This window comes from Ictalurus punctatus, chromosome 12 (genome assembly GCF_001660625.3).
Source record: "Ictalurus punctatus breed USDA103 chromosome 12, Coco_2.0, whole genome shotgun sequence".
In the NCBI taxonomy this organism is placed as follows: domain Eukaryota; kingdom Metazoa; phylum Chordata; class Actinopteri; order Siluriformes; family Ictaluridae; genus Ictalurus; species Ictalurus punctatus.
Window position 1 is genome coordinate 2,982,201 of NC_030427.2, and position 144,179 is coordinate 3,126,379.

At 41.5% G+C, this 144,179-nt stretch overlaps 3 protein-coding genes, 9 long non-coding RNA genes and 3 other non-coding genes across 27 annotated transcripts in view; 9 read left to right on the forward strand and 6 right to left on the reverse strand.

Moving 5' to 3' along the window:
* The window catches only part of LOC128634246 (uncharacterized), a 5,687-nt gene extending 1,276 nt beyond the window's left edge, over positions 1 to 4,411 (forward strand). For both annotated transcript variants that reach the window (XR_008397574.1, XR_008397576.1), the window contains exons 2-3: positions 2,963 to 3,025; positions 3,671 to 4,411. This is a non-coding gene — a long non-coding RNA (uncharacterized LOC128634246). The remainder of the gene's footprint in view (positions 1 to 2,962; positions 3,026 to 3,670) is intronic.
* A 40,170-nt stretch (positions 4,412 to 44,581) lies between these two features.
* On the forward strand, positions 44,582 to 44,653 carry trnaw-cca (transfer RNA tryptophan (anticodon CCA)). Its single transcript has one exon. It is a non-coding gene; the product is annotated as a tRNA-Trp (tRNA).
* A 710-nt stretch (positions 44,654 to 45,363) lies between these two features.
* On the forward strand, positions 45,364 to 48,757 carry LOC128634234 (uncharacterized). The gene is made up of 2 exons (XR_008397541.1): positions 45,364 to 46,894; positions 47,018 to 48,757. It is a non-coding gene; the product is annotated as an uncharacterized LOC128634234 (long non-coding RNA).
* An 833-nt stretch (positions 48,758 to 49,590) lies between these two features.
* LOC128634236 (uncharacterized) lies at positions 49,591 to 60,377 on the forward strand. 4 transcript variants are annotated; one of them, XR_008397546.1, is made up of 9 exons: positions 49,591 to 49,653; positions 49,749 to 49,883; positions 50,856 to 50,909; positions 50,997 to 51,112; positions 54,099 to 54,405; positions 54,509 to 54,682; positions 54,890 to 55,214; positions 55,482 to 55,641; positions 59,287 to 60,377. It is a non-coding gene; the product is annotated as an uncharacterized LOC128634236 (long non-coding RNA). The 4 variants fall into 4 exon arrangements; XR_008397545.1 differs by lacking the exon at positions 59,287 to 60,377 and adding an exon at positions 56,105 to 56,262; XR_008397543.1 differs by lacking the exon at positions 59,287 to 60,377 and having other exon boundaries at positions 55,482 to 56,262.
* LOC128634237 (uncharacterized) lies at positions 56,304 to 69,094 on the reverse strand. 7 transcript variants are annotated; one of them, XR_008397549.1, is made up of 11 exons: positions 68,832 to 69,089; positions 68,267 to 68,381; positions 67,927 to 67,999; positions 65,420 to 65,569; positions 62,441 to 62,577; positions 61,203 to 61,299; positions 58,129 to 58,327; positions 57,982 to 58,063; positions 57,675 to 57,756; positions 57,387 to 57,493; positions 56,304 to 57,092 (listed from the first exon to the last, which is right to left on the reverse strand). It is a non-coding gene; the product is annotated as an uncharacterized LOC128634237 (long non-coding RNA). The 7 variants fall into 7 exon arrangements; XR_008397553.1 differs by having other exon boundaries at positions 57,982 to 58,327; positions 61,203 to 61,358; positions 68,832 to 69,094; XR_008397552.1 differs by having other exon boundaries at positions 57,982 to 58,327; positions 61,203 to 61,307; positions 68,832 to 69,093.
* A 1,561-nt stretch (positions 69,095 to 70,655) lies between these two features.
* Positions 70,656 to 85,822, forward strand: LOC128634238 (uncharacterized). Of its 3 annotated transcripts, XR_008397555.1 has the most exons (8): positions 70,904 to 71,229; positions 71,715 to 71,770; positions 79,779 to 79,872; positions 82,392 to 82,885; positions 83,024 to 83,705; positions 84,192 to 85,158; positions 85,257 to 85,502; positions 85,587 to 85,822. It is a non-coding gene; the product is annotated as an uncharacterized LOC128634238 (long non-coding RNA). The 3 variants fall into 3 exon arrangements; XR_008397554.1 differs by having other exon boundaries at positions 70,656 to 71,229; positions 83,024 to 85,158; XR_008397556.1 differs by having other exon boundaries at positions 70,656 to 71,229; positions 82,392 to 82,765; positions 83,024 to 85,158.
* Positions 84,205 to 88,269, reverse strand: LOC128634256 (uncharacterized). Its single transcript, XR_008397588.1, has 3 exons — positions 88,237 to 88,269; positions 86,019 to 86,127; positions 84,205 to 84,309 (listed from the first exon to the last, which is right to left on the reverse strand). It is a non-coding gene; the product is annotated as an uncharacterized LOC128634256 (long non-coding RNA).
* Positions 88,270 to 88,281: 12 nt separating this feature from the next.
* On the reverse strand, positions 88,282 to 94,161 carry LOC128634255 (uncharacterized). Its single transcript, XR_008397587.1, has 3 exons — positions 94,089 to 94,161; positions 88,913 to 88,954; positions 88,282 to 88,448 (listed from the first exon to the last, which is right to left on the reverse strand). It is a non-coding gene; the product is annotated as an uncharacterized LOC128634255 (long non-coding RNA).
* LOC128634239 (uncharacterized) lies at positions 91,133 to 94,280 on the forward strand. The gene is made up of 4 exons (XR_008397558.1): positions 91,133 to 92,640; positions 93,698 to 93,834; positions 93,933 to 94,024; positions 94,102 to 94,280. It is a non-coding gene; the product is annotated as an uncharacterized LOC128634239 (long non-coding RNA).
* A 13,098-nt stretch (positions 94,281 to 107,378) lies between these two features.
* LOC128634229 (histone H2B-like) lies at positions 107,379 to 108,037 on the forward strand. The gene has a single exon (XM_053684528.1). The coding sequence runs from the start codon at positions 107,642 to 107,644 to the stop codon at positions 108,014 to 108,016; it is 375 nt and encodes a 124-aa protein (XP_053540503.1). The 5' UTR covers positions 107,379 to 107,641; the 3' UTR covers positions 108,017 to 108,037.
* Positions 108,038 to 110,367: 2,330 nt separating this feature from the next.
* LOC128634223 (histone H1-like) lies at positions 110,368 to 111,818 on the forward strand. The gene has a single exon (XM_053684520.1). The coding sequence runs from the start codon at positions 110,798 to 110,800 to the stop codon at positions 111,398 to 111,400; it is 603 nt and encodes a 200-aa protein (XP_053540495.1). The 5' UTR covers positions 110,368 to 110,797; the 3' UTR covers positions 111,401 to 111,818.
* Positions 111,819 to 114,895: 3,077 nt separating this feature from the next.
* LOC128634230 (histone H2B-like) lies at positions 114,896 to 115,556 on the reverse strand. The gene has a single exon (XM_053684529.1). The coding sequence runs from the start codon at positions 115,289 to 115,291 to the stop codon at positions 114,917 to 114,919; it is 375 nt and encodes a 124-aa protein (XP_053540504.1). The 5' UTR covers positions 115,292 to 115,556; the 3' UTR covers positions 114,896 to 114,916.
* Positions 115,557 to 126,059: 10,503 nt separating this feature from the next.
* LOC128634252 (uncharacterized) lies at positions 126,060 to 133,836 on the reverse strand. Its single transcript, XR_008397584.1, has 3 exons — positions 133,492 to 133,836; positions 127,927 to 128,209; positions 126,060 to 127,818 (listed from the first exon to the last, which is right to left on the reverse strand). It is a non-coding gene; the product is annotated as an uncharacterized LOC128634252 (long non-coding RNA).
* Positions 133,837 to 138,223: 4,387 nt separating this feature from the next.
* trnag-gcc (transfer RNA glycine (anticodon GCC)) lies at positions 138,224 to 138,294 on the forward strand. Its single transcript has one exon. It is a non-coding gene; the product is annotated as a tRNA-Gly (tRNA).
* A 2,532-nt stretch (positions 138,295 to 140,826) lies between these two features.
* trnal-uag (transfer RNA leucine (anticodon UAG)) lies at positions 140,827 to 140,908 on the reverse strand. The gene has a single exon. It is a non-coding gene; the product is annotated as a tRNA-Leu (tRNA).
* Between the last annotated feature and the right edge of the window lie 3,271 nt (positions 140,909 to 144,179).

The window sequence follows — 144,179 nt, forward strand, 5'->3', positions numbered from 1 at the left end:
GTACTTTTCCGTATGGCTACCTATCTGTGTGCTTCAAAACCACCTCTGGTGTTTATTACCAAAAAGCTCTATTCTGGTTTCATCTGACCATAGAACCCGATCCCATTTGAAGTTCCAGTAGTGTCTGGCCAACTGAAGACACCTGAGTGTGTTTTTGGATGAGAGTAGAGGCTTTTTTCTTGAAACCCTTCCAACAACTTGTGGTGATGTAGGTGACTTCATATTGTAGTTTTGGAGACTTTCTGACCCCAAGACACAACTAACTCCTGCAATTCTCCAGCTGTGATCCTTGGAGATGTTTTGTCCACTCGAACCGTCCTCTTCAGTGTGTTGAGACGATATAGACACGCGTCCAATTCCAGGTTAATTCATAACATTTCCAGTTGACTGGAACTTCTTAATTATTGTCCTGATGGTGGAAATGGGCATTTTCGATGCTTGTGCTATTTTCTTATAGACACTTCCCATTTTGTGAAGCTCAACAACCTTTTGCTGCACATCACAGCTACAGTGGTGCTTGAAAGTTTGTGAACCCTTTAACGTTTTCTATATTTCTACATAAATAACAGAATTTTCAGACAAGTCCTAAAACTACTCAAAGAGAACCCATTTAAACAAACGTGACACATGTTATACTTGGTCATTTATTTATTGCAGAAAATAATCCAATATTACATATCTGGGAGTGGCAAAAATATGTGAACCTTTTGCCTTCAGTATCTGATCTGACCCCCTTGTGCAGCAATAACTGCAACTAATCATTTCCAGTAACTGTTTATTAGTCCTGCACATGGGCTTGGACATCAGTTTTGGCCATTCAAACCAATAACTTTATTGTTCTTTAACCATTATTTCTTTTGGGCCATTGTCTTATTGCATGCCCCACTTTCTCTTGAGATTCAGTTCAGTTCCTGGGTTCATTCTTGCCCTGCGTTTGGGGAACTCACCACTACACTAATTATAATCTTTCAGATAGCTTGGAGATTTAGTACGTGTAGACCTTCTCAACTCGGGGTTTTCCATCCCAAGGAAAGTTTCTGATGCAGCCACTTCAGAAGTTCCTCCCAGTTTTTGTTTGTGACTTTCCTCAGAGAATGAAGAACCTGAGTCTTTTGTAGAATGCGCTGGAATGGCAACATCTGGCCGTGAAGTGTCTTACAACACTGGTGCTACGGATGTTGCATTGTGCCCATCTCTCACCTGATCAATATGTCAGTGCACTACCTGCCCACTTCCCAATGCTACTGTGCACCATACAGGACCAGTCTTTTTCTGAACTGTTCCTGGAATAAAAGTAGGTCCAGAGCTGAAGTTCCTAGTATACACTGGGTCACCCACCACGAGATATCTTTCCTTTGCATGTTGGTCATGGTACCATTTTTCTCAATTATTTGCATCTCAATGAGACCCTTTGTAGACCAGTTTCCTTCCACACAGCCGATTAGCGGCTGATTTGCCAGTGGTCGACTGTGGCGTCGTTCGGTGACTGAACAGCACTCTGCCTAGCTTTTTCAATGGACTCTCCAGCACTCTTTTCATCAGGGTTTTGAATGTTTGAACGGCCCTTTCAGCCAGACCACTGGAAGATGCATGGTAGGGTGCTGTGCTTGTGTTTAATTCCGTTTCTTTCCATAAACTCTTGGAATTCAGCACTGGTAAAAAATAAAAAAACTGCTATGGTCTGACATCACTACTTCTGGTATCCTGTGTTGGCTAAAGGTTTGTCTTAAGCACTGAATGGTAACTGTGGATGTAGACTTGATTAACAGATAAGCCTCTATCCATTTTGAGAATGCTTCTACCACGATCAAGAACATTCTACCCATCCACGGTGCACCGTAATCAATGTGAATCCTTCTCCATGGCTGCTCTGGTATCTCTCACGCATGCAGTGGCGCGTTTGCCGGAGCGTTTCTGTTTTCCTGACAGACTGCACACGATTTGACCAATGCTTCCACCTCTGCATCCAAGTGTGGCAACCACATATAGCTACGCACCAGGCCTTTCATCCTGGTAATTCCCGGATGGGTTTCGTGTAGATGTCTTAGAAGAGCCGCGGAGGTGGAACCACTACGCGAGTCCCCCATAAAACTAAGCTTCCCTGTATGCAGAGTTCATCCTATTTCCTTACATATTAGGGATGTCATGATACCAAAAATCTAGTCGTTGGTAACGATACCACCAAAAGTACACATGCTCAGTACCATGGTGTGATTTTTTTTTTTTTAAATAACTCAGAGAATTAAAAAAAAAAAAAAAACTAAAATTAAAAACTCCTATAGGGCATCCTCCTCTGGCTGATACTGGGAGAGAGAGAGAGGGAGAGAGAGAGGGGGGGGGGGAGAGAGAGAGGGGGGGGGAAGAGAGAGAGAGAGAGAGAGAGAGAGAGAGAGATTTTGATTTTAGTTCAAACACTGTCTGACCATGACTAATAAGTGCTAAGGTGCACTCCTGAATGCACACACACCCCTTATACTCTGAATGCAGGCATTAGTTTAAATTCACTGATACGGTGTCAGGATAAAAAGATTTATTAAAAGCATGAACATGTGAATAATTATTAGTGACATTAGGCTACATTTAGCTGACAGGACACGGGCTGAATGGAGATGCATGGTGGTCCATTAGGAGGTAGTTTATAACACTGCAATGCGTTAGCGTTTAACAAATAACTGGATATCTCAAACATTACATGGAGCATAATGTTAGCTGATTTCACGGCTATAATGCCAGCTGTCTCAAACATAATATAGGACCTGTCTTTCGACTGTAATCCTATGGCATTAATTTTGTGACATAAAAATATCTCTACTTCTCCCAAGGACTCGCACTTGCTCCTTCTTTGCCTCAGTCCACTCTTTTCTATCCTACTTAGTACCTCATCCAAGTTCTGCAGATGTTCATTAGCCCCTGAGACTAGAATGCAATCCAGATAAACTGTGACGCGTGTGATGTCTTGCAGAATCCCTTCTATTGTGTGCTGGAAGATCGCTGGACTTGAAGCAACTCCAAATGGTGGCCTGTTGTAAGTACATAATCCCTTGTGCATGTTGATTGTAACGTACTTATTGGAATTTTTGTACAGTATTATCTTCTGATGCGCATGGGTCATGTCCTGTTTGGAAATTCTTTCCTCCTGCCGACTGAGCAAATAAATCTTCTACCTTGGGAATTGGATACTGCTCCACACTAGAGCTGGATTTACTGCGAATTTATAATCCCTACAAGTTGGGGTAGAACCAATAGTTTTCTGACTGGAACAATGGGAGCTGCCCACTCTGCAAACTGCATTGGTTCAATGATCTTGTCTTCCACCAGCCTCTGGAGTTCTCTCTCCAGTAGTGGACCCAACTCTTCTTTGAACACTTTGGATTGTCTCTCCAATACGTTAGCCAATTTATGACCTGGTACATTTGCTACTGTATTTACAAGCTGAGGCAACAAATGATTTCTAAACCCCCCCCCCCCCCCCCCCCCCAAATATTTGAATGTTGAATGTTTGAATTTTACCAAAATGAAGCTCGTTTAACCGCATGTTTATTCCTTACATAATACATATTAAACGCAAAGCATGTAGGGGTTCTACATGCATATAGTATTTGCACAATCAATAACCTATTCGAGTAATACATTGTCGTATATAAACTTGATTTTGTGTTTGTGTCTGCAGTGTCCAAAGCCCAGGCTGACCCCCCACCCCTTCAACCTTTGCAGCAATGCTGGCAGCACTATTTCCCAAAGACAACCTCTGGATATGACGCTGAGCACGTGCAATCAACTTCTTCTTTGGTCGACCATGGCGAGGCCTGTTCTGAGTGGAACCTGTCCTGTTAAACCGCTGTATGGTCTTGGCCACCGTGCTGCAGCTCAGTGTCAGGGTCTTGGTAATCTTCTTAAAGCCTAGGCCATTTTTATGTAGAGCAAGAATTCTTTTTTTTCACATACTCAGAGAGTTCTTTGCCTTGAGGTGCCATGTCGAACTTCCAGTGACCAGTATGAGGGAGTGTGAGAGTGATGACACCAAATTTTACACACCTGCTCCCCATTCACACCTGAGAACTTGTAACACTAACAAGTCACATGACACCGGGGAGGGAAAATGGCTAATTGGGCCCGATTTGGACATTTTTACTTGGGGGTGTACTCACTTTTGTTGCCAGCGGTTTAGACATTGTGTGTTGAGTTATTTTGAGGGGACAGCAAATTTACACTGCTACACAAGCTGTACACTCACTACTTTACACTGTAGCAAAGTGTCATTTCTTCAGTGTTGTCACATGAAAAGATATCATCAAATATTTACAAAAATGTGAGGGGAGTTCTCACTTTATTGTGAAATACTGTACATCTTTTTATTTACTTTAATATTTATTCATAGTGTGTGTGTGTTTGTTTTTATATATATAAAATACATAGAGCGAGCAAGCAACGGTAGCGTGTCTGACTCCAGATCAGAAGGTTGCGTGTACAAATCACGTCGGGGTCATTCAATGCACTGGAGTGAGATCTACCATTTGATCTTGAAAATCTCCCTTAATGTCCAGGGAAGGGAAACCAGGCAGGTTATCCCTTTAAAGGGCTCGTGCCTTGTTCTCTGAAAGAGCTCTTGCCCAGATGTCAGACACTAGTCGCAACAGTCACAGCCCACCACCTGTCTCCAAGTTCCAATGCGTCTTGATCGCCACGCCGATGAACAAGTATGCCTTGCACCATGATGCGCTGTAGGCTTCGAGCTGGGACCTCGTGGCGCAACGGAAGTGCGTCTGACTCCAGATCAGGAGGTTCAAATCACGTCGGGGTCATTCAATGTGCTCTTTTTCACACAGACCCATGATTTTCTGCGCAGTCTAATAAGGATGCTGTTATATGGACTCCAATCTCTATGATGACCACCCATGTCTTTGTCAACTTCATGCTAAAAGGTAACAAAGCTTAGGTAGCAACACTCTCGCCTAGTAACCATTAGTAACTTGACAACCTGCTGAATGTTTACCCTTAGTTTGCCCATTTTGCTTGCTGAACAAAACATGCTGGAAAGAGGCACCTTAGATGGTTTCACTGGACCTCTCAGAGGATCTGGAGGGTACTACAACACCCAAACAGGGACTTGAACCCTGGACCCTCAGATTAAAAGTCTGATGCTCTACCGACTGCGCTACCTGGGCTCGAGGAGAGAGAGAGAGAGCGCACTTTACCCTCGAGCTTGTAGGTCAGGCCTGTGGACGCTCTAGTTCAACGGTTCTCACAGACATAAATGGTGCTCAGCCCTTGGCTTGGAAAGGGCCCATCCCATCTGGTTCTCATGGCTTTCTACAAACTATTAACACAGCTCAGCACCACTATTCAAGGATACAAACCAACAGGGTTCAACCACGGCTCTGTCCTTCATACTTGTTTACCCACTGACTGCCTGCAGTCTGAGACATACAAAGAGACAAGGTTCTTGTGAAACCTGTAAAATGGTGACGTTAACCAAGAGAATGTTGAACTTTGGTCCTATCTATTATGTTGGCCAGTTTCTAAGTTGAGATCAACTTAACCCCAGTGCTTTCTGTTTAACGACCTTGTTCGTATTTTTGTTTACAACTAGCACACTTTTGACCAGCATGTCGCTTGGAAATCGTTACCAGCATAACTCTTGTTCGTAAGGCTCACTCTGGAGGCTTGTCTTGGTTCAAGGAATGCCTTCGTGTCATGGTATGAGAACAAGTAGAATAGCATCAGCATTTTTAATTAAACTTGGCTTTTCTGCACAAGGAGACCAAAATTTCTAACAAACACGTTAATTCCACACCACAGACTGACGTGTAATCTTGGCTCTGTATGCCTCGCAAAAAGCAGGTTCACGCCACCTTTGCCACTGATTGCCCATCGTCTGACACGTATAATGACACAAAGGCCTCGTACAAATGGTAAATGTGTGAAGTTACCCAGAAGAAGGCTGAACCATGGTTCTATCGCATAGGCAGTTGAGTCCCTGAGTTGCGCTTCAGGTATAAGTTGTCCACGCTTCACTCTCACGCACTGGGGTGAGATCTACCATTTGATCTTGAAAATCTCCCTTAATGTCCAGGGAAGGGAAACCAGGCAGGTTATCCCTTTAAAGGGCTCGTGCCTTGTCCTCTGAAAGAGCTCTTGCCCAGATGTCAGACACTAGTCGCAACAGTCACAGCCCACCACCTGTCTCCGAGTTCCAATGCGTCTTGATCGCCACGCCGATGAACAAGTATGCCTTGCACCATGATGCGCTGTAGGCTTCGAGCTGGGACCTCGTGGCGCAACGGAAGTGCGTCTGACTCCAGATCAGGAGGTTCAAATCACGTCGGGGTCATTCAATGTGCTCTTTTTCACACAGACCCATGATTTTCTGCGCAGTCTAATAAGGATGCTGTTATATGGACTCCAATCTCTATGATGACCACCCATGTCTTTGTCAACTTCATGCCAAAAGGTAACAAAGCTTAGGTAGCAACACTCTCGCCTAGTAACCATTAGTAACTTGACAACCTGCTGAATGTTTACCCTTAGTTTGCCCATTTTGCTTGCTGAACAAAACATGCTGGAAAGAGGCACCTTAGATGGTTTCACTGGACCTCTCAGAGGATCTGGAGGGTACTACAACACCCAAACAGGGACTGTTTGACTGTGTGAACCCTGGACCCTCAGATTAAAAGTCTGATGCTCTACCGACTGAGCTACCTGGGCTCGAGGAGAGAGAGAGAGCGCACTTTACCCTCGAGCTTGTAGGTCAGGCCTGTGGACGCTCTAGTTCAACGGTTCTCACAGACATAAATGGTGCTCAGCCCTTGGCTTGGAAAGGGCCCATCCCATCTGGTTCTCATGGCTTTCTACAAACTATTAACACAGCTCAGCACCACTATTCAAGGATACAAACCAACAGGGTTCAACCACGGCTCTGTCCTTCATACTTGTTTACCCACTGACTGCCTGCAGTCTGAGACATACAAAGAGACAAGGTTCTTGTGAAACCTGTAAAATGGTGACGTTAACCAAGAGAATGTTGAACTTTGGTCCTATCTATTATGTTGGCCAGTTTCTAAGTTGAGATCAACTTAACCCCAGTGCTTTCTGTTTAACGACCTTGTTCGTATTTTTGTTTACAACTAGCACACTTTTGACCAGCATGTCGCTTGGAAATCGTTACCAGCATAACTCTTGTTCGTAAGGCTCACTCTGGAGGCTTGTCTTGGTTCAAGGAATGCCTTCGTGTCATGGTATGAGAACAAGTAGAATAGCATCAGCATTTTTAATTAAACTTGGCTTTTCTGCACAAGGAGACCAAAATTTCTAACAAACACGTTAATTCCACACCACAGACTGACGTGTAATCTTGGCTCTGTATGCCTCGCAAAAAGCAGGTTCACGCCACCTTTGCCACTGATTGCCCATCGTCTGACACGTATAATGACACAAAGGCCTCGTACAAATGGTAAATGTGTGAAGTTACCCAGAAGAAGGCTGAACCATGGTTCTATCGCATAGGCAGTTGAGTCCCTGAGTTGCGCTTCAGGTATAAGTTGTCCACGCTTCACTCTCACGCACTGGGGTGAGATCTACCATTTGATCTTGAAAATCTCCCTTAATGTCCAGGGAAGGGAAACCAGGCAGGTTATCCCTTTAAAGGGCTCGTGCCTTGTCCTCTGAAAGAGCTCTTGCCCAGATGTCAGACACTAGTCGCAACAGTCACAGCCCACCACCTGTCTCCGAGTTCCAATGCGTCTTGATCGCCACGCCGATGAACAAGTATGCCTTGCACCATGATGCGCTGTAGGCTTCGAGCTGGGACCTCGTGGCGCAACGGAAGTGCGTCTGACTCCAGATCAGGAGGTTCAAATCACGTCGGGGTCATTCAATGTGCTCTTTTTCACACAGACCCATGATTTTCTGCGCAGTCTAATAAGGATGCTGTTATATGGACTCCAATCTCTATGATGACCACCCATGTCTTTGTCAACTTCATGCCAAAAGGTAACAAAGCTTAGGTAGCAACACTCTCGCCTAGTAACCATTAGTAACTTGACAACCTGCTGAATGTTTACCCTTAGTTTGCCCATTTTGCTTGCTGAACAAAACATGCTGGAAAGAGGCACCTTAGATGGTTTCACTGGACCTCTCAGAGGATCTGGAGGGTACTACAACACCCAAACAGGGACTGTTTGACTGTGTGAACCCTGGACCCTCAGATTAAAAGTCTGATGCTCTACCGACTGAGCTACCTGGGCTCGAGGAGAGAGAGAGAGCGCACTTTACCCTCGAGCTTGTAGGTCAGGCCTGTGGACGCTCTAGTTCAACGGTTCTCACAGACATAAATGGTGCTCAGCCCTTGGCTTGGAAAGGGCCCATCCCATCTGGTTCTCATGGCTTTCTACAAACTATTAACACAGCTCAGCACCACTATTCAAGGATACAAACCAACAGGGTTCAACCACGGCTCTGTCCTTCATACTTGTTTACCCACTGACTGCCTGCAGTCTGAGACATACAAAGAGACAAGGTTCTTGTGAAACCTGTAAAATGGTGACGTTAACCAAGAGAATGTTGAACTTTGGTCCTATCTATTATGTTGGCCAGTTTCTAAGTTGAGATCAACTTAACCCCAGTGCTTTCTGTTTAACGACCTTGTTCGTATTTTTGTTTACAACTAGCACACTTTTGACCAGCATGTCGCTTGGAAATCGTTACCAGCATAACTCTTGTTCGTAAGGCTCACTCTGGAGGCTTGTCTTGGTTCAAGGAATGCCTTCGTGTCATGGTATGAGAACAAGTAGAATAGCATCAGCATTTTTAATTAAACTTGGCTTTTCTGCACAAGGAGACCAAAATTTCTAACAAACACGTTAATTCCACACCACAGACTGACGTGTAATCTTGGCTCTGTATGCCTCGCAAAAAGCAGGTTCACGCCACCTTTGCCACTGATTGCCCATCGTCTGACACGTATAATGACACAAAGGCCTCGTACAAATGGTAAATGTGTGAAGTTACCCAGAAGAAGGCTGAACCATGGTTCTATCGCATAGGCAGTTGAGTCCCTGAGTTGCGCTTCAGGTATAAGTTGTCCACGCTTCACTCTCACGCACTGGGGTGAGATCTACCATTTGATCTTGAAAATCTCCCTTAATGTCCAGAGAAGGGAAACCAGGCAGGTTATCCCTTTAAAGGGCTCGTGCCTTGTCCTCTGAAAGAGCTCTTGCCCAGATGTCAGACACTAGTCGCAACAGTCACAGCCCACCACCTGTCTCCGAGTTCCAATGCGTCTTGATCGCCACGCCGATGAACAAGTATGCCTTGCACCATGATGCGCTGTAGGCTTCGAGCTGGGACCTCGTGGCGCAACGGAAGTGCGTCTGACTCCAGATCAGGAGGTTCAAATCACGTCGGGGTCATTCAATGTGCTCTTTTTCACACAGACCCATGATTTTCTGCGCAGTCTAATAAGGATGCTGTTATATGGACTCCAATCTCTATGATGACCACCCATGTCTTTGTCAACTTCATGCTAAAAGGTAACAAAGCTTAGGTAGCAACACTCTCGCCTAGTAACCATTAGTAACTTGACAACCTGCTGAATGTTTACCCTTAGTTTGCCCATTTTGCTTGCTGAACAAAACATGCTGGAAAGAGGCACCTTAGATGGTTTCACTGGACCTCTCAGAGGATCTGGAGGGTACTACAACACCCAAACAGGGACTTGAACCCTGGACCCTCAGATTAAAAGTCTGATGCTCTACCGACTGCGCTACCTGGGCTCGAGGAGAGAGAGAGAGAGCACACTTTACCCTCGAGCTTGTAGGTCAGGCCTGTGGACGCTCTAGTTCAACGGTTCTCACAGACATAAATGGTGCTCAGCCCTTGGCTTGGAAAGGGCCCATCCCATCTGGTTCTCATGGCTTTCTACAAACTATTAACACAGCTCAGCACCACTATTCAAGGATACAAACCAACAGGGTTCAACCACAACTCTGTCCTTCATACTTCTTTACCCACTGACTGCCTGCAGTCTGAGACATACAAAGAGACAAGGTTCTTGTGAAACCTGTAAAATGGTGACGTTAACCAAGAGAATGTTGAACTTTGGTCCTATCTATTATGTTGGCCAGTTTCTAAGTTGAGATCAACTTAACCCCAGTGCTTTCTGTTTAACGACCTTGTTCGTATTTTTGTTTACAACTAGCACACTTTTGACCAGCATGTCGCTTGGAAATCGTTACCAGCATAACTCTTGTTCGTAAGGCTCACTCTGGAGGCTTGTCTTGGTTCAAGGAATGCCTTCGTGTCATGGTATGAGAACAAGTAGAATAGCATCAGCATTTTTAATTAAACTTGGCTTTTCTGCACAAGGAGACCAAAATTTCTAACAAACACGTTAATTCCACACCACAGACTGACGTGTAATCTTGGCTCTGTATGCCTCGCAAAAAGCAGGTTCACGCCACCTTTGCCACTGATTGCCCATCGTCTGACACGTATAATGACACAAAGGCCTCGTACAAATGGTAAATGTGTGAAGTTACCCAGAAGAAGGCTGAACCATGGTTCTATCGCATAGGCAGTTGAGTCCCTGAGTTGCGCTTCAGGTATAAGTTGTCCACGCTTCACTCTCACGCACTGGGATGAGATGTACCATTTGATCTTGAAAATCTCCCTTAATGTCCAGGGAAGGGAAACCAGGCAGGTTATCCCTTTAAAGGGCTCGTGCCTTGTCCTCTGAAAGAGCTCTTGCCCAGATGTCAGACACTAGTCGCAACAGTCACAGCCCACCACCTGTCTCCGAGTTCCAATGCGTCTTGATCGCCACGCCGATGAACAAGTATGCCTTGCACCATGATGCGCTGTAGGCTTCGAGCTGGGACCTCGTGGCGCAACGGAAGTGCGTCTGACTCCAGATCAGGAGGTTCAAATCACGTCGCGGTCATTCAATGTGCTCTTTTTCACACAGACCCATGATTTTCTGCGCAGTCTAATAAGGATGCTGTTATATGGACTCCAATCTCTATGATGACCACCCATGTCTTTGTCAACTTCATGCTAAAAGGTAACAAAGCTTAGGTAGCAACACTCTCACCTAGTAACCATTAGTAACTTGACAACCTGCTGAATGTTTACCCTTAGTTTGCCCATTTTGCTTGCTGAACAAAACATGCTGGAAAGAGGCACCTTAGATGGTTTCACTGGACCTCTCAGAGGATCTGGAGGGTACTACAACACCCAAACAGGGACTGTTTGACTGTGTGAACCGTGGACCCTCAGATTAAAAGTCTGATGCTCTACCGACTGAGCTACCTGGGCTCGAGGAGAGAGAGAGAGCGCACTTTACCCTCGAGCTTGTAGGTCAGGCCTGTGGACGCTCTAGTTCAACGGTTCTCACAGACATAAATGGTGCTCAGCCCTTGGCTTGGAAAGGGCCCATCCCATCTGGTTCTCATGGCTTTCTACAAACTATTAACACAGCTCAGCACCACTATTCAAGGATACAAACCAACAGGGTTCAACCACAACTCTGTCCTTCATACTTCTTTACCCACTGACTGCCTGCAGTCTGAGACATACAAAGAGACAAGGTTCTTGTGAAACCTGTAAAATGGTGACGTTAACCAAGAGAATGTTGAACTTTGGTCCTATCTATTATGTTGGCCAGTTTCTAAGTTGAGATCAACTTAACCCCAGTGCTTTCTGTTTAACGACCTTGTTCGTATTTTTGTTTACAACTAGCACACTTTTGACCAGCATGTCGCTTGGAAATCGTTACCAGCATAACTCTTGTTCGTAAGGCTCACTCTGGAGGCTTGTCTTGGTTCAAGGAATGCCTTCGTGTCATGGTATGAGAACAAGTAGAATAGCATCAGCATTTTTAATTAAACTTGGCTTTTCTGCACAAGGAGACCAAAATTTCTAACAAACACGTTAATTCCACACCACAGACTGACGTGTAATCTTGGCTCTGTATGCCTCGCAAAAAGCAGGTTCACGCCACCTTTGCCACTGATTGCCCATCGTCTGACACGTATAATGACACAAAGGCCTCGTACAAATGGTAAATGTGTGAAGTTACCCAGAAGAAGGCTGAACCATGGTTCTATCGCATAGGCAGTTGAGTCCCTGAGTTGCGCTTCAGGTATAAGTTGTCCACGCTTCACTCTCACGCACTGGGGTGAGATCTACCATTTGATCTTGAAAATCTCCCTTAATGTCCAGGGAAGGGAAACCAGGCAGGTTATCCCTTTAAAGGGCTCGTGCCTTGTCCTCTGAAAGAGCTCTTGCCCAGATGTCAGACACTAGTCGCAACAGTCACAGCCCACCACCTGTCTCCGAGTTCCAATGCGTCTTGATCGCCACGCCGATGAACAAGTATGCCTTGCACCATGATGCGCTGTAGGCTTCGAGCTGGGACCTCGTGGCGCAACGGAAGTGCGTCTGACTCCAGATCAGGAGGTTCAAATCACGTCGGGGTCATTCAATGTGCTCTTTTTCACACAGACCCATGATTTTCTGCGCAGTCTAATAAGGATGCTGTTATATGGACTCCAATCTCTATGATGACCACCCATGTCTTTGTCAACTTCATGCTAAAAGGTAACAAAGCTTAGGTAGCAACACTCTCGCCTAGTAACCATTAGTAACTTGACAACCTGCTGAATGTTTACCCTTAGTTTGCCCATTTTGCTTGCTGAACAAAACATGCTGGAAAGAGGCACCTTAGATGGTTTCACTGGACCTCTCAGAGGATCTGGAGGGTACTACAACACCCAAACAGGGACTTGAACCCTGGACCCTCAGATTAAAAGTCTGATGCTCTACCGACTGAGCTACCTGGGCTCGAGGAGAGAGAGAGAGCGCACTTTACCCTCGAGCTTGTAGGTCAGGCCTGTGGACGCTCTAGTTCAACGGTTCTCACAGACATAAATGGTGCTCAGCCCTTGGCTTGGAAAGGGCCCATCCCATCTGGTTCTCATGGCTTTCTACAAACTATTAACACAGCTCAGCACCACTATTCAAGGATACAAACCAACAGGGTTCAACCACAACTCTGTCCTTCATACTTCTTTACCCACTGACTGCCTGCAGTCTGAGACATACAAAGAGACAAGGTTCTTGTGAAACCTGTAAAATGGTGACGTTAACCAAGAGAATGTTGAACTTTGGTCCTATCTATTATGTTGGCCAGTTTCTAAGTTGAGATCAACTTAACCCCAGTGCTTTCTGTTTAACGACCTTGTTCGTATTTTTGTTTACAACTAGCACACTTTTGACCAGCATGTCGCTTGGAAATCGTTACCAGCATAACTCTTGTTCGTAAGGCTCACTCTGGAGGCTTGTCTTGGTTCAAGGAATGCCTTCGTGTCATGGTATGAGAACAAGTAGAATAGCATCAGCATTTTTAATTAAACTTGGCTTTTCTGCACAAGGAGACCAAAATTTCTAACAAACACGTTAATTCCACACCACAGACTGACGTGTAATCTTGGCTCTGTATGCCTCGCAAAAAGCAGGTTCACGCCACCTTTGCCACTGATTGCCCATCGTCTGACACGTATAATGACACAAAGGCCTCGTACAAATGGTAAATGTGTGAAGTTACCCAGAAGAAGGCTGAACCATGGTTCTATCGCATAGGCAGTTGAGTCCCTGAGTTGCGCTTCAGGTATAAGTTGTCCACGCTTCACTCTCACGCACTGGGGTGAGATCTACCATTTGATCTTGAAAATCTCCCTTAATGTCCAGAGAAGGGAAACCAGGCAGGTTATCCCTTTAAAGGGCTCGTGCCTTGTCCTCTGAAAGAGCTCTTGCCCAGATGTCAGACACTAGTCGCAACAGTCACAGCCCACCACCTGTCTCCGAGTTCCAATGCGTCTTGATCGCCACGCCGATGAACAAGTATGCCTTGCACCATGATGCGCTGTAGGCTTCGAGCTGGGACCTCGTGGCACAACGGAAGTGCGTCTGACTCCAGATCAGGAGGTTCAAATCACGTCGGGGTCATTCAATGTGCTCTTTTTCACACAGACCCATGATTTTCTGCGCAGTCTAATAAGGATGCTGTTATATGGACTCCAATCTCTATGATGACCACCCATGTCTTTGTCAACTTCATGCTAAAAGGTAACAAAGCTTAGGTAGCAACACTCTCGCCTAGTAACCATTAGTAACTTGACAACCTGCTGAATGTTTACCCTTAGTTTGCCCATTTTGCTTGCTGAACAAAACATGCTGGAAAGAGGCACCTTAGATGGTTTCACTGGACCTCTCAGAGGATCTGGAGGGTACTACAACACCCAAACAGGGACTTGAACCCTGGACCCTCAGATTAAAAGTCTGATGCTCTACCGACTGCGCTACCCGGGCTCGAGGAGAGAGAGAGAGAGCGCACTTTACCCTCGAGCTTGTAGGTCAGGCCTGTGGACGCTCTAGTTCAACGGTTCTCACAGACATAAATGGTGCTCAGCCCTTGGCTTGGAAAGGGCCCATCCCATCTGGTTCTCATGGCTTTCTACAAACTATTAACACAGCTCAGCACCACTATTCAAGGATACAAACCAACAGGGTTCAACCACGGCTCTGTCCTTCATACTTCTTTACCCACTGACTGCCTGCAGTCTGAGACATACAAAGAGACAAGGTTCTTGTGAAACCTGTAAAATGGTGACGTTAACCAAGAGAATGTTGAACTTTGGTCCTATCTATTATGTTGGCCAGTTTCTAAGTTGAGATCAACTTAACCCCAGTGCTTTCTGTTTAACGACCTTGTTCGTATTTTTGTTTACAACTAGCACACTTTTGACCAGCATGTCGCTTGGAAATCGTTACCAGCATAACTCTTGTTCGTAAGGCTCACTCTGGAGGCTTGTCTTGGTTCAAGGAATGCCTTCGTGTCATGGTATGAGAACAAGTAGAATAGCATCAGCATTTTTAATTAAACTTGGCTTTTCTGCACAAGGAGACCAAAATTTCTAACAAACACGTTAATTCCACACCACAGACTGACGTGTAATCTTGGCTCTGTATGCCTCGCAAAAAGCAGGTTCACGCCACCTTTGCCACTGATTGCCCATCGTCTGACACGTATAATGACACAAAGGCCTCGTACAAATGGTAAATGTGTGAAGTTACCCAGAAGAAGGCTGAACCATGGTTCTATCGCATAGGCAGTTGAGTCCCTGAGTTGCGCTTCAGGTATAAGTTGTCCACGCTTCACTCTCACGCACTGGGATGAGATGTACCATTTGATCTTGAAAATCTCCCTTAATGTCCAGGGAAGGGAAACCAGGCAGGTTATCCCTTTAAAGGGCTCGTGCCTTGTCCTCTGAAAGAGCTCTTGCCCAGATGTCAGACACTAGTCGCAACAGTCACAGCCCACCACCTGTCTCCGAGTTCCAATGCGTCTTGATCGCCACGCCGATGAACAAGTATGCCTTGCACCATGATGCGCTGTAGGCTTCGAGCTGGGACCTCGTGGCGCAACGGAAGTGCGTCTGACTCCAGATCAGGAGGTTCAAATCACGTCGCGGTCATTCAATGTGCTCTTTTTCACACAGACCCATGATTTTCTGCGCAGTCTAATAAGGATGCTGTTATATGGACTCCAATCTCTATGATGACCACCCATGTCTTTGTCAACTTCATGCTAAAAGGTAACAAAGCTTAGGTAGCAACACTCTCACCTAGTAACCATTAGTAACTTGACAACCTGCTGAATGTTTACCCTTAGTTTGCCCATTTTGCTTGCTGAACAAAACATGCTGGAAAGAGGCACCTTAGATGGTTTCACTGGACCTCTCAGAGGATCTGGAGGGTACTACAACACCCAAACAGGGACTGTTTGACTGTGTGAACCGTGGACCCTCAGATTAAAAGTCTGATGCTCTACCGACTGAGCTACCTGGGCTCGAGGAGAGAGAGAGAGCGCACTTTACCCTCGAGCTTGTAGGTCAGGCCTGTGGACGCTCTAGTTCAACGGTTCTCACAGACATAAATGGTGCTCAGCCCTTGGCTTGGAAAGGGCCCATCCCATCTGGTTCTCATGGCTTTCTACAAACTATTAACACAGCTCAGCACCACTATTCAAGGATACAAACCAACAGGGTTCAACCACAACTCTGTCCTTCATACTTGTTTACCCACTGACTGCCTGCAGTCTGAGACATACAAAGAGACAAGGTTCTTGTGAAACCTGTAAAATGGTGACGTTAACCAAGAGAATGTTGAACTTTGGTCCTATCTATTATGTTGGCCAGTTTCTAAGTTGAGATCAACTTAACCCCAGTGCTTTCTGTTTAACGACCTTGTTCGTATTTTTGTTTACAACTAGCACACTTTTGACCAGCATGTCGCTTGGAAATCGTTACCAGCATAACTCTTGTTCGTAAGGCTCACTCTGGAGGCTTGTCTTGGTTCAAGGAATGCCTTCGTGTCATGGTATGAGAACAAGTAGAATAGCATCAGCATTTTTAATTAAACTTGGCTTTTCTGCACAAGGAGACCAAAATTTCTAACAAACACGTTAATTCCACACCACAGACTGACGTGTAATCTTGGCTCTGTATGCCTCGCAAAAAGCAGGTTCACGCCACCTTTGCCACTGATTGCCCATCGTCTGACACGTATAATGACACAAAGGCCTCGTACAAATGGTAAATGTGTGAAGTTACCCAGAAGAAGGCTGAACCATGGTTCTATCGCATAGGCAGTTGAGTCCCTGAGTTGCGCTTCAGGTATAAGTTGTCCACGCTTCACTCTCACGCACTGGGGTGAGATCTACCATTTGATCTTGAAAATCTCCCTTAATGTCCAGGGAAGGGAAACCAGGCAGGTTATCCCTTTAAAGGGCTCGTGCCTTGTCCTCTGAAAGAGCTCTTGCCCAGATGTCAGACACTAGTCGCAACAGTCACAGCCCACCACCTGTCTCCGAGTTCCAATGCGTCTTGATCGCCACGCCGATGAACAAGTATGCCTTGCACCATGATGCGCTGTAGGCTTCGAGCTGGGACCTCGTGGCGCAACGGAAGTGCGTCTGACTCCAGATCAGGAGGTTCAAATCACGTCGGGGTCATTCAATGTGCTCTTTTTCACACAGACCCATGATTTTCTGCGCAGTCTAATAAGGATGCTGTTATATGGACTCCAATCTCTATGATGACCACCCATGTCTTTGTCAACTTCATGCTAAAAGGTAACAAAGCTTAGGTAGCAACACTCTCGCCTAGTAACCATTAGTAACTTGACAACCTGCTGAATGTTTACCCTTAGTTTGCCCATTTTGCTTGCTGAACAAAACATGCTGGAAAGAGGCACCTTAGATGGTTTCACTGGACCTCTCAGAGGATCTGGAGGGTACTACAACACCCAAACAGGGACTTGAACCCTGGACCCTCAGACTAAAAGTCTGATGCTCTACCGACTGCGCTACCTGGGCTCGAGGAGAGAGAGAGAGAGCGCACTTTACCCTCGAGCTTGTAGGTCAGGCCTGTGGACGCTCTAGTTCAACGGTTCTCACAGACATAAATGGTGCTCAGCCCTTGGCTTGGAAAGGGCCCATCCCATCTGGTTCTCATGGCTTTCTACAAACTATTAACACAGCTCAGCACCACTATTCAAGGATACAAACCAACAGGGTTCAACCACGGCTCTGTCCTTCATACTTCTTTACCCACTGACTGCCTGCAGTCTGAGACATACAAAGAGACAAGGTTCTTGTGAAACCTGTAAAATGGTGACGTTAACCAAGAGAATGTTGAACTTTGGTCCTATCTATTATGTTGGCCAGTTTCTAAGTTGAGATCAACTTAACCCCAGTGCTTTCTGTTTAACGACCTTGTTCGTATTTTTGTTTACAACTAGCACACTTTTGACCAGCATGTCGCTTGGAAATCGTTACCAGCATAACTCTTGTTCGTAAGGCTCACTCTGGAGGCTTGTCTTGGTTCAAGGAATGCCTTCGTGTCATGGTATGAGAACAAGTAGAATAGCATCAGCATTTTTAATTAAACTTGGCTTTTCTGCACAAGGAGACCAAAATTTCTAACAAACACGTTAATTCCACACCACAGACTGACGTGTAATCTTGGCTCTGTATGCCTCGCAAAAAGCAGGTTCACGCCACCTTTGCCACTGATTGCCCATCGTCTGACACGTATAATGACACAAAGGCCTCGTACAAATGGTAAATGTGTGAAGTTACCCAGAAGAAGGCTGAACCATGGTTCTATCGCATAGGCAGTTGAGTCCCTGAGTTGCGCTTCAGGTATAAGTTGTCCACGCTTCACTCTCACGCACTGGGATGAGATGTACCATTTGATCTTGAAAATCTCCCTTAATGTCCAGGGAAGGGAAACCAGGCAGGTTATCCCTTTAAAGGGCTCGTGCCTTGTCCTCTGAAAGAGCTCTTGCCCAGATGTCAGACACTAGTCGCAACAGTCACAGCCCACCACCTGTCTCCGAGTTCCAATGCGTCTTGATCGCCACGCCGATGAACAAGTATGCCTTGCACCATGATGCGCTGTAGGCTTCGAGCTGGGACCTCGTGGCGCAACGGAAGTGCGTCTGACTCCAGATCAGGAGGTTCAAATCACGTCGCGGTCATTCAATGTGCTCTTTTTCACACAGACCCATGATTTTCTGCGCAGTCTAATAAGGATGCTGTTATATGGACTCCAATCTCTATGATGACCACCCATGTCTTTGTCAACTTCATGCTAAAAGGTAACAAAGCTTAGGTAGCAACACTCTCACCTAGTAACCATTAGTAACTTGACAACCTGCTGAATGTTTACCCTTAGTTTGCCCATTTTGCTTGCTGAACAAAACATGCTGGAAAGAGGCACCTTAGATGGTTTCACTGGACCTCTCAGAGGATCTGGAGGGTACTACAACACCCAAACAGGGACTGTTTGACTGTGTGAACCGTGGACCCTCAGATTAAAAGTCTGATGCTCTACCGACTGAGCTACCTGGGCTCGAGGAGAGAGAGAGAGAGCGCACTTTACCCTCGAGCTTGTAGGTCAGGCCTGTGGACGCTCTAGTTCAACGGTTCTCACAGACATAAATGGTGCTCAGCCCTTGGCTTGGAAAGGGCCCATCCCATCTGGTTCTCATGGCTTTCTACAAACTATTAACACAGCTCAGCACCACTATTCAAGGATACAAACCAACAGGGTTCAACCATGGCTCTGTCCTTCATACTTGTTTACCCACTGACTGCCTGCAGTCTGAGACATACAAAGAGACAAGGTTCTTGTGAAACCTGTAAAATGGTGACGTTAACCAAGAGAATGTTGAACTTTGGTCCTATCTATTATGTTGGCCAGTTTCTAAGTTGAGATCAACTTAACCCCAGTGCTTTCTGTTTAACGACCTTGTTCGTATTTTTGTTTACAACTAGCACACTTTTGACCAGCATGTCGCTTGGAAATCGTTACCAGCATAACTCTTGTTCGTAAGGCTCACTCTGGAGGCTTGTCTTGGTTCAAGGAATGCCTTCGTGTCATGGTATGAGAACAAGTAGAATAGCATCAGCATTTTTAATTAAACTTGGCTTTTCTGCACAAGGAGACCAAAATTTCTAACAAACACGTTAATTCCACACCACAGACTGACGTGTAATCTTGGCTCTGTATGCCTCGCAAAAAGCAGGTTCACGCCACCTTTGCCACTGATTGCCCATCGTCTGACACGTATAATGACACAAAGGCCTCGTACAAATGGTAAATGTGTGAAGTTACCCAGAAGAAGGCTGAACCATGGTTCTATCGCATAGGCAGTTGAGTCCCTGAGTTGCGCTTCAGGTATAAGTTGTCCACGCTTCACTCTCACGCACTGGGGTGAGATCTACCATTTGATCTTGAAAATCTCCCTTAATGTCCAGGGAAGGGAAACCAGGCAGGTTATCCCTTTAAAGGGCTCGTGCCTTGTCCTCTGAAAGAGCTCTTGCCCAGATGTCAGACACTAGTCGCAACAGTCACAGCCCACCACCTGTCTCCGAGTTCCAATGCGTCTTGATCGCCACGCCGATGAACAAGTATGCCTTGCACCATGATGCGCTGTAGGCTTCGAGCTGGGACCTCGTGGCGCAACGGAAGTGCGTCTGACTCCAGATCAGGAGGTTCAAATCACGTCGGGGTCATTCAATGTGCTCTTTTTCACACAGACCCATGATTTTCTGCGCAGTCTAATAAGGATGCTGTTATATGGACTCCAATCTCTATGATGACCACCCATGTCTTTGTCAACTTCATGCCAAAAGGTAACAAAGCTTAGGTAGCAACACTCTCGCCTAGTAACCATTAGTAACTTGACAACCTGCTGAATGTTTACCCTTAGTTTGCCCATTTTGCTTGCTGAACAAAACATGCTGGAAAGAGGCACCTTAGATGGTTTCACTGGACCTCTCAGAGGATCTGGAGGGTACTACAACACCCAAACAGGGACTTGAACCCTGGACCCTCAGATTAAAAGTCTGATGCTCTACCGACTGCGCTACCTGGGCTCGAGGAGAGAGAGAGAGCGCACTTTACCCTCGAGCTTGTAGGTCAGGCCTGTGGACGCTCTAGTTCAACGGTTCTCACAGACATAAATGGTGCTCAGCCCTTGGCTTGGAAAGGGCCCATCCCATCTGGTTCTCATGGCTTTCTACAAACTATTAACACAGCTCAGCACCACTATTCAAGGATACAAACCAACAGGGTTCAACCATGGCTCTGTCCTTCATACTTGTTTACCCACTGACTGCCTGCAGTCTGAGACATACAAAGAGACAAGGTTCTTGTGAAACCTGTAAAATGGTGACGTTAACCAAGAGAATGTTGAACTTTGGTCCTATCTATTATGTTGGCCAGTTTCTAAGTTGAGATCAACTTAACCCCAGTGCTTTCTGTTTAACGACCTTGTTCGTATTTTTGTTTACAACTAGCACACTTTTGACCAGCATGTCGCTTGGAAATCGTTACCAGCATAACTCTTGTTCGTAAGGCTCACTCTGGAGGCTTGTCTTGGTTCAAGGAATGCCTTCGTGTCATGGTATGAGAACAAGTAGAATAGCATCAGCATTTTTAATTAAACTTGGCTTTTCTGCACAAGGAGACCAAAATTTCTAACAAACACGTTAATTCCACACCACAGACTGACGTGTAATCTTGGCTCTGTATGCCTCGCAAAAAGCAGGTTCACGCCACCTTTGCCACTGATTGCCCATCGTCTGACACGTATAATGACACAAAGGCCTCGTACAAATGGTAAATGTGTGAAGTTACCCAGAAGAAGGCTGAACCATGGTTCTATCGCATAGGCAGTTGAGTCCCTGAGTTGCGCTTCAGGTATAAGTTGTCCACGCTTCACTCTCACGCACTGGGATGAGATGTACCATTTGATCTTGAAAATCTCCCTTAATGTCCAGGGAAGGGAAACCAGGCAGGTTATCCCTTTAAAGGGCTCGTGCCTTGTCCTCTGAAAGAGCTCTTGCCCAGATGTCAGACACTAGTCGCAACAGTCACAGCCCACCACCTGTCTCCGAGTTCCAATGCGTCTTGATCGCCACGCCGATGAACAAGTATGCCTTGCACCATGATGCGCTGTAGGCTTCGAGCTGGGACCTCGTGGCGCAACGGAAGTGCGTCTGACTCCAGATCAGGAGGTTCAAATCACGTCGCGGTCATTCAATGTGCTCTTTTTCACACAGACCCATGATTTTCTGCGCAGTCTAATAAGGATGCTGTTATATGGACTCCAATCTCTATGATGACCACCCATGTCTTTGTCAACTTCATGCTAAAAGGTAACAAAGCTTAGGTAGCAACACTCTCACCTAGTAACCATTAGTAACTTGACAACCTGCTGAATGTTTACCCTTAGTTTGCCCATTTTGCTTGCTGAACAAAACATGCTGGAAAGAGGCACCTTAGATGGTTTCACTGGACCTCTCAGAGGATCTGGAGGGTACTACAACACCCAAACAGGGACTGTTTGACCTGTGTGAACCCTCAGATTAAAAGTCTGATGCTCTACCGACTGCGCTACCTGGGCTCGAGGAGAGAGAGAGAGAGCGCACTTTACCCTCGAGCTTGTAGGTCAGGCCTGTGGACGCTCTAGTTCAACGGTTCTCACAGACATAAATGGTGCTCAGCCCTTGGCTTGGAAAGGGCCCATCCCATCTGGTTCTCATGGCTTTCTACAAACTATTAACACAGCTCAGCACCACTATTCAAGGATACAAACCAACAGGGTTCAACCACAACTCTGTCCTTCATACTTGTTTACCCACTGACTGCCTGCAGTCTGAGACATACAAAGAGACAAGGTTCTTGTGAAACCTGTAAAATGGTGACGTTAACCAAGAGAATGTTGAACTTTGGTCCTATCTATTATGTTGGCCAGTTTCTAAGTTGAGATCAACTTAACCCCAGTGCTTTCTGTTTAACGACCTTGTTCGTATTTTTGTTTACAACTAGCACACTTTTGACCAGCATGTCGCTTGGAAATCGTTACCAGCATAACTCTTGTTCGTAAGGCTCACTCTGGAGGCTTGTCTTGGTTCAAGGAATGCCTTCGTGTCATGGTATGAGAACAAGTAGAATAGCATCAGCATTTTTAATTAAACTTGGCTTTTCTGCACAAGGAGACCAAAATTTCTAACAAACACGTTAATTCCACACCACAGACTGACGTGTAATCTTGGCTCTGTATGCCTCGCAAAAAGCAGGTTCACGCCACCTTTGCCACTGATTGCCCATCGTCTGACACGTATAATGACACAAAGGCCTCGTACAAATGGTAAATGTGTGAAGTTACCCAGAAGAAGGCTGAACCATGGTTCTATCGCATAGGCAGTTGAGTCCCTGAGTTGCGCTTCAGGTATAAGTTGTCCACGCTTCACTCTCACGCACTGGGGTGAGATCTACCATTTGATCTTGAAAATCTCCCTTAATGTCCAGGGAAGGGAAACCAGGCAGGTTATCCCTTTAAAGGGCTCGTGCCTTGTCCTCTGAAAGAGCTCTTGCCCAGATGTCAGACACTAGTCGCAACAGTCACAGCCCACCACCTGTCTCCGAGTTCCAATGCGTCTTGATCGCCACGCCGATGAACAAGTATGCCTTGCACCATGATGCGCTGTAGGCTTCGAGCTGGGACCTCGTGGCGCAACGGAAGTGCGTCTGACTCCAGATCAGGAGGTTCAAATCACGTCGGGGTCATTCAATGTGCTCTTTTTCACACAGACCCATGATTTTCTGCGCAGTCTAATAAGGATGCTGTTATATGGACTCCAATCTCTATGATGACCACCCATGTCTTTGTCAACTTCATGCTAAAAGGTAACAAAGCTTAGGTAGCAACACTCTCGCCTAGTAACCATTAGTAACTTGACAACCTGCTGAATGTTTACCCTTAGTTTGCCCATTTTGCTTGCTGAACAAAACATGCTGGAAAGAGGCACCTTAGATGGTTTCACTGGACCTCTCAGAGGATCTGGAGGGTACTACAACACCCAAACAGGGACTTGAACCCTGGACCCTCAGATTAAAAGTCTGATGCTCTACCGACTGCGCTACCTGGGCTCGAGGAGAGAGAGAGAGAGCGCACTTTACCCTCGAGCTTGTAGGTCAGGCCTGTGGACGCTCTAGTTCAACGGTTCTCACAGACATAAATGGTGCTCAGCCCTTGGCTTGGAAAGGGCCCATCCCATCTGGTTCTCATGGCTTTCTACAAACTATTAACACAGCTCAGCACCACTATTCAAGGATACAAACCAACAGGGTTCAACCACAGGCTCTGTCCTTCATACTTCTTTACCCACTGACTGCCTGCAGTCTGAGACATACAAAGAGACAAGGTTCTTGTGAAACCTGTAAAATGGTGACGTTAACCAAGAGAATGTTGAACTTTGGTCCTATCTATTATGTTGGCCAGTTTCTAAGTTGAGATCAACTTAACCCCAGTGCTTTCTGTTTAACGACCTTGTTCGTATTTTTGTTTACAACTAGCACACTTTTGACCAGCATGTCGCTTGGAAATCGTTACCAGCATAACTCTTGTTCGTAAGGCTCACTCTGGAGGCTTGTCTTGGTTCAAGGAATGCCTTCGTGTCATGGTATGAGAACAAGTAGAATAGCATCAGCATTTTTAATTAAACTTGGCTTTTCTGCACAAGGAGACCAAAATTTCTAACAAACACGTTAATTCCACACCACAGACTGACGTGTAATCTTGGCTCTGTATGCCTCGCAAAAAGCAGGTTCACGCCACCTTTGCCACTGATTGCCCATCGTCTGACACGTATAATGACACAAAGGCCTCGTACAAATGGTAAATGTGTGAAGTTACCCAGAAGAAGGCTGAACCATGGTTCTATCGCATAGGCAGTTGAGTCCCTGAGTTGCGCTTCAGGTATAAGTTGTCCACGCTTCACTCTCACGCACTGGGATGAGATGTACCATTTGATCTTGAAAATCTCCCTTAATGTCCAGGGAAGGGAAACCAGGCAGGTTATCCCTTTAAAGGGCTCGTGCCTTGTCCTCTGAAAGAGCTCTTGCCCAGATGTCAGACACTAGTCGCAACAGTCACAGCCCACCACCTGTCTCCGAGTTCCAATGCGTCTTGATCGCCACGCCGATGAACAAGTATGCCTTGCACCATGATGCGCTGTAGGCTTCGAGCTGGGACCTCGTGGCGCAACGGAAGTGCGTCTGACTCCAGATCAGGAGGTTCAAATCACGTCGCGGTCATTCAATGTGCTCTTTTTCACACAGACCCATGATTTTCTGCGCAGTCTAATAAGGATGCTGTTATATGGACTCCAATCTCTATGATGACCACCCATGTCTTTGTCAACTTCATGCTAAAAGGTAACAAAGCTTAGGTAGCAACACTCTCACCTAGTAACCATTAGTAACTTGACAACCTGCTGAATGTTTACCCTTAGTTTGCCCATTTTGCTTGCTGAACAAAACATGCTGGAAAGAGGCACCTTAGATGGTTTCACTGGACCTCTCAGAGGATCTGGAGGGTACTACAACACCCAAACAGGGACTGTTTGACTGTGAACCCGTGGACCCTCAGATTAAAAGTCTGATGCTCTACCGACTGAGCTACCTGGGCTCGAGGAGAGAGAGAGAAGCGCACTTTACCCTCGAGCTTGTAGGTCAGGCCTGTGGACGCTCTAGTTCAACGGTTCTCACAGACATAAATGGTGCTCAGCCCTTGGCTTGGAAAGGGCCCATCCCATCTGGTTCTCATGGCTTTCTACAAACTATTAACACAGCTCAGCACCACTATTCAAGGATACAAACCAACAGGGTTCAACCACAACTCTGTCCTTCATACTTCTTTACCCACTGACTGCCTGCAGTCTGAGACATACAAAGAGACAAGGTTCTTGTGAAACCTGTAAAATGGTGACGTTAACCAAGAGAATGTTGAACTTTGGTCCTATCTATTATGTTGGCCAGTTTCTAAGTTGAGATCAACTTAACCCCAGTGCTTTCTGTTTAACGACCTTGTTCGTATTTTTGTTTACAACTAGCACACTTTTGACCAGCATGTCGCTTGGAAATCGTTACCAGCATAACTCTTGTTCGTAAGGCTCACTCTGGAGGCTTGTCTTGGTTCAAGGAATGCCTTCGTGTCATGGTATGAGAACAAGTAGAATAGCATCAGCATTTTTAATTAAACTTGGCTTTTCTGCACAAGGAGACCAAAATTTCTAACAAACACGTTAATTCCACACCACAGACTGACGTGTAATCTTGGCTCTGTATGCCTCGCAAAAAGCAGGTTCACGCCACCTTTGCCACTGATTGCCCATCGTCTGACACGTATAATGACACAAAGGCCTCGTACAAATGGTAAATGTGTGAAGTTACCCAGAAGAAGGCTGAACCATGGTTCTATCGCATAGGCAGTTGAGTCCCTGAGTTGCGCTTCAGGTATAAGTTGTCCACGCTTCACTCTCACGCACTGGGGTGAGATCTACCATTTGATCTTGAAAATCTCCCTTAATGTCCAGAGAAGGGAAACCAGGCAGGTTATCCCTTTAAAGGGCTCGTGCCTTGTCCTCTGAAAGAGCTCTTGCCCAGATGTCAGACACTAGTCGCAACAGTCACAGCCCACCACCTGTCTCCGAGTTCCAATGCGTCTTGATCGCCACGCCGATGAACAAGTATGCCTTGCACCATGATGCGCTGTAGGCTTCGAGCTGGGACCTCGTGGCGCAACGGAAGTGCGTCTGACTCCAGATCAGGAGGTTCAAATCACGTCGGGGTCATTCAATGTGCTCTTTTTCACACAGACCCATGATTTTCTGCGCAGTCTAATAAGGATGCTGTTATATGGACTCCAATCTCTATGATGACCACCCATGTCTTTGTCAACTTCATGCTAAAAGGTAACAAAGCTTAGGTAGCAACACTCTCGCCTAGTAACCATTAGTAACTTGACAACCTGCTGAATGTTTACCCTTAGTTTGCCCATTTTGCTTGCTGAACAAAACATGCTGGAAAGAGGCACCTTAGATGGTTTCACTGGACCTCTCAGAGGATCTGGAGGGTACTACAACACCCAAACAGGGACTTGAACCCTGGACCCTCAGATTAAAAGTCTGATGCTCTACCGACTGCGCTACCTGGGCTCGAGGAGAGAGAGAGAGAGCACACTTTACCCTCGAGCTTGTAGGTCAGGCCTGTGGACGCTCTAGTTCAACGGTTCTCACAGACATAAATGGTGCTCAGCCCTTGGCTTGGAAAGGGCCCATCCCATCTGGTTCTCATGGCTTTCTACAAACTATTAACACAGCTCAGCACCACTATTCAAGGATACAAACCAACAGGGTTCAACCACAACTCTGTCCTTCATACTTCTTTACCCACTGACTGCCTGCAGTCTGAGACATACAAAGAGACAAGGTTCTTGTGAAACCTGTAAAATGGTGACGTTAACCAAGAGAATGTTGAACTTTGGTCCTATCTATTATGTTGGCCAGTTTCTAAGTTGAGATCAACTTAACCCCAGTGCTTTCTGTTTAACGACCTTGTTCGTATTTTTGTTTACAACTAGCACACTTTTGACCAGCATGTCGCTTGGAAATCGTTACCAGCATAACTCTTGTTCGTAAGGCTCACTCTGGAGGCTTGTCTTGGTTCAAGGAATGCCTTCGTGTCATGGTATGAGAACAAGTAGAATAGCATCAGCATTTTTAATTAAACTTGGCTTTTCTGCACAAGGAGACCAAAATTTCTAACAAACACGTTAATTCCACACCACAGACTGACGTGTAATCTTGGCTCTGTATGCCTCGCAAAAAGCAGGTTCACGCCACCTTTGCCACTGATTGCCCATCGTCTGACACGTATAATGACACAAAGGCCTCGTACAAATGGTAAATGTGTGAAGTTACCCAGAAGAAGGCTGAACCATGGTTCTATCGCATAGGCAGTTGAGTCCCTGAGTTGCGCTTCAGGTATAAGTTGTCCACGCTTCACTCTCACGCACTGGGGTGAGATCTACCATTTGATCTTGAAAATCTCCCTTAATGTCCAGGGAAGGGAAACCAGGCAGGTTATCCCTTTAAAGGGCTCGTGCCTTGTCCTCTGAAAGAGCTCTTGCCCAGATGTCAGACACTAGTCGCAACAGTCACAGCCCACCACCTGTCTCCGAGTTCCAATGCGTCTTGATCGCCACGCCGATGAACAAGTATGCCTTGCACCATGATGCGCTGTAGGCTTCGAGCTGGGACCTCGTGGCGCAACGGAAGTGCGTCTGACTCCAGATCAGGAGGTTCAAATCACGTCGGGGTCATTCAATGTGCTCTTTTTCACACAGACCCATGATTTTCTGCGCAGTCTAATAAGGATGCTGTTATATGGACTCCAATCTCTATGATGACCACCCATGTCTTTGTCAACTTCATGCTAAAAGGTAACAAAGCTTAGGTAGCAACACTCTCACCTAGTAACCATTAGTAACTTGACAACCTGCTGAATGTTTACCCTTAGTTTGCCCATTTTGCTTGCTGAACAAAACATGCTGGAAAGAGGCACCTTAGATGGTTTCACTGGACCTCTCAGAGGATCTGGAGGGTACTACAACACCCAAACAGGGACTGTTTGACTGTGTGAACCGTGGACCCTCAGATTAAAAGTCTGATGCTCTACCGACTGAGCTACCTGGGCTCGAGGAGAGAGAGAGAGCGCACTTTACCCTCGAGCTTGTAGGTCAGGCCTGTGGACGCTCTAGTTCAACGGTTCTCACAGACATAAATGGTGCTCAGCCCTTGGCTTGGAAAGGGCCCATCCCATCTGGTTCTCATGGCTTTCTACAAACTATTAACACAGCTCAGCACCACTATTCAAGGATACAAACCAACAGGGTTCAACCACAACTCTGTCCTTCATACTTCTTTACCCACTGACTGCCTGCAGTCTGAGACATACAAAGAGACAAGGTTCTTGTGAAACCTGTAAAATGGTGACGTTAACCAAGAGAATGTTGAACTTTGGTCCTATCTATTATGTTGGCCAGTTTCTAAGTTGAGATCAACTTAACCCCAGTGCTTTCTGTTTAACGACCTTGTTCGTATTTTTGTTTACAACTAGCACACTTTTGACCAGCATGTCGCTTGGAAATCGTTACCAGCATAACTCTTGTTCGTAAGGCTCACTCTGGAGGCTTGTCTTGGTTCAAGGAATGCCTTCGTGTCATGGTATGAGAACAAGTAGAATAGCATCAGCATTTTTAATTAAACTTGGCTTTTCTGCACAAGGAGACCAAAATTTCTAACAAACACGTTAATTCCACACCACAGACTGACGTGTAATCTTGGCTCTGTATGCCTCGCAAAAAGCAGGTTCACGCCACCTTTGCCACTGATTGCCCATCGTCTGACACGTATAATGACACAAAGGCCTCGTACAAATGGTAAATGTGTGAAGTTACCCAGAAGAAGGCTGAACCATGGTTCTATCGCATAGGCAGTTGAGTCCCTGAGTTGCGCTTCAGGTATAAGTTGTCCACGCTTCACTCTCACGCACTGGGGTGAGATCTACCATTTGATCTTGAAAATCTCCCTTAATGTCCAGGGAAGGGAAACCAGGCAGGTTATCCCTTTAAAGGGCTCGTGCCTTGTCCTCTGAAAGAGCTCTTGCCCAGATGTCAGACACTAGTCGCAACAGTCACAGCCCACCACCTGTCTCCGAGTTCCAATGCGTCTTGATCGCCACGCCGATGAACAAGTATGCCTTGCACCATGATGCGCTGTAGGCTTCGAGCTGGGACCTCGTGGCGCAACGGAAGTGCGTCTGACTCCAGATCAGGAGGTTCAAATCACGTCGGGGTCATTCAATGTGCTCTTTTTCACACAGACCCATGATTTTCTGCGCAGTCTAATAAGGATGCTGTTATATGGACTCCAATCTCTATGATGACCACCCATGTCTTTGTCAACTTCATGCTAAAAGGTAACAAAGCTTAGGTAGCAACACTCTCGCCTAGTAACCATTAGTAACTTGACAACCTGCTGAATGTTTACCCTTAGTTTGCCCATTTTGCTTGCTGAACAAAACATGCTGGAAAGAGGCACCTTAGATGGTTTCACTGGACCTCTCAGAGGATCTGGAGGGTACTACAACACCCAAACAGGGACTTGAACCCTGGACCCTCAGATTAAAAGTCTGATGCTCTACCGACTGCGCTACCTGGGCTCGAGGAGAGAGAGAGAGAGCGCACTTTACCCTCGAGCTTGTAGGTCAGGCCTGTGGACGCTCTAGTTCAACGGTTCTCACAGACATAAATGGTGCTCAGCCCTTGGCTTGGAAAGGGCCCATCCCATCTGGTTCTCATGGCTTTCTACAAACTATTAACACAGCTCAGCACCACTATTCAAGGATACAAACCAACAGGGTTCAACCACAACTCTGTCCTTCATACTTCTTTACCCACTGACTGCCTGCAGTCTGAGACATACAAAGAGACAAGGTTCTTGTGAAACCTGTAAAATGGTGACGTTAACCAAGAGAATGTTGAACTTTGGTCCTATCTATTATGTTGGCCAGTTTCTAAGTTGAGATCAACTTAACCCCAGTGCTTTCTGTTTAACGACCTTGTTCGTATTTTTGTTTACAACTAGCACACTTTTGACCAGCATGTCGCTTGGAAATCGTTACCAGCATAACTCTTGTTCGTAAGGCTCACTCTGGAGGCTTGTCTTGGTTCAAGGAATGCCTTCGTGTCATGGTATGAGAACAAGTAGAATAGCATCAGCATTTTTAATTAAACTTGGCTTTTCTGCACAAGGAGACCAAAATTTCTAACAAACACGTTAATTCCACACCACAGACTGACGTGTAATCTTGGCTCTGTATGCCTCGCAAAAAGCAGGTTCACGCCACCTTTGCCACTGATTGCCCATCGTCTGACACGTATAATGACACAAAGGCCTCGTACAAATGGTAAATGTGTGAAGTTACCCAGAAGAAGGCTGAACCATGGTTCTATCGCATAGGCAGTTGAGTCCCTGAGTTGCGCTTCAGGTATAAGTTGTCCACGCTTCACTCTCACGCACTGGGGTGAGATCTACCATTTGATCTTGAAAATCTCCCTTAATGTCCAGGGAAGGGAAACCAGGCAGGTTATCCCTTTAAAGGGCTCGTGCCTTGTCCTCTGAAAGAGCTCTTGCCCAGATGTCAGACACTAGTCGCAACAGTCACAGCCCACCACCTGTCTCCGAGTTCCAATGCGTCTTGATCGCCACGCCGATGAACAAGTATGCCTTGCACCATGATGCGCTGTAGGCTTCGAGCTGGGACCTCGTGGCGCAACGGAAGTGCGTCTGACTCCAGATCAGGAGGTTCAAATCACGTCGGGGTCATTCAATGTGCTCTTTTTCACACAGACCCATGATTTTCTGCGCAGTCTAATAAGGATGCTGTTATATGGACTCCAATCTCTATGATGACCACCCATGTCTTTGTCAACTTCATGCTAAAAGGTAACAAAGCTTAGGTAGCAACACTCTCGCCTAGTAACCATTAGTAACTTGACAACCTGCTGAATGTTTACCCTTAGTTTGCCCATTTTGCTTGCTGAACAAAACATGCTGGAAAGAGGCACCTTAGATGGTTTCACTGGACCTCTCAGAGGATCTGGAGGGTACTACAACACCCAAACAGGGACTTGAACCCTGGACCCTCAGATTAAAAGTCTGATGCTCTACCGACTGCGCTACCTGGGCTCGAGGAGAGAGAGAGAGCGCACTTTACCCTCGAGCTTGTAGGTCAGGCCTGTGGACGCTCTAGTTCAACGGTTCTCACAGACATAAATGGTGCTCAGCCCTTGGCTTGGAAAGGGCCCATCCCATCTGGTTCTCATGGCTTTCTACAAACTATTAACACAGCTCAGCACCACTATTCAAGGATACAAACCAACAGGGTTCAACCATGGCTCTGTCCTTCATACTTGTTTACCCACTGACTGCCTGCAGTCTGAGACATACAAAGAGACAAGGTTCTTGTGAAACCTGTAAAATGGTGACGTTAACCAAGAGAATGTTGAACTTTGGTCCTATCTATTATGTTGGCCAGTTTCTAAGTTGAGATCAACTTAACCCCAGTGCTTTCTGTTTAACGACCTTGTTCGTATTTTTGTTTACAACTAGCACACTTTTGACCAGCATGTCGCTTGGAAATCGTTACCAGCATAACTCTTGTTCGTAAGGCTCACTCTGGAGGCTTGTCTTGGTTCAAGGAATGCCTTCGTGTCATGGTATGAGAACAAGTAGAATAGCATCAGCATTTTTAATTAAACTTGGCTTTTCTGCACAAGGAGACCAAAATTTCTAACAAACACGTTAATTCCACACCACAGACTGACGTGTAATCTTGGCTCTGTATGCCTCGCAAAAAGCAGGTTCACGCCACCTTTGCCACTGATTGCCCATCGTCTGACACATATAATGACACAAAGGCCTCGTACAAATGGTAAATGTGTGAAGTTACCCAGAAGAAGGCTGAACCATGGTTCTATCGCATAGGCAGTTGAGTCCCTGAGTTGCGCTTCAGGTATAAGTTGTCCACGCTTCACTCTCACGCACTGGGGTGAGATCTACCATTTGATCTTGAAAATCTCCCTTAATGTCCAGGGAAGGGAAACCAGGCAGGTTATCCCTTTAAAGGGCTCGTGCCTTGTCCTCTGAAAGAGCTCTTGCCCAGATGTCAGACACTAGTCGCAACAGTCACAGCCCACCACCTGTCTCCGAGTTCCAATGCGTCTTGATCGCCACGCCGATGAACAAGTATGCCTTGCACCATGATGCGCTGTAGGCTTCGAGCTGGGACCTCGTGGCGCAACGGAAGTGCGTCTGACTCCAGATCAGGAGGTTCAAATCACGTCGCGGTCATTCAATGTGCTCTTTTTCACACAGACCCATGATTTTCTGCGCAGTCTAATAAGGATGCTGTTATATGGACTCCAATCTCTATGATGACCACCCATGTCTTTGTCAACTTCATGCCAAAAGGTAACAAAGCTTAGGTAGCAACACTCTCGCCTAGTAACCATTAGTAACTTGACAACCTGCTGAATGTTTACCCTTAGTTTGCCCATTTTGCTTGCTGAACAAAACATGCTGGAAAGAGGCACCTTAGATGGTTTCACTGGACCTCTCAGAGGATCTGGAGGGTACTACAACACCCAAACAGGGACTTGAACCCTGGACCCTCAGATTAAAAGTCTGATGCTCTACCGACTGCGCTACCTGGGCTCGAGGAGAGAGAGAGAGCGCACTTTACCCTCGAGCTTGTAGGTCAGGCCTGTGGACGCTCTAGTTCAACGGTTCTCACAGACATAAATGGTGCTCAGCCCTTGGCTTGGAAAGGGCCCATCCCATCTGGTTCTCATGGCTTTCTACAAACTATTAACACAGCTCAGCACCACTATTCAAGGATACAAACCAACAGGGTTCAACCACAACTCTGTCCTTCATACTTCTTTACCCACTGACTGCCTGCAGTCTGAGACATACAAAGAGACAAGGTTCTTGTGAAACCTGTAAAATGGTGACGTTAACCAAGAGAATGTTGAACTTTGGTCCTATCTATTATGTTGGCCAGTTTCTAAGTTGAGATCAACTTAACCCCAGTGCTTTCTGTTTAACGACCTTGTTCGTATTTTTGTTTACAACTAGCACACTTTTGACCAGCATGTCGCTTGGAAATCGTTACCAGCATAACTCTTGTTCGTAAGGCTCACTCTGGAGGCTTGTCTTGGTTCAAGGAATGCCTTCGTGTCATGGTATGAGAACAAGTAGAATAGCATCAGCATTTTTAATTAAACTTGGCTTTTCTGCACAAGGAGACCAAAATTTCTAACAAACACGTTAATTCCACACCACAGACTGACGTGTAATCTTGGCTCTGTATGCCTCGCAAAAAGCAGGTTCACGCCACCTTTGCCACTGATTGCCCATCGTCTGACACGTATAATGACACAAAGGCCTCGTACAAATGGTAAATGTGTGAAGTTACCCAGAAGAAGGCTGAACCATGGTTCTATCGCATAGGCAGTTGAGTCCCTGAGTTGCGCTTCAGGTATAAGTTGTCCACGCTTCACTCTCACGCACTGGGGTGAGATCTACCATTTGATCTTGAAAATCTCCCTTAATGTCCAGGGAAGGGAAACCAGGCAGGTTATCCCTTTAAAGGGCTCGTGCCTTGTCCTCTGAAAGAGCTCTTGCCCAGATGTCAGACACTAGTCGCAACAGTCACAGCCCACCACCTGTCTCCGAGTTCCAATGCGTCTTGATCGCCACGCCGATGAACAAGTATGCCTTGCACCATGATGCGCTGTAGGCTTCGAGCTGGGACCTCGTGGCGCAACGGAAGTGCGTCTGACTCCAGATCAGGAGGTTCAAATCACGTCGCGGTCATTCAATGTGCTCTTTTTCACACAGACCCATGATTTTCTGCGCAGTCTAATAAGGATGCTGTTATATGGACTCCAATCTCTATGATGACCACCCATGTCTTTGTCAACTTCATGCCAAAAGGTAACAAAGCTTAGGTAGCAACACTCTCGCCTAGTAACCATTAGTAACTTGACAACCTGCTGAATGTTTACCCTTAGTTTGCCCATTTTGCTTGCTGAACAAAACATGCTGGAAAGAGGCACCTTAGATGGTTTCACTGGACCTCTCAGAGGATCTGGAGGGTACTACAACACCCAAACAGGGACTTGAACCCTGGACCCTCAGATTAAAAGTCTGATGCTCTACCGACTGCGCTACCTGGGCTCGAGGAGAGAGAGAGAGCGCACTTTACCCTCGAGCTTGTAGGTCAGGCCTGTGGACGCTCTAGTTCAACGGTTCTCACAGACATAAATGGTGCTCAGCCCTTGGCTTGGAAAGGGCCCATCCCATCTGGTTCTCATGGCTTTCTACAAACTATTAACACAGCTCAGCACCACTATTCAAGGATACAAACCAACAGGGTTCAACCATGGCTCTGTCCTTCATACTTGTTTACCCACTGACTGCCTGCAGTCTGAGACATACAAAGAGACAAGGTTCTTGTGAAACCTGTAAAATGGTGACGTTAACCAAGAGAATGTTGAACTTTGGTCCTATCTATTATGTTGGCCAGTTTCTAAGTTGAGATCAACTTAACCCCAGTGCTTTCTGTTTAACGACCTTGTTCGTATTTTTGTTTACAACTAGCACACTTTTGACCAGCATGTCGCTTGGAAATCGTTACCAGCATAACTCTTGTTCGTAAGGCTCACTCTGGAGGCTTGTCTTGGTTCAAGGAATGCCTTCGTGTCATGGTATGAGAACAAGTAGAATAGCATCAGCATTTTTAATTAAACTTGGCTTTTCTGCACAAGGAGACCAAAATTTCTAACAAACACGTTAATTCCACACCACAGACTGACGTGTAATCTTGGCTCTGTATGCCTCGCAAAAAGCAGGTTCACGCCACCTTTGCCACTGATTGCCCATCGTCTGACACGTATAATGACACAAAGGCCTCGTACAAATGGTAAATGTGTGAAGTTACCCAGAAGAAGGCTGAACCATGGTTCTATCGCATAGGCAGTTGAGTCCCTGAGTTGCGCTTCAGGTATAAGTTGTCCACGCTTCACTCTCACGCACTGGGGTGAGATCTACCATTTGATCTTGAAAATCTCCCTTAATGTCCAGGGAAGGGAAACCAGGCAGGTTATCCCTTTAAAGGGCTCGTGCCTTGTCCTCTGAAAGAGCTCTTGCCCAGATGTCAGACACTAGTCGCAACAGTCACAGCCCACCACCTGTCTCCGAGTTCCAATGCGTCTTGATCGCCACGCCGATGAACAAGTATGCCTTGCACCATGATGCGCTGTAGGCTTCGAGCTGGGACCTCGTGGCGCAACGGAAGTGCGTCTGACTCCAGATCAGGAGGTTCAAATCACGTCGGGGTCATTCAATGTGCTCTTTTTCACACAGACCCATGATTTTCTGCGCAGTCTAATAAGGATGCTGTTATATGGACTCCAATCTCTATGATGACCACCCATGTCTTTGTCAACTTCATGCTAAAAGGTAACAAAGCTTAGGTAGCAACACTCTCGCCTAGTAACCATTAGTAACTTGACAACCTGCTGAATGTTTACCCTTAGTTTGCCCATTTTGCTTGCTGAACAAAACATGCTGGAAAGAGGCACCTTAGATGGTTTCACTGGACCTCTCAGAGGATCTGGAGGGTACTACAACACCCAAACAGGGACTTGAACCCTGGACCCTCAGATTAAAAGTCTGATGCTCTACCGACTGCGCTACCTGGGCTCGAGGAGAGAGAGAGAGAGCGCACTTTACCCTCGAGCTTGTAGGTCAGGCCTGTGGACGCTCTAGTTCAACGGTTCTCACAGACATAAATGGTGCTCAGCCCTTGGCTTGGAAAGGGCCCATCCCATCTGGTTCTCATGGCTTTCTACAAACTATTAACACAGCTCAGCACCACTATTCAAGGATACAAACCAACAGGGTTCAACCACGGCTCTGTCCTTCATACTTCTTTACCCACTGACTGCCTGCAGTCTGAGACATACAAAGAGACAAGGTTCTTGTGAAACCTGTAAAATGGTGACGTTAACCAAGAGAATGTTGAACTTTGGTCCTATCTATTATGTTGGCCAGTTTCTAAGTTGAGATCAACTTAACCCCAGTGCTTTCTGTTTAACGACCTTGTTCGTATTTTTGTTTACAACTAGCACACTTTTGACCAGCATGTCGCTTGGAAATCGTTACCAGCATAACTCTTGTTCGTAAGGCTCACTCTGGAGGCTTGTCTTGGTTCAAGGAATGCCTTCGTGTCATGGTATGAGAACAAGTAGAATAGCATCAGCATTTTTAATTAAACTTGGCTTTTCTGCACAAGGAGACCAAAATTTCTAACAAACACGTTAATTCCACACCACAGACTGACGTGTAATCTTGGCTCTGTATGCCTCGCAAAAAGCAGGTTCACGCCACCTTTGCCACTGATTGCCCATCGTCTGACACGTATAATGACACAAAGGCCTCGTACAAATGGTAAATGTGTGAAGTTACCCAGAAGAAGGCTGAACCATGGTTCTATCGCATAGGCAGTTGAGTCCCTGAGTTGCGCTTCAGGTATAAGTTGTCCACGCTTCACTCTCACGCACTGGGATGAGATGTACCATTTGATCTTGAAAATCTCCCTTAATGTCCAGGGAAGGGAAACCAGGCAGGTTATCCCTTTAAAGGGCTCGTGCCTTGTCCTCTGAAAGAGCTCTTGCCCAGATGTCAGACACTAGTCGCAACAGTCACAGCCCACCACCTGTCTCCGAGTTCCAATGCGTCTTGATCGCCACGCCGATGAACAAGTATGCCTTGCACCATGATGCGCTGTAGGCTTCGAGCTGGGACCTCGTGGCGCAACGGAAGTGCGTCTGACTCCAGATCAGGAGGTTCAAATCACGTCGCGGTCATTCAATGTGCTCTTTTTCACACAGACCCATGATTTTCTGCGCAGTCTAATAAGGATGCTGTTATATGGACTCCAATCTCTATGATGACCACCCATGTCTTTGTCAACTTCATGCTAAAAGGTAACAAAGCTTAGGTAGCAACACTCTCACCTAGTAACCATTAGTAACTTGACAACCTGCTGAATGTTTACCCTTAGTTTGCCCATTTTGCTTGCTGAACAAAACATGCTGGAAAGAGGCACCTTAGATGGTTTCACTGGACCTCTCAGAGGATCTGGAGGGTACTACAACACCCAAACAGGGACTGTTTGACTGTGTGAACCCTCAGATTAAAAGTCTGATGCTCTACCGACTGCGCTACCTGGGCTCGAGGAGAGAGAGAGAGAGCGCACTTTACCCTCGAGCTTGTAGGTCAGGCCTGTGGACGCTCTAGTTCAACGGTTCTCACAGACATAAATGGTGCTCAGCCCTTGGCTTGGAAAGGGCCCATCCCATCTGGTTCTCATGGCTTTCTACAAACTATTAACACAGCTCAGCACCACTATTCAAGGATACAAACCAACAGGGTTCAACCACAACTCTGTCCTTCATACTTGTTTACCCACTGACTGCCTGCAGTCTGAGACATACAAAGAGACAAGGTTCTTGTGAAACCTGTAAAATGGTGACGTTAACCAAGAGAATGTTGAACTTTGGTCCTATCTATTATGTTGGCCAGTTTCTAAGTTGAGATCAACTTAACCCCAGTGCTTTCTGTTTAACGACCTTGTTCGTATTTTTGTTTACAACTAGCACACTTTTGACCAGCATGTCGCTTGGAAATCGTTACCAGCATAACTCTTGTTCGTAAGGCTCACTCTGGAGGCTTGTCTTGGTTCAAGGAATGCCTTCGTGTCATGGTATGAGAACAAGTAGAATAGCATCAGCATTTTTAATTAAACTTGGCTTTTCTGCACAAGGAGACCAAAATTTCTAACAAACACGTTAATTCCACACCACAGACTGACGTGTAATCTTGGCTCTGTATGCCTCGCAAAAAGCAGGTTCACGCCACCTTTGCCACTGATTGCCCATCGTCTGACACGTATAATGACACAAAGGCCTCGTACAAATGGTAAATGTGTGAAGTTACCCAGAAGAAGGCTGAACCATGGTTCTATCGCATAGGCAGTTGAGTCCCTGAGTTGCGCTTCAGGTATAAGTTGTCCACGCTTCACTCTCACGCACTGGGGTGAGATCTACCATTTGATCTTGAAAATCTCCCTTAATGTCCAGGGAAGGGAAACCAGGCAGGTTATCCCTTTAAAGGGCTCGTGCCTTGTCCTCTGAAAGAGCTCTTGCCCAGATGTCAGACACTAGTCGCAACAGTCACAGCCCACCACCTGTCTCCGAGTTCCAATGCGTCTTGATCGCCACGCCGATGAACAAGTATGCCTTGCACCATGATGCGCTGTAGGCTTCGAGCTGGGACCTCGTGGCGCAACGGAAGTGCGTCTGACTCCAGATCAGGAGGTTCAAATCACGTCGGGGTCATTCAATGTGCTCTTTTTCACACAGACCCATGATTTTCTGCGCAGTCTAATAAGGATGCTGTTATATGGACTCCAATCTCTATGATGACCACCCATGTCTTTGTCAACTTCATGCCAAAAGGTAACAAAGCTTAGGTAGCAACACTCTCGCCTAGTAACCATTAGTAACTTGACAACCTGCTGAATGTTTACCCTTAGTTTGCCCATTTTGCTTGCTGAACAAAACATGCTGGAAAGAGGCACCTTAGATGGTTTCACTGGACCTCTCAGAGGATCTGGAGGGTACTACAACACCCAAACAGGGACTGTTTGACTGTGTGAACCCTGGACCCTCAGATTAAAAGTCTGATGCTCTACCGACTGAGCTACCTGGGCTCGAGGAGAGAGAGAGAGCGCACTTTACCCTCGAGCTTGTAGGTCAGGCCTGTGGACGCTCTAGTTCAACGGTTCTCACAGACATAAATGGTGCTCAGCCCTTGGCTTGGAAAGGGCCCATCCCATCTGGTTCTCATGGCTTTCTACAAACTATTAACACAGCTCAGCACCACTATTCAAGGATACAAACCAACAGGGTTCAACCATGGCTCTGTCCTTCATACTTGTTTACCCACTGACTGCCTGCAGTCTGAGACATACAAAGAGACAAGGTTCTTGTGAAACCTGTAAAATGGTGACGTTAACCAAGAGAATGTTGAACTTTGGTCCTATCTATTATGTTGGCCAGTTTCTAAGTTGAGATCAACTTAACCCCAGTGCTTTCTGTTTAACGACCTTGTTCGTATTTTTGTTTACAACTAGCACACTTTTGACCAGCATGTCGCTTGGAAATCGTTACCAGCATAACTCTTGTTCGTAAGGCTCACTCTGGAGGCTTGTCTTGGTTCAAGGAATGCCTTCGTGTCATGGTATGAGAACAAGTAGAATAGCATCAGCATTTTTAATTAAACTTGGCTTTTCTGCACAAGGAGACCAAAATTTCTAACAAACACGTTAATTCCACACCACAGACTGACGTGTAATCTTGGCTCTGTATGCCTCGCAAAAAGCAGGTTCACGCCACCTTTGCCACTGATTGCCCATCGTCTGACACGTATAATGACACAAAGGCCTCGTACAAATGGTAAATGTGTGAAGTTACCCAGAAGAAGGCTGAACCATGGTTCTATCGCATAGGCAGTTGAGTCCCTGAGTTGCGCTTCAGGTATAAGTTGTCCACGCTTCACTCTCACGCACTGGGGTGAGATCTACCATTTGATCTTGAAAATCTCCCTTAATGTCCAGGGAAGGGAAACCAGGCAGGTTAGCCCTTTAAAGGGCTCGTGCCTTGTCCTCTGAAAGAGCTCTTGCCCAGATGTCAGACACTAGTCGCAACAGTCACAGCCCACCACCTGTCTCCGAGTTCCAATGCGTCTTGATCGCCACGCCGATGAACAAGTATGCCTTGCACCATGATGCGCTGTAGGCTTCGAGCTGGGACCTCGTGGCGCAACGGAAGTGCGTCTGACTCCAGATCAGGAGGTTCAAATCACGTCGGGGTCATTCAATGTGCTCTTTTTCACACAGACCCATGATTTTCTGCGCAGTCTAATAAGGATGCTGTTATATGGACTCCAATCTCTATGATGACCACCCATGTCTTTGTCAACTTCATGCTAAAAGGTAACAAAGCTTAGGTAGCAACACTCTCGCCTAGTAACCATTAGTAACTTGACAACCTGCTGAATGTTTACCCTTAGTTTGCCCATTTTGCTTGCTGAACAAAACATGCTGGAAAGAGGCACCTTAGATGGTTTCACTGGACCTCTCAGAGGATCTGGAGGGTACTACAACACCCAAACAGGGACTGTTTGACTGTGTGAACCGTGGACCCTCAGATTAAAAGTCTGATGCTCTACCGACTGAGCTACCTGGGCTCGAGGAGAGAGAGAGAGCGCACTTTACCCTCGAGCTTGTAGGTCAGGCCTGTGGACGCTCTAGTTCAACGGTTCTCACAGACATAAATGGTGCTCAGCCCTTGGCTTGGAAAGGGCCCATCCCATCTGGTTCTCATGGCTTTCTACAAACTATTAACACAGCTCAGCACCACTATTCAAGGATACAAACCAACAGGGTTCAACCACAACTCTGTCCTTCATACTTCTTTACCCACTGCCTGCCTGCAGTCTGAGACATACAAAGAGACAAGGTTCTTGTGAAACCTGTAAAATGGTGACGTTAACCAAGAGAATGTTGAACTTTGGTCCTATCTATTATGTTGGCCAGTTTCTAAGTTGAGATCAACTTAACCCCAGTGCTTTCTGTTTAACGACCTTGTTCGTATTTTTGTTTACAACTAGCACACTTTTGACCAGCATGTCGCTTGGAAATCATTACCAGCATAACTCTTGTTCGTAAGGCTCACTCTGGAGGCTTGTCTTGGTTCAAGGAATGCCTTCGTGTCATGGTATGAGAACAAGTAGAATAGCATCAGCATTTTTAATTAAACTTGGCTTTTCTGCACAAGGAGACCAAAATTTCTAACAAACACGTTAATTCCACACCACAGACTGACGTGTAATCTTGGCTCTGTATGCCTCGCAAAAAGCAGGTTCACGCCACCTTTGCCACTGATTGCCCATCGTCTGACACGTATAATGACACAAAGGCCTCGTACAAATGGTAAATGTGTGAAGTTACCCAGAAGAAGGCTGAACCATGGTTCTATCGCATAGGCAGTTGAGTCCCTGAGTTGCGCTTCAGGTATAAGTTGTCCACGCTTCACTCTCACGCACTGGGGTGAGATCTACCATTTGATCTTGAAAATCTCCCTTAATGTCCAGGGAAGGGAAACCAGGCAGGTTATCCCTTTAAAGGGCTCGTGCCTTGTCCTCTGAAAGAGCTCTTGCCCAGATGTCAGACACTAGTCGCAACAGTCACAGCCCACCACCTGTCTCCGAGTTCCAATGCGTCTTGATCGCCACGCCGATGAACAAGTATGCCTTGCACCATGATGCGCTGTAGGCTTCGAGCTGGGACCTCGTGGCGCAACGGAAGTGCGTCTGACTCCAGATCAGGAGGTTCAAATCACGTCGGGGTCATTCAATGTGCTCTTTTTCACACAGACCCATGATTTTCTGCGCAGTCTAATAAGGATGCTGTTATATGGACTCCAATCTCTATGATGACCACCCATGTCTTTGTCAACTTCATGCTAAAAGGTAACAAAGCTTAGGTAGCAACACTCTCGCCTAGTAATCATTAGTAACTTGACAACCTGCTGAATGTTTACCCTTAGTTTGCCCATTTTGCTTGCTGAACAAAACATGCTGGAAAGAGGCACCTTAGATGGTTTCACTGGACCTCTCAGAGGATCTGGAGGGTACTACAACACCCAAACAGGGACTGTTTGACTGTGTGAACCCTGGACCCTCAGATTAAAAGTCTGATGCTCTACCGACTGAGCTACCTGGGCTCGAGGAGAGAGAGAGAGCGCACTTTACCCTCGAGCTTGTAGGTCAGGCCTGTGGACGCTCTAGTTCAACGGTTCTCACAGACATAAATGGTGCTCAGCCCTTGGCTTGGAAAGGGCGCATCCCATCTGGTTCTCATGGCTTTCTACAAACTATTAACACAGCTCAGCACCACTATTCAAGGATACAAACCAACAGGGTTCAACCACGGCTCTGTCCTTCATACTTCTTTACCCACTGACTGCCTGCAGTCTGAGACATACAAAGAGACAAGGTTCTTGTGAAACCTGTAAAATGGTGACGTTAACCAAGAGAATGTTGAACTTTGGTCCTATCTATTATGTTGGCCAGTTTCTAAGTTGAGATCAACTTAACCCCAGTGCTTTCTGTTTAACGACCTTGTTCGTATTTTTGTTTACAACTAGCACACTTTTGACCAGCATGTCGCTTGGAAATCGTTACCAGCATAACTCTTGTTCGTAAGGCTCACTCTGGAGGCTTGTCTTGGTTCAAGGAATGCCTTCGTGTCATGGTATGAGAACAAGTAGAATAGCATCAGCATTTTTAATTAAACTTGGCTTTTCTGCACAAGGAGACCAAAATTTCTAACAAACACGTTAATTCCACACCACAGACTGACGTGTAATCTTGGCTCTGTATGCCTCGCAAAAAGCAGGTTCACGCCAGCTTTGCCACTGATTGCCCATCGTCTGACACGTATAATGACACAAAGGCCTCGTACAAATGGTAAATGTGTGAAGTTACCCAGAAGAAGGCTGAACCATGGTTCTATCGCATAGGCAGTTGAGTCCCTGAGTTGCGCTTCAGGTATAAGTTGTCCACGCTTCACTCTCACGCACTGGGGTGAGATCTACCATTTGATTTTGAAAATCTCCCTTAATGTCCAGGGAAGGGAAACCAGGCAGGTTATCCCTTTAAAGGGCTCGTGCCTTGTCCTCTGAAAGAGCTCTTGCCCAGATGTCAGACACTAGTCGCAACAGTCACAGCCCACCACCTGTCTCCCAGTTCCAATGCGTCTTGATCGCCACGCCGATGGACAAGTATGCCTTGCACCATGATGCGCTGTAGGCTTCGAGCTGGGACCTCGTGGCGCAACGGAAGTGCGTCTGACTCCAGATCAGGAGGTTCAAATCACGTCGGGGTCATTCAATGTGCTCTTTTTCCCACAGACCCATGATTTTCTGCGCAGTCTAATAAGGATGCTGTTATATGGACTCCAATCTCTATGATGACCACCCATGTCTTTGTCAACTTCATGCTAAAAGGTAACAAAGCTTAGGTAGCAACACTCTCACCTAGTAACCATTAGTAACTTGACAACCTGCTGAATGTTTACCCTTAGTTTGCCCATTTTGCTTGCTGAACAAAACATGCTGGAAAGAGGCACCTTAGATGGTTTCACTGGACCTCTCAGAGGATCTGGAGGGTACTACAACACCCAAACAGGGACTGTTTGACTGTGTGAACAGATTAAAAGTCTGATGCTCTACCGACTGAGCTACCTGGGCTCGAGGAGAGAGAGAGAGCGCACTTTACCCTCGAGCTTGTAGGTCAGGCCTGTGGACGCTCTAGTTCAACGGTTCTCACAGACATAAATGGTGCTCAGCCCTTGGCTTGGAAAGGGCGCATCCCATCTGGTTCTCATGGCTTTCTACAAACTATTAACACAGCTCAGCACCACTATTCAAGGATACAAACCAACAGGGTTCAACCACGGCTCTGTCCTTCATACTTCTTTACCCACTGACTGCCTGCAGTCTGAGACATACAAAGAGACAAGGTTCTTGTGAAACCTGTAAAATGGTGACGTTAACCAAGAGAATGTTGAACTTTGGTCCTATCTATTATGTTGGCCAGTTTCTAAGTTGAGATCAACTTAACCCCAGTGCTTTCTGTTTAACGACCTTGTTCGTATTTTTGTTTACAACTAGCACACTTTTGACCAGCATGTCGCTTGGAAATCGTTACCAGTATAACTCTTGTTCGTAAGGCTCACTCTGGAGGCTTGTCTTGGTTCAAGGAATGCCTTCGTGTCATGGTATGAGAACAAGCAGAATAGCATCAGCATTTTTGATTAAACTTGGCTTTTCTGCACAAGGAGACCAAAATTTCTAACAAACACGTTAATTCCACACCACAGACTGACGTGTAATCTTGGCTCTGTATGCCTCGCAAAAAGCAGGTTTACGCCACCTTTGCCACTGATTGCCCATCGTCTGACACGTATAATGACACAAAGGCCTCGTACAAATGGTAAATGTGTGAAGTTACCCAGAAGAAGGCTGAACCATGGTTCTATCGCATAGGCAGTTGAGTCCCTGAGTTGAGCTTCAGGTATAAGTTGTCCACGCTTCACTCTCACACACTGGGGTGAGATCTACCATTTGATCTTGAAAATCTCCCTTAATGTCCAGGGAAGGGAAACCTGGCAGGTTATCCCTTTAAAGGGTTCGTGCCTTGTCCTCTGAAAGAGCTCTTGCCCAGATGTCAGACACTAGTCGCAACAGTCACAGCCCACCACCTGTCTCCGAGTTCCAATGCGTCTTGAGCGCCACACCGATGAACAAGTATGCGTTGCACCATGGTGCGCTAAAATTTTTGCGATGGGACCTCGTGGCGCAATGGTAGCGCGTCTGACTCCAGATCAGAAGGTTGCGTGTTCAAATCTCGTCGGGGTCATTCAATGTGCTCTTTTTCACACAGACCCATGATTTTCTGCGCAGTCTAATAAGGATGCTGTTATATGGACTCCAATCTCTATGATGACCACCCATGTCTTTGTCAACTTCATGCTAAAAGGTAACAAAGCTTAGGTAGCAACACTCTCACCTAGTAACCATTAGTAACTTGACAACCTGCTGAATGTTTCCTTAGTTTGCCCATTTTGCTTGCTGAACAAAACATGCTGGAAAGAGGCACCTTAGATGGTTTCACTGGACCTCTCAGAGGATCTGGAGGGTACTACAACACCCAAACAGGGACTTGAACCCTGGACCCTCAGATTAAAAGTCTGATGCTATATATATATATATAAATGAAATATATATATATATATATATATATATATATATATATATATATATATATATATTTCATTAGAAAAAGTGCAGTACATTTTCATGGTACGGTCAGTACTGTTTATTTTTGTAATAAAGTGAACTTAATTTTTCCACTGAGTGTTATATTTTCATTCAGTAGTAATCGGTTATTAGTAGGTGCTACCCGACTTATCGGTTATCGGCATCTGTAAGATCCACTGTCGATCAGCCTTTAAAATAGATTAATGTGTATGACATGATCTTCTTTAATTAATAAAGAAATGCGCTTGTTGACAACTTGCTGTGGTATAAGGGGAATAAAACACTTCAGAATGTGCAGTTCTACTTTCGGGTGATAACGGTCACTCCACTTCATTGGATTGTTGACTGTTTTCCTATAACCGTATGTTTATTCCTTACATAAATTAAACACAAAGCATGTAGGGGTTCTACATGCATGTAGTATTTGTACAATCAATAACCTATTAGAGTAATACATTGTGGTATATAAACTGAACTTTGTGTTTGATGTGTCTGCAGTGCCCAAAGCCCGTGGTGGTGGCAGTGCATGGCGGTTGTGTATAAGCAGGTCTGTTGGGACTGTTAAGTACCATCATCTCATACACTCACCACAACTCTGGGAAGTTCCATCCATATTGTTTGCTGTCACTTTTCCTGCAAAGCTTTAACCATCAGAGAGTTATCTTTTACTGGGGCTTTTAGCTGCAGGAGACTGAATTACTAAGTTGTTTTTTTTTGTGGATCTGATTTCTTCTTTCGCAGGAGTGGATCTAATCACAGCCTGTGATATTCGTCTGTGCACACAGGATGCCTGGTTTCAGGTGAAGGTATGAGGAACATTAACTTGCCATACATTGCTTGCTTACATGTTTACACCAAGATCTGTAAACAAGCTATTTTTGTCCATATGATCATATATAGAGATAGTAAGTGATGAGAAGATAAGAATGGGCTGATTGTTCTGACTCATACAAGCCCCTATGAAAGAGTTGACCACAAGGGGGCACACTCTGAACAATTATTTACATTTGCAGTTTGTTGAAGATTAAATAAACCACAGTGAGCATCAGATGTCTGGTTTTAATACAAAGTTTTATGATTAACTATTTTATGATATTACCATCTTGTCATTTATCAAAGAAGAGCTACAAAACCTGAAATTTGTTCATTTTTAGACAGAAAAATTCTGCAGTGTAGCTCTTCTAGTGGGCTTTCCCACTGGATGTTTAGTCCAACACAGAGCAGTTTGCATGAAAAGTTGGTAATGTGACCGTCGTAATGTGGACTGGGTAGTGCACTGCGGTACCGAACCCGAGACTACCTGTAGAAGGTGGTCCGAGTTCAGTTACAATGGAACTGTGAATGTGAATTGTCCCATGAATGTGAACGTAACTTGTATCCGGGTCTGCACTTTTTCAGGAAGTAGAGTAACCTGTGCTGAAGGCCTGTTGTGGTGATGACGTGTCATGACATGTTTTGGCCCAAATCTGCAGTGACTTTGAAAAAGTGGAAGCTCCTCTGAATATTGTGGAGTTTCTTAATTTTGCGTTAATTTCTGTGATCACAAAAAGGTGAAATTCTGGACTGACACATGGAAGATATGGAATGATAACAGAAGAATGTGACTTTGGGTTGTACCGTGTATTTTTTTCATGTAGCTTTATTATTTAGTATAAATGAAGGCAAGTGTGTGTTCTGTTCTTCATCTCTGCAGTCGTGTGTTCCCTGATAGTCAATGATTGCTGGAGCTCTGGAAATAGCAGGTGAGATTGCAGGCCGGAGTCGCGTCGCTGTCCAAGGAACCAAAATCAACCTCCTCTACTCCTGAGACCACAGTGTGACTGAGAGCCTAGACTACATGGTAAGAACCTGCTTAAGACATGAAAAGCATTTTTAGCCTCAAGGTAGACCCATGCACACACAGTATGGCCACAAACACAAAGTAGAGCGGTCGAAATCTGAGATTTCTCCTCTGCGTCTCCAGGCTACTTGGAACATGAACATGCTGCAGACACAGGATCTTATGAAGTCAGCGCAGGCAGCCCTGGAAAAGAAGAGTCCGAAAGACGTGCCCTTCTCCAAGCTTTAAAGGAGAAGATCCAGGGCTGTTGAAGCTGCGGTGGAACTGAGACATCATCATCCACATATCTTCAGTTCTTCTTGCTAAGTCTGTTTCTTTTTAGTCTTTTTATTTTTAGACTGGTCAAAAGACTGATTAGTGGAAGTGAAATGATAGATGAACTTTTAATTACTTGCTTTATTATTTGCAGGTGCCTTGTACAGTAAGACAGGGTAACTAATACTCAAAAGCTTGTTTTGTGTGTTAACATGTACAGTAGATGGACATATTTTTTCTGGTGCTGTGACTGCAGAATGTAGTGCAGTTAACACATTAAATTTCCTTGGATGCTCACTTTTAACTCGAGGAGGTCACAGTTTGCCCAGACATCTTTTTTTAAATCCGTCAATCCGTCACCCACACGTCATTCTGTGGGACGAAGAGGAGGAAGCTGGACAGATAAATTTATTTATTTATTTATCATTGCTGTGTTTCCTCAATCGAGTGCAGAAAGAAGAAAAACAACACAACTGATTTAAAATAAAAATATAGAAAACAATCTAATGTAAGGTTCTGATCCGGTTTGCTTTCAGCAGGAAGGCTGTCCTCTTTCCTGTTGCTCTTTCTCTTCTATTAGTCCATTTGTCCAGTCTGAATCGGTTTTGATTCGTTTCGAGACGATTCGGAGTAATTTTCTAGTGAGAGTCGCACACTTCCAAACGAACTAGACTGAGATGAGTATTTGATTCTCACTAGAAAGTGATTCGACTCTGAATCAACTCGAAATGAATCAGTCAAACTGATTCAGACTCTATAAAAGGACTATGAGATGTGATTAAGATATATATTCCAATGTTTTGCTTTACAATTCCATTGTGTGTGTGTGTGTGTGTGTGTGTGTGTGTGTGTGTGTGTGTGTGTGTGTGTATGTGTGTGCGTGCGCGCGCACGTGTGTTTTTCAGGAGAACGAGAAACTCGGACACAACAGTACATCCTGACCATTGGTACTGTGTACACATCAACATACACACACGTCTCCATGCTGGACATCTCAGGAGCTTTCACACACAGTGCTAGGAATATCCCGGGACAGAGAAACGCACCTTCTAAGTGAGCGAGTTTAGCGTCAACCGGTGAAATTTGCTGTAGCGTGAACATTTTGCCTCTGTGAGCTTCACTCTCCGTAGGGTTCACTGTAATTAGACATAAAATGTACATAGTTTATTTTTCATGCATTTAGGATTTCATGGTTTTTTTTTTTTTTTTTAGTCTTCGAGGAAAAGAAATGATCTTTCGAGGCAACTTCTTCATCACTACCTGCTCCGTTTGACTCAAAAATGTAACGACTGGTTTCAAAAAGTCACGATGTCTTCAGTTCATGAGATTTTACTGTTGAATTTAAACAGGAAATGTGAAATATTTTTTCCCTTTGTTTCCTCTACTGTCTTTTTGCTGTGATCTTGAACACAGTTGTAATTTTTTTTTAAAAAATAATAAAAAAATGATAATTCTAGTTCTCTCACTTTCCTTGTCCTAATTGTCCTGTATCTGTTAAATCCGTTTCATCTCTGGTCTTTCTGTCTGTATGAACACTTGTAGAAATGACTTGTAGTCCATATTTTTAAATGATTCGTGATTTTGAATTTAAATAAAGATATTCTTTAATTCTGTATTTTGTCATTTAATTATCATTAGAAATCAGAAGATCAGATTAAAGCCATGGCTTCTTTACCTGCCGAAGCTGTAAAACTTTCAATAAACCAGTCAATAGATCAGCTGGATAAATGTAGATTTTTATTTACTGATGAGATGTATTGATGGTGTTGATAGATTATTTGAAGATTTTTATTGATATTGAACAATCATTCAGTTCAATATTGAAAAAACTTGATAAATAGTTGATTAAATAAATGTGGTGTAATGTACTGAGTCAAATATGAAAACTACAAATAAACAACATCTATTTATATCTGTGTATAATTAAAAACCTCTCTCAATACAAGAAATTCATATCCTAAATGTTGCAAGTGATTAATCTGATCATTTTATTCAGCTGTTTAATTATTACTTTCTAAATAATAAACAAATGAATGTTCTGGATTCATGAGGAATGTTTACATTTTGTGTCCAAACTCAAAAGTTTAAACAAAGTGTATATTTATGATAATAAAGCACAAAGAACGTGAAACCTCAACACGTCTACAATCATCGATGAATTAAATATTAATTTAAAAAATTAATTAAACAAGAGTAAGATGAAGTATATTTTTAATTAAAATGTAATTAGGAGCACTTTTAAAGTGGATTTGATTTAAAATAATGATAAAGCTGTTTTTTTATGTATTTGTATATCTTATCCTCTATCGTGTTTAAGAAGAAGAGAATAATGAAGCTTTTTATGAAATAATATTTGGGTTTATTTTATTTTATTTTCTCCTCAAAGATTCAAATTTACGTCAACGTCCGTTACGTTGGTGACGTCACCACGAGCGCGATAAGTCGAAGGTAGGAGCAGAAAGCGGTGCTAGTGTTAGTTCTGGCCCGTTTGGACCCAAACTAAAGTGAGTTTATTCGGTTCTGTGTAACCGAACCCGTTCTGTTTTGTGCTGTATTGTGTGTATGTGTGTAGTTAACGGTGTTAACACCTGTGTTTCAGGTGTATCAGTATGAAGCAGGCGGTGACGGCGCACTGATTCACTCTCGGAGCTCGGTTCACTAATGACCGAATCACCGAGGAACCGACCAACGATAATTCACACCCGCACGGAGAAGAAGAACAAGAGGAGGAGAAGTGAGAAATAACATTTTTAAAACTTTTTTTTATTCACTCTGGTTCAGTATTAATGTTAATATTATACAAATATACTAGCGGTGCTAGCTTTTGAGGAGGCAGTCCAGTCCACGCATGCGCAGTGTAATTAATGAGCAAGCTATTCGAAATGTGATTAGCAAATAGGTCGATGTTATTTTTGATTCTATTTAAAACGATGAATTCACTCTGTCAATAACTGCCCAGTCTGAGAATACTGCATGATTTACTTTTATAAGTGGACGTGGCAGAACAACATTTAGCTTCACTGGCTAATTAGAGCTCTTTTACTAGTTTAATGGCTGAGTCATCCGGCTTCGCGCATGCGCAGTGGGGGTTAAGGCGCTATAGTTCTCTTCTTTTGAATTATTATTATTATTATTATTATTATTATAATATATTATTATTATGAGACCATTTGGGGTGAATTTGGAGCATGTGGGGGGTTCGAGTGACCCCAGAATGACCTATAAATATTCTTTTAATATCTCCAGAACTGAAGCAGCACAAACAAAAAATTTTACGGCACAAACCAGCACAAACTATTCTGCCGATGTTTTGTGTTGGTGGGGGGTCCAACTTCACGCAGGTTGTGTGTGTGTGTGTGTGTGTGTGTGTGTGTGTGTGTGTGTGTGTGTGTGTGTGTGTGTGTGTGTGTGTGTGTGTGTGTGTGTGTGTGTGTGTGTGTGTGTGTGTGTGTGTGTGCTCTTCAAATATCCAGATGTTCGATGGTCAAGTGTGTAGTGTACAGATAGAGTGCACAATTTAAGAAATAGGAACCAGTCAGAGAGAGGACATCGAAATAAGAACAGGAAGCACTGACCAAATAAGGAAATAGATTAAACCGGTACACGGCGTATGGGAGGCAGGAGATCGTGACAGTTATGTTGAATTATAACGTGTTGGATTATAGAAATAAATAAAGTGGTACTGATGTGTGTGTGTGTGTTTTAGGATGAGCTGGAGTGGGGCAAAGAGAACTGCATTCAGATCAAACGGATACAAGAGGTTATGACTCTCACTCACTCGCACACATCTATACACACACTTCTCGACACAGATCCCTAACTATCATTTCTGGTGTGTGTGTGTTAGAGGTGGCCGAGTTGTTTGAGGATCTGAAGAATTGAGTGTCACAATTCAACATGCACATCAGTGAAACTTTTCCCTCTGACTACACCAGCACGCACGCACAGAAATTCATAGTGCAGGTAACACACACACACACACACACACACACACACACACACACACACACGAGTAGAGCAGGTGTAGTTTAACAGCATATGTGTATAAAGAGGCTTTTTTCTTCAGGTCAAAATATATACAGCAGGGGTGCCCAATATGTCGATCGCGATCGACTGGTCGATCGCAAAGGAAGTGCAGGTAGATCGCTAGTTGACGTAGTTAGTTGACATACAGGGCAGCCAGTCTGAGATCTCGTCCTTGCTCTCACCACACGTGTGCGATCAAGCGCGCCAGTGCTAAAGGCTAGCAAGCGAAATCGTGGGGAGAGGACATTTTTCAGTCTTTTAAAGAATTCATTGACAAAACCCAGCTCCAGTGTGCAAATTGATATCAGTCAATGGTTGAGCAGTGCAAATGGATTCATTGCCAAGTGCAGGGAAGACGATGCTTTCCCTGACTTCTTTAACTACCACTGTGTTGTGGATAAAAAATGTCATAAAATAAACATAAGGGAGACCTAGCATCCAGCAAAAGGGAGAAGAAGAAAAAAACGGGCACCTAGACACATAGAAGCGGGATTAGGCGGACATTGACGGATTGGAATTACACTTTAAAGATCTTTAAGAGCAGTAGTAGTCAAAAAAAGCCAAAAAGAGGTATACGAGCTGAGCTGAGGAGTGCTAATACACACACACACACGCTCGTACAGTCAAGGGCGGGCAAGTAGACACAACATACACACACACTCTCTCGCTCTCATACACACACATGAATAACTTTAATAATATCTTATAGTAATAGAGAAACTATAAAAAGACAGAATAGTAGGATATGCAGGACAGTAGAACTGTAATGATATTAAGAAGTTGGAAGTACAGTAAACCGCTTTTCAAGTAGTATAAATATATATAAAATAAGAAATATAGTGCAATTATGAAAATAAATTGTAAACTAGAAATACAGGAAAATGTAAACTTACTCATGACTCAAATGGTGAGGGTTCTTGGCTCACAAGGAAGGCCTTAATTTTAAGAAAGAACCATGAGGAGCCAGTTATAAGGGTGGCTGGGTCAAACTGCCCCCCCCGAGATAACGATAAGACCAAGGTCCCTCCCGGTTGTTTAGTCGTCTTGTCTACGGCATTTTATTTACCTAGGTAATTGAGAATCCTGGTTTCTGACCACCTAAGGTAAATGAGAATCCTGGTTTCTGACCACCTAGGTAAATGAGAATCCTGGTTTCTGATTCTCTATGTAATTCAAAACGCTGGGTTTTTATTTTCTGGGTTATTAGAAATGCCTGGGTTCTGATTCTATGTGTAAGTGAAATAGGCCTTTTCTGGAAACATATGGGTTATCTAGTGTGTAAATACAGTATAAATACTGGAGCTTAAGCTCAGGGTAGGGGGATCACTTCTGAGAATTCTCATCGGTGTGGATCTCGTGTGGTGGAATGGAACAATAAAGCTGGACCCTTGCTTCTTCTCACTCACAGCTGGTGTATTTTTTTCCATCTCCAACTGGTCTCAGAGGTAGATGTGAGTATTTATTGGCTTTTAAGTTGAGTTTTAAATGTTTTTGGGTAATAGGCTAAATTTGAGCCAACAACTGCATAATGCACCAACAAGCCTTATGCACAAGAATGCTAAACGTGAAAGAGATCATGGATGTTGAAACAAAGATCGCCTGTTCTATACGTGCTAGTTCACTTCAAAGACGGCTGTTCCGTGCGCATCTGGAGAAGGCAGACTGCGACCAATCAGCTCCTGCTACACACTGACGTGAGACGGCTTAGTAGGGGTAAATTCCTGCAGAGATTTCGAGAGCTCTGTCCGGAGATAAGCGAGTTTCTTTTTGCTGTTAAACATGCAGAATACACCCAGGTCAATGATTATCAGTGGTTGCTGGACTTTTTTTAACCGAGCATTTTTAACCGATCTGACCAACTTAATTTGGAGCTGCAAGGAAAAGACAAAAATTAAAGGCAGTTAATGCCTTTAAACGGAAAATGCAACTTCTGTTCTCAAAGCTGCAGCGCCATGTTTTTGGGAACTTCCAAAACCTCCCGTCAGATCTGGAGACGCAGCGGAAGGCTTGTGCGCAGTTTAACATTGCACGCTACACGGAGCAGATTGACAGCTGTCGGTCAGAGTTTGACAGACGCTTTCAAGACTTTGCTTTATTGGAGGCATTCGCCACATTCATGTGCTACCCGTTTAGGGACAATGTTGAGGTTGATTCACTCGCATCAAAAATTGCAGCGCTGTTTCACCTGAACTCGTCTGAAGTGGAGGATGAGATTTTTTGAAACTACAGACTGACATTCAGCTGAAGTCCAGGGCTCATGGACAGTTCTGGAACTTACTCACAGGGGAAAATTACCCAAACATGAGGAAATGTGCCACCTCCTTGACTGCATTATTTGGCTCTACTTATTTATGTGAGTCAGCCTTTTCCCTCATGAAGATCATTAAGTCCAAATACCGTTCCACAATGACTGATCATCATTTGGAGGCCTGCTTGAGGCTGGCTACCAGCAGCTACTGTCCGGACTATGCAACCCTGGCTGATTCTATTCAGTGCACGTCGTCAGAGTAAGGTAATGACCAAAAATGTACTGAATTGTATCGCGCCATAAGGGTTCATGCAGTTATGCAAGGTGCATGAACATATATTGTATGTGTGTGTGTGTGTGTGTGTATGTATATATATATATATAAGTATACGCAGTGTATAAATAAATATGTTTAGCATTTTTAGTGTAGGTAGATCTCTTTGACTGGTCATGTTAAAAGTAGCTCGCAAGTCAAAAAAGTGTGGGCACCCCTGATATACAGTAAATATAAATATTAGTCATAATTCGCAGCCTTAGAAGCACAAGCATCCAAAGTAAAATTGCAAATACAGAGTTTAAAATTGTCACCATGACGACAAAGTCCAAGAAGTGTAACTTACTCCTGCAGAAAATAAATAATAATTATTAAGTATCAGTGATGTTTCCGTTGTTCAGGTGGCGATTGCAGGCGCATTTTATCTGAACTGCTTCCTCCAGGGAACTGTGGACGAGGAGCTCGCCTCCAAGGAACTCTATGGAAACGACCCCAGGACCACCATAGTGGTATTCAGTCAGCTTCCATTTAACTAGGGGATTATTATTATTATTATTATTATTATTAATAATATTTCTCTCTCTCCCTCCCTCTCTCTCTCTCTCAGGTGTGTAATCTCCCTCCATTTGCGTTCCTCTACCATAAACAGCTCCAGTCTCTCTTCAGACACTGTGGTTAAATCAAATCCATCTCCTTTGACAGCTCCAGGTGTGTGTGACACCACTGTGTGTGTGTGTGTGTGTGTGTGTGTGTGTGTGTGTGTTTAATTGTGATTTTCTATAAACATGTATTGTGGGTCTGTGTGTATCAGGGCCTATGTAGAGTTCTACCGCTCGTCAATGAGAGGTTCTGGCGTTCTCCCAGAGGTCTCTCTGTCTCTCCTCCTCACGCAGCAGAGACTTCCTCTCCATCTCAACGTTTAACCCACTGGAGAGGTGGAGACTTGGGCAGGGGGGTAGTGTATCTCACACCTCAGATATACACGGTACACACACACGCACACACTGCAGCGAGCATCATCAGATGAGTCATGGTTACATTTTAAGTGAGAGTAGTCATGTGACCACATCCCCTAGACAGTGTGATGTTTAGATGATGTTCTGTACATTAGTGCTGTTCTGTTACAGGTCTCTCTCTCTGTGTCTCTCTCACTCACTGTGTGTGTGTGTGTGTGTGTGTGTGTCTCTCTCAGGGTGAATGTGGATTTTCAGAATCAGTCAGTGAGCCCTGTCGGGGTTCTGAGCAGCTCCATTGAGTTGGAGAATCTTCCGTCTAACCCTGTCTTTATCGTCAATATCACCGAGGTGTCTGTTCCGCCTCTTTCACTTTCAGTGCACAAATAAAAAAGAAGCAGTGGCTCCTGTGTGTGTGTGTGTGTGTGTGTGTGTGTGCACTAACAGGAGGTCCAGGTGCAGCCTTTGGATATTGATGAAGATTTACTGCCCCTGCAAGACCTTCCTCAACTGCGTAGTCTGGAGCAAAGGATGCAACAGAGCCCAGATTACAAGCAAAATCTGGTGAGTTTTTTTCCTTTTTACAATTACACAGCTACTAAGAGAATTTCTGTTTTCTCAAGGTGACACACTCGTACTCAAAGCACAACACTGAACACCACTTTGATATTAGGGAACAGTTATGACCTACTCTTTAGTAGAGATGGAAAACACACAGGGCAGGGTAACTGCAGGAGTAGTGAGAAGCACTGACACAGTTGACGAGGCAATACATGCTTATTAATTATTTGTTTTTATACTAGTGTATATTATTTTTAAAATCGGTTTCAGGTAAACTGGTTGGCGCTTATTGACGGGGTGTATGTGCGTGACTGCACCTGGCGCATATTGAAGAGGGTGATTGCTAACTCCCTGGCAAAGAATCTCAATTGGAGGGGAGTCAATGGAAAGACTTCACTGTCCGCTCTCCAACTCGGAGAGGTCGTGATTGGTAAGTATATCTGTTTACATACAGAATTAGCTGTCTCTCTCAGATGATATGTAAGGGGTAATCCACGGCTAGATGTGCATTAAACGATTTAATGCATGATGTGGAGGAAAAGAACCACTCGTTCAAATCGTTTAATGCACACCTAGCCATGGATTACCCCGCCTATACCATGGTCTTTCCACAATTAATAACGTTAAAGCTGTCATTGGTTTAGAAGCGCAAACTTTGATTAGAAGTTTAAAATAAACTTTGGGAGGTCCCACTTCGGCTCTAATTGGCTATTTATATTTCTCTGGTTTACTTTATTTAAATGGTTAGTAGTCATATGGATCCCAGCATAGCTGGGACAGGCACGCCTTTAAGATTTATTAGTTGGAACGTCAGAGGTATGGGTAATCCTGTCAAGACATCTAAGGATTTTATACATTTGAAACATTTAAACTTCAATATAGTATTTTTACAGGAGACGCACCTACGTCTTAAAGTATTAAAGATCATCAAAGGTTACTCTGCCCTTGGGTGAGTCAAGTCTTCCACTCGAACTTTAATTCGAAAGCAAGAGGGGTCGCTATTTTAATTGACAAAAGGTCACAGTTTTCCTCCACTAACGTTGTTGCTGATGTGAACGGACGGGTTCTGATTGAATTGTTTAAAGCATCTATTGGAAATTTTTTTATTATTAATGAAACAACAGTAGGGGAATACAAAGTCGTACAAAGACACTTGAATCTATAAGACAGTAAAATCAAAATTCTGTATCTTATATCAAAAATCAATCATACATCTAACACATCAAGTATCCTTTTTAACAGACTTAACAGCTTTAGGATTATTCTGTATTGACATTAGAGAGTCGTAAAAAAAAATCTTTAAGTCAGTTCCATTTTTTTGCCTCTGGTAAAAGAGTTAAGCCTATCCAGCAGAAATTTCCATAGCAGTAGTTACCTGACTGACATGGACTTACAGTGTCACAGGAATTCCATTTACAGGTTTTAAGACACCTTGTCATTCACAAACATCTGCCAAGAAAATTAATCTATCATGGTAGGTTGTTTCCTGCTCATCTACATTGACAGAATGAGAGACACTAAATTTAAGTTACCTGTTTAAAAATATAATTATTAAATACATACACGAGAGAGAGAGAGAATAAAGAGAGGGAATAAAGAGAGAATAAAGAGAGAGGGGATAGAGAGAGAGAATTAAGAGGGAATTAAGAGCGGGAATAAAGAGAGGGATGATGAGGGAACAACTGTTTTTTTGTGTGTGTGTGTGTGTGTGTGTGTGTGTGTGTCTTTGTGCTTGTGTGTCTCTGTGTGTGTTTTATGTATGTGTGTTTTACTGAGTAAAATAATTAAATATTTGATATTTGAAGCCAAATATTTTACTCAAGTACTTTTTATTTAACCACATCAACAAAAAATTCATCTCCTGTCTTCCACCTCCTCCTTCTGAAAAGACACAGACGAAATAGAAATCACACACTGCAAGGACACAGCCAGGTTCTGTTTTACACACACCTGAGAGGAGATAAACCAGCTGAACTTTCTAATCTTACATTAAACATCCAACAAGCAGCTTTCGGGTCACAGTGAGATATTAATGACAAGTTCCTGTAACGCTTCTTCTGCTTTAAACTCGAACCTGAGGGTGACGACGCCATCTCAAACTAAAACAACTTCTATCTACAAAGCTACAGTGCAGAAGAGTTACTCTGACCGGGGTGGAGTATTTCAGTGTAGTACCTTCTGATCGGCCATCAGCCTGCCATCATGCAGCTAACCTTCCGTCACCATGTCCTCCATCTCGGCTGCACATTAAATGCAATCAGTGAAACCGGTGCGTAATGAACCTGTAGAGAGAGAGAGAGAGAGAGAGAGTGAATGAATGAATGAGTTCAGATGTTACTTTAACACATCTGTGATCTGAGTGCCTTGACCTCTGACATGATCTCCCTGGCGAGGTAGGAACTGTGAGATTAAATGCTGTGACTGTAAATAAACACTGAAACAGGTGTTGACTCCTGCACTTACCACATGCGCAGAAACTCCGGCAAGAGCCTAAGGATCCTCCTGATCCGAGCCAAACGTATCCTCCACACTATCCTCTCAACACCTACAGGAACACAGGTCTTTTAAACTCACGCACTTCGTTGTACATCTAAACCGTTATCCATGGACAGAACACACACTCTCCCCAAACAATATAAACACAGTAAAATAAAACTCAAGTGATCAAGTCACTGATGAATCGTTAGCAGAGTGGTTGGACATAGTTAAAAAAAAAAAAATAACAAAAAAAAAAGGACAAGTTTTAATTAGCTGAATTGTGCATCCTTACCGCCGGGTCTGGAGCTGCAGCCTGTTGGCCGTGCCCTACGCCACGGTATGGCGCATTTCCTTCACCCTGTCCTCCTTCTCGACTGCACGTGAAGCGTGAGTTAAACGCTGTGACTGTAAATAAACACTGAAACAGGTGTTGACTTACCCTACTGAACTTCCAGCCTTAGACTATTGATCCGAGCGATCAGAGCCACACGTCTCGCCCGCTGAGCTGCCAACAACTACAGGAACACACGGGTCTTTTAAACTCACGCACTTCGTTTTACATCTCCATCAGAAGATGCAGTAGGCCCAATCAAAGGCCAGATAGGTCATCTAGTCCAGATACCTTGTTGCACCATTGACTTATGGTGAGGAGGGAGGGGAACTGTCGTTAGTTGTTTTTGTTTAAACAAACAAGTAAACAAATAAATAATATTTTATATTCATTTCAGATCTGTTGCACTTTTATTATTATTAAATTATTCAACTGTTGGTTAAAGGCGCAAAAAAAGGAATCCACAATGCAATTAATAATTAACCAATTTAAATCTAATACATTTATTTTCTAGTATTTCCCCCCAGAAGTTTATGTAAATACTAATAAAATCTTCTCATTGTTGCCAGATTACACAATCGAGTGCAATTTGAAACATGTTTTTTTCTTCTGTGCATTAATTAGTTCATTATGAATTTAATCAGTTTGCTATGATTTATTCCTAAAATATATTTATTACTAAAATAAAAAAGGAAATCCAGTAGGCAATGATGTCAATAATTAATACATTTAAATTGAATAAAACTATTTTAGTATTTCCCTCCAGATATTGTACACTTACACAAAAAAAAAATTAAATAGACAAAGAAAAACACAGCTTCTCATTGTTGCCAGATTGAGAGACTGAATGCAAATTACATATAAATAATTTTATTAGCTCATTATTTGGTTGCACTTTGTTCAGATTTATTCCCAAAATGGAAATAGGAATTTCCCTGCTGAAAAAAACAATCACAACAGAAACCCTCGTAGAATCTGTAATGTCCCTGTAGGTCTACTGGTAATCTGTTGCTTTGGTGGCATGTTGTGTCTAGTGGATACCATTAAGAACCAATAATGGTACTGGTTTTAATGGTTAACAAATTAACACGCGTTCTCCGTTTTTGATCACACGATGCGGATTCTCTAATGATAGACGTGCGATTAAAGAAAATGACCACATCCTCAATCCTTACATCATCAATCAGCATGATCCGGGGTTGTGTAGAAAGCGGGCTTGTATGAACACAGGTGTGTGTGTGTGTGTGTGTGTGTGTGTGTGTGTAGTGAGTGGGGGCCACGCTGCTGAAGCGCACTTTGTGACTCACGATGAAGTCGTACCTGACAAATCAAGCCGCCAGCGTTTAAAACACACCGAACGCAACCTGAAGCTGCCACAGAAAGACCGCCAGAGAAAGAGAAAAAGATCGATGAACTACGCCTGAACACACCACTCGGGTCACGTGACTTCGGCGTCGATGACCGTTCCGGGAGGAGGGTTGCTCAGTCAACGATTTTCATTATCGATTTTCATCAACTATTATGGATTAGATGTTGCAGCTCTATTTGCAACACATTATACTAAGCATTGTGTGGTATTTGAAGATGTTTGTTCAAGGTAATGCAGTTAATACCCATTGCAGTTCTTTATACTTCGGGGTTATTACTCAGATTATAAATGTATTTGAGTGAGGACATTTATCACCTGTGTGCTTTTTCTGCATTGTTATTAGCATATGTACTGTATGATTTAGTAAAATAATCATAAGCCATTACGTTGTTATTCTGATTACTCTGGGTGTGTGTGTGTGTGTGTGTGTGTGTGTGTGTGTGTGTGTGTGTGTGTTCATGCTCTTGGGTGTGTGTGCTGTGTGCTGCACTTCCTCTTTTTGGTCAGGCCCTAGGCCTTGCTGTAGTTAACTTTTAAGAGACATTGTCTATAAGGAAGAGAGTGTGACTCTGTTCTTTCCCTTATTCTCAATAAATTCTCATTCTCCATATTTTATTGCCCTTGTGTTTTATTTCTATCAAAAATCTTCTCCAACACTGATAACAATCGGTCTGATGAGACCTGAGCCAGGAGAGGACCGTTCCCTTAATGCCAACAACATTTTCTAATCTATCTAGCGCAGAGGTGCCCAAACTTTTTCCTGTGAAGGGCCAAGTTTGGCCCGCAGGCCCTAGTTTGGGCACCTCTGATCTAGCGTGTAGCGGAGCGTTGATTCGGTCACCTGATCGAGTTCTATCGGATCAGACGGTGATCCAAATCTAACTGATGTCTGTGCGAGGTTATTGATGAAGCTCGGTGCAGTAGCTGATGTGAAAGTACATTTTATGCGGTGGCGAGGTGGAAATATGATCCATACGTATCATGAACGAGATAAGAATGATCGGAGACAACTTCAGACTGTGGAAGTATTACAATATTTTCTATAGTTAATCCGTACGTATGAGGTCAAGAGTGTGACCACCATTATGAGTAGGTCCGATTACGTTCTGATTAATCCCTACTGAATCTAAGATGGACACAACCGCTGTTCTCAGAGGGTCTTCTGGATATCAAAATGAATATTAAAATCACAGACGATTAATGCTTTATCTACAGACACAACCAGGTTTGAGATACAGTCTGCAAATTCACTAAGAAATTCAGCATATGGCCCTGGGGGTCTGTAAATAATAATTAGAGGAATTGACATTTTTTGTGGCTACATAAGTTATGCTGGTATAAAGAATTTCAAAAGAATTAAATTTATGACTAGGTTTGTGTGTGACGACTAGATTTTGACTATGGATGAGACCAACACCTCCTCCTCTACCAGTTGAACGAGGCTGATGTACATAACTGTATCCAGGAGGACTAGCTTCATTTAAAGCCATGTACTCGTTTGGTTTAATCCAAGTTTCCGTTAAACACATTAAATTACATTCCTGATCAGTAATGATGTCGTTAACAATAAGAGCCTTAGACGCAAGAGATCTAATGTTTAATAGTTCTAGCTTCTGATTAAAGGTGCTGGATGTGCATTCAGTATGATCTAATTTTAGGTTAATTAGGTTACTAAAACAAACATTCTGAAATTGTCTATGTATTTGTATAGCTCGGGGAACAGACACAGTCTCTATAGAATGTACTACAGGTGTTGGACTATTAATTGAACATTGCTTATGATGAACGTTGTTATTGTAGATGATGTGCTTACGGTAGACAGTCACTTGGAGTGTAGCGTCTTGGAGATGTTGTCAGACAGCAGTTCCGCTCCGAGGCTGCTGGGGTGCAGGCAATCAGGACGAAACAACCTAGGACGCTCCCAGAACAGATTCCAGTTATTAACAAACAGCAGATTCTGTTCATTACACTGTGAGGGAAATTATTAATTTCTACTTTGAAATAGTTTTATTCTTGTTCTGTTTCATTCTCATGTGAGGATAACGACTCAGAAGGCCATGTGATGTCACTGAGATCAGAATGTTTATCTGCTTACAGAGACACAAACATGTTCTTCTGTTCTAGGCTCGTCTAAACATCATCTAAGATCCTAAAACAAAGCCTGTTTGAACTGCAAACAGTACACAGAACTGTATCGGTACACAGAATGATGTCATGCTCTGAGTTTCATATATATAGTAGTGGTTTAGTACAAGGACTTCAGAACGCTCTCATTATTTTGTCCTGCTTTATTCTATCCTGTATTAACCATCTTTCTGTAATAAACCTTTTTACCTTCAGAGGACGAGTCTGTGAGTGTTGTCTAATTTCCACGACAGGAACAACGCACTACAACGCACTACAACGCACACAATGAACACCTAAAGCCCTGTTCACACGGGGACGGTTCAAAACGGTCTGTTTAACGCCTCCTGCCGCTGTCAATGAGTTTTCACACTCGGGCATAAAACACGTGGCGGCAAAGCAGCAGAAACTGGCCACCCAATGAGATTCACACTTTTGTTCACTCGCCCGGAGCCGGTGAAGTTACATAAAAGTACCACTTGATGGCGCTCAAGTACAACACTGTCTTACAGACGAAGAAGAAGCTGAACAAGAAGACGCAAGCACCAGCCATTTTAGTGAGCAAGTATGTGCATAAGTGACCTATCAAAAGTCAAGTTATTGAATTTAGTAAAGGCACATGCAAACCCTTCTGCCCTATATGTACATTTTACACAATCTCCCACAGAAAATAATCTCTCTTTTAAAACAAATAACTACTAATTACAGATTTAAATATAATAAACGCTGTTATTTTTATAATTAGTATTATTTAAATATAATAAACGTTTTTTTTCGTTTGGATGTTTTTTGTTTGGAGAGCAGAAATGAAAAATGCTAACTCTCAAAAATCTCGTTTTTAGAGGAAAAGCCAAACACGCACAGATTTGAACTGATATTAAAGTGTAAAGTTCAAACAAATAGACAAATAAAACCATTGAGCAGTACCTTCTAACCCCCTGCAGAAAGATGGCGGTGACTCTCCAGATGAGCAGTAAACACCATTAACACTCTTCTTCCTTGCTTTTTCTCCCCCAGCTCCTCCTCCTCTTCTTCTTCTGTGCCGAGTTGTACATTACCGCCACCTAGGGATCAGGTGTTGCAATGATGATTGATGGAAGTGCCCCCCGCCCCCTGCCTTAATCTTAAAAAAAAAAGATTAAATAATAATTAAACAAAAGTATGTTATTATAAATAGCATGGTAGAGTATGATGGACTACAATTACATTTATACAATATAATAACATACAATTCCCTGTGTAGGTTGTTGCTATAGAAAAGATAAAGTATTAGAGCATGTTCTGGAGAATTCGAAGGCGGTGTGGTATAAAGTGAATCAGCAATAAAGTTCTCAGCTTGAGTTGTTTTGTTTGCGTGTAAAGTATACAGACAGAGGATATTTCACTGAGATTATGTTAATGAAAAGGCTGTGCCTATTGTACAGGATTGTTGTGATTGTCGTGCAGCTCTTGTAAGATGTGGTAAGGAAATTTGTGAAATACAAACACAAAGAAGTGGTGGTTGCTTCGGATTAAGAAGAAAAAAATCTGCCAAATTGATACGAGTGTAATATAAACAAATGTTTGTGATGCCTGTGAAAGTCTTTCAAAAGTAAATCTGTAGGTAGTTTCCCTTCTGAAGACTGGAGCGAGTAAACACTCCTCAGCAACTGCAGAGTTTTTGTGGAGTGTGTGTACATTTTTGGACCAAGTGTGCCCTCTAGTAGCTGACGGGTTTCTCCCTTTCTCAGATTGCTTGCAGTTCCTCCGGTGTAAACTATAACACGTTAAAGACTTAACGATCCTTGCTATTCAGTAGACGTGTGCCAATAATCAATTCCTCAACGTATCACACTGTTTAACACGCACAATAAAAAAATTATAAAAATCATCAATACTCCTGCTTTCAGTTCAGAAAGGGGCGGTCTCCACGGCAGCGGTGGAAGACCACAGCAAAAAGATATCAGGTGTGTGTGATAAAATTATTACCTAACTTGGAATAAAAATAAGTTGGAATGAACTGAATGTAGCAATACTTGGTCTAGCATTAGTGCCATGTTCACATATCTGATTATTAAACTATGATTTAAGACTTTTGGCACTTCCAAAATGAAATTAAACAAAATCCAGACATGTAAAAAAAATCCACTGGTATAAAATAGCTCAAATAAAAACATAGTGTATAGTCAATTAATTTAAAAACAAAACCTCTATCTGACTGGCTCAAAATTATGAAACAAACATCACTTATTATGAAATTCACAGTTGTGATTAGTTTTAATTGCTCCCTAACGACACCATACCGACTTAAAATTGGTTAAATTCATTCAAATAACGAGAAGATATTATTATAATCGCCTACTACCTAGGCAGCATTTTTTAAATTGTTTTTCAAGCTGAGCTTCTAAGTAATTGTCAAATTTGTAAAGTTAAGGAAAAAGTCCACAATGTCACGTCAATCTACTATAAAGATTTTTTAAAGTTTTGTGCTGTTCGATATAATGTACCATATACATTAGCGATATGAAAACTGAATATTCGCACACGCCCATTGTGCGGTTCTAACCAATCCCATTAATGTACAAACATAAAATGGTTAAAATGACCTCACATGAGCCAAATGAGAGAGTAACAGAAACACAGACAGCAGACTCAAAGGAAGGGCCTCAAATGTAAAGCCTTGAACGCAGAGCCTCAGACGGACCGCCCCCACACCTCAGACGTGCACAGCTACACACATAGATCCTCAGACGCAGAGCCACAGATGCAGAGCTTTCAGAGGGAGATCCTCAGATGAGAAGCCTCAGATGTAAAAACCTCAGAACCTCACATTCTGCTCTGGATTTGAGAGTTAAGAGTTGGTCCTACAGGAGTGTGACTCTCCACTTCCCATCAGATTTAGGGACACGCATGTCAAAGTTCCAGTAATGTATTTTGTTTGGTCCCATAAGGCGAGTCAGAGTGTAAATCTACGTTACTGAAGTACACTAGTGACTGTAACTCGTCTGATGCTAGGCACAATTCGTTAGCCATTCTCTACACCGTCCATTAATGTGAAGGAAAACTGATTAGACCATTAGGGTTGATTAGGGTGGTGGAGCGTTCTCAGTATTTTTCTGGGATTTTCTCTGACTCTCCACCGACCCTTAATTGACCTCTCAGAGTTTCTTCCTGTAGGGAATAATGAAATACATGAACCGGATGCGTAGGGCGCCGATAGATTTGAGAGGCGGATGCGTAGGGCGCCAATAGATTTGAGAGGTGGAGATCTAAAAATAGTAGTGATACACAAGCTTGGTCGCAGTCGTGTTGATTAAGGAAAGCTACAAGGTTACAGATGTGAGGTTCTGACCTTTACGGTACAGTGAGGATGAGCAGAACATCTACACAGCATGGAACTGTGAATAGACTCAGTGTCTGTGGACTCGTGTACACACAGTTTGGTGAGATTATGCTACAGGAACAGTCAAAATACACCATGGCCTTGAATGTTTTGGCCCTGTCGTAAACACTAAACAATCACAACTACTCTGTTGAGAGCGAGAAATGACCTCACAGAGTGGTGCGTGTTGACGTCCATTTTATATAGTTACTGTTTCTGATAGAAAATCGATCTCCCTCGCGCGCTCTCAATTCTGCACTGTAACAGTGTGGGACAGAGACCCAAACAGCAAGGTGAAAATGATCTCTCTGCAAAACATGCGTAAAAGTCGTTTAAACAGATTACACAGGGTCTCTTTCTCCTGCAAGGGGTATGTCAACTTCCGACCAGAACTATATACCCACCCAGCTACCAACACGCACACACACACGCGTGCACACACACTAATTCAGCCACTTAAAAACAGCAAGGACTTTTATAAACAATTAAAAATAGACTATAATATGAACATTTTAACAAATTAATAAATAGCACAAAAAACACACCAGTTAAAACAGTGTAAATACCCTCCTTTATCAAAAGTCTGCTCTTGCGCCCACACTCTCGCTCTGATGCAAGCTGGAGCCGCCTCTTCATGGTCCCCTCGACCTCCATCTCTGCAGCTTTAGCCGTGAAGAGGTTTCTATGAACTGCAGCTTTGGAATAAAGCAACACATATCGTACAGTCATTATGAATCTTAAGCATTAATTACACTTATACCACGGTCAGTGTGAATACTGGATTCTGATTGGCTGGAAGGTGTGCATTATAACTGTTTATTGCACAGGTAGTTCCAGCCAGTTTGATCACCGTGATCATTCCTAAATCTTATCACACTACTTTATCTCTGTGTCTGATTTATTTCAGACAAAATTCCAGATCTAACCACCTAACTTATGGAAATTAAAGTTTATTTTAAACTACTTTTTTCTTTCCAGTTTCATTTTTATTGAACATTTCTCCTGAACACGTCTACATGTCAGCTGAACATCACCTTTTCTCTTCTCTCCTCCCCTCCCTTTCCCAAGGAAAACAAATTGAGCAACACACAGCAGTAAACATTCACAGGTTTTTCTTCTTTTTTCACTAACAAAGGAAAACAAAATTAAAAATGCAGAAAACCCGCCCCCCGCCTCATCATGGATACCCAATAACTGTCGCTGGTTATAAAGATATTGTAAAATCCAACAACAGGCACAAAAATTTAAGTGGGAAGTGTCTAACTCCATAAAGTATACAATAAAGGGATGCCCTTTATAAAAAAAACTTGTCCGTACAACCATTCATCCTATATGTTATTTTCTCGAGTTTCAGAAAAAACATCACGCCCTTTAGCCGCTGGGAGATAGATGGGTATTTAGCAGACTTCCACTGCAACAGTAGGGAACGTCTTGCTATAAGGGATGTGAAAGCAAAAACATCCTTTTGTATCAAGCTCAATGGAACTGAGGCATCAGGAATCCCAAATACAGCAATCAATGGACAAGGATTTAAATCTACCCTGAGAATAGTGAGGTCTGAGGTCTGCTGAGGGTGCGAGCCACCACACACTGGCTTGGAGTGGGACAGTCCACACACAGGTACTTCTTCATGCAATTGTATTTATCCTTACGGTTGGCTGACAGGATCACAACCCCCTTACACACATGATTTAAAGTGAGTGCTTCAGAACAAGAAGTAATGGTAATCTGTAGACTGAGGCTGTAAATCTGAAATTATCTTATGCCGTATGCTTAGACCCATAAAAGGATATACTGTGACAAAAATCACATAAAAACAGTTGCACTACACTGCGTGTGTCACATCACAAAAGGTGAAACGACTTTAACAAAGAAAATCAAACAGCAATATCCTTAAACATTAAATTTTGAAATAAATGAATACACAGTTTCATTTGACTTATTTACTAGAAGTGTCAGGATACTAGCTTTTATTTTCCTTAATGGAAAGCTTGAGTATCAGCCGATACCCATCCGATATCGTTTTCTTTAAGATCTACAACGCTCATTATTTTAACTGAAGCACTCGTTTACCATTAAACTTTCATACAGAAACCCATACATAAAGTATGAATATAATGAATTCAATCCTAGCGAAAGAACAGTCACGTCTCTTACATGCATCAGTTATATGATGTGATTTCTGTTATCTCTGATAGCTGATCCACCGTGTTTTTTTTTTTTTGTTTTTTTGTTTTTTTTGCTGCTATCAGGTCCTGTACCAGTGCCATCTATATTATTTACCCATAGTAATGTAGGTTTTTTTCTTCTACCCCCCACCCCCTTTTTATTTATTTATTTATTTATTTTAAATCATAGTCTTTTCAATCATATATTTCATATCACATTCAAGCAGTTATCTAATCAGCCAATCATGTGCCAGCAGCACACTGCATAAAATCATGCAGGTACAGGTCAAGAGCTTCAGTTAATGTGTACATCAGACAACCATGGCATGGTTACTGGTATCAAATGGGCTGGTTTGAGTATTTCAGGAACAAGGCGTTTCCATCCACACACAACTGTTGCTCTCTCAATGTTTTTTGCACCATTCTTAGTAAACTCTACAGACTGTTCTGTGTGAAAAGCCCAGGAGATCAGCAATTTCTGACATACTCAAACCTGCCCATCTGATATAACCAACCATGCCACAGTAAAGTCACAGAGGTCACAATTTTCACCCATTGTGATGCTTGACGTGAACGTTAACTCAAGTTCTTTTTATGCATCGTGCCGCTGCCCCATGATTGAATAACTACATGAATGTGAGGGTGTTTCTAATAAAATGGACAGCAAGTGCATTACTTATTCCTTCAAATAATGAATATAACGGTCGTTACATTACTAGTCACATGTACGGTTTTTCTAAGCAATACAATACATTTTCTATACCTTAACCCCGAAAAAGTATGGATACTAACCTGAACATTTTCAGCATAGTAAAATACTTTAATATTTGAATCCTAAACAAGCTACATGGTCACACTTTATTCTACCAGTGTGTGAGACCCACCATCTGAACCTGTTGCACCACTCTCTGCTGCAGAGCTCTCAGCAGAGCCTCCTGTCGATCATCGTACTCCATCCTGCACACAGAAAAAAAAATGAAGTGGCGGGGGGATAAAAAGTGTTAATGCTGCAATTAAGACATGATCCTTGCTCAACAGGGCTCTGGTTCAAATAAAACACTACGCACAGTAACCACTGCCTTCCGCTATGAATGAAAGAAAAGCTGTCGAGAAGCTCTTCACACACACACACACACACACACACACACACACAAACTCCACTCAGCAAGAGTGCGACACGTGTCGTGTACAGTTGTGTTCTCTGTGTTCTGTGGTCCCCCTTACTGCTCTCGCTCCCTGTAGGATCCTCTCAGCAGGAAGAACTCTTCCAGTCAGATTCAGCAGCTCGTTCTCAAAGCTTAGACCCCATGTGCTGAGTGTAGTCTGAACACTGGCATTCCTGGAAGAGATTCACTGAAAAATTCAGCAGTGTAAATTGGTATAACGTTCATTTCAAACATTTAATCGTACACCTTCAGATCAAAAGGCTTTTAAGATCATGAAAAACTTTCCAGTCGGGTGTCCACAAACTTTTGATTGGTAGTGTATATTACTATTAAACTTGTGTATTAAACTTAAGAATGATATAATCAGAAAAACCATCATGCTATATGTTCAGCCTCGTGTTGCCCGGGATAGTCTCTGTAAAGTAAATACACATCCCTTATATGCATGCTACAAATGTTTCTTTTGTAAAATTTGCCTCTGGCTTGCACGTTAAGGATAAATTTCTAAATGTAAAGAATGTATAAGTTTCTGTAAAGCTGCTCTGTGACATCGTACGCTGTTAAACACGCTATACAGACAAAAGCAGAATTGAATTATTAATGCAGTCACTTTTATCCGGTACCTGCTCATGTTGTTGATGAATCTGTTGAGGCGGTTCTCCCACTGTTCTGGGGTCAGTCTGGTGTGAGTGGAAAGGTCCTTCATGATGTTAAAGAATAAAGAATGAATGTGTCTAAACGTTTGACGGTAGTGTATGTTTCCAATGCAAGTGCTATAGTATAGGTGTGCTGGGTTATATCTTATATAGGTCTATTAGGTTATACACGTGTCTATATGCAGTGGTTTTCAGTAACTATACAAGAACTGGACTCTGCGCACACTGCAGTACACAAGAGATGATGAAACACATTCTGTTAGACTGCAAAAGGCATGAGGAGTTAAGAACTGAGCTAGAGATGCAGATTGGAAAACCAAACATGACACTAGAGAACTTGCTGGGGAAAACATCTGGGAAAATGCACCTCCCCTAATAAACTATCTAAAAATACTGGGATAAGTGAGAGACTTTAGTAATCTAGTAGGAATATCTAGTATATAGTTAATTATCTCTTTATTTTCTTTTATTTATGGAGTATTGTTTTGGTGGTATTATTGGTAGTATTATTTATTACATACACACTATAATCAGACACTCACTATAATCACACACACTCACTATAATCACACATACATGCTCACTATAATCACACACTCCCTATGATCACATACACATACGCACTCACTATAATCACACACACATACACACTCACTATAATCAAACATACACACTATAATCACACACACACTCACTATAATAACACATACACACTCGCTATAATCATACATACACACTATAATCACACACATCCACATTCACTATAATCACACACACTCACTATAATCACACATACACACTATGATAACACACACTCACTATAATCACACACTCCCTATGATCACACACATACTCACTCACTATAATCAAACATACACACTATAATCACACACACATACACACTTGCTATAATCACACACTCACTATAATCACACATACACACTCGCTATAATCACATACACATGCACACTCACTATAATCAAACATACACACTATAATCACACACACATACACACTCGCTATAATCACACACTATAATCACACACACGTACACACTCACTATAATCAAACATACACACTATAATCACACACACATACACACTCACTATAATCAAACATACACACTATAATCACACACACATACACACTCACTATAATCAAACATACACACTATAATCACATACACACTCGCTATAATCACACACATACACATTCGCTATAATCACACACACACTCGCTATAATCACACACATACACACTTGCTATAATCACGCATGCACTTACACACTCACTATAAACACACACTCACTATAATAACACACATACACACTCGCTATAATCACACATACACACTATAATCCCACACACATCCACATTCACTATAATCACACACACTCGCTATAATCACACACACTCACTATAATCACACATACACACTATAATCTCACACATACACACTCGCTATAATCACGCGCACACATACACAAGATTAAGTCCAAATACCGTTCCACAATGACTGATCATCATTTGGAGGCCTGCTTGAGGCTGGCTATCAGCAGCTACTGTCCGGACTATGCAACCCTGGCTGATTCTATTCAGTGCACGTCGTCAGAGTAAGGTAATGACCAAAAATGTACTGAATTGTAGCGTGTAGTTTTGCAAGGTACCTGAACATATAGTGTGTGTGGGTGTGTGTGTGTGTATATATATATATATATATATATATATATATATATATATATATATATATATATATATATATAATATGTATGTATTTAAGTATACGCAGTGTATATATAAATAAATAAATGTTTCGCATTTTTAGTGTAGGTAGATCTCTTCGACTGGTCATGTTAATAGTAGCTCGCAAGTCAAAAAAGTGTGGGCACCCCTGATATATAGCATTAGTAATAACTAAAAAAACGGTGTAATTACCAGTCTTGCCTCCCCACAAAGTCTGTAGGTTTGTGCTGTGTTTGTATGTGTGATCTGAGCGCCATCCGGTGGACAGACGACATTTTTATTTGATACTCGCGCCATTTTTGCGTTGTGTATGGGCGCAACCAAGTGCATAATTGGAGGGGGGCACTCACCCATTTTCCTTAACAAACGGAAATATATTAAAAATGAGTAGACGTAAATAAATAGAATAGATGAAAAGACAGATCAGTTTGAAAGGTTCATTAAAGGGGGACATATAGAAAACATTTTCTACTGTATATTGGGAGGGAAAGATTGGTATTACCTCAACATTGGCGGGGACACGCCCCCCCCTCAAAAAGAATACGTGGTTACGCCCATAGTTGTAGGAGACACAGCAGCGACGGAGTCGGAGTAGGAGACACATTTTTCCTCAGGAGTCACGGTAAGGATGTTTAAATATGATTATAATATTTATGTTTATAATTGTGTTCTTGTTTGCCAATCAACAAATCAAGATGTTGTTCAACAAGTAATTTTAATCTTAAATTGTAATAGTAATTCTTAACTTGTAATTTGTACCCTCGGTTTTTATAAATTTGTACCCTCCGTTTTTATAAATCTGCTCCCTCCGGTTTTTTTTTTCGCAAATCTGTTCCCTCAGGTTTTTTTTTTTATTATTTATTTTTATTTATTTACAGATTTTTAGCAAATCTGTTCCCTCAGGTTTTTTATTTTATTTTATTTTTTATTTATTTACAGATTTTTAGCAAATCTGTTCCCTCAGGTTTTTTTTTTTTTTTTTTTTTTTTTTTAGCAAATCCGTTCCCTCCGTTTTTATAAATCTGTTCCCTCAGTTTTTATTAATCCGTTCCCTCAGTTTTTATAAATCTGTTCGTCATTTTCTAATAGTATTCTATGTTGTTCTAGACACAGCAGACACGGGGTTTTCTTTCTTCAATTTTAACTTTTCTCAGGAGTTTAAGGTAAGGATGTTTAAGCGAAATATAATTATAATATTTATGTTTATAATTGTGTTCTTGTTTTTAAATGAATGTTAATTAACTACTTTGTAGTAAGCATCGAGCAGATGCCAGCCAGTTTTAGTCAGATAATTAGCTATTGCTCCCTAATCTAAATGATAATAATCGAAGAAAATTTTTGTTCAACAAGTTTTGTAATCCGCGCGCGCGTTAAAGTTGGTTTATATCGGACATTCGCTGTACATTCAAGCTTCTCTATTTCTCATAGAATAAACACACAAAAAAGGACACAATGTGTATTGTCTTAATAATGTGTATTGAGTGGACATATAACCAATACAAATGAATATATTTTTTAATCTTCTGCTGTTAAAGCTCGAGGAAGCGGGCTTTGGGAAACGTAGGTTATCTGCGTGAAGTTAACCCCCCACCCCCACCCTACTCACACACACCCCTAAACGCAAAACTTCGGCAGAATACATACATGTTTCATACAACTAGTTTTAAACATCCACAATGGTCCGAGAGTTGTGTATTAGACCTGTACCTGAGCATTTTGCTTATAAATATATACTCTCTATCTGAAAACATTCAAACCCCTTTTCAGAAATTAAGCTTAGTTTTCAGACATTAATGCTAGTGTACAATACATCTAATGTATTAATGTAAGGAGTTCAGTTTTTTCTTCATATGATGTGTATGTGATGTAATTGACTTAACAAATCTCTACAGCATGATGATTCATGATAAATAATCGAGATCTCAATATTGATCAAAATAATCAGGATTATCATTTTGGCCATAATCGTGCAGCCCTACCACACACACACACACACACACACACACACACACACATACATACATATATATATATATATATATATATATATATATATATATATATATATATATATATATATATATATATATATATATATATAATGTATGTATATGTGTGTGTGTGTGTGGTAGGGCTGCACGATAAATATATATATATATATATATATATATATATATATATATATATATATATATATATACACACACACATACAAACTCGTATGTGTGTGTATGTGGAAACTTGTGACTCGTGAATGACTTAAATGACTCAGTGAATTAAGATTTAAGCCAAAATGATTTTACTTGTGAAATTGAATTACTGTGAACTATCAAACATCCTTTGATGCGAATAATGGACCTTTAAACACTTAAACAAGCCACTATCTGTCTTCAAACCAAGACTTGAGTGCAACCATCAAGCCCAACATGACAGATTATTAATTACATACACTTTGTTAGTGTTTAGTGGTATTGCCTGTTCATTGATTGAACTTGGGGTAGCCTTCCACAAGCTTCTCATGATTTGCTGTAATTTGTGCTCATTCCTCCGGACAGAACTGTTTTGAGGGCCTCATTGCTCAGACATGCTTTTTCACTTCAGTCCACAAATTTTCTTTGGGTGTCAGGTCAGGGTGTTTCTGATGGCCACTCGAGCAGATTTACTTTGTTGTCTTTAAGCCATTTTGTTACAACTTTGGAGGTATGCTTAGGAACATTGCCTTGCTTTACATTTTATTTTTCCCCAATAACCTGTGTTCAATTTCCCTTACTCGCCCTACTAGGCCAAAACCAGTGTGCACTTGCAGCACGAGGAGACGAGTGTGTAGTAGGGTGTTGTTTTTTAAACTACTATATTTTCTATAGTTGCTATCTAAAATGACCTTTAATACAGAGGAGGTGGACTATGGGGAGGTGCAATACCAGTACCCTGATACTAACATAACATAGAGGTTCTCTTTTTTTTTTTGGTAAACAGACAATGCTAATGTTTCCTCTTCGTTACTTGATAAAGTTATTATTTTAGCTGTCGAACACAGTATATTGGAGTTGGAATGAAAGAATGAATATGGATATTATTTTATTTCCACTCCAATATACTGTGGTAAAAATATATATTTTTAAAAACAATAACTTTGCCAATGTCCAAATATTTATGAACCTGACTGTATCTGCTGGGTCTGCAAAAATAATGTAATTAATAAAATAAAAATAAAATAAAAAACAGCTTGGATGGTCATTGTGCATGTTTTTTCTAGTCCAGCCAACTTTTCTGATTTTTATGGAATTAATGAATGAATTTTTATTATTAATATTTTCATGTTTTTTTCATACATCTTGCAATGTGCTTTTGGACACATTATTGATGGAACCTGGAGTCACTGGGTGTTTCGGGTCTTTAATCCTAAGACTCCCTGGACCTGGCCTATGTCCAAATTGCTGATAACCCTCCAGAGCCTTCTTGAAGCTCTCTCAACAGCCTCTGTGGTGTTCCTGATAGTTCTTTTCATTTGTTGTCCTGTGATGTTAATATGCTTTAAGGTGTGGTAGAGAGACAGGCTGGAAAAGCCTCTCCACAACAGGATCCTCATAATAATAATAATAATAATAACAACAATAATAACAATAACAACAACTATCATATGCATGGAGTTTGCATGCTCTCCCCATGTTTCGGGGGTTTCCTTCAGGTGATCTGGTTTCCTCCCCAATTCAAAGACATGTGTTGTAGGATGATTGGCATTTCCAAATTATCCGTAGTGTGTGAATGTGTGTGAGTGTGTGTGCAATTGTGCCCTGCAACAGGTTGGCACCCTATCCAGGGCTGTCCCCTGTCTTGTGCCCCAAGTCCCCTGGGATAGGCTCCACGCTCCCCCCACGACCCAGCAAAATCATAGAACTTTGGGGAAATTAAACTTATGGCAGAAAATTCTACTGAGCTTCGTGCCACTGCAACATTATTATTTTTTTTAAACTTATGGCTCAATACTAAACCTACCAAAAGTTTCTCACTCCCATTTTCTCTCTGCCAGATCATTTAATAAATAAGCTAAAAATCTACAACAGAAACAGAAAGCAAAGTTAAAACCAATAATTTATTTTCAAAGGTTATGTAAACATCTCAAAATATACTGTACCTCTGTTAAACACTGCACAATAATCAGTAGGAATAAGTGGAACTAAATCTTATACAAACTGTACATGAACATGGTCAGAAAGATTCCAACAGGAATTTGAAATGTGAACCTTCGATTAAAACTGGAGTACGTGAGTGAGGGGTGCGCTGCTGTTACCTGTACTCCAGCAGTGTAGTGAGTGTGGTTTGTTTGGAATGGTTTGAGTTTTGGATAGATCAAGCTAAATAAAACACTTAATACACATGGGTAATAATGTCTGTTTTTATATTATTTAAGGTTTTATGCTAAACATAATCCAAAATGATGTACAATTAAAGGTTAGTATAATTATCCTACACTGAACAAGTTAAGTGATATATGTGCACACATACTAATCATGGGTCCAAATATTGCTAAATTTGGCTGAATTATAAAAGCCATTAGTCGTACTGAATGAAGAGTCGTTTGGGAGTTTATTGCTGAGCCAAATGAACTGACTCACTGAAAAGAGCTGGAATAACCATCACTAATTTGTGTATCTTTGATTCCTGTATGTGTCTATAAATCTTTACGGGCCCTGATGTTGCCATGCCAACTGGTCACTCACGTCACGAGTGCAATGAACTCAAAGCAAAAAATAAATAAATACATCATAATAATAATAATAATAATAATAATAATGTAACTGCTGTTTTACTACGTTGAGCAGTGTAAGTGTGAGTTCTTTTGGCGTGAGGTATTTGTGTTGCACAGTGATGAATAATTTGCTGTACATTTCTCTTTAAACAGTGCCTATGTCCAGTGATGAATAATTAGTAAGATTTGATGGTAATATTAGTCTACACTTATTTTCAAACTTTTTGTAACATGTTTTCTGTCTATTCCAGATGTGTTGAGTCCTTCACATTAGAATAAGATGAATAGTTAATGTTGAATTAGGATTTGCATGGATTACATGTGTCTGGATCGGACAGTGTTGCATGTTACGTGGTGGTTTCTTTTGCTGTTGATGTGACCTGTTGTTGTGCTGATGTGGGTCTCACTGCAGTGACATGTTTTAGTTTAGTTCAGTTACAGTCTCTTTGCAGCAGTGTAGTTTGAGAGACTTGTTTCTTTACTGAACCGTAGACTGTTGAATAGAATAAAGTAATGTGTGAATATACAAATATATATTATATACGGTGTGCTATGGACATGCAATACAATGTATACGAAACACAAGTCTCAATATTTAAATAAGACAGTGCAATGGTCACAAACACGGGGAATGGAGCGTGCACAATCTGTGAGTGAATTGAAAGTCTTTATACTGTGGCTGTGACTGTGCTGTGAATTTAATGCAGGTGTGTGATCTGGGATTTGCAGTACATGGCAGAGATGTTTGTGGGCCGCAGTGCAGGATGGGAAATGTAGTTTGTGACATGAGTAGACTTAACACCAACTTAATAGGATCAAATACAGTTTAAATGAAATGGATACATTTATAATGGAACTTTTTTACGCCTTTCACAAATGGCGCTCAGCGAAGGAAACAAATTTGTATTAAATTGAAACCAAGCTCATAGATGATAAATTTTGTTAGACTAGTTAAATACACATACGCATTACTCCTGATTAGAGAGATTTACAGAAAGTGAAGGAAGTTTAAATGTCATGTATGAAGGGTCTGAGTGATATTATGAGTGTGGTACAGTTGTAAGTTAATAAGGGACAAAGGGGTGCATGCACGTCTACCCTTTAAACTAAACACTATTGTTATACACAGTAAAAACAAATTCAGTAGGATGTTTTGAATAAAAATGAGTGGGATAAAAGAGACTAGAGAACTGTAAATACATGTCTAGATCTCAACCTCATTTACTCTATTTTTTTCGTTCTGTATTATTGGGATTATCACTCGTTAGCACAGATGGGATATTAACATGTTAGATTAATGTACATCACAAATAGTCCTAGACTAAAGGATTTAGTTTTTTCATTCACCAGAAGGATATTAAGAAAGGAATTCAGGAAGGGAGAAGAATTAATCTTTGTTGTATTTTGTTGTATTTTTGCAGACAACAGACTAGAACTCTTTGACAGATTAACTAAACATGAGAGTAGAAGACCCCTTTATGAGAGGGGGTATTCCAACAAATGATATTTGATTAGAGATTACACGAAGATGAGAGAACTGAAGGGATGGGAGATTAAATCAAGTATTACAAGAAAAGCAGGGAATTAGCCATCACCTGTGGAAAGAGCCATTTTATTTCTCTCTTTATTTATTTAACCTTTATTTAACCCGAATAGCCTCTCTGAGATTACTTCAGTAATTTTTCAATGATTTAATAGACCAACATTGTTTAATCTCTGCAGCAATATTTCATGATCCACTGTGTCAAGCCTTTGATAAAACAATAAACAGGGAAGTGCAGTAATCACCTTTATCTAGAGATTACACAATATTGTAAAATAGTAAACTGATATATTTATCTTTCATATCAATTCTGTATTTTATTCTTCATATACACATTACAAAAAATAGTACAAATCTAATCAGCCCCTTTGATCTATGCCAAATATCTTAGTTCTGAAAATCTTTTCAGCTTGCTTTAGGTAGAGTTTCAATTTTCAGTCTCAGTCGGACCTGGACAGAGTGCACCTTCTCCTGAACTCTTGTCCCCGACAGCAGAGCCACTTATTGGCAACTAAATCAAAGACTAAAAGAAATATTTACAAAAGATTTATGAAGTTGCTTGGATATCAGTGAGCACTGATTTTGTTTCCAATTTTCAGTAAAATTGAGTACATTAGTAAAAATAACCAAATACGCCAAGCATTTTCTGCAGAGGTGCTTACTGGAAACTTACCCCACGTACTGCCTACAAAAACTGGGCATGCAGCATGCAAAGTTCTGGTATCCGCTTCTCCACTCTTTAGTAGGTTGAACCAAATCACTGCCGAACCCTGTAGAATAAGTGAAGTGAGTGCCATGTGCCTCATGATCATATTCAAATGTAGAAATGATTACTAGGTTCACTAACACTTTTTGGTGGAAGTGCAACACCAACATCAGGAAACACAGCTTCAAAATCAACTTCATCACTCATCTGAGACAGAACAGTCCATTTTTTAATGATATTGAGATAATGAGGAACCGTATGGGTGTAACGTAGAATACACTGAATGTCAGGCCTTATACGGTGGTGTAGTGACATTGGAGGCAGAGCAGACAGACAGAGTGGTGAGGCCATGAGCTGTAATGGTATCTTCTGCAGAGCAGAGGAGTAGGGGATGTCCTCAGTGCAACCACGCAGCGGAGTAATGACTTCAGCTGAGTAAGGAAGCAGAGCAACCAAAGTGGAGCAGGGAGGGTGGGAGATGATCTTTCCTAGGTTGTGAGCCCCCTCCTCAAAGAATTTCCTGAGGGGGCACCTGGCATTGAGCCATTTGAGTGGCTCTGACCCAACTTCCCTTCCCCAGTAGTTCCCACATCAGGCAATTTTTCTCCCCTCTACAAAGGTATGACAAAGAGTGGCCTCAAAGTCTGGGTTTAAGCATCCGGCCTCGCAAGTGCAGGCAATCCCAGTTAATCAGCCTGGAGTGTTCTGGGTAACTGAGTTCCCCCACGCGGCAACTCTTGCGGTGCACTGCTGCTGTCCTCTGCTGACTGTGCGAGGTGTAGCACAGCCTCTTACACCTCACTTGTGCCTTAATACGTCTTAAAATGCTACAAGCAACATATGGAGAAATTAAGCATTTGTTTTAATCCTATGTGCCATGATATGGCAATGACGATTCCATGGATGCAGCATTCTCTTTTAGTGAAACACAACACAAGTTTTAATGCATTAAAAAGCCCTTTTTGTTGGAAAGAAACAGAATGGTAATGGGTAGCTGATTGGCCTACAGTGAGTGACACATCATGTGTAAGTGAGTTCTTAAAAGAGCCGGACACTGCCAGTACCAGCAGTGTGATCCTGACTCCAGGACAGGAGTCAAAATGGTAAAGGCACAGCTGCACAATAGCATTCCAAATAGTGTCCCCAGTGATACCCCTTGCTCACAGAAACAGCACACAGGCCAGTATACTATTTCCCAAAGCACCAGCTCAGCCTAAAACGTCTCTTTACGTAAGTGCCTGATGAATGTGAAGGTGTCAGGGTTGGACTAAAGTCGGAACAAACTGAACCAGTGGACAGAGAGTATCAGCGCGTACTCTCATTTTAAAAAAACAGACATGGAAAAGCATTAAGTATTGAGTACATTGGTAGTTGGGCTATAATGCAGAAGAGTGACACGGCACTACACACAGCCAGCTGCTATTCCTGGGACAACACCACCGATGGACTCTGCATGGTCAGATGGGAGAACTATGCAATAATACATTTTATTTGTTGCCGCCTTTCATAACACTCAAGGATACCTTACAAGAAAGACAACATACAGATATAGGTGCAAGCAGTGATTATCGGGATCCAAGCACAAACTGCTTGTGTACAGTTATACGATTGACCATGTCTCTTTTCAAATATAATACAAGTCTTTAAGTGTCTCTACATGGAAGTGTTATTCTATATATATATTACAATATACAAATAATATTGTCTTCATTTTAGTTGGACAGCAATGCATTCAGTCATGTCTAGCAACTTAACAAATGTTTTCAGTATTTAGGATAAATAAAAATGAAGGTATTTTGAAGATCACAGATTTCTTTTGCAAACGGATTAGGCTTAGATGGTTTTAGACTTTATTGCACTAGACGGTAGAGTAGTGCGTAGTGTAAGTGTACAGTACTTCATTTAGGACACTACTTTAATATTTACTCTCCGAAGTGTGTTTTCAGTACAGAAGTAATGTAATGAGTAAACGCACCGTGCAGACCAACTAATCGAAAATGAGATTCGTTTCCAACGATTTTCATAATCGATTATTATCGATTAGTTGTTGCAGCTCTAAATATAATATAACATTTGCAATCACTGTGATGGAGAAAATATGGAATGCAAAGTGCAATCTTTTTTATTGATCTATTTGTTTATATCCCTATTCCATTCATTTCTATGATTTAGTCATCTGGTGGGCGTGGTTGAGTGCGCAGGTGCGTCATTCAAACCGAGCGAGATGACCGTTGAGGATCAGACAGCGCGAGACAGCTCCTTTCAGGTAAATTGAGGTACTTCTGTTGGTTGTATGAATAAAACACATCACGATTCTGATTAGCGTAGATTTACTACAGGTGCATTATTATTATTATTATTATTATTATTATTATTAATATTAGTAGTAGTAGTAATTATTATTCCTCTAGTTCGCTCCTTCAGTGTAGCGTTTATACTTCTTACACGTTAAACAATATCCATTATTGCGTTTTAAACATGGATATGACAGGATGGATCCCTCAGCTTGCCTTAAATTGACTTTATGACAATGGGAAACAATTCTCTTACAGTTCCTGTGAATAAAATCTAAAGAGTCTCAAACTCCTATTTATGAGGCTCATCAGGGCTCATACAAGCTTTTAGTCATTTAAAGTAATATCACTTTACTCTTAACTGTTCTTTGTGAGTGGTTTTCACTGTAAACTGTCCTGTGGTATCTGTCATTGGTCTCTTTTGTATTACTCGGTGTCTTGTTTATATCCAGAACTGTGTGTGTAAGTGTGCACCGTAGGATCGCTATTCAAGCAACAAATTCCTTGTATACTCCAGCATACTTGGCCAGTAAAACTTATTCTGATAACTCGGGTTTGGACCTGCATGAAGTTGCCACCCTCACCCAAAATGTCGGCAAAATTGTCTCAATCGTTTGTGCTCCGTTTGTGCCAAAAAAAAATTCGTTTGTGCTGCTTCGATTTTGAAGATATTTAAAAGAATATTCATAGGTCATTCTGAGGTCTCTCAGACTCCCCATATGCTCTTAATTCACCACAAATATTCTCAATCGTTTGTGCTGCTTTTGTTTTTAAAATATTAGACATTGACTTATATGCACAAATCTCCTCGGTGTGAGCACACTTTGAGTCGAAGTGCTGAAGACTTTTTCAAGACAATTCATATCATCATTTGTTCAATAAACAATTCTCTTTACTTCATTCACTGGTCTCTCATGATTGAACTTTTCATTTATTTACAAGGAGAATCATGTTACACTTCACTCCCACCACTAGGTGTCAGGGACACTTCTGTTCTCGATGCTCTAGTGGAAATTAGTGTTAGTATAGGGAAAGTCGATATAGTTACTAAATCAAAATTCTGGCCAGTGTAAGTACAATGTTTTAACACTGTCAATTACAATAATATTAGTTAACTTCAATCATAATGGTAAAACATTCAAGAGAGCTAAGATTGTCAATGTTTATTGAACAGAAATCTCACTGCTAATACTAATATGGCTAATGTAGCTATGAAATGCTAATTACCGCTGCACATGGTACCCATGTTAGTTTTTTTAATACATTGTGCATCTAAGGGTCCACATTACCATATTGGTCCTAATATAAGATATAATATCCTTATACATTATTACTAGATTATATTTTCCTTGTATTTTGGCAAATACAGTAATACATGAAAACATGTTTATACTGTACATGACATTTTTTGCATCAGGATTATTTCAGTGGGTAATTATGTTTTGCTTATGCCAGATGCCCAAGAAACCAGCAGTGGACAGGGATTCCATTTTCACAGTCCTCCCTTCATCAAAAGAGGCCATAATCCAAAATGTCAACATAGCTACTCCTAATCAGAGCATCTGGACAGAGCTTAGTGAGCAGCTAGAAAACAAGATCACTGCAAAGGCTCTATATACTTTTGTTAAATTGAACAGACAACATCTGGACTGCTTTAGGGTTTATTTATGAAAGTGATCATGAAACAAGTGGCAGTAATGATGACACTCATTTTGAGCCAGGTCCCGTTCCCCAAGACCAAAAGATTGTGGACTTTTTATCTTGAAGTTTCATTTCAGAAATGGATTGAATTCATGCGTGTAACAGTTCATACAAAAACAAGTTCTCTAAAACACAAAAAAAGGGAATACACAATTCTGAAGTGTAGCATCTGGAAACGTGATAAATCATCACATTTGGGAAGAAGCGAAAAGCCCCTGCACATTTGTCTTTAAAAGAGCCCAGGTCTATCCATCAGCCACAGAGAAATTCATAGAAATCAGAGGCAACTGTGAGGAATGTCATGGCCACATTCACATAAAATGTGACGGAGAGCCTGAAATGAACAGCCCAGTGGTGCTCAAGTGCTTAATTAAAAACTCTGACTCCCTGCACACTGGCTGTTCGAAGCCTGCGATGTCTGGTAACTTGCCTGTGCAGATAGTCAAAGAACTGTGTGAGGAAAGAATGGAACCCTGTTTATGACAACGTGGCAATTTTTCGGAGCACACTTGGTAGTGTTCAGAAGCATCGGCACGTCCCTAATAGCAAGTGCACACAGCTGAAACATTCTGTACTATTTTATCATGTTATTTATTCCACCGTGGCAGTTGTTCAGAGCACATTTGTAAGCATGCGAAAGTATCAGAACGTCCTTAAATAGCAAGAGAACACAGCTGAAACATTGTAATTTTTAAGTATGTAATTTATTCCACCATAGTAGCTATTAAGGGCACATTTTTAAGCGTTTAAACGTCCCTAATAGGCAGAGCATGCCGTTTTTTTGCTGCAGGGTGGTTCCTACTAGGTCTGCTAATGGGACCGCCCTCCTGACTGGCTGCCTATAAAGTCACCCGCTCTAGCGGTGCTGAGCAGCGAGATGTCACAGAGAAGAGTGTGTCCAGTTTGTCGGCGTTTCTACACCAACGTGCAGGCTCATCTCGCCCAGATTCATCAGCAGGGTCCAGAGGAACGCTGGCTTCACCTGGCGGCAGCGAGCGAGCGGGTGATATGCGGGTGCTCTGGACTGCCCGGTGTCTGCATGTGGCAAGAAAGGTTTCCGCCGGCTAGACTGCCACCTGTTCCACCTTCACCAGCTCGCCGGGGACACGGTCAGGAAGCTACTGCTCAGCGCCAAAATAAAGCTGCAACAACTGCAAGCTTTCGGTGAGACGAACAAATCTAAAAGTTGCAAATGTTCTGAACTGATCGAAAAGTAGCAAAACTCTCCGCAGAATTTGAGCGGCTGCAAGCGATAGTAGCCCGGAAAGAGTAGTGGCTCTGTGGGTGAGTACCTAAACTATCTCTAGGCCTATTTTTATTGTGTGTGGGCGGCGGACTCCAGGTGGTCGCCCGGGGTGGACGTCCCAGGATGAAATTTGTTTTTCTTTCACTGATCCCCCCCCTTTTTTTTCTCTTTTCCAGAGCCAATGTTAAGTGTACACGGCTTGGCTGACAAGTCTCAGAGATGTCCCCAAAGCCGCGGCCAACGGCAAGCAGGAGAGGAGACACGTCGAGCGCTTCCTTCACTTTATGTGGGCCAACACAGACAGTCCCCTGGCAGCTGCTGGCTCATTACCCAAAAACACTTAAAATTTAACATAGAAGCCAATACTCACATCAACCTCTGAACCCAGTTGGAGATAGAAAAAAAGACACCAGCCGTGAGTGAGAAGAAGCAAGGGTCCAGATTTATTGTTCCGTTCCACCACACGAGATCCACACCGATGAGAATTCTCAGAAGTGATCTGATACCCTGAGCTTAAGCTCCAGTATTTATACTGTAATTACACAGTAAATAACCCATATGTTTCAAGAAGACTATGATATCAATACCAATAGGGTTAAAAAAGAGCTATTCAACTTACCATTAGCTCAAAAAACAGGGCTTTTCAACTTACAAATATAATCAAAACCAAGGGTTTTCAAATAACCATTAGCTTCAAAAGTGGAGAGATAAAACAATCTAGAGTGACCTTGGTCTTACTATTATCTCGCTGGGGGGGGGCAGCTTGACTCAGCTACCCTTATAAATGGCTCCTCATGGTTTTCTCTTAAAATTAAGGCCTTCCTTGCGAGACAAGAATCTTCACCATCTGAATTATGAGTAAGTTACATTTTCCTGTATTTCTAGTTTATAATTTATTTTCATATTTGCTCTATATCTCTATTTTATATATAGTTATACTGCTTGAAAAACGATTTACTGTACTTCCTACTTCATAAAATCATTATATTACCCTTCTACTGTCCTACATATCCTACTATTCTGTATTTTATAGAGTTTTCTATTATTATAAGATATTACCCTTATAATATCTTAATACTCCTTTTTATTATTCTTATAAAGTTATAATGTTATATGTGTGTGTGTGTGTGTGTGTGTATTATGTCTACATGCCCGCCCTTGACTGTACGAGAGTGTGTGTGTGTGTGTGTGTGTGTGTGTGTGTGTGTCTGTGTTAGCACTCCTCAGCTCTTATACTTCTGTTTGACTCTTCGACTATTAAACCATAGTGTAGTACTCTTAAAGATCTTTAAAGTGGAAATCCAATTTGTCAATATCTGCCTAATACCGCTTCTGTATGTCTAGGTGCCCATCGTCATTCCTTCTTCTCCCCTTTACTGGATCTGGATCTGGACACTCATTATCAGCTTGCGCATCTAACTGCTGATATCATGGTGCTACTTAACTATCTTCGCAGCACCCCCTCTGGAAATGGAAATGCGGGGTCCGTCCGCCCCCCCGATACAAAATCTGCCCCGTGAACGTGTGTATTGACGCCTCTACACAGCCAAAACCCCCCTCCAGCTTTCAATCTGAGGAAGATGTCACCTTCTCTGACCTGGTCCCCGACCATTCTTCCCTCTTCTCACCTACCAGTCCGCCCCGTTCTCAGTGGTCCTCTCACTTCACCTTTGCTGACTTTCCCATGTTCCCAGGACGCACCCCATTTTCTTCCCCCCACCACTCTCCTCAAGATTACGCACCCACCAGTCCTGTGAATTATCAATAAAACTACATATTACTCATACTAAGTGTCCCTCATGTTTATTTCATGTCATTTTTATCCACAACACAGCCCACTTGAAGTACATCGACAATGTCTCGAGAGTCCTTGAATGGATGAAATCACTGTGCCAGCGGTACAAGGTCACTCCGGCCAAGTTATTTCTGACGCGTGTTTCCAAGTTCCTCCATTAACTCGATGAGTAACTGTCCAAGGGCCGAGTTGGCTCCACGAGGCTGTGGAGTCTCCAGAGACTGCTGCAGTGGGAGTGCAGACATCTGTCCGGTCGAGTCGTGCTCCACAGGCAAGGCGTGCGAGCGGAGAAGAGTGAGGGAGTACTTACAGCTCCTGCACGGCAAACTGTTGGACGCTGTCCCTGTTTCACTGGCTGATCTGAACTCGTCCAGCAGACCCGGACATGCTCAACCATTGCATCGGGCTGCTGTGTGCTCACTTCTTTTCGGTCAGCGGACACAGGACCGGAGTCCTGCAGAACCTCACGACTGAGGAGTTTGAGAACCTCGAGAAGGCTGACTCTTTCTGATCAATGTAAGTAACTTCTGGGTATTTCACTTTTATTTCCAGGGGCTGCTGTGTTGTACATGGGGGTGTTTAATATTTTTTCATTCATTGTCCTTTTCTCCCAGGTGAAGCAGCACAAACCTGCCTCTGCTTTTGGACTCGCTAAGCTAGCCATCACCAAGCTGGAGCTGAAGTGGCTGAAAGCTTTCTGCCGCCTGAGGAAGCATATGCCGGGATATGAGACTTCTGTGGGGTGGCTTTTCTTTTCTGGCACACAGGCCAGGATTTCTGCGCATGTCAAGCTTGCCCTGCGGGCACTCGTGGGAAGAGACATCACTGTGTCGGACATCCGCACAGCTCTAGCAACCTACGTAAGCATGATTAAAATGTTTTTTAACAAATTCATTCCAATGTGTTAAACGTTAAAGTGATAGAGAAATGTCTCCTGTTCACAGTGCGAACGCAAAAGACGAACAACGCATGCTCGTGACCAAGACGATGTGCTACAGCAATTTGCTGAGTCGTGGAGCTGTCGGTCAGCGAGGCGCACTCCGCCCAGTCTGCGCTAGAGTCCGCTGCGGGCATAGGTGCTACATAGGCCGGTTGTTTTTGGCTAATGGCCCTGTGTGTGTGTGTGTGTGTGTGTGTGTGTGTGTGTGTGTAAATATTTCATTAAAATGTTTGAACTGAATTCCCCTTGTCAAAAGTACAGTAGCATCACTCATGGCGAGACCACACAACCGAAATTTCCGAAAGTACATGGACTGAGCTCCGGGCGAAGTTCGCAGGCTTTGCCCAGGGAGAGAGCGTCAATTAGCTGAATTTTTTCCTCGTTGATTTCAATGGTTTATGCGTTTCTAGTCAGGGCAAGCTACTGTTTGTTGCACCTCTTCCATCCTCCTCCACGGTCTGAAGCCAGCTGCAGCCACCTTTTCATCACCGTCACAATCTCAGCACTTGTTGCCCTTGATGTTAACGGGTTCTTTCGGACAGCATCTAATGAACATGAGGCAAAACAGTTGACAACTTCTGCAATTCGAGACACGCTAAAAAGGCTATTTATACTTCTACGTCAGACCTTTGCGTTGCCTGATGTGCACCTCTAAAAAAAACTGTAATGACGCGTCGTGTGTATGCAGACAACAGTTGTGATTGGTCATTTGTGCAAACAGAGACCCTCCCCAGGATGATAAATATATCTGCAGTAATTTCATATTCACTGAGAATAAATGTAATGAAGCAGATTGCTTGTAGCTTATAATAAAAGTGCTGAGGCTTATTACACACTTATTCAAGTTACAGTTAAATAATGAATATGGGCTTAAAGTGCAGTCCCTCATCTTTAATTTAAATGTATTCACATCCACATTGGAGGAAGGGTTTAGGAATTACAGCTCTTTAATATGTAGCCCCCTCTTTTTCAAGGGACCAAAAGTAATTGGCCATTTTACTCAAAAGCTGTTTCATGGACAGGTGTGGGCTATTCCTTCGCTATTTCATCAGTTAAGCACAGGGTAGCTGCAGGTATCAGCACTTACATTTTTGGAAATTTCTTGCCTATGATATTAAAAAGTATTAGATTTGAAGACCTGCACATCACTTCAGTCATGCTACACGATGCATCAGCTTTAATGGATTGTGTTCACGCATATACATCCATTCCTGGGTTTAAGTAAACTACAGCAGGGTAAACTTCTATAGAGGTAGATGGGAGACTGTTTGCATTACCATTTGCTCCAACAGTGAAAGAAAAATCCAGTATTTCCTTTCCATGACTTTCCAGGAAAGGAAAAAACTAGAGAGATAAGACTTTAAGGACCTGCAGACAGCCTGTAAGCAGGTAAAAGGTCTGGAGTTGATTCCAGGTGTGGCATTCACATTTGGAAGCTGTTGTTGTGAACGCACAGCATGCGGTCAAAGGAGCTCTCAATGCAAGTGAAACAGGCCATCCTTAGGCTGTAAAAAAAGATCCATCAGAGAGATAGCAGGAACATTAGGAGTGACCAAATCAACAGTTTGGTACAGTCTGAGAAAAAAAGAACACACTGGTGAGCTCTGCCACAGAAAGGCCTGGATGTCCACAGAAAACAAAAGTGGTGGATGATCGTAGGATCCTTTCCATGGTAAAGAAAAACCCCTTCACAACACCAGCCAAGTGAAGAACACTCTCCAGGAGGCAGGCGTATCATTATCCAAGTCTCCCATGAAGAGACGACTTCACAAGAACAAATACAGAGTTCACCACAAGGTGCAAACCATTCATAAGCCTCAAGAACAGAATGGCCAGATTAGATTTTGCCAAAAAAAAAAACATCTAAACAAGCCAGACCAAGCATTCTTTGGGCAGATGAAACTAAGATCAAACTGTACCAGAATGATTGGAACAGCTCGTGATCCAAAGCATACCTCATCATCTGTAAAACACGGTGGAGGGAGTGTGATGGCATGGGCATGCATGGCTTCCAATGGCACTGGGTCACTAGTAGTTATTGGTGATGTGACAGAAGATGCAATCAGATGAATTGTATGTGAATATATTGTCTGCTCAGATTCAGCCAAATTCAGTGAAGTTAATTGGACGGCGCTTCACTTTACACATGGACAATGACTCAAAACATACTGCAAAAGCAACCCAGGAGTTTTTTTAAAACAAAGAAGTGGAATATTCTGCAATGGACAAGTCAGTCATCTGATCTCAACCCGGTCGAGCATGCATTTCACATGCTGAAGACAAAATTCAAGGCAGAAAGAACCATGAACATACAACACCTGAAGACAGCTGCAGTAAAGGCCTAGCAAAGCATCACAAAGGAGGAAACCCAGCATTTGGTGATGTCTGTGGGTTCCAGACTTCAAGCAGTCATTGCCTGCAAAGTATTCTTGACAAAGTATTAAAAATGAACATTTTATTTATGATTATGTTCATCTGTCCAATTACATATGAGCCCCTTAAATAAGGGAACTGTGTATAAAAATGGTTGCAATTCCTAAACGTTTCATATGATATTTTTGTTCAACCCCTTGAATTAAAGCTGACGGTTGCTGGCCTAAATTTAGCCAATTACCCAAAGACACTTAAAATTCAACATAGAAGCAAATACTCACATTTGCTGTAGATTGCTGTAGATGCTGTAGGCAAATTCTGTATCGAAGAAGAGGGGGGAACCCTGGATCTCCATTCCTAGAGCGGGTGCTGCGAAGATAGTTAAGTAGCATCATGATATCAGCAGTGAGATGCACAAGCTGGTAATGAGTGTCCAGATCCAGATCCAGGTCCAGTAACGGAGAGAGAAGGGACTGACGACGGGCACCGGCACCTAGACATACAGAAGCGGTATTAGTCAGATGTGGATAAATTGGAAAAACACTTTAAAGATCTTTAAGAGTAATACACTATGGGTTGTTAGTCAAAAAGTCGAAAGAAGTGTACGAGCTGAGGAGTGCTAAAACACACACACACACACACACACCCTTGTACAGTCAAGGGCGGGCAAGTAGACATAACACACACACACAATCTCTCTCACACACACATACTATTATAACTTTATAAGAATAATAAAAAGGAATATTAAGATATTATAAGGGTAATGTCTTATAATAATAACATATATATATATATATATATATATATATATATATATATATATATACTCTTTATAAAAATGATAAGAAGTAGGAAGTACAGTAAACTGTTTTTTCAAGCAGTATATATAATAAGAGATATAGAGTAAATCTGAAAATAAAATATAAACTAGATATACAGGAAAATATAACTTACTCATGATTCAGATGGTGAAGATTCTCGTCTCGCAAGGGAGGCCTAAATTTTAAGAGAACCATGAAGAGAGCCAGTTATAAGGGTGGCTGGGTCAAACTGCCCCCCCCTCGAGATAACAATAAGACCAAGGTCCCATTAGATTGTTTAGTCTCCTCCACTTTCTATTCTCTAGGTAAATCAAAACTGAAGATTCTGATGCCCTGGGTAACTGAAAACTCTGGTTTCTGATTCTCTGGGTGACTGAAAACTCTGGTTTCTGATCCTCTGAGTAACTGGAAACTCTGGGTTTTTATTTTCTGGGTTATTAGAAATGCCTGGGTTCTGATTTTATGTGTAAATTAAAACCCCTGGTTTCAATTCTATGTGTAAGTGAAATAGGCCTTTTCTGGAACATAAGAGTAAGGTAAATGAGCTCTTTTTTAACCCTATTGGTAGTGAGATCATAGTCTTCTTGAAACATATGGGCTATTTAGTGTGTAAATACAGTATAAATACTGGAGCTTAAGCTCAGGGTAGGGGGATCACTTCTGAGAATTCTCATCGGTGTGGATCTCGTGTGGTGGAATGGAACAATAAAGCTGGACCCTTGCTTCTTCTCACTCACGGCTGGTGTATTTTTTTCTATCTCCAACTGGGCTCTGAGGTAGATGTGAGTATTGGCTTCTAAGTTGAATTTTAAGTGTTTTGGGGTAATAGGCTAAATTTGAGCCAACAGCATCGAGGCAGCCAAGTTGTTTATCACTAGGACCCTGCTCCTATAGGACAGCTATGATTGAATCCATCTCCATCTATTTAGATTTTCTAGAACCTTATTGGTCAATCCATCCCAGTTCTTCTGCATATATCGATCTGTGCCAAAGAAGATCCCAAGTATTCTCAGTCCCTCCATGAACACTCCTATGGGAGGTGAGGTATATTTTCCTCCTGCCATTGACCTAGAAGCAAGGCATCAGTTTTGTTCCAGTTTACGCGTGCAGATGATGCGCTCTGAAAGACATCCAGGCCAGAAAACACATGACTGATGTCATCCTCGGACCTGATTATCACCGTCAGATCATCAGCATATGCTGTGACCTTGACTGTGGTCACATCAGATAAGTCAGGGCTTAACACTGAAAACCCTTGCAGATTTTCTCGCAGGTGTCTTAGCAGGGGCTCAATGGGGAGAGTGTACAGCAGACCGGACAGGCTACAGCCTTGTGGAACACCTCTGTGCACGGAAAAGTTCTTGTTAGTGTTCCGTTTATTTTCAGCATACTGTACACATCAGTGTACAGCAGCCTAATCCATGAGATGAAGCGTCCACCAATGCCCAAAGCTGTTAGGGTCTTAAAAAGATAACCATGATCCAATCTGTCAAAAGCCTTCTCTTGACCTAGTGACACTAGTCCCATCTCTACCTTATATAGCTCTGTGAGGTGCAACAGGTCTCGCACCAGAAAAAGGTTGCTGAAGATTGAGCGTTCTGGGATGCAGTATGACTGGTCATCATGTAGTATTGTGGCTAAAAATCTTTTAAGGCGGTTTGTTAATGCCTTTGAAAAGATTTTATAATCTGTCCCAAGGAGGGAGACAGGACGCCAGTTCTTTAAGCTACCAAGGTCTCCTTTTTTGGGTAACAGGGTAATTACAGCTCTCCTACAGCTAAGGGGTAAGACTTTTGTTTCCATACATCTGAGTATGACAAAGTGCAGGTCTGGGCCAATCAAGGACCAGAATGTTTTATAAAATTCGGAGGTCAATCCATCCAGCCCCAGTGACTTTCCGTTTGACAGTTGTTGAGCAGCTGTACTGAGCTCTTCTAAGGACAGTGATTTTTCAAGTTCGTTTCTCTCACCCTCGCTCAGCTGTGGTAGTCCATTCAGAAGTTCTTCAGTTGCTTCAGGATCACATGGTTGACTATTGTACAGTTCCTCATAAAAAGATAGCGCTTGTAGAATGATGTCATCTTTGTCGGTAGTTTCTTGTCCATTGGGTAGTTTCAAGTGGCTGATGGACTTCTTCTCTCTGTTTTTTTTCTCCAGTGCAAAGAAGAAAGATGTAGATGAGTCCATTTTAGTATATTGTGTAAACTTGGCCCGCACCATGGCACCTTGATCTCTCTCTTCATACAAGTTTTTCAGAAGAATTTTATATATATATATATATATATATATATATATATATATATATATAGAGAGAGAGAGAGAGAGAGAGAGAGAGAGAGAGAGAGAGAGAGAGAGAGAGCTTCTAAATACTAAGGAAATTGAAAAAGAGCCCTGAAATGTTAATGGAAATCATGGAAGAACTTTGAGACTGAAAAGAGAGGAGAAGAGTCTCCTAAAACTGGGGAAAAGAAAACCCTCTCAATATTATGAAACTTGGGGAACAGCATCACAAAGATGAGTTGAGACGTGTCTTTCATCAAATCTGGTGAAATTGAGAAAGATCCAAATTGAGAACGAGGAATTCAAAGAAGCGCATCATGATTAAGAATGTGCCTTTCAAGAGGAACATGAGGAAGAGCTGATCTAGCCTGGCAACGCTGAGAAAGAGTCTTTTAAGACCAAGGATGTTGAGGAGCCTCTCAAGCCTGAGGAAGGTACGGAAGAAGTTCTCAAAAATAAGGAAGTTGAGGGAGAGTTTCTCCAAAATAAAGAAGTTGAGGACGAGGTTCTCAAAAATAAAGAAGTTGAGGAAGATTTTCTCAAAACTTAGGAAGTTTAGGAAGAGCCTTTCAAGCCTGAAGAAGTTTAGGAAGAGTCTCTCAAGACCAAAGTGTCATGATTCCCCCTTGAAGCAGCGTGCTCTAAGCGCGAATGCGTGAGCACCTGCTTTTCCGTTGTTGACCGTAGTGACATCTGGACACGTGTGTTTTGTTTATGTTTCTGTCATGTCTCCTCCCTGTTCTGTCATTGGCTGGGATTTCACGTGGGTCTGTATTGCTCTCAGCTGCTAGCGGTTTAGACGCTGATCATGTCCACATATATACCGCGCGCCTTCCAGCACACAACGTGGAACATTATCGTAGAGTTAGTTTAGTTCGTGTCGTAGTCGTAGTCGTAGTCATAGTCACGGTCCATGTTTAGAGTTAGTTCGTGCTGGATTATCCGCTCCCAGTTCCTCGTCATAGTTCGTTTCTCGTTTTGTTTATCGACCCTGTTTTCCGTGACCATGACCTAGATTCCAGCCTTGCCCCGTGTATGCCTGTTTTCCAATCGCCTGACCTCTTGCATGTTTGCGGATTACGTTTTGGATCACGTTTTGGATTTGTCTGCCTGTCTCTCTTTCAAATAAACAACTGTTCATCCTGCACTTGCATCCGTCCTATCTCCGCTCCGTCACGATACGTGACATAAAGAAGGTGAGGAAGACTTTCTCAAGACTTAAGAAGTTGAACTGAAAGGAAGTGTCTCAGGTCTGAAGAAGTTGAAGGAGAGGTTTAAAAAATAAGGAACTGGATGAAGTGGTTCTCAAAACTGAGGAAGTTCAAGAAGAACCTTTCAAGCCTGGGGAAGAAAAGGAAGAGTCTCTCAAGACCAAGGAAGGTGAGGAAGATTGCTACAAAGCTGAAGAAGAGTCTCTCAAGTCTGAAGAAGTTGAGGAAGAGCGTCTTCTCTTCTCTCCACTTGGGCAGGAAAACCATCCATGAGCTGCAGTAAAATGTAGCCTTAGTGTTTGTTGATACAGTGGGGGTCATGATGTCTGAGTCCAGCAGCAAGAATTGACCATTTTACTCAACTGGCCAGGTTGGTACACCTGCTGAATAAGATGTTTGAAACCTATTTGACTTGTCGAATAGAGTGCTTTTCAGTACAGAATCTAACTAGAAAGATTACTGGTAGATCAGAGAGAATAGTCGGGAACATATAAAAGGATTTGAAAACATCTTTTCCTACATCTTTGTGGGATTATATAACCGACTTTAAGTCCGGCAGTAACACACAGGTCTTTTTTCCAGAAGTGTACTTAACTCCAGAGGTAGCTCAAATAAAAAATGGAGACAATGTAAACATTTTGTTATCTTTTAAAGGCTTGCAAAGTCTACCGTTTTCCATGGTGAACAAACAAAATGCATATATTTCCTGTGTAAAGTCCTACTTTGTCGGACATCTAAGGGGGAGGAGGCATACAGAATGGAGGACTCATTTCTTGACCGGGAGATAATGAACCTTCATGGCAGTTATTGTATAAAAACCCTCTACCAAAAAGTTCTGTTGACTTACAGTGGCGGATTTTACGTTGTGCATTACCAACAAAAGTGTTTTTGTTTAAATGTAAATATGCATCGTCTCCACTGTGTACTTTGTGTGATGAACTCGATACTGTGCTTCATGTCTTTTGTGAATGTTGTAAATTATCTCCGCTCTTTAATCTATTGTATACAATGTTTCGTAGTTTGGGGATCATTTTCTCTAAAACAGGGTTTATTTATGGGGTAGATATTCTCGCTACAGGCAGGAAATCTGTACCTATTCGGATTTTTTGGTCGTCAAGCAAAATTAGCCATTTAGAAGGCTTACAAAATGGGATTGGAAGGGAAAGAAGTAAACATGGTTAAATTATCTAAGGCCTTGGTTGAGTCTAGGATTAGATTAAAGTACGAATTTTACCAAATGAATGGTGATCTTCCGATGTTTGAGAAGAAATGGTGTGTAAACAAAGGGGTGACTTATAAGAGGCGAGAATCTCTTTTTCAATTGGTAATGGTCGTTAAAACAATGTGTTCTGTAAGGTTTTTTTAAATTGTAGAATAAATTATATTTTAAAAGTCAAAGTCTCTCTCTCTTCTCTCTCTCCCCATAGATGTGTCGTTATCTGTAGCATCCCTGCTGGTGCCTCTACAAATTACACCTGCAACATGAGGGGTCGTCATGTGAACATCATTCCCGATGTTATCCAGGCTCTCACGCTCTGTGAAGTGGAAGTCTATGGGGTTCCAGGTTACACTTTTGCATCCAGTTCACAATTTCATATACGTTTGAAGTCAAATTAAGTTTTACAACAGCTGCTAAATGTCAATACTGTTAATTTTTTTTAGTGCCTGTTACTAAGAGGGCATTTCTGAGATTGAAGTTTAACAGCAGTGAGGATCTTATGAACCCTACTGTGAGGGACAAAATTCTTCAAAAGGTTTGTGTTTATGACATGTATGGTAGATTCATACATACACAAATAAATAAATAAATAATAGTACTTTTTCATCATAGATGATATCTGCCAATGTCCAGCCTTCAGTGCGTCAGATCCGTTGGACTAAGGAACCAGAGGTGGAAAAAGAAACTTAAAAAACGGTAGGAAATATCACTACTACTACTGCAATAATAATAATAATACAACTACTTCTACTGCTAATAATAGTAATATAGCCATAAGAGGCAGTCTGTGGGGTCCAAACACTCCCTGCGTATAGCACCCCCAGTGGCCAGTTCTTGTCAAGATTCATAGAACAATAGAGACCATATGTGAACTTTCTTACACATCACATTTTGTGATGATAACTCAACGCTAGTTGTGTAACCTACCTGCTGAAAGCCAACTGGCAGAAGGCAGACTTTTTTTTTTTTAAGTAATTCAGTTACAGATTAGCAGAAAGCGCACAGCAAATTCTGCTCAATTGGAATTTTGGTTCCTGAGAAACAGCTATTTGAACTTAACGCTGACCCTTATAAACATGAACAGCACGCCCCAGGTAGCCAATTTGAGTGAGATTGCATCAGATACTGTGGGGTCCTTCCCTGAACTTTATATTCAAGTTTTGTGGCAATAGCTTAATGGGAAACTTTTCAATTATCTGATAGGCCAATGACAGGCATGTTTTTTTTCAGTAATTAAGTCATCATGAGAATCTATTATAGATTAGCACATACGGTATATCTACCATATCAAATTTCAGCTTGATCAGACATACAGTTCCTCATAAACAGCTATCTGATCTTAGCTCTGCTCCCTTAGTATGACCAAATTTGGCACATAGCAAAAAATGCTAAACTAACTTTTGCCAACTAGTGCTAGGATGTTTGGCCTAGCTTCAGAAATTTGGTGACAGTCCTCAATAATTAATTTTTGGTGTGATGCTCACTAATTATCAAAAACATGTTGACATTTGTAAACAGCAACATCTCACTTTCCTGGGTAATGGGAGGGAGTACTACAACCCCAATTCCAAAAAAGTTGGGATGTTATGAAAAATGTAAATAAAAACAGAATGCAATGATTTGCAATCTCATAAACCCATATGTTATTCACGGTAGAACATAAAAAAACAAATCAAATGTGTAAACTGAGGAAATGTAGCATTTAAAGGAAAAAAATAGGTAACTTTGAATTTATGGGCGCAACACGTCTCAAAATAATTTGGGCGGGGCAACAGAAGGCTGGAACAGTAAGTGTTACTAAAAAGAAACAGCTGGAGGAACATTGTGCTACTAATTATGTTAACTGGCAACAGGTCAGTAACATGATTAGGTATAAAAAGAGCATCTTGGAGAGGCAGAGTCTTTCAGAAGTAAAGATGGGCCTCTGTACACCAATCTGCGAAAAACTACATCTACAATTTGTGGAACAATTTCAGAATAATGCTCCTCAATGTAAAATTGTGAAGGCTATGACTATCTCATCATCTGCAGCACATCATATCATGAAAAAATTCAGAATCTGGAGAAATCTGTGGCTCTCCTTATAGATAGCTTCACCATATCAACGACTAAAAGTTTTTATTAAAGTAGTACAGCACAAATCTGTTTATTATTAGACTTTGATTATGTGGAATGTTTGCCAGAGAAGTCTCTGTGAATGATTTGCTATCATAGAAAGGATAACTTATTACAATGAGCTCGTTAATATAAACCTGAGATATGAATTGCAGCCTTCAGACCTTCTGACCTATCAGATTCCAGAGTGCAACAGCAGTGTGATATAATTTGTATTAAATACACTAAAATCTCTCTTGATAGTTATATGAAATTTGCAGAACATCAGTTTACTGTTACTTATTTATTAATTCATTGATTTATTTCTTTTACCTGAGTGATATCACACTGAAACATGAAATATATCTGAAACAACAAGAAGAAGATGAAGTGGAAGAAGAACTGTTCAAAGAACAAAAAGAAAAAAAATCAAATGTGTGAGGTTTGGGTGTAGCACTTGAAAATACTAGCTAACTGATGTTATAGGTTTATTAATTAGAAGTACTAGAAGTTTTTTAGTTTATTTGTTTGGGAAATGTATCTATGAAAAATTACCACAGGGTTTGTACAAGGTGCTTGAATTTGGCATTTGGAAATATAAGTACTGGAAGACCTTAAATAGCCTTTTTTTATGTAACAGTGGTTAAAAAGTGCTTGAATGTTATTTATTTATTGACTTTTTATCAATCACTTTAAAGGGTTTATTTTCAAAAGAACACGAATACAACCCTTTCACTCAAAATATGACTCCCCGCTGCAGCCCCTCCTCCTCCTGCTGTTCACTCATTCATTTTAACAGGGACAGCTTCGGACCACTTCTCAGACCCCTTTAGCAACTTTTTTTTTTTTTAAAGCACCTAGCGACATATCTAGAGACTTTTCAGACAAACCTTAGCTACTTTCCGTAGAAGAGAATGGCCAGTACTGCCTGGTGAGTGCGAGGTCCTGCTTTCAGAAACAGAAAAAATATGTAAATGAGAACAGCTTTATTGGGAATTCGGCTGTATTAAAATTCAGCATGTGAGCACAGAGAGTAGGATGTATTATAAAGGGCTGACTCTAGGCAGAGTGAAAATACGATGCAATGGTGAAATTATGGTGAAAATGAAGCAATGACTGGGAAATACAAATTTAGTCCATCACGGCTGGGAAAAGGGGCTATATTAAAATGGTTGTTTAAAAATATATATATATTTATTATTATTATTATTATTATTATTATTATTATTATTATTATTAATATTTTTTTTGAAATGAAGGATATGTTTGAATGACATCTCTTGTATAGTCCTTGAAAGAAAAAAAGTGCTCAAAGTCCTTGAAAGTCCTGGAATTTCATTATGAAGCATCTGTACAGTACATCTGTACTGTACCTGTTATATGTACTATGCGATTGATGTATTAAACATGCCTCTTGATTTCTGGGTTTAGCATAGTTATACCTCGGTTTGAGTTTAAAACAATTGCTAGATTTTCTGGTAGAATATTGCTAGTTAAGTTTCTCTCACAGATATTACTGAGTAGATAAAGTATATTCAGTAGCTTTTCTGGGATAGTGAGAATTTAGGTTAATATAGTAGAAAACAAAACACTCAGATTATCCTGGTTGTAAGAACTGCTCATTCATCTGTACACCTTTACAGTTTTCACTGCAGATATATCATCAGCTTTATTGAACAAGACTCAGAATCCTTGACACCTCCCAGCCAATCAGTCATCACAGTCATGATGAATTTTTGTATGGTTGGAAGCATGTTTAAAACACAAAGTGCTGTGATCATGTAAGAATGAGGTTTTACTCACTGGCATAAATGTGTTCACTTTAAACTTTGTTCCTTCCCTTAAACACTTACCTGCTTGAGAATTTCCAATGTTTGTAGAATGATGATTCTCAGTACAGCACATTGCCAAGTATTAATGGGCTTTAAATTTATTTATTTGTGACAATTATGGGATTTTCTAATTTGTTTAATATGTGAACTTCTTATCACTCCACCGTAGAAACAAAACAAAAAAAAACCCAAACCACTAAATGCTAGCTTCATCTTCTTTTAATTTGATTGTCAGTGCTCAACTCAAACCAACAGCAGTATTATTAATAATATCAGGAATGATTGTGTCTAAAATCAACCACTGATTATATCCCACTTGTTTGTTTCTAGATTGTATGATTTATTTAGCCAAATCTAAACTCACTTCTCCATTTGTGTAACTGGATACTCAGGATAATAAAATTTCACTCTCGTTTCCATCCATCCCCATTTTCTACATCTCCTATCATACAGGAACCTTGAGCCTATCCCAGAGATCATAGGGCACAGGACAGGGTACACCCTGGACAGGGTACCAGTCCATTGCAAGGCACACTCACATATACATTCACACACCCATTCATACACTACAGACACTTTGGACATGCCAATCAGCCTACCATGCATGTCCCTGGACAGGGGGAGCAGCACAGGGAGAACACGCAAACTACGCACACACAGGGTTGTGGTGGGAATCAAACCCCCAACCCTGGAGGTGGGAGACGAACGTGCTGAGAACTAAGCCACCGTGCGCCCCACTCTGGTCTCTTTAATTTAATAAAAATGTGACACACAGAATAGCACAATGTGCTATCAAATAAATAGTGGGTGACTGTTTTCTTTATAGTGTATATGCACTGTGAATGATTTCTTATTTAAACACATAAATGTAACTGACATGCTGCTTTATTAAATCATAGCAACTTGAGCACCTGCCTAGCCCAACTCTGAATATGAGGAACTTTCCTACACGAATATTGACATAACTAATGGTCTGCACTTATATAGTGCTTTTTAACCTTAGCAGTGTTTCCCATTCACCCATTCTCACACCAATGGTAGCAGAGCTGCCATGCAAGGTGCTAACTTGACATCAGGAGCAGCTTGGGGTTCAGTGTCTTGCCCAAGGACACTTCGAGTCATGTGGGCCAGGAATCGAACCTCCAACCCTACGATTAGACAACCTGCTCTACCACCTGAGCACAGCCACCAACTAGATAACTAGATGTTTAAGTCAGCTTATCCCATTCCTACATTTTCTTGTTACATATAGATTAAGTCTCTTAAGTGTTTCCTACATGTATATATATTTTTTAATTTGCATGTCTACCAATATGTAAGCCAATGCATATGTTTTACACTACTAATACAAAATGTCCCAGTGAGGCCTTCCACACCCATCAAAATATTGCCATCTCACTGTTTGACAGAAAAAAAATATAACAATGATGCTTTAGAATTAGATAAATTAAGTTTCTGCAAGATATGAATCGAACTATTCATTTAGAACTCAAAAAGTACATTAATGGCTTTAGTAATGACCACTGTGTATCCCATGTAGCACACTAACCCTAATGTGTATGACCGCATGTACTATGTTGCAATAATAATAATAATAAAATTTATTATTATTATTATCACCAAATAATCACTTCACTGGACAGGAATGTGATGTAACGACACAGGACAGTTAGCAGGAAGTAAGCGCAGGAGCGCCGTCTTTATTGATAAACAAACTAACAAAACACAAGAAACGCGGTCTATGCTGAACAGGACTAGCTGGATCAACCATGGAACTACAGTCTAGGCATTACTCGAAAACAGAACATGGAACTGAGACCGCTAGCATGCTACACGCATTCTAACACGGTGCTAAAGCTATACTCCTTAAACACTACTAACGTTACAAACTATAATACTGCGCGAAGTGCGCAGCCACACGAGGGGTTTAAATAACCAACATAATTAAACTAAAGCATAGACACCTCGAGAAATAAAGACACACCCTCGAACATAAGCCAATACCTGGACAGGAAGTAAATCAAAACAAACGAGCCGCGCGTGTCCATATGTCAGAGTCTCGTGCACGCGCGCTCTGCAGCAGTCTTTGTGCTTCGACGCCGCAGCGCCATCCACCGGCGGAAGCGTAACAGATGTAAAAACAGACTTAAAAACATTGAGTCATTTAATACAGGTCAACTGTTTTCTATTATACAAGCAGCGTGTGTGTGTTCTGTTTCATTTCATTTTCTTTTCAGGGATAAACATACTGGAGGTTTTTTGTTGATCTGGCACAAAATTAAATGGAACTAAGTTACATTAAAAAGGGGGAAACTTTGGGTACCAAGGTTATAAACTAGGGGAGAGAGAGAGAGAGAGAGAGAGAGAGAGAGAGAGAGAGAGAGAGAGAGAGAGAGAGAGAGAGAGAGAGAGAGAGAGAGAGAGAGAGAGAGAGAGAGAGAGAGAGAGAGAGAGAGAGAGAGAGAGAGAGAGAGAGAGAGAGAGAGAGAGAGAGAGAGAGAGAGAGAGTTGGCATGTGGTCTGCGTCTCTGTAGCACCGCTGTTCTACAGTAAGTGCTGAGGGCGAGACCTGAATATCGGGCTGCCAGATCGCTTCATTTCAACTATAACTATTAAATGGATGGGAGTGGGGGATGGGATTAACATTTGACCAACCAAAATCATTTCAAAATTGAGACGTAAAAGTCCTGAGGTTACAAAGGAACCCATCGTTTAGCAGCTGATTTAGAATTAAAAATGTCATGTATAAGTCTACATAATGAGTCTTTATTGGTCACATATGCAGTAGAGCACAGTGAAATTGTTTTCTTCACATACCCCAACATGTCAGGAAGCTGGGGTCAGAGCACAGGGTCATGATATGGTGACCTGACCTTCTGATCAGTAAACCAGAGCCTTAACCTCTAAGCCACCTCTGCCCCAGTGGTGAGAGAAACATGAATGTTCATAGCATCTATTACTTCTTACCCCACTATTTGCCAAATAATACAAATATAGACTTATAAACACCGCTATTAAAAGCTTAATAAGAGAATACTGCAATTTTTGGGAAATTGCCGTTCCCGAGTTTGGCCACACGAGGGCAGTCATGTTCCATCCAGCACAACACACGACGCCTAAAACAGAAGGTAGGTTGTAGGTATTTTACTATTACTACTACTACTTCTAATAATGACCTCAATCGAAGTAATTAAATACGTAATGAACATTGTTGTCTATATAGCTGACCTCATTTTTCTACACAGCGAGTTAAAGGCGCACAACTATCAGAATCCCAGTTCATAATTGTGTTTGATTGGCCAAGTAGAATAAAGTGTGCGAGGAGTCCGACTCTTTTTGAGCTTATTGGACATTACGCATTGCTGTAATTATCTCATTGGCACTACTTAATTGCTCATAGTTTATTTGACGAATGCAACTGCTGCGACATATTTTGCCAATCTTAAGCTCAGCCGTCATTCTGGAGGCGCAGTTTTGGTTGATGCATGACATTTAGGTTCAAACACAGTGTGTACATCGACTGTAACACAGATAGTGAAAATGGAAATGTGAAAAGAGAAGGCCAGTGATTAGAGAGAGAGAGAATGGGGAAGAAGAAGACGTTAGCAGGTGAAAAGCAGTGCCTAGTGTTTGTTTTAGAAAAAGAGAGCTATTGTGTGACCGTTGGTGTAAGGCCCGCCTCCTCGCCTGTTCTCAACTAGGTCCTGTCGAGTGTGGATAAATAGGTGGGCGCTGCGCGAGAAGTTTTATTGAGCGATTTGACTTCGGGAGCAGCATCATGTCTGGAAGAGGCAAGGGTGGTAATTAATACTCTCTTTTTGCAAGTGGTACCCTCGTTCGTAATTTGAAACTAAAGACTTTAACGACAACAACATCAACAACAAAAACACCTTTAACGAGGTGATAATTATCGCCACCCGGGGTTCGGTATGTCACCCCGTGTGGCCTCCTCGCCGTCGGCGGGGAGGCACTGGGTCAGACTACGTTACAGTGGAGAAGGAGAAGCGCCAGACAGGTCTGAAGTCGGAGTAAACCTTTTAAGTAGTCAATGGATATCGACTACAGATGTATACTCTTTTATTGCAATGCCTAACAGAAAAGAGTATGAAATATGTTTTACCAAAGAACAGGCACTTCAAACATTTTCTCAAATTTTTAATAATAATACAGGAAGTGAATTCTGGAAAAACTGGGAGATGACTACATCAGCTCCCCAAGACATAAAGAGCATTGTAGTAAAGTTTTGGACTGGGAGAATCGCTGACTCGGATGTAGAACAATACCTCTTAAGGTTTGGTGAGATACTGAACCCTGTTGACAAGCCGCTGGACCAGTTCGGGATATGGTATGGAGTCAGGAGATATAAAATAAAACTCAAGAAAAACCACGACGGAAGTATATTCCAGATACCAAACTCAATTTCCATGGGACCATACAATGGAACGATTACATACCCCGGCCAAACAAAGCGATGTTTTATATGTAACGATTCCGACCATCAGGCAAAGGACTGTGAGAAAACAAAGTGCTGGAAATGCGGAAGCTTTGGCCACAAAGGAAAGAGTTGTAGAAATACACAAGTATGTAATTTATGTAATGAAACTGGGCATATATATTTTCAATGCCCAAATTCTTACAGCTATAAACTAAGAATGCCGAAAAATCAAAAAGACATTGACCAGAATGCAACACAAAACGCACATAACACAGAGACCAAAACAAACGATAAAGAGGATAACAACTGGGAAGAAAATAAACTACACGCAAGTGAGGACGACTCGACATCTGGGAGTGACTCAAGCAGCACCGATACCAGCGACAGCGAAGACAGCGAGGACTCTGAGAGCAGCGCCGAATCTCTGACCCCGGAAGGGAGACGGAAGACACCGGAAGTACCTGCTGGAAGCAGCGGAGCATCTCCGCCCAGTCTTTCGTCTGTGGAGAGACGGCAAGCATCGGAGTTTCCTGCGCTATCAGCTGTAGAAGTCGGCGAGACTCGGATCGGCTCAACCCCGGAAGGAGGTCTACAAGCCCCAGAGGAGCCTACGTGCTCAGAGGGAGAGACCGGAGCGACCCAGATCATTTCTACACCTGCAGGAAGCCTACAGGGCCGAGAGGAGTCATCAAATCCAGCTGGTGAAAGTGGAACAACTCAGACAATCGCCGACAACACAGGTGACACTGCGGACACTCCCACGCTGGCGAAAGGTAAAAACACTTTAGACTATCCATATAAACGCCAAAGGCGAAAGAGGAATTCTCCTGGAAATGTTGACAATGCAAAAAAGGTTAAGGAATGATGTATATCGCCTACTTTTCTTCCCTTTTTTATGACACAATGTCTTTGATTTTAACTTCAATTCCTATATCATTTAAAAAGAAATGTGATATATGTCTGCAGGAATTAAGGTTAAATGATGTGGATAATGTTGAGAAAATGTGGACTAATGGACACGCAATAATATCTATCGGAGAAGATCCTTCTCTTAATTTTTATGGTTTTTTCAAATTTAACTGTTGCCACATGTAATGTTAGAGGGATTCAGGCAAAAATTAATCAAGTAAAAAAGTTAAATATATTGAGTGGTGAACATGTTGATATTTTATGTATACAAGAGACCAGATTAAGCAGTTTTGCAGACGTACAGGACGCTCAAAGTCTATGGATCAAAGGTCCTTCAATCTTTTCAATAGGCGAAAGTAAAGCTGATGGTATTGCGACCTTATTTTATAACAATAAATTTAAAATAATTAAGAGTCGTGAAATAATTCCTGGTCGATTAATGTTTATAGATGTGTTTTATTGCACAAAAAAAATTAGAGTAATAAATGTATACACAGCACAGGATACTGTTGGTAAAATCCGGCTTTTTAAAAAGCTTAAAATGCTCCTGTGCGTCGGTTTCTATACCATTGTATGCGGTGATTTTAATACAATCACAGATGATAATGATAAAATTTCTTCCCAAATATGTAAAATTAGGAGAGAAGGTGGTGTCCTTAAATCTATAATGAATGAACAGCATTTCACTGACATATTTAGGACATTATATCCAGAGAAAGTGGACTTTACAAGGTTTGATAAAACATGTAAAACTAGGATTGACAGGATATATATTAATAATAATTTTGAGGCAAAATTTTATACAACAAAACTCTTGGTTGAGTCGGACCACTTGACAGTTATATGTGGCATGAGACTTAAAAATGAAGAAAGAAGAAACTATTGGAAATTAAACACACAAATCTTGAAAAGTCCTTTATTGATTATAGAATTAAAGGAAGAAATTAATAGGATTAAAACTTTAGATATCCTCACGACCAATTATTGTGATTTGTGGGAAGTTTTTAAGATCCAGATTAAAAAATTTCTTAAATACAAATGTCTATGTTTTAATAAAGAAAAAAATAAGAAGTACAATACAATTATGACACAATATATAAACCTAAAACTGAAAAATACAAGAGATGAAAGTGAGGAAAACAACTTAAAGGATTTGAAAAAAGAGATAGAAACTTTAAATAATGAGTTTTTACTGAACATTCAAGTCCGAGCAGGAATAATTTCCGATGAACTTCTAAATCAAACAAAAGCAATTTCACTATTTAATAAAAGGAAAGAAGCCCAATATATCGAAGCCATTAAAACAGATAATGGAACTATAGTGAAAAATCCTAAAGACGTCAGAGATGCTGTTCGGATCCTTTGTTCAAACATGTACAACTCAATTGAAATAGATAATAAACTCCTAAAAACCTTTTTGAATGTAAAAAATAGTGTTGACCCGCCTTCCAAGAGCTTAGGTGAGGAAATAAAAGAGGCTGAGGTTGTTGATGCCATTAAACAATTAAATCTAAAAAAGTCTCCAGGGAAAGATGGTCTCCCGTCTGATTTTTATCATGCATGCGCCATAGATTTGGCTAAATTATTAACGCAAGCCTTTAATGATGGGATCGCTAGAGGTTACATGCATGACTCGTTCTATGAAGGCATTTTATCCTTGTTGTATAAAAAGGGTGAAATGTGTGATATCAACAACTGGAGACATCTCACCCTAATGAATGTCGATTATAAGATTTTTGCAAAGACCATTATGAACAGGATGAGTGACTATTTGGATGTAATAATAGCTAAACAACAAACATGTGCAATAAAGGGAAGATTTATGTGGGACAACTTGAACACATTAAGAGAACTAGTTTTTGATAAAAATGGTGACAGTTTTTACATTGTGGCTTTGGACCAAAGAAAAGCATTTGATTATATCTCAAGAGACTATTTGTGGGAGATTTTAAAACTGTATCAATTCCCTGAAAATTTCATAAACATGATTAAATGCCTTTATGTTAAATCGACGGTTGAAGTAAATGTTAACGGTTCTTTGACTGAACCATTTGAAGTTATGCGGGGTGTAAAGCAAGGGTGCCCTCTGAGTGCAGCCCTATATATTTTATCTATAAACCCACTTGTACAAAAAATCCAAGATGATCATAGACTTAAAGGTCTTCAAATAGGAAAGAACAGAGTCGTGATCTCTGCTTATGCTGATGACATAACTGTATTTGTGAAATCTAAACAAGAACTAGACATCATCTTTGAATATTTTAGCGAGTATGAGCAAGTCTCTGGAGCCTCCTTAAATAAAGCTAAAACGGAATGTGTCTGGATTGGAAATGAAAAAAACAAATTTCCCATAGATGTCCCAGAAGTTCAGCAATTAAAGGTTTTAGGTATATATATAGATAATAATGGCTGTGTCGACCATAACTGGTCAAAAAAAGAAGAAATAATACAAGATGAAATTGATAAATGGAAATCATGTAATCTAAGTTATAAAACTAGAATAAATATTATTAAAACTTTTCTATTATCAAAAATACTGTTTTTATCATGCATCTTACCTCCGACAGAAGTTTGGGTAAAAAGACTTCATAAAATATGCTGTAATTTCATATGGGATACGACTCGTGAGGTTACAAAACGTGAGCTCCTTTTTAAGAGAAGGGAACTGGGAGGCCTTGGGGCTGTCGATATATCCTTAAAAACTAAAATAGCAGTGTGCAAAATCATCGCGAGTGGTATTGCCAGGCAAACCGAATGGATAGGGAACATCTCTAACTGGAAATCTAAAAAAGGTCCATCGAGGAAAGGTATTCCGTATTATAAACTGATGTTTTCCGACTTCACTAACAAATTTAAAGATCTAAACATCGATTGGGTGAAAGACTCGAGCAAAGAAATATATCTTTTAATTGTTGATCGAGTTTATAGTAACCCTGTGGCTTTCAGAAATTTGGAGGAAGACCAAAACAAAGAATGTCTCCAAAATTTACAGAATAAAATCCTATCTGAACACCTGAGAGATACAACTTGGTTAGTCGCTGTAAGAAGGCTCCCAGTAAGAGCGGTTGTAAAATGGAGCTGTTTTGTAAAAACCAGTAAATGCCCGATGCCTAATTGTAATGAAGAGGAAACACTCGAACATTTCCTGTTAGAGTGTTATCGCGCTAAAGAAACATGGGCTAAATTAAAAATCATTGGTCTCAATATAGAAATAAATATGAACTCAATTTTCTATGGCATTTTTAAAGAAAATTGTAGCAAGACTCAGCATGACTTCATTTGGTTCATAATATGTTTGACTAAATCTAAACTCTGGAAAACAAGGTCCAGAATGACTATAAATCAAACGTTTATATCCAGTGATGTTGTATTCAAGGACATTCAAAAAGAGCTAAGAAGACTTAAAAGCAGCACATCTTGGTTTAAAGACTCTTCAGTGTGGGACTCTATTTGCGTGTAATTGTACTTTGACTATGTAAGTTTTTTTCTCTCCCTTTCTTTCTGAATATGACTTGTGTAAGATTGTGAATTTTGTATAATTTCAATAAAATTCATTAAAAAAAAAAAAAAAGCAAGGGTGGTAAGGGACTCGGCAAAGGAGGCGCTAAGCGTCACCGCAAGGTGCTTCGCGATAATATCCAGGGAATCACCAAGCCGGCTATTCGCCGTCTGGCTCGGCGTGGTGGTGTAAAGCGTATTTCTGGTCTGATCTATGAAGAGACTCGCGGTGTGCTGAAAGTGTTCCTGGAGAACGTGATCCGCGACGCCGTCACCTACACCGAGCATGCCAAGAGAAAGACCGTGACCGCCATGGATGTGGTGTACGCCCTGAAACGCCAGGGACGCACCCTGTACGGCTTCGGCGGTTAAACGCTCTAACACCGAACGACGCGAACACAACGGCTCTTTTAAGAGCCACCCACATGTCTAGAAAAAGAGCTCTTCCGTGGGGGGGAGGCTTTTTCTTTCGTGAAGCATAAGGCATCAAACGCTGTACAGCAGTAGCATAAGTGGTAGATCTATTTGTATTTTTTTGTAATAATTCTCTCTCTCTCTCTCTCTCTCTCTCTCTCTCTCTCTCTCTCTCTCTCTCTCTCTCTCTCTTTTATATATATAACTCCGTATATATTCAATATTGTATTATATATAATATTGTACAGTATACAATATTAGATACATATATATTAAATATTGTAACTTGTTTGATTAAAACAATTTAGATTTTAGTAGAAACTTCTATATTTCTCTTTCTCATACGCACGCATGCATGCATATATAAGAGAGAGAGAGAAAAGTGGGGAAGTCAAGTTTTTTCTGTTTTTTCAAGCATAAGGTATCAAACGCTCTACACAAGTAGTAAAAGTGATAGATAAGAACTGTCTGTGTACATAAAAAGAATTTATTTTTGTTTTTTTGCACATCTTTATTTTTTTTTATACATTTATATGCACAGTATTAAATATTATAACGTGTTTAAAATGAGTTACAAGACGGTTTTAGTAGAAACTTACTTCCGCATTTCTTTCTCTTTCTCTCTCTCTCTCTCTCTCTCTCTCTCTCTCTCTCTCTATATATATATATATATATATATATGTATATGTGTGTGTGTGTGTGTGTATATATGTATATGTGTATAATTTTTTTCAAGCCAATTGTTTTTTCATAGTGCACGTTGCACTGTAAATACAACGGCGGGAAGGGAAACAAAGCGTAGCGGAGGAGGGAGGAGCAGTAGGAGGCGCCATGCAGGAGGAGGTATCGAATTTTGGCCAATCAAAAAAAGGTGACTTGTGTGGACGTCATTAGCATGTGGGTCTGTAAATAGAGCGGGCGCGAGGCGGGCGTTAGTCATTTTCTGTTCGTTTATTCGACAAGCAGCATCATGCCCGATCCAGCCAAGACCGCGCCCAAGAAGGGATCAAAGAAAGCCGTGACCAAGACGGCCGGCAAAGGAGGCAAGAAGCGCAGAAAGTCCAGGAAGGAGAGCTACGCCATCTACGTGTACAAGGTCCTGAAGCAAGTGCACCCTGATACCGGCATCTCATCCAAGGCCATGGGCATCATGAACTCCTTCGTGAATGATATTTTTGAGCGCATCGCCGGTGAGTCTTCTCGTCTGGCTCATTACAACAAGCGTTCCACTATCACCTCCAGGGAGATCCAGACCGCCGTGCGCCTGTTGCTTCCCGGCGAGCTGGCCAAGCACGCCGTGTCCGAGGGCACAAAGGCCGTCACCAAGTACACCAGCTCCAAGTGAAGCGCGTTACCGCCGTCTTCATCAACCCAACGGCTCTTTTAAGAGCCACCCACTTTTCATACAAAGAGCAATCTATTTTCTTTCGCTTTCTCTCTTGCTCTGTGTGTGTGTGTGTGAGTGAGAGAGAGAGAGGGGGGGCACTTCTGAAGTGCTGCTCTCCCACGAATGTTCAGGCTTTTGGGTAATTCTAGCAGTCTGATAAATGCAGAGATGAGTAAATCTCAACAGGGTTGTAGCACGGTTTCTCGGGCTTGTATAATCTGAGCAATGCAAAATGGGGTTTTAGCAGCACAAAGTTATTCATATTAAGACTAGCAACAGGAAGTAACTGAAAATGGTATTCTAGTAACACATAGAAATTCAAACTAAGGTTCTAGAAGCACGTAAAAGTTCTAAATACTGTTGTAGTAACATGTAGTCATTCAAAACAGTGTTCCAGCAGCACGAAGTCATTCAAAAGAATGCTCTAGCAGCATAGAATACAACACACACACACACAAGGCAATAGCGGAGTTGGGATAAAGGGCATTAGGGTGACTGTGTTTTGTTAGGGTCAGGGAGGAATCCGACCGAGCTAAAGAGGAGGAGGCCGGATGGGCTGGCTGGTGCTAACTAGGCGTGCCTGTTTGGCCCGGGACTACAAGAGCGGAGCGGAGCGCTGCGTACGAGTGGTGAAGCCCTGACACTGGCAAAGACAGAACGAGTCTTCTGACCTACACCTATAATCACATTTTCTTGTTGGACATGCTTTCTCCCCTACAACTAACAATGTCTTACTCTTGTCTTTGCTGCTCTGTTCAGCTCTTCCTACTTTCCTACTGACTGTTTCCCACCCACCTAGTCAACTTTTATTCAACATTTGTTCTTTTCATCTAGACTTTAAATTTATCTACTCTTCACCATCTATTCATATGCTTTCAGTTTGAATGAAAGTGAGCAAGTGATTTCTAGCATGCTAGCCGTGTTAATGAATGATAGCGACCATGCAAAGTTTGCTCAGTCGAAGAATAGCTTGTTTCTCTATGAATGGGACTGTTGTGTAAACTTCTCCTTTGAAACAGCTTTATCCTCTTTACTCTGAAGCTAAAATTTTTAGCATGGTTTCTCGGGCTTGTATAATCTGACGTGATAAAAAAAGATGGGTGATAATCTGGTCTTTTCTCTGGAACTGAACATTTAAAAACATTGAGCAGCTCTGTGACGTCCACCAGGAAAGCCAGGTCAGAAAGCCATTTCTTATCCATGGGCTCTTGAATACTACCAATCTTGCTTTCCTGAAAAGCTCCGATCTCATCACGCAGATCAAAAAATCTCCTGAGAACTTTTCCTCTGCTCAGCCATCTAACCTCCTGGTGGTACAACACATCACCATATTGTGCATCCATCTCATCCAACAGTACCTTGAACTGCAGGTGAGAGAGCGCCTTGGAGCGTATATCATTCACAATTTTGACGACATCACGTCTACAAGCCCGATGGATTGGGCACATAGCTGTTCTTGATGTAAAATACAAGAAATCTGATAGCTGGCCCGTGTGGCACTTTCTTGAGCTGATGAAGGACATAGCAGCGCGCTCTGCTCAGATCGAAGTTTAGCAAGCAGCTCGTTAGCCTTCTGTTTTCATGCCTCGCCGCTGTCCTTTGAGAAAGCTGAAGAACATTTTGTTTCATAATGACGGATTTTGTACTCTTTCAAAACAGCAACTGACTGCTTGCAAACTAGACACAGTGCCTTTGAATTGATTTCAGTAAATAAAAAGTCAACTTGCCAAATCTTTTTAAATTTCCTCTTGTCTGTGTGCCAGTGCCTGGATCTCTCCATAATTACCTGTTTGTTGACTGTCGCAATGCATGCTGGCCTTGAAGTACGCATGTACATTAAATAAAATTCTAATTCTTATTCTCTACATTTAATTTCAATTTACATTTTTGTAGCTCAAAATTAAAATTAATAAAAAAATTAAATTAGAAATGAAGATCAGCATCAATCAAATCCCCCCCCCACATATGGCATGGCGGGCCAAATCAAAAATCACCATCTCTGTTCTAACTTTTGTAGTAGCACGTAGTCATTCGAACTAAGGTTCAAGAAGCGCATAATAATTCTAAATACTGTTGTAGTAGCACCTAGTCATTCGAGCTAACGTGACATTAGCGCAAAGTCATTCAAAAGAATGTTCTAGCAGCATGGAATACAACACACACACACACACACACACACACACACACACAAGGCTATAGCGGAGCCTATAGTCAGGCGCGCTGTGCTTTACACGGCCCCCAACGCGCTCTGCTTCCGATACTACACACCACTCGACAGCTGCAAAGACATCAGGCTCGTTCACAAGGCTCCTCTTTAACTCGGCCCAGAACGCATACGACGGCCGTGCCTGCTTTTCGCCGGTTTTTACACACCACATCGCACGAAATGCGCAGCCCGCCGGCTTGAGTACAACGCGCGCCGCGCCTTTTCATGTCCGCTGCACAAGACTGTTGCTCTCTAGCCGGCCAGGCCGGGCCACGGGAGAAACTAGAAAGCCCGTCCTCGCTCAGCGTGTGCTTCAACGTTTTGAATCTCGTCTTGCGAGTGGGATTTTCACCGAGAAATGCCATGAGAAAACACATCTGAGCGCGCGCCGCGTCCGTGCATTCATTCAGTGGCGCCCGAGTTGAGTCTACAACGCTCTCATATCTGTTTTTAAGCCCGGCCCGGAGGATCGTCCTGTATTACACACTAACGTACAGTGTACAACTCGTGTATTCTACGTAGTTCCAAGAGAGATGGCAGAAGTCGCACCCGCTCCCGCCGCCGCGCCGGCCAAAGCGCCCAAGAAGAAAGCAGCTTCGAGAGCAAAAAAAGCCGGCCCTAGCGTCGGCGAACTGATCGTCAAAGCCGTTTCCTCGTCTAAGGAGAGGAGCGGCGTGTCTCTCGCTGCTCTGAAGAAAGCGCTGGCTGCCGGCGGATACGATGTGGAGAAGAACAATTCCCGCGTCAAGATCGCTGTTAAGGGTCTCGTGACTAAAGGCACTCTAGTGCAGACCAAAGGGACCGGCGCGTCTGGCTCTTTCAAGCTGAACAAGAAGCAGACCGAAGCCAAGAAGCCCGTGAAGAAAGCCGCGCCCAAAGCGAAAAAGCCCGCCGCTACTAAGAAGCCCAAGAAGGTAGCGGCCAAGAAACCCGCCGCCGCGGCCAAGAAATCTCCTAAGAAGGCGACGAAGCCCACAGCCGCGGCAAAGAAAGCCACCAAGAGCCCGAAGAAGGTGAAAAAGCCCGCGACCCCTAAAAAGGCAGCCAAGAGCCCCAAGAAAGCGAAAGCTGTCAAGCCCAAGACCACAAAGCCTAAAGCGGCAAAGGCGAAGAAGGCAGCACCCAAAAAGAAGTAAAGACTTTTGTTTCTTTCATGCTTTTGTTCCTTAAACGGCTCTTTTAAGAGCCACCCATATTTTCCTTTAAAGAGCGACAATTCATTTTCAGTCAAGCTTTATGGAATCAAAGCAATACACGTTAGAAACATACAATAGTACGGATACACATATCTACTACATATCATGTGAACATAGCCACAAGCTGATGCTGATTTTAGTACAGTAGGATAGAATCCTGATCGTGATTCCTAAACGTCATTCCTGATCTCCAAAACGATCACAGAATATGTAGGATAACATATTGATACATAATAAATCAATGTTAATGATGAGAATAAATAAATTCAGTTTATAGTTGTTACTTCGTGCTTTTGTATGAATATTCCCTTCTGTCTGTTTTCATTCGCGCGCTCGCTCTCTCTCTCACCCACACACGCACAAACAGGGGTGGGAGGGTTGACGCTGGAATTCTACGGCCTGTTTATGATTGGCTAATGCGCCACTGCGTTCTTAGCGAATAAGAGAGTGGCCGTTTTGTCTATATCACGGAGAGCTCAGGGTGTAACATTCATTTCGGAGTTGTTGTTAGAACAGATCTGAGCATCAAGATGAGTGGCAGAGGAAAAACCGGCGGAAAGGCTAGAGCTAAAGCCAAGACTCGTTCATCCAGGGCTGGACTTCAGTTCCCCGTGGGACGTGTGCACAGGCTTCTGCGTAAAGGCAACTATGCCGAGCGCGTCGGTGCCGGCGCTCCGGTCTACCTGGCCGCAGTGTTGGAGTATCTGACCGCTGAGATCCTGGAGTTGGCCGGTAACGCCGCCCGTGATAATAAGAAGACTCGTATCATTCCCCGCCACTTGCAGCTCGCCGTGCGTAACGACGAGGAGCTGAACAAACTGCTTGGCGGAGTAACCATCGCTCAAGGTGGTGTGCTACCCAACATTCAGGCTGTGCTTCTGCCTAAAAAGACCGAGAAGGCCGTCAAGACCAAGTAAACTCGTCCACCGCTGCTTTGTCAGTACCCAAAGGCTCTTTTAAGAGCCACCATCTCTGCTTCAAAAGTGCAGTTTTTACACCCGTTTTTCTACTGAAGTCAGCACGTTTATTAATAATAATAATAGTGGTAGTTAGCCTGTTGCTTAAATGAAATCTAAGGGGTGAAAGTGCACTTCTAAGACAGCATATTTATAAATAAAAAAGGACTCGATAATTTTCTAGTCATGATTTGATACCATATTTAAGTAATGACTATAAGAACTATAATAGCAGTTAGCGTGCTGGTTAAATGAAGTCTGAGGAGTGAAAATGGTTTGTGATGGCGTTGTGTGTGTTCCTAATGAACAAAGCAGAGAGCGCGCCAATAGAATTGTGGCGGGCGTCTTGTGTTTCGAACGGAGGCAGAGAAGACGGTCCAATAGTCAACAGGTGACGTAAAACGTTCTATCGAATAGCAGACGAGCGCGTTCGAGACGCCCAATCAGCGCAGGGTGGCGTTATGGCTTAAAAAGGCCGCGTTCGTGCGCGCCGTTTATCCTGTTTTTCTATCCGTGAAGCGCAGAGCTCGACACTATGGCAAGAACCAAGCAGACCGCCCGTAAGTCCACCGGTGGCAAAGCGCCAAGGAAGCAGCTCGCTACTAAGGCTGCTCGCAAGAGTGCGCCGGCTACCGGCGGCGTGAAGAAGCCTCACCGTTACAGGCCCGGCACCGTGGCTCTGAGGGAGATCCGTCGTTATCAGAAGTCTACTGAGCTGCTCATCCGCAAGCTGCCCTTCCAGCGCCTGGTGCGAGAAATCGCTCAGGACTTCAAGACCGACTTGCGTTTCCAGAGCTCGGCCGTCATGGCCCTGCAGGAGGCGAGCGAGGCATACCTGGTCGGTCTGTTCGAGGACACCAACCTGTGCGCTATCCACGCCAAGAGAGTGACCATCATGCCCAAGGATATTCAGCTGGCCCGCCGTATTCGCGGAGAACGCGCTTAAACCACAACTCCGTCTAATATACACAAAGGCTCTTTTAAGAGCCACTTCCTCGTCTCACAAAACAGCAAATTTTCTTTCTTGGGCAGTTTAAGTATTAGAACGTGGTACAGAGAGAGAGAAGGAACAGTAATAATAATGTTTGTATATATGTATGTGTGTGTAAATGAAGTGCACGGCTTTCTATTTTTATCAACATTAGAAAGGTTGGTTATTTATTTTGCATTTTCATGATAAATATAGTCCTATGAGTATTACATAATGTTTGTTTTTATAGATGAGCCGTTAATTGTGGTTATGTCCGAACAATACAATGCACAGTAATGAGCTGTGTCTGTAAAATAGCGGATTTTAGGGCAAGAGCTATTACATCATACATACATTTCATCCATCATCCCTTTTGTCCCGTCCATGATAATTGTTTTTGTAATTTAATGATTGTAGACATGACCTCATCTTTGAAATCTTCTTCCCTATTTGTGGATATTCTCTCTCTCTCATATATATATATATACACATATACATATATAATGTCCACTGTATTAAATATTATTTAATGTGTGAAACGAGTTAGAAGACGGTTTTAGTAGAAACATATAAGTATCACTTTCATTCAAACTGAAAGCATATGAATAGATGGTGAAGAGTAGATAAATTTAAAGTCTAGATGAAAAGAACAAATGTTGAATAAAAGTTGACTAGGTGGGTGGGAAACAGTCAGTAGGAAAGTAGGAAGAGCTGAACAGAGCAGCAAAGGCAAGAGTAAGACATTGTTAGTTGTAGGGGAGAAAGCATGTCCAACAAGAAAATGTGATTATAGGTGTAGGTCAGAAGACTCGTTCTGTCTTTGCCAGTGTCAGGGCTTCACCACTCGTACGCAGCGCTCCGCTCCGCTCCTGTAGTCCCGGGCCAAACAGGCACGCCTAGTTAGCACCAGCTAGCCCATCCGGCCTCCTTCTCTTTAGCTCGGTCGGATTCCTCCCTGACCCTAACAAAACACAGTCACCCTAATGCCCTTTATCCCAACTCCGCTATTGCCTTGTGTGTGTGTGTGTGTGTGTGTGTTGTATTCTATGCTGCTAGAGCATTCTTTTGAATGACTTCGTGCTGCTGGAACACTGTTTTGAATGACTACATGTTACTACAACAGTATTTAGAACTTTTACGTGCTTCTAGAACCTTAGTTTGAATTTCTATGTGTTACTAGAATACCATTTTCAGTTACTTCCTGTTGCTAGTCTTAATATGAATAACTTTGTGCTGCTAAAACCCCATTTTGCATTGCTCAGATTATACAAGCCCGAGAAACCGTGCTACAACCCTGTTGAGATTTACTCATCTCTGCATTTATCAGACTGCTAGAATTACCCAAAAGCCTGAACATTCGTGGGAGAGCAGCACTTCAGAAGTGCCCCCCCTCTCTCTCTCTCACTCACACACACACACACACACACACAGAGCAAGAGAGAAAGCGAAAGAAAATAGATTGCTCTTTGTATGAAAAGTGGGTGGCTCTTAAAAGAGCCGTTGGGTTGATGAAGACGGCGGTAACGCGCTTCACTTGGAGCTGGTGTACTTGGTGACGGCCTTTGTGCCCTCGGACACGGCGTGCTTGGCCAGCTCGCCGGGAAGCAACAGGCGCACGGCGGTCTGGATCTCCCTGGAGGTGATAGTGGAACGCTTGTTGTAATGAGCCAGACGAGAAGACTCACCGGCGATGCGCTCAAAAATATCATTCACGAAGGAGTTCATGATGCCCATGGCCTTGGATGAGATGCCGGTATCAGGGTGCACTTGCTTCAGGACCTTGTACACGTAGATGGCGTAGCTCTCCTTCCTGGACTTTCTGCGCTTCTTGCCTCCTTTGCCGGCCGTCTTGGTCACGGCTTTCTTTGATCCCTTCTTGGGCGCGGTCTTGGCTGGATCGGGCATGATGCTGCTTGTCGAATAAACGAACAGAAAATGACTAACGCCCGCCTCGCGCCCGCTCTATTTACAGACCCACATGCTAATGACGTCCACACAAGTCACCTTTTTTTGATTGGCCAAAATTCGATACCTCCTCCTGCATGGCGCCTCCTACTGCTCCTCCCTCCTCCGCTACGCTTTGTTTCCCTTCCCGCCGTTGTATTTACAGTGCAACGTGCACTATGAAAAAACAATTGGCTTGAAAAAAATTATACACATATACATATATACACACACACACACACACATATACATATATATATATATATATATATATATATATATATATATATATATATATATATATATATATATATATATATATATAGAGAGAGAGAGAGAGAGAGAGAGAGAGAGAGAGAGAGAGAGAGAAAGAGAAAGAAATGCGGAAGTAAGTTTCTACTAAAACCGTCTTGTAACTCATTTTAAACACGTTATAATATTTAATACTGTGCATATAAATGTATAAAAAAAAATAAAGATGTGCAAAAAAACAAAAATAAATTCTTTTTATGTACACAGACAGTTCTTATCTATCACTTTTACTACTTGTGTAGAGCGTTTGATACCTTATGCTTGAAAAAACAGAAAAAACTTGACTTCCCCACTTTTCTCTCTCTCTCTTATATATGCATGCATGCGTGCGTATGAGAAAGAGAAATATAGAAGTTTCTACTAAAATCTAAATTGTTTTAATCAAACAAGTTACAATATTTAATATATATGTATCTAATATTGTATACTGTACAATATTATATATAATACAATATTGAATATATACGGAGTTATATATATAAAAGAGAGAGAGAGAGAGAGAGAGAGAGAGAGAGAGAGAGAGAGAGAGAGAGAGAGAGAATTATTACAAAAAAATACAAATAGATCTACCACTTATGCTACTGCTGTACAGCGTTTGATGCCTTATGCTTCACGAAAGAAAAAGCCTCCCCCCCACGGAAGAGCTCTTTTTCTAGACATGTGGGTGGCTCTTAAAAGAGCCGTTGTGTTCGCGTCGTTCGGTGTTAGAGCGTTTAACCGCCGAAGCCGTACAGGGTGCGTCCCTGGCGTTTCAGGGCGTACACCACATCCATGGCGGTCACGGTCTTTCTCTTGGCATGCTCGGTGTAGGTGACGGCGTCGCGGATCACGTTCTCCAGGAACACTTTCAGCACACCGCGAGTCTCTTCATAGATCAGACCAGAAATACGCTTTACACCACCACGCCGAGCCAGACGGCGAATAGCCGGCTTGGTGATTCCCTGGATATTATCGCGAAGCACCTTGCGGTGACGCTTAGCGCCTCCTTTGCCGAGTCCCTTACCACCCTTGCCTCTTCCAGACATGATGCTGCTCCCGAAGTCAAATCGCTCAATAAAACTTCTCGCGCAGCGCCCACCTATTTATCCACACTCGACAGGACCTAGTTGAGAACAGGCGAGGAGGCGGGCCTTACACCAACGGTCACACAATAGCTCTCTTTTTCTAAAACAAACACTAGGCACTGCTTTTCACCTGCTAACGTCTTCTTCTTCCCCATTCTCTCTCTCTCTAATCACTGGCCTTCTCTTTTCACATTTCCATTTTCACTATCTGTGTTACAGTCGATGTACACACTGTGTTTGAACCTAAATGTCATGCATCAACCAAAACTGCGCCTCCAGAATGACGGCTGAGCTTAAGATTGGCAAAATATGTCGCAGCAGTTGCATTCGTCAAATAAACTATGAGCAATTAAGTAGTGCCAATGAGATAATTACAGCAATGCGTAATGTCCAATAAGCTCAAAAAGAGTCGGACTCCTCGCACACTTTATTCTACTTGGCCAATCAAACACAATTATGAACTGGGATTCTGATAGTTGTGCGCCTTTAACTCGCTGTGTAGAAAAATGAGGTCAGCTATATAGACAACAATGTTCATTACGTATTTAATTACTTCGATTGAGGTCATTATTAGAAGTAGTAGTAGTAATAGTAAAATACCTACAACCTACCTTCTGTTTTAGGCGTCGTGTGTTGTGCTGGATGGAACATGACTGCCCTCGTGTGGCCAAACTCGGGAACGGCAATTTCCCAAAAATTGCAGTATTCTCTTATTAAGCTTTTAATAGCGGTGTTTATAAGTCTATATTTGTATTATTTGGCAAATAGTGGGGTAAGAAGTAATAGATGCTATGAACATTCATGTTTCTCTCACCACTGGGGCAGAGGTGGCTTAGAGGTTAAGGCTCTGGTTTACTGATCAGAAGGTCAGGTCACCATATCATGACCCTGTGCTCTGACCCCAGCTTCCTGACATGTTGGGGTATGTGAAGAAAACAATTTCACTGTGCTCTACTGCATATGTGACCAATAAAGACTCATTATGTAGACTTATACATGACATTTTTAATTCTAAATCAGCTGCTAAACGATGTGCAGACTAAATTATGTGCAGATGTAAAAACAAAATGCTAAACACATTCTCTATTTGTGTGTGTGGTTTTTTTGTACTGTATGTGTATTTCATCAGTGTTGCTATGAGCTTATTAATAATAATAATAATAATAATAATAATAATAATAATAATAATAATAATAACGCAGCTCATCAGTGTTATTACTGTGCATTGTCTAGTTTTCACGTATCAAGGACGATAGACGGAGCTTCTGAACTGTTTAACAGCATTATTATTATTATTATTATTATTATTATTATTATTATTATTATTATTATTATTATTACTATTACTATTAGTTGGGCAATTATTTTTTTGATTAATCGTACGGGGTGGAGCGAACTTTCAGTACCATTTGTTTTTGTTTATTTAATATAAAGTCCACAAACTGAGTGTAACAAATATAAACTTCACAGTAAAACTTTACACAACTGTTTGTACAAAACAGAAAAGAACCCAACACACACACAGACACACACACACACACACACACACACACACACACACCAGAATATATATTATTAATTTAGGACTATAGTTTAATTCGGTGCTTTTTGTGCATCTATAAAAAAAAATAATGCATAAATACTATATATATATATATATATATATATATATATATATATATATATATATATATATATATATAGTCCTAAATTAATAATAAAAACTCACTTTCACTGCACCTTGTGGTTTCTGTATCTCGGTGTCTTTAGACATTATTTTACTTTTGATCATAATGTTTGAATTAGACATTACAGATCTTACTCGCGCTACACTCTGTATCAGCGCGTCACACCGCGCGTGACCAGCAACGTGTCCTCGTTACTAACATGTCACTTCCGACAGAATTTACACTGCAAGCGCGCAGGTACAGCATATAATGACAAACTTAAATTAAACTAAACCTTTTGAACAGCTTGCACCAGTTTCCCCTGCCCCTTACACACAGTGGAGCATTTTGGCTATAAACATAAGTTCAATTCAATTCAATTTTATTTGTATAGCGCTTTTTACAATAGACATTGTCTCAAAGCAGCTTTACAGAATATCAACACGGTATACAGATATTAAAGGTGCGAATTTATCCCAACTGAGCAAGCCACTGAGTGGCGACGGTGGCGAGGAAAAACTCCCTAAGATGTTTTAAGAGGAAGAAAGACTGGGAGGAACCCGACTCAGAAGGGAACCCATCCTCATCTGGGTAACAACAGATAGTGTGAAAAAGTTCATTATGGATTCATATGAAGTCTGTATGGCGTTAGGAGCAGCCGTAATCACACGAGTTGAAATTGATGTTAGATGCTCTGTTGTCATCGATAGCAAAGTAAGCAGGATAATTGTTAGTGTAAAGAAGATTGTACTGCTATTCCTCCTAAGGCCACATCGACTGGCGGGGAGAAGAGAACATATTTATTCATTCATTTATCTTACACAAAATTTTATTTTCATTAATAGTTTGTTTACGTACACACACACACACACATGCACATGCACACGTACACGCACGCACGCACACACACACACACACACACACACACACACACACACACACAGTCGGGGCCAAAAGTCTGAGAGCACTAGTGGAAAATGTTTCTATTTTGCATTTTTTTATTATTTAATTTTAGAATTTTCATTCGAAATTGTATTATTGACTACAACTTCAATACAAAATTAATAAATAAAAAAGTACAATCTTTAAAATATTTACAAGAGATTCAGAGTTTCTTAATGTTTACAGTTGCAGAATTTAAAAGAAAAAAAAAATATATATCCAAAATATTAAACATTTACTTTCTTTGTTTAAAATATGAATAAATTCTAAAACCAATTTATTTCAAAATGTAAGAGAAAAAAAAAAACAGATTTTCAATGTGGTCTCAGACATTTGTGTGTGTGTGTGTGTGTGTGTGTGTGTGTGTGTGTGTATTTCTGTATTCTACTATACTGTATTCTTACCTTGCTGATGGGTCAGAATCGACTGCAATGAGAAAGTGCATATCCCTGCGCAAAAAATATACATTATAGGAACATTTGATAGGTTGTGTTTTTAATCTATAAAAGGTATTGTCTTTTTAAATGATGACAATTTACAAGTGATATTAAATCAATCATAGTGTACTGTAAAACGAGATTTTTAAAAATACTTGAAATCTGTTTGATACTTGAAATCAGAATTTCTTACCTTCTTCGACATAGATCAGAAAGTCATTTCTTTGACCCTTTAAACTCTGAGCTGTCCACTTGGTGTATCACTAAATGGTTATTTAGTTTATTTAAAAGGCAAATGCACTTTGTGTTCTTCAAATGCAAATAAGTTTGACTCAAACGACAGTCTACAGAAAAGTTTAAAAAAAAACATGAAGCAAAAAGCTTCCATTTACATTTTATACATACATAAATATATACATATATAATATAGGTATAGGTTTTATCCAGCGAGATAACTGATTTATGAATCAATGTCTGATTCATCAAAACTGTTGTACAAATGTGTGACGCAAAAGCAAAAATGTCAGGCTAAAACTGATGTGACGGATCACCCAGCATTCCCTTTAGTCATCTGATGATGCATTTATTATAGATTCTCCTTCAAACATTGTTTAATTGACTTTCAGAGTTAAGAGGTTTTCATTTTTGGCAATGAGACACAGAATCATTACTGTGACAAAACATTAATAACTTCTCCATTTGAACTGTTAAAATGTGCAGATTCATTGTATTTTAATATGAAACTGTTCTCAAAAAATAATATTAGACACCAGGATAATATTCATTAATAATAGCACCTAATATTCATTAGCATTGAATTTATTAAAACACTGTGCTATTCTATCACACACCTTTGAATCATGTTAATTTAAATACTATAGTTATAGTACCTGTCAGTGCCAACATCCCCACAAGATTTCATAATGTAATGGGTTTACATTAATACTACATGAATCGATCACGCTCACTTTATATAATTCAATCTTGTAATTAGAAACTTGTGTAAATTAAGCTTAGCATAAGCAGTGAAATCGTGTTTTGATGAGAAATTTAATATTTCTTTGTAAACTATAAATCATATTTTTTCTCAAATCTAGTCTACCGCATGTTCCATGTTTTGTTGAAACATTGTAATTGTAAAGCGACACTGGTTATGAGTAAGGAGCTATATAAATTACACATATTATTATTATTATTATTATTATTATTATTATTATTATTATTATTATTAATAATAATAATAATAATAATAATAATAATAATAATAATGTATTTTTTTATTTATGATATATTTTAACTGTTGAAGCATATGTAATTAAATGGTGATTTCAGTGGTGGTAACACTGTATACAGTGCCTTGAATCCACTTTCAGGTGTTTTGGAGTTCTTAATGATCTGTTTTAGGAAAAATAGTATTTTGAATACATTTTGCATTAGGCTACTCAAAGCAGCTGGAGTGCCGATCTTATTTGCTTCTGCAGGATGTGTTTGAAAAAGAACTTAACGAATTCGTGTGGCAGCTGCGCAATGCATAAAATCATGCAGATACAGGTAAGTATTTCAGTAAGCTTCAGTTAACATTCACACCAAACATCAGAATCTCAGTGATCTCAGTGATGATGGTATGAATGTTGGTGCCAGACGAGCTGGTTTGAGAATTTTAGTGGCTGATCTGGGATTTTCACAGACAGCAATCTCTTGAGTTTACACAGAATGGTGGAGAAAAACAAACACCTTGTTGATGAAAGAGGACAGAGGAGAATGGACAGACTGGTTCGAGCTGACAGCAAGGCTATGGTAATGATAATTCTTTACAAGTGTGGAGAGCAGAAAACCCTCTTGCAACATACAATATGTCTAACCAAATGAGGTGGATAAGCTACAACCATATTAATTCCACTCCTGTCTGTGAGCCAAGAACAGGAACCTGAGGCTAGAGTGGGCGTGGACTCACTGGAACTGGACAGTTGAAGCATGGAAAAACATTGCCTGATTTGATGAATCTTGATTTCTGTTGTGACATGTAGATGATAGGGTCAGACATTGGCATCAGCAGCATGAACCTGCCTTGTGTCAACAGTCCAGACTGCTGCTGGTGGTATAACGGTGTGTAGAATGTTTTCTTTCTATTATGTGATCCTATGTGAACCTTTGCTTTCAGCATATGGTGTGAACCCCTTGGTCAGAAATAACCGAAACTAAACATTTTCCCTGTTTTTACTGTTGATCAGTCCTGAACATCGGATTGTAAGAATTTTAGCTCATTTCTCAGTACAGAACAGCTTCAGCTCTGGAATGCTGGTGATTTTCCTCACATGAACTGCTTGCTTGAGGTCCTTCCACAACATTTCTATTGGATTAAGGTCAGGACATTGACTTGGCAAATTCTGAAGCATGAATTTTATTCTCTTTTAACCATACTTTGGTAGGACCTTATGTGCTTTTTGTGCTTAGGGTTGATGCCTACTGCATGACCCACTTTCTCTTGAGATTCAGTTCACAGACAGATGTCCTGAAACTTTCCTTTAGAATTCACTGTTATAATTCAGAATTCATTGTTCCATCAATTATTGAAAGGTTCTTATAAGTAAGGTTCTTATGCTGGAATGTAGTGTTTGCTTTCTCCAAACATAACACTTCTTATTTAAACCAAAAGGTTATATTTTTCCACACAAAACATTTTTCCAAAAGACTTTTCCACGTAATCATTAGCAAACTGCAGATGGACCGCGATGTTCTTTTTGGAGAGCAGTGGTTTTCTCCTTGTAATACTGTAATTCACTCCATTGTTGTTCAGTGTTCTCCTGATGGTGAACTCATGAACATTAACATTAGCCAATGTGAGAGAGGCCTTTGTTTGCTTAGAAGTTACCCTGGGTTCCTTTGTAACTTCAGGGACTTTTACATGTCTCACTCTTGGAGTGATTTTGGTTGGTTTCTAATAAACATACTAGGTTCTCTTTTTTGATTAAATTACAGCTAATAGTAACTAGTGACCTAGACGTATTAGGTGTAATTTATGCACTAGTCAAATATTAACCCCACCCCATCCAGTTAATAGTTATAGTTGAAATGAAGCTATCTGGCAGCCCGACATTCAGGTCTCCCCCTCAGCACTTACTGTAGAACAGCGGTGCTACAGAGGCGCAGACCACATGCCGATTCTCTCTCTCTCTCTCTCTCTCTCTCTCTCTCTCTCTCTCTCTCTCTCTCACTCAATGTTCCCTAGTTTATAAATTATAACCTTGGTACCCAAAGTTTCCCCCTTTTTAATGTAACTTAGTTCCATTTAATTTTGTGCCAGATCAACAAAAAACCTCCAGTATGTTTATCCCTGAAAAGAAAATGAAACAGAACACACACACGCTGCTTGTATAATAGAAAACAGTTGACCTGTGTTAAGTGACTCAATGTTTTTAAATCTGTTTTTACATCTGTTACGCTTCCGCCGGTGGATGGCGCTGTGGCGTCGAAGCGCAAAGACTGCTGCAGAGCGCGCGTGCACGAGACCCTGACATATGGACACGCGCGGCTCGTTTGTTTTGATTTACTTCCTGTCCAGGTATTGGCTTATGTTCGAGGGTGTGTCTTTATTTCTCGAGGTGTCTATGCTTTAGTTTAATTATGTTGGTTATTTAAACCCCTCGTGCGGCTGCGCACTTCGCGCAGTATTATAGTTTGTAACGTTAGTAGTGTTTAAGGAGTATAGCTTTAGCTCTGTGTAAGAATGCGTGTAGCATGCTAGCGGTCTCAGTTCCATGTTCTGTTTTCGAGTAATGCCTAGACTGTAGTTCCATGGTTGATCCAGCTAGTCCTATTCAGCATAGACCGCGTTTCTTGTGTTCTGTTAGTTTGTTCATCAATAAAGACGGCGCTCCTGCGCTTACTTCCTACTAACTGTCCTGTGTCGTTACATCACATCACACTCCTGTTCAGTGAAGTGATTATTTGGTGATAATAATACATTTTATTATTATTGCAACATAGTACATGCGGTCATGCACATTAGGGTTAGTGTGCTACATGGGCTACAGAGTAGTCATTACAAAAGTCATTAATGTACTTTTTGAATTCTAAATGAATAGTTCAATTCATATTTTGCAGAAACTTAATTTATCTAATTCTAAAGCATCATTGCTATATTTTATTCTGTCAAACAGTGAGATGGCAATATTTTGATGGGTGTAGAAGGCCTCACTGGGACATTTTGTATTAGTAGTGTAAAACATATGCATTGGCTTACATATTGGTAGACATATGCAAATTAAAAAAATATATACATGTAGGAAACACTTAAGAGACTTAATCTATATGTAACAAGAAAATGAAGGAATGGGATAAGCTGACTTAAACATCTAGTTATCTAGTTGGTGGCTGTGCTCAGGTGGTAGAGCAGGTTGTCTAATCGTAGGGTTGGAGGTTCGATTCCTGGCCCACATGACTCGAAGTGTCCTTGGGCAAGACACTGAACCCCAAGTTGCTCCTGATGTCAAGTTAGCACCTTGCATGGCAGCTCTGCTACCATTGGTGTGAGAATGGGTGAATGGGAAACACTGCTCAGGTTAAAAAAAGTGCAGACCATTAGTTATGTCAATAGTTGTGTAGGAAAGTTCCTCATATTCAGAGTAGGGCTAGGCAGGTGCTCAAGTTGCTATGATTTAATAAAGCAGCATGTCAGTTACATTTATGTTTTTAAATAAGAAGTCATTTACAGTGCATATACACTATAAAGAAAACAGTCACCAACTATTAATTTGATAGCACATTGTGCTATTCTGTGTGTCACATTTTTATTAAAAAGACCAGAGTGGGGCGCACGGTGGCTTAGTGCTAAGCACGTTTGCCTCCCACCTCCAGGGTTGGGGGTTTGATTCCCACCACAACCCTGTGTGTGTGTAGTTTGCGTGTTCTCCCTGTGCTGCTCCCCCTGTCCAAAGACATGCATGGTAGGCTGATTGGCATGTCCAAAGTGTCTGTAGTGTATGAATGGGTGTGTGAATGTATATGTGAGTGTGCCTTGCGATGGCCTGGTACCCTGTCCAGGGTGTACCCTGTCCTGTGCCCTATGATCTCTGGGATACGCTCAAGGTTCCTGTATGATAGGAGATGTAGAAAATGGGGGTGGATGGAAACGAGAGTGAACTTTATTATCCTGAGTATCCAGTTACACAAATGGAGAAGTGAGTTTAGATTTGGCTAAATAAATCATACAATCTAGAAACAAACAAGTGGGATATAATCAGTGGTTGATTTTAGACACAATCATTCCTGATATTATTAATAATTCTGCTGTTGGTTTGAGTTGAGCACTGACAATCAAATTAAAAGAAGATGAAGCTAGCATTTAGTGGTTTGTTTTTTTTTTTGTTTGTTTGTTTGTTTTGTTTGTTTGTTTTTACAGTGGAGTGATGAGAAGAAATCCTCAGAGACTGCTACAGTGTCCTCCCAGGAATCCATGGCTAATCATAGGCTGAAGTGTTTCAGAGACATTCTGGACATTTTTTCTGTTTCTGAAAGCAGGACCTCGCACTCGCCGCGCAGTACTGGCCATTATCTTCTATGGAAAGTAGCTAAGGTTTGTCCAAAAAGTCGCTAGATATGTCGCTAGATGCTTTAAAAAAAAAAAAAAAAAAAAAAAGTTGCTAAAGGGGTCTGAGAAGTGGACCAAAGCTGTCCCTGTTAAAATGAATGAGTGAACGGGAGGAGGAGGAGGGGCTGCAGCGGGGAGTCATATTTTGAGTGAAAGGATTGTATTCGTGTTCTTTTGAAAATAAACCCTTTAAAGTGATTGTTATTTTTTATTTATTGATGTTTTATCATTCAAGCACTTTTTAACCACTTTTTTTAACATAAAAAAAAAAAAATTGGCTATTTTCAAGGTTTTCCAGTACTTAAATTTCCAAATGCCAAATTCAAGCACCTTGTACAAACCCTGTGGTAATAATTTTTCATGGATACATTTCCCAAACAAACAAACTAAAAAACTTCTAGTACTTCTAATTAATAAACCTATAACATCAGTTAGCTAGTATTTTCAAGTGCTAAACCCAAACCTCACACATTTGATGTTTTTTCTTTCTTTTTGTTCTTTGAACACTTCTTCTTCTTCCGCTTCTTCTTCTTCTTGTTTCAGATATATTTCTGCCACCTGTAAGTCAGAATGACAAAATTCTTGACTGTAATATCACTCAGGTAAAATAAATAAATCAATGAATTAATAAATAAGTAACAGTAAACCGATTTTCTGCAAATTTCATGGAACTATTAATAGACATTTTAGTGTATTAAATACAAATTATATCACACTGCTGTTGCACTCTGGAATCTGATAGGTCAGAAGGTCTGAAGGTTGCAATTCATATCTCAGGTTTATATTAATGTGCTCATTGTAATAAGTTATCCTTTCTATGATAGCAAATCATTCACAGAGACTTCTCTGGCAAACATTCCACATAATCAAAGTCTAATAATAAACAGATTTGTGCTATACTACTTTAATAAAAACTTTTAGTCGTTGATATGGTGAAGCTATCTATAAGGAGGTGTTTATTTAAGATTTATGGAAAGAGACTCGGGCCACAGATTTCTCCAGATTCTGAATTTTTTCATGATATGATGTGCTGTAGATGATGAGATAGTCATAGCCTTCACAATTTTACATTGAGGAGCATTATTCTGAAATTGTTCCACAAATTGTAGTTGTAGTTTTTCGCAGATTGGTGTACAGAGGCCCATCTTTACTTCTGAAAGAGTCTGCCTCTCTAAGATACACTTTTTATACCCAATCATGTTACTGACCTGTTGCCAGTTAACATAATTAGTAGCGCAATGTTCCTCCAGCTGTTTCTTTTTAGTAACACTTACTGTTCCAACCTTCTGTTGCCCCGTCCAAATTATTTTGAGACGTGTTGCGCCCATAAATTCAAAGTTACCTATTTTTTTCCTTTAAATGCTACATTTCCTCAGTTTACACATTTGATTTGTTTTTTATGTTCTACCGTGAATAACATATGGGTTTATGAGATTGCAAATCATTGCATTCTGTTTTTATTTACATTTTTCACAACGTCCCAACTTTTTTGGAATTGGGGTTGTAGTACTTCCTCCCATTACCCAGGAAAGTGAGATGTTGCTGTTTACAAATGTCAACATGTTTTTGATAATTATTGAGCATCACACCAAAAATTAATTAATGAGGACTGTCACCAAATTTCTGAAGCTAGGCCAAACATCCTAGCACTAGTTGACAAAAGTTAGTTTAGCATTTTTTGCTATGTGCCAAATTTGGTCATACAAATGGAGCAGAGCTAAGATCAGATAGCTGTTTATGAGGAACTGTATGTCTGATCAAGCTGAAATTTGATATGGTAGATATACCGTATGTGCTAATCTATAATAGATTCTCATGATGACTTAATTACTGAAAAAAAACATGCCTGTCATTGGCCAATCAGATATCAGATAATTGAAAAGTTTCCCATTAGGTTATTGCCACAAAACTTGAATAGAAAGTTCAGGGATGGACCTCCTAGTATCCAATGCAATCTCGCTCAAATTGGCTACCTGGGGCGTGCTGTTCATGTTTATAAGGGTCAGCGTTAAGTTCAAATAGCTGTTTCTCAGGAACCAAAATGCCAATTGAGCAGAATTTGCTGTGCACTTTCTGCTAATCTGTAACTGAATTACTTCAAAAATGTCTGCCTTCTGCCAGTCAGCTTTCAGCAGGTAGGTTACACAACTAGCATTGAGCCATCATCACAAAATGTGATATGCATAAGTATGTTCACATATGGTCTCTTTATTGTTCTATGAATCTTGACAAGAACTGGCCACTGGGAGTGCTATATGCAGGGAGTGTTTGGACAGATTGCCTCTTATCGCTATATTACTATTATTATTAGCAGTAGAAGTAGTTGTATTATTATTATTATTATTATTATTATTATTATTATTATTGCAGTAGTAGTACTGATATTTCCTACCGTTTTTTAAGTTTCATTTTCCACCTCTGGTTCTGTAGTCCAACAGATCTGACGCACTGAAGGCTGGGCATTGGTAGATATCGTCTATGATGAAAAATTAGTATTATTTATTTATGAATCTACCATACATGTCATGAACACAAACCTTTTGAATAATTTTGTCCCTCACAGCAGGGTTCATAAGATACTCACTGATGTTAAACTTCAATCTCAGAAATGCCCTCTTAGTAACAGGCACTAAAAAAAATTAGCAATGTTGATATTTAGCAGCTGTTGTAAAACTTAATTTGACTTCAAATGTATATGAAATTGTGAACTGGATATAAAAGTGTAGCCTGGAACCCCATAGACTTCCACTTCACAGAGCGTGAGAGCCTGGATAACATTGGGAATGATGATGTTCACATGACGACCCCTCATGTTGCAGGTGTAATTTGCAGAGGCACCAGCAGGGATGCTAGAGATAACAACACATCTGCAGGGGGAGAGAGAGAGAGACTTTGACTTTTAAAATATAATTTATTCTACAATTAAAAAACCTTAACATACAGAACACATTGTTTTAACGACCATTACCAATTGAAAAAGAGATTCTCGCCTCTTATAAGTCACCCCTTTGTTTACACACCATTTCTTCTCAAACATCGGAAGATCACCATTCATTTGGTAAAATTCATACTTTAATCTAATCCTAGACTCAACCAAGGCCTTAAATAATTTAACCATGTTTACTTCTTTCCCTTCTGATCCCATTTTGTCAGCCTTCCAAACGGCTAATTTTGCTTGACCGACCAAAAAATTCGAATAGGTACAGATTTCCTGCCTGTGGCGAGAATATCTACCCCCATAAATAAACCCTGTTTTCAAGAAAATGATCCCCAAACTACGAAACATTGTATACAATAGATTAAAGAGCGGAGATAGTTTACAACATTCACAAAAGACATGAAACACAGTATCGAGTTCATCACACAAAGTACACAGTGGAGACGGTGCATATTTACATTTAAACAAAAACACTTTTGTTGGTAATGCACAATGTAAAATCTGCCACTGTATGTCACCAGACTTTTTTTGGTAGAGGGTTCTTATACAATAACCGCCATTAAGGTTCATTATCTCCCGACTTCAAGAAATGAGTCCTCCATTTTGTATGCCTCCTCCCCCTTAGATGTCTGACAAAGTCGGACTTTACACAGGAAATATATGCATTTTGTTTGTTCACCATGGAAAACGGAAGACTTTGCAAGCCTTTAAAGGATAACAACATGTTTACATTGTCTCCATTGTTAATTTGAGCTACCTGTGGAGTTATGTACACTTCTGGAAAAAAAGACCTTTGTGTTACCACCGGACATAAACTTGGTTATATATTATCCCACAAACATGCAGGAAAAGATGTTTTCAAATCCTTTAATATGTTCCCGACTATTCTCTATGATCTACCAGTAATTTTTCTAGTTAGATTCTGTACTGAAAAACATTCTCTATTCGACAAGTCAAACAGGTTTCCAACTTTAGTTATCCCAGCTAAAACAAAGTTAGAAATTTCAGTGTTGGATATAATGCATTTTTTTAGAAAACCAAGGACTGTGCAGAAGTGGTTCATCAAAACCAAAATGTTCTTTCCGCTCCGACTTAAAGTAACCCCAAGCTTCAAGAACCGATTCATAAAACCTTATCTTAAACATGTCTTTTACCACATTTCCCGAAATCAGAAACATTTGTTTATCAAAATCCATCTTGTTTTTTCCACGTAGAATGGCAAGGCCAAAGCTAATCCATGGTAGAGAGTCCGATGAGTAAAGCAGTTTTTGGGCAGTCTGCAACCTCATGGATTTCACCTTAGAGGCAAAATGAATTAATCCCTGACCGCTATCAATTGTAGGGAGACACAGTACCCCAGGGGGGAAGCCAATGATGACCACCCCAAAAGAAGTCTACAAAGGCTTTTTGAAGTTGTGACAAAAGCTCTTTCTGAGGGTCCAACACGGTTAGACGATGCCACAGCATTGAGGTGGCTAGATTATTCACCACCAGCACCCTGCCTCTGTAGGAAAGCTGGGCTTGAATCCACTTCCATCTCTGGAGCTTGCCTGTCACTTTTTCTACAAGTCCTTCCCAATTCTTGTTCATGTTCTGTTCAGTCCCAAAGAACAGCCCCAGTATCTTAACCCCCTCTTTATTCCAAGGGTGCTGATGTGGAAGCTGAGGTGGATTTTGGTGTGACCAATGGCCTAACAATAAAGTGTCAGTTTTTCCCCCAATTGATCCGTGCGGAAGAAGCACTCTAAAAGATGTTGAGGCATGAGGTAAGATGTTTAACATCGTCTTCAGATCTAATGATCACTGGGATGTCATCTTTATACGCGGTGAGTTTCACCACTGCTGTGTTTGAAAGGTGAGATGTTGGAACTGTAAATCCTTGCAGCTTCTCTCTCAGCATCCTCAACATTGACTCAATGGAAATCGTGTACAAGAGACCAGAAAAACTACACCCTTGTGTCACACCTCTACCTACAGAAGAAGGTCTGGTCAAAATTCCATTTATTTTCAGCATACTATAGACATCTTTATAAAGAAGCCTTATCCATGAAATAAACTGATTCCCAAAGCCAAATCTTTCAAGTATTTTGAACAGGTATTCATGGTCAAATTTATCAAAGGCTTTTTCTTGGTCCAAACACACAAGACCAAGATCTAATGTATGCAGTTCCGTTAAGTACACCATGTCCCGCACAAAAAAAGATTGTGAAATATAGATCGCTAGGGTACACAGTAGGACTGATCTTCATGGATGATGGACGCTATAGATTTTTTAAGATGATTTGTCAGAGTTTTAGACAATATTTTATAATCAGTTCCTAAAAGAGAGACCAGTCGCCAGTTCTTCAATAAACCAAGATCTCCTTTCTTGGGTAAAAGAGTCACTACAGCTCTTCTACAACTGATGGGTAGGATATTTGACTCAAAGCTTTCGAGAAACACCTCATACAAATCCTGACCAATGAGGGACCAGAAGGCTTTATACATTTCAGAAGTCAAGCCATCCAATCCTGGTGATTTTCCCGAAGATTGCTGCTGGACAGCTTCCGTTAACTCCTGAAAGGACAAAGGTTTCTCCAGCTCTGCTTTATCTTCATGTCCAAGATGCGGCAGTCCATCTGAAAGCAGATTAATTGCTCCAAGGTCACATGGTTGTGCAGTATATAATTCTTCATAAAAAGATAGAGTTTGCAAAAAAAAAAAATTCTTTTCCGTTATTTCTTTCCCATTTAACAATTTAAGATGATTTATATTATTTTTTCTCTGATGTTCTTTTCCAATGAAAAAAAGAAAGTTGTTGAAGAATCCATGCTGTTTAACTGAAGATATCTTCCCAGTATGGATGTACTACGACTTATCTCTTCATACAAATTTTTCAAAATCATGTTGTACTCGTCAAGCATTTTTGCAGTTTCCATCTCTTCACCATCACTAATGGAGCTGCTTAGCTTCAGAATCTGCTGTTCCAAAAACTTAACCTTTTCCTAGTTCAGTCAGGTGACTCCTTGTGTATTGTTGGCACAAGAGCCGGATCTGTACATTTCCAATATCCCACCACTGGCTTAAAGTATTATACTGTGATTTTCTCTCTCTCCACTCTCCCCAAAACTGAGCAACTAATTGTACGAAAACTTTATCTTGCAATAATCTATTATTAAAAGCCAAATCTTATAATATGTGTTACTCTGCGTTATGGTCATAGTTACTGCAATATAGTGGTGATCCGAAAATGGTGTTGGCGAAATATCACTATTGGAAAATCTTCCTCTGTCGTTCATCTGAACATAAAATCTATCGAGTCGTGCACCGGAAACTGTATTAGAATTCATTTTCACCCATGTATATTGTTTACTGCCAGGGAAAGCTTCTCTCCATACATCTACAAGACTATGAAACTGAACAACGGTTTTGAGAGTCTCAGACGAATTTGGATGAGGTTCAACATGATTCCGATCCATAGTGTAATCAAATGTACAATTAAAATCACCAGCTAAAATTATTATTCTATTCTGCGAAACTTTTGAAATAACGTCTTTTACTTTTTTTAAAAAAGAAGCTCTTTCTGCCCCATCATTCGGAGCATAAATATTAATAAGAGATTGCGGTAACTCAAAGTGTAAATTCTATAATTTGCATTCTGCCAGGTATAATTTCTTCAGCTCTACTGTCTTGAATTTGTAAATCCGATGAAATAAGAACTTCTACTCCGGCACTCACGTTTGAATCATGGCTCACTGAGCCATTGCACCTGATTGTCCATATATGTGTGTGTGTTTCTTGCAGAAAAACTACACTTGCTTTTTTCCAACTAAAAAAATCGAACAAAGCGAATAATTTTTCAGCACCACGACATCCATTAATGTTCAAAGATAATAAGTTTAAGGATGCCATGATGCTGACTATTGAATAAATGACGAATGACATCGCAACACAGGTCTCATTATCTCCTCTCTTCATTACAACATATTCAAACCTTCTTCGCTTTATGGTTAATCATGACTTTTACCTTTGTTATTATTTTCCTGAAGTGATAAAGCTTCTGAATGCTAAGCTCTTCGTCAGTTGCTTTATTCATCGCCATTTTACACGACACCAAAAAGCGCTTTAAATCAGGGAAAAAAGTCTAAATTTGTGGTTTCCGAGCTCCTTTAGTCTCATCTAGAAAGTCATTAATTTGCTTTAATGTGTACAGTCTAGCACTGAGAGACTCTGTTCCTTCAGCATCATCCATATCAGAACAACTCTCTATGCTCTCTAGATCAACATCTGAGTCATTTTCAGAGTGAGCATACTCTGAACTCATGGTGGACATCTGAGTACAAATATCTACAGCTGCTTCACTTTCACCATCTCCTTTATTAGTTTCTATTTCTGTCTGTTCTTTTTATGATGGTTTATCATGTTCATTTACTGTCTGAGTCAATGTTTCTCCACTACTTGCCTGACTTACCCGCTCCTCGTTGTAATCATGATTTTCTACATCTCCTGCATCAGGATTCCCTTTAGGTGCTGTTTTAACATATGGAACGAGATGGTTCTGTCTATGCTCCTTCACTTTGGATCTCTCTTCCTCCTGAACTCAGGGAAGCCCAGACTTTTGGCATTTTTAAAGCTCTTCTCAAGACACACTTTTTTAAACTTGCATTCGACTGCTGATGTCTTTTTCAATTGTTTAATAATTATTTTTATTAGTATTAATGTTGTTATTTTTATTCTTATTAACCTTTATTTGTTTTATTTTTCTGTGGACTGTGATTTTATGTACAGCGCTTTGAGAAGCTGCTTTAAAGGCGCTTTATAAAATGAAGTTTATTATTATTATTATTATTATTATTATTATTATTATTATGGTTATTTTGTCTGGCATGTCGCTCGGTTGTTTGAAGATTAGACGGTCTGACATGTCCTAGTTCTCCGCACAAAAAACACAGCATATGATCCGAACTAATAAAGATTGTGTAATGTTTGCCTTCATTAGTCAGCTTTACAGCCAGACTGAGCGGATCCTGTTGTTGATTCAGAATCATGTTCGTAAATCGCCGAAACGACATAACGTGCTTGATATCCGGATTTTTCAGACCGAGTGGAATCAGGTCGTGTCATTAATCGCGAGTCCGCATTTAACCAGGTCATCTACCATCTGAACCTCGGCGAGAAAAACAACAACAGCTTTATTCATCCTACAAGCTGACTGGATATTTGACCACCGACCTGTTCACTGACTGCAACCAGCACATCTTCCACAGATACGGAGTCATCAGGTGTACGTTTAAATCCATGTCTCAGAGTCAAGCGTGAGAAATCTCCCCTTCACCCCATTTGTCAAAGTTTTCCGACCGAAGTCGGCGCTCAAAGAAGTTTTATGTCTAAGATTAATCTTTTTTTTTTTTTTACATGAATCTTAAAAAAGAACTAAGAAATTGATTAAAAGTAACAAACTCTCAAAAGTGTGCCGCAAAACTCTCGACTCCTCCCACTACCCACAATCCTGAGAGAGAGAGACAGAGAGAGTGAGAGAGAGAGAGATAGCAAGAGAGAGAGACAGAGCGAGAGAGACTTTTTTTTACTTTAAGACACCTTTAATGTATTCAGTTTTGGTATATTTACATATCTACATTTTTAAAATAATTATTTTCATTTTTTTAAAAAGAAGAAGAGAGAAGAACCCCCTCAGACCCCCCACCCCCACCCTCAACCCAGAAAACCCCAACCCTTTCAGTTCTACTACAAGTCCATTGTAGTCATATAGTGTGCAAATGTCCACAGTGCTATTCATATTATAGCTTTTCTTGCGGCTGATGTCCATTTTCTCAGTCTGAACCGTCTCCGTGGTGACAGCACGCCCAGGTTTTCAGTTTTTATTGCTTGTTGTGCAGATTGAATTATTTTTTTTCCCTGCCCGAGAAGTAGTTAGTTAGCAAGACGTTACGATTTCCTTTTGTTAAGTCTAGAAAACAGTTTAACTGTTTAAACTGTTACCTGATCCTGCTTCATTCACCTCCTTAAACCCTGCCTCTGATGCCCATATCCCCAATCTGAAGCGTCTCGTTGGTGACAGCACGCCCAGATTCTCACCTGTTGTTGTGTGCTCCACAGATTTTATGAATTTTTTTCTATCCGGAAAGTAGTTTGTTAGTACGACATCATCTTGTCCTAAAATCTGCTCCAAGAACCAGGTTAACTGTTCTATGGTGTAAAATTATCCTGGCTGTTCGACCACATCCTCCTCCATGTCTGTGAGGGGTTCTCCTCCTGTAGCTCCTGCGCTGCGGTCTGGTTCTCCTGCATCACAACACTATGTTGTGGCTGTTTGGAAAACATAAAGGTAGTCGCTTTTAAACACTCTGTGTCTACTACTTTTATCTCTCTCATAGTACATTTACATTTATTCATTTAACAGAGTGTTAGAGGACCTGTAGACTGCACAAATACTAAGGACATTACAATTTATCATTTCACTTACAATTAAGTTCTACTAAAGCAATGAATTTGGGGCATGTTCTCAATAGTGATATGACCAATAGTGGACTCGTGTATAGGCTACACCTGCTAATACATTTGATGGACTATTTTGCACTACTACACGTAGCTAACGCTAGTCATATTTAGCAGTGTAATTTGAATATCTACTCTTTAGTTTACTGTAGCAGTGGATAAGAAGGAAAACATTTCATTTGACAAATCTGCTCATCTAGAGAGGGCTTTTCATTTGTGCTATAGGAAAGATAAGCATGATTACATTTCTGCTTATTCATGTAAACCTCAACTACATTGTGTAATCTAATTTCATGTATTGATAAATTTTTTATTTTATTTTTAAAATCTTTTGTCATTCGCACACGTAGCCTTCTAGCTCCACAGCCTTTGGACTGTGGATAGTAGATAAAAGTAGTAGACACAGTGTGCAATATGTGCAATGTTCAGTACGTCATATAATAATAATAATGAGTCTTTATTGATCACATATACATTACAGCACAGTGAAATTCTTTTCTTTGCATATCCCAGGTTGTTAGGAAGTTGGGGTCAGAGCACAGGGTCAGCCATGATACAGCGCCCCTGGAGTAGAGAGGGTTAAGGGGCTTGCTCAAGGGCCCAACAGTGGCAGTGCTGCCCCCATCTTGAATCATATTACCGTAAATACTTAAATGTGCAGTCATTTGTTTCTTTTTTTCACTTTTTTATTCAATTCCTGCTTATTCAGGCTCAGAGTCATGTAGGCTGCATTGAATTTTATTTTCAATTCCCTCATCTCTTTTTCAGTGACTTTATCACTAGCACGTTGCACTGCTTTCACGATTGGGGTGGCACAAGGGGCAGACCTAACAATGACACAATCCCTGGCGTTCTCATGTTTTGTACTGTCTCCATGCTTCTTTACGGTTTCTTTTTTAAAATGACTCGAACTGGTAATGAACTCTGTTTTACCAGCAATATCTTGTCCTGCTTTAGCACAAAAGGTGCAGTACATTTTCCCTTTGTCATAACGTAACCAGGCGAACTCATGTAGCCAAGCTGATTTAAACTGTCTTGTCGGGATGAGAGCCGCAGGGACGGGAGAAGACTCAACTCGCTGCGCTTGGCTGTCATCATCTATAAAAGATTGCACACCGATTGAAACGGGCTGGGATGACTCAAATGTCACTTGGGAACTTTCACTGGTCGAGTTGGTCTCAACATCGTGGGCATCTGATGTAGAGGAGGCAGGGTTTGGACAGGCAGGGGATGAGGAAAAAGTCTGATATTTTTCTTGTCAGCTGACTAACGTTAGTTAACTACGCAGTTAGCTAGCCTACATATAACGGATAAATTCACATTCTAACAAACTAAACCACATCAAACTAAATTAAACACCTTTAATAAAAAGGCTCAGGCAGGGTTAGGTTAGGGGATGACTCAACCCAACACTCAACCCAACACTCAACCCAACCCAACCCAACACCTCCCACTTGGTGTGGGAGGTGGCACAGGCACAAAACCTTGTCCTTCATTCTGTATATATTTCTCTATATGTATTTAACATTCTATGAGAAAATATCAGTTGTATAAAAAAAAAATGGAAAAGAAATTATATATATTTTTTAATCTATATATTGTGTTAAAAATGAATTCTGCCACTTTAAAAAAAAATAATTTTCATGAATCTCATGAAAATGAATCACATGTAAATGAATCACATGAAAATGTATCACTTGAATATGAATCTCATGAAAATGAATCATACGTAAATGAATCACGTAAATGAACCATATGAAAATGAATAAATAAATTAAAGACTTTAATAAAAAAATCTGTCTAAATGTAAGACGTTTTAGGTGAGGTTAACTATTGGGGGTTGGAGGATCAGTTTAGAGAACATATTATTTGTTTCTGATGGTTAAGTTCAGGGTTAGGGTTGGCCCCTAAGTTTCAACATTGGAAAAGGGAGTTTTTATTGGTTAAAAATTAGGTGATTAGAGTTTATTGTTTGGGTAAGCCCCTAGATTTCAAGATAAAAAATGGTTTTAATGGTTGGAATAGAAGTTCTAATTGCGTTTAAGGGTACTGGATCTATGTTCCCCATCCCTATTGTCCAACTTGTACAGATGAAATTTAATCTGGCCCAAATTTAGGGCCGAACCAGGAAAAAGTTCCATTAATTTTGTCCATGTTCCCTCTCAGATCCTTCTTCCTATTGATTACTCCCCTCCCCCCTGAGAAGAAATGCCTTTCTCTCTATTAATATATACCCCCACACACATTTTATATATAATATTATATTATATTTATATTTTTGTGTCACGATATGAAGGTTGAGACGGATGCAAGTGCAGATTTTTCAAGTTTAATAAAGAACTTAACAAAATACAAAAGACACTGACATTGGGGCAAATCACTGTGGCAAAGACTAAACATAAACCAAAGAGAAAAACACAGCACCAGGGACAAAGGTAAAGAAAGACAAACGTGAGACAAAGAGTGCAGTGAAAACTGGCTAAATACACAAGTGCTTACCAGGAATGTGATCCAGGTGCAGGTGGTCATGTGACTGTGATGCAGTGGCTGCTGGGAACTGTAGTTCAGATTTCCTTCTCTGATTACATGACATAATGGTGAATGGTGTAATATGTGGTAATGTACGGGTATTACTCTGTGTGTGTGTGTGTGTGTTTATACAGAGGCTGAATGTGTTGGCCACTCTGGTTCAGGGTAACTTACCCAAAATACATCAGAGCATCATCACAGCTCTCATTACTGTGGATGTCTATGCCAGAGACATCGTCACCGAGCTCATCAATGAAAGGGTACAGACAGCTACACACCTTCTCTTCAGAGCGAAGGGAATCATGGGTGTGGTCAGATCTGATTGGTCAGAAGCTGTTAATAAATCTTTTAAAAATAACTGCAGCTCTGACAGCAGTGCATATGCAGATCAGTTCCCAGGTTTATACAGTATGAACGCACTCATTATAAACTATCCACGCTATATCGTCAGCGAGAATGCCCAATTCGTATACAATGAGATTGTGTATATATCACATGTCTTTGTGTATGTGTTCACGTAGGTGGACTCGAGCAGTAACTTTGATTGGCAGAGGCAGCTGTGCTAATACTGGGACGTGGATCTGGATAAGTGCGTGGCCAGAATGGCTCTGTATCAGTACGTCTACGGATATGAGTACCCGGGAGCCTGCCTGCGTCTGGTCATCATCCCGCTCACAGTAAAGACGTGTTAACAATACGTTAAGACTTCATAATGCATAATGTAGTGTAGTGCATGTTATTATAATAATATTTATTTAAATACTATGCGTAATGCATTACGGAGGCTTTATAACATGCTTCGAATGCATTTATCGCTCGTTATAGGCGTGTGAAAGAGTGAAGTCTTAAAGATACGTTTGTGTGTGACCTTTCCATCAGGAACGCGTTTAACGTAGAAGTCTTTAGTTATTTAAACTAAGCATTGGTGGTTCAGTGGTAGAATTCTCGCCTGCCACGCGGGAGGCCCGGGTTCAATTCCCGGCCAATGCAGACGTGAATTTTGAAAGTTAAGCCTTCACCAAAAGAACATTACAAGCCTTATCATTTCTGCCCAAACTATACCAACTCCATGCTGCTGAAATATACAAGAGCCTTAGGATGCTCCTTGTCAATTTTGAAACCAAATTGCTGCGTCAGCACAATACTTACCTGGAAAGCGCCCTCTGTGAAGTCTGGGTTAGATTCCAGGCCAATGCACAACTGAGTTTTGGAGACGTTTGTGTTGCTTGTGTTGCTTCACCCAAAGCACTTCACAAGCCTTATCAAATATGGAAGAGATTCTCCTTTAGAATTTTAAACCAAATTGCTGAAGCAGCACAATACTCAGCTTTAAATCACACTCTGCGAAGTCCATGGATTTTTAAGATAAGCATTGGTGGTTCAGTGGTAGAATTCTCACCTGCCACACGGGGGCCAGTCACACATAGGTGTAGAGCGCTGACTAGCCAATAGAAAGCGAGGAAAATCCAGGAGGAGGGACGGACGAACCTAACATAAAAACATCCGTTCAAATATTTATATTATATTATCTGTTACATATTGTATCTATGTAATTTTTTAAAAGCGGCATTGTCAACATTTACTATTCCGATACTCTTTCAGTGTGTAAAATTAACTGTTAAAGAAGAATGTGAAATCAACAGTTGTCAAAATTAAAATAACTATCTAAATAATATATGCAGGGTGTGTTATAGTAAGTTATTGAAAATGTATTCCAAATAAGCACTAAGATTTTAAAACATTTACAAATACAAGCTAGATAAAACATATTTACAAATGCACAGGACAATTTTGTTTTGTTTTTTTAAATACAATGTTGTCTATACACAATTCCACAATGGGGGGGGGAGAGAGAGAGAGAGAGAGAGAGAGAGAGAGAGAGAGAGAGAGAACACAGAAGACGTAGAATGAGATTCATGGACAACAGTATTACACAGGATTTGTAACTGTTTACCAAAATCCAACCTTGTGCTTGGCTTGCAATCAGACATGCCATGCACAGACCTTAAATACTGTGTTTCACAACAAAGTTATTTTCTCTTTTCAACAATCCACCTCTGCCTCTCAGCCTCATAGAATGAGGACTGCTGAAACTCTGCCCATGCCGTCTCTGCATTCATTCCCTGTACTTGATACAGGAAGAGCACTTTAGAAGGACAGTAAATGTATTTGCCTGCCACTCCAGGGAAACCAGTGTGGATATGAGGGCTATTGGGTCCTTGTTTTAGTGGCTGGTGGCAGAACCTGCACAGATGACCAGAAGGCCCTCTGCAGAGTATGCCTCAAAGACTTTCCTGGAGCAGTAGAAGTATTTAACATCACCAGCCTGCTAAAAGAAATGTACAGAGGAGCCATCACCCATGTAACAAGAATGTGGCTGACCACAAGCTAAACAGGATCTAATTTGTTTTTTTGGTGTCTTCTCAACTGCTGCCTGTGTCAGAGGTGCGTCTTCAGGAACACCACTAGCAGGTGGATTGAACGGAGCGGGGGGCTGTATTGTTCCTGACCACATCTTCTCTTTGAGGTGTTGACTTCTCTTGCAAAGAAGGATTGTCTTTAATGCTTCTTGCCTCTTCAGATGAGCCCCGAAGTAAATCACCTGATGGCCTCTCCTGAAGGACACATTGATTCTCCCAGGGATTTTTTTTTCTTCATGCTGATGGCCTGAATAGTACCCATAGATATGAACAATTAGCATAAATAAATATATAAGAATAATTTACTTAGTTATGCATTATGTTTTGTAAAGTAAAATTATGGTAACTGATTCTTTTAAAATAACTTGACAGGTTTCATATTAGAGCAAAAGATCAATGGCCCAAAATTTAATTATACAACTATTGAAACGATACACATCTACTCTAATATATTCTAACTTAATCTAACATAACTGTGTGATCTGCTCACTTGTTACCAAAAGACTTTATTTTAAGTGTGTTTGACTACTGAACAAACAGTAGACAATAGAAATGTCACTCGGCATACAAACGTATAATGATATTCCTGAATTGACACTACATATATAGTTTAAACCATTCAAATGATATTCATAATATACCGATGTTTCTTTTGAGTAAATAAGCAATTTTGTTATTTATAAGTCGCTTTGGTTAAAAGCGTCTGCTGAATGAATAAATGTAAATGTAAGTGTACAGTTCACTTTACCTACCGCCTAAGAGCGCTTTTTTTCTCAGGTAAAATGATGAATGTTAATCGCTGTCTGGGGGAAAAAGAAATAAACAAAAAGAGATGAAAGCCGAAAAAATAAAGCCAATAAAGTATTAACTGGTTTATGAGGTAGTGGAGGCAATTCAAAATATAGATCTTCAAAAAAAAAAGAAAAAACAACACCAAGCTTCGGAACGGCGCCATGGAATCAACATGTGGCAAAGATATATTATTAAAAATATATTGCATCCGTAGTGATAAGGACTACTACTGAGAATTAATTGGAGAAGTTAAGGATAACTACTTTCTGTTCTGGGAAAGTTAAGCAGAACTACTTTCAGCTAACTTCCCTGGCAGCAGTGGGATTTGAACCCACACCCCCGAAGAGACCGGAACCTAAATCCAGCACCTTGGACCACTCAGCCACACTACCCCAAGCCGGCAAACAAGAAATCTGGCATGGGCGTGACAAATGGACTGTTGTGAGACTCAAGTGCCTTTCGCTTAACCGGCTCTGGCGGAGACATCTAACCATTTCCAGCTGAAGACAGAGCTAAGGCGTGGTCTTTTGGACGTGATTCGTCTAGGCTTAAGACCCCATGGTCCGCGGTCACATCGGTAGTGTTTGCGGAAGAGCTCTTCTGCTATGACCTTACATCCCACTTATGGTGGTGCTTGAAAGTTTGTGAACCCTTTAGAACTTTCTACACATCTTCATTACCAGGACCTAAAACATCATAAGATTTTCACACAAGTATTAAGAGTAGATAAAGAGAACCTAATTAAAGAAACCAGACAAAAATATTACACATGGTCATTTATTTATCGATGAAAATGATCCAATATTGCATACCTGTGAGTGGCAAACGTATGTGAACCTTTGCTTTCAGTATCTGGTGTGACCTCGGTGTGCAGCAACAACTGCAAACAAACGTTTCCGGTAACTGTTGATCAGTCCTGCACGTCAGCTTGGAGGAATTTTAGCCCATCCCTCGTTACAGTACAGTTTCATGTCTAGGATGTGGGTGGGTTTCTTCACATGAGCTGCTTGCTTCAGGTCCTTCCACAGCATTTCTATTGGATTGACGTCAGGACCTTGACTTGGCCATTCCAAAACACTGACTTTATTCTTCTTTAACCATTCTTTGGTAGAACGACTTGTGTGCGTAGGGTTGTTGTCTTGCTGTGCGGCCCACTTTCTCTTGAGATTCAGTTTATGGACTGATGTCCTGACATTTTCTTTTAGAATTTGCTGGTATTATTCAGAATTCATTGTTCCATCAATGATGGCAAGCCGTCCTGGCCCAGATGCAGCGAAACAGGCCCAAACTGCAATGCTACCACCACCATTTTTCAGAAATGGGATACGGGTCTTATGCTGGAATGCAGTGTTTTCCTTCCCCCAAACATAAACCTTCTCATTTAAACCAAAAAGTTCTAGTTTGGTCTCACCTGTCCACAAAACATTTTTTCGAGTAGCCTTGTGTCTTGTTCATGTGATCTTTAGCAAACTGCATGCAGGAAGCAATGTTCTTTATGGAAAGCAGTGGCTTTCTCCTTGCCATCCTGCCATGCACACCATTGTTGTTCAGTGTACTCATTATGGTGGACTCATGAACATTAACATTTGCCAATGCCAGAGAGGCCTTTAGTTGATTAGAAGTTACCCTGGGATCCGTTGTGACCTCGTGGACAATTACATGTCTTGCTCTTGGAGTGATCATTGTTGGTTGACCACGCCTGGGGAGGGTAACCATGCTCGTGAATTTCCTTCATTTGAACACAATCTGTCTGACTGTGGATTGGTGGAGTCCAAACACTTTAGAGGTATTTTTTTAACTTTTCCAGCCTGATGAGCATCAACAACTCTTTTTCTGAGACAAACTTCCTTTTTTCATACCATGATACACTTCCACAAACATGTGTTGTGAAGATCAGACTTTGATAGATCCCTGTTCTTCAAATAAGACAGGGTGCTCACTCACACCTGATTGTCATCCCGTTGATTGAAAACACCTGACCCTAATTTCCCCTTCAGACTAACTGCTCATGCAGACGCCAACAGTGTCTGCACCATGCACGCTTCCTTTACAGAATGCGCTTAAGCAAGGTCTTTACAAGAAAAATAGGATCCAAACCCACATGGGCTGTGCACAGCAGATTGGCAGTTCATCACCTTAACCTCTTGCTGACATAGCTCACGCGTATGAAATTACATCCCGGTGTGTGGAGCAATAAAGAGGTTTCGGTGCAGGTTCTCTGCCCCTGTCGTCTGGACTGCGGAATGCGTTCTGCGTTGACGGACTTCCAGAGACGCAAGAGTCTTACAGCAGCTGTGGCCAAAAAGCATAGAAATACAGTTCACGGTTGCAAAACACATAACCACAGTGCTAGCTTTTCACATTTCTCCACCCTCTCTAGTGCTAGCTCAGGGACCTGTACAAAGCTTCCTGTTTGTAGGCGTGAAACAGACTGCAACAAAGCCAGACATTGCTGGAAAGAGGAGGCAAAATGTCAAGTTTGCGATGAGGATGGGATTCGAACCCACGCGTGCAGAGCACAACAGATTAGCAGTCTATCGCCTTAACCCCTCAGCCACCTGAACTTGCTTTATTATTTGCAGGTGCCTTGTACAGTAAGACAGGGTAACTAATACTCAAAAGCTTGTTTTGTGTGTTAACATGTACAGTAGATGGACATATTTTTTCTGGTGCTGTGTGACTGCAGAATGTAGTGCAGTTAACACAGTAAATTTCCTTGGATGCTCACTTTTAACTCGAGGAGGTCACAGTTTGCCCAGACATCTTTTATTTAAATCTGTCAGTCTGTCACCCACACGTCATTCTGGGGGACGAAGAGGAGGAAGCTGGACAGATACATTTATTTATTATTGCTGTTTCCTCAATCCAGTGCAGAAAGAAGAAAAACAACACAACTGATTTAAAATAAAAATATAGAAAACAATCTAATGTAAGGTTCTGATCCGGTTTGCTTTCAGCAGGAAGGCTGTCCTCTTTCCTGTTGCTCTTTCTCTTCTATTAGTCCATTTGTCCAGTCTGAATCGGTTTGATTGTTTGATTCGTTTCGAGACGATTCGGAGTCAAGTAATTTTCTAGTGAGAGTCGCACACTTCCAAACGAACTAGACTGAGATGAGTATTTGATTCTCACTAGAAAGTGATTTGACTCTGAATCAACTCTAAATGAATCAGTCAAACTGATTCAGACTTGATAAAAGGACTATGAGATGTGATTAAGATATATATTCCAATGTTTTGCTTTACAATTCCACTGTGTGTGTGTGCGCACCTGTGTGTGTTTTTCAGGAGAACGAGAAACTCTGACACAAGAGTACATCCTGACCATTGGTACTGTGCACACATCAACATACACACACGTCTCCATGCTAGACATCTCAGGAGCTTTCACACACAGTGCTAGGAATATCCCGGGACAGAGAAACGCACCTCCTAAGTGAGCGAGTTTAGCGTCAACCGGTGAAATTTGCTGTAGCGTGAACGCTTCGCCTCTGTGAGCTTCACTCTCTGTCAGGTTCACTGTAATTAGACATAAAATGTACATAATTATTTTGCATACATTTAGGATTTAATGGTTTTTTTTTTTACTCTTCAAGGAACAGAAATGATCTTTCGAGGCAGCTTCTTCATCACTACCTGCTCCGTTTGACTCAAAAATGTAACGACC

Coding starts and splice junctions, on each gene's coding strand:
- LOC128634229 (XM_053684528.1), top strand. CDS start 107,642: ATGCCCGATCCAGCCAAGACCGCGCCCAAGAAGGGATCAAAGAAAGCC.
- LOC128634230 (XM_053684529.1), bottom strand. CDS start 115,291: ATGCCCGATCCAGCCAAGACCGCGCCCAAGAAGGGATCAAAGAAAGCC.
- LOC128634223 (XM_053684520.1), top strand. CDS start 110,798: ATGGCAGAAGTCGCACCCGCTCCCGCCGCCGCGCCGGCCAAAGCGCCC.